The following is a 144,179-nucleotide window of genomic DNA, read 5'->3' as shown; positions in this document are numbered from 1 at the left end:
TCAAACTTTCAGATTGAAATGTTCTCTAAACAAATATATCCAGCAAACAGAGAATTTTTTAAAAAGAACTTATACAAAACTCTTTTGTCTTAAAGGAAAGATAAATATCAGCACCAGCTCCAGCAAGACCACTTGCTTCTAGGTAGGTATATAATATGAAAGTTAATTTTCTTCCTTTAGGAGGCAAGGATGGCATAGAACATCATGAAACACAGTGACTTACTCCTATATCTCTTAAATTGGATGATGTAGTCAACTACTCCTTAGAAAAATAACTCTTTAGTGCTCACAGACCTAGTTTCCCCTAGAATCAGTAAATTTAAAAATGGAAGACTTGTATATCATCTCATTAAAATTTGGTATGGCTGGTACTGGAGACAATGTGGCACAGTGGGAAGTGCTGGATTCCAGGTCAGAGGATTCTGGTTCAAACCCTGGCTTTATCACTTACTACTTCAGTGACCTTGGGTCTTAATTTCCCCAAATGTTAAATGAGAGGTTATGTCTATGTGACTTTGAAGTTCCTTTCAATCTTTAAAACTGATGACTCTAAATACTTAAGTAAAACCATTTTAAAAGACAGTAGAACATGCACTGGCTAAACTAATACTCATAAAAAGACATGATCCAATATGTATTCAAAGGCAGATAAATCAGTGGACTATCTTAAAGATGGTATTCTGGAAAGAGGCATAAGCCCCAATTAGGTAAGTGATGAAAACTAGCTAAAAGAAGTAATCAAGGGATTTGGTTTTTTCTTCAGACCCAAGATTTCATAGGTGTAGAGAACTCCCCAGGACTAATGCAGATCTGTAAATGTTTCGCAATTTATAATCTTGGTGAATTTCCTGGGTCACTGAAGGAGTGAATATTCTACTAGGGTTACATAGCATTTATCAGAAGGGAAATTTGAAGTCAAGTCTTTCTAAATCTGAGGGAGGCCCTCTATTTATTGACTATTCAACTCTGACACTCAAAGGACATCAATTCACAAAAGAAGCACAAATTATCAATAGTCATGTGAGGAATATTTAAAATTTCTAATAATCAAAGAAATGTAAATTTAAGAAACATTGACACTTAAATAGTTTTTATTATAGTTTTGATAATTTAGAAAATTTGAACAATGTTCCTTCCAATTTCAATAATAATGGCTAACATTTCCATAATGCCTACTACACATCAAGCACTTTATGAATATTATCTCATTTTATCCTCACAATCTTGGGAGGTAGATGTCATCATTATCCCCATTTTTTGGTTGAGGAAACTGAGGCAAACAAACATTAAGTAACTTATCCAGGGTCACATATCCAGTATGTATCAGAGACTGGATTTGAACTTAGGTCTTCCTAACTCCAGGCCTACTAATTTATTCAGTGGGACAACTCTGAAAGATCCATTGAACAAATATAAAGTTTAAAATGGCAAAATCCAATGCTGGCTATGTTGTGGAGAAAGGAACATTCTATTACCAGTGGTACAGCTTTGAAATCCAATCTTTCTTTAAAGAGGTATAGTGTTATACAATAAAAGCTATTAAACTCATTTTACCTTGAGCTGGTGATCACATGACTAGGACTATACCTTAAGACAGATATTGATAGTCAAAAAAGATGTGGTTATGCAAGATATCCATAATAGCTAACAACTCTGGAAATGAAGTATCTGGAAATATGTCCAACAATTAGAAAATGATATGTGAATATAATTAATATTGTACCACATGTAATGGGAATGTAAAATTTTAAGATCTTCCCTGCCCCTAGGCTAAAGTGCACCTGGAGCCTGGGGTGGGAGGCTTGTTTTTCAGTAGATACTTTTTGATTGGCCAGTGGGTCAATAAGGTTGTTACATTCTCTGAGCCAGGAGAAGGCTATATAAGCCCTGATGTGAGGCTTTGTATTGGGGCTCACTTTGAGAAGTGTTCTGTGACTTGATGAAACTCTGAGAAGCCATTGTCCAGAGGCCCCCCCCGCCCCCGGCTCTGAAACCCACATGTTGTTTGGTATGGATGTAATGGTTGGACAGTTGGGAAAACTGTCTACTTGATCTGTTTCTCTGTCTTGATAATTTTGTCTGGATACTTTGAAGTTCGGGGTGCTGACCTCTTTCCCCTGAACTAGGTAAACGATATATATCTGACTGATTAAAGTTAGCTTGTTAACCCATTTTGAGTTGCTTTCCTTTATCAAAGCAGATCCAAGAACCTGTGTGAGCAGCCACCCTGGGGACGCCGGGGTGCTTGCTGCTACACCACAATAAATGACAACTATGAAGAATGCAATGAAATGGGGTAGCTAGGTGGCGCAGTGAATAGAACACTGGCCCTGGAGTCAGGAGGAGCTGAGTTCAAATCCAGACTCAGACACCTAACACTTACTAGTCGTGTGACCTTGGGCAAGTCACTTAACCCCAACTGCCCTGCCTTCCCCCCTCCAAAAGGAAAAAAAAAGAATGCAATGAAATATGATGATTGGGATGACAGGATTTAGAGCTGGCAGTGACCTAAACGTTCAATCCTTCACTCTGCAAATATGGAAACAAGATGATCAGAGTGGTGACATCACTTGCACAAAGTCACAAAGCTTATAAATGGCAGGGCTTAGATTAGGGCATACGTCTTTTAATAAAAAATAGTAAGATACAATGGAAAGCTTATTGAACCTGGGTTCAATTCTGTCTGGCCTCTAATGCTTCCTATGTGCCCTTAAACAAGTTCCCTTAAGCTCCCTAGGCCTGTTTCCTAACCTGTAAAATGAGGAGGTTACACAAAATGGCCTCTTCGATAGATCTCTGACCCTAGGACCCTTCTGATCAAGGCCCCTTATGCTGACAACTATAGAACCTATCCATTAAACAAATATCTGCTGAGTTCCTATACACAAGGAACTTATGAGGTACTTGTGAGGAGACAAAAGTATTTAATTTGCCAGGGTATAACAGACATTAAAATGTATGCCATTATATTACTTTGAATAATTTGCACTAAAAGCAGACACTGCAGTTGTAAAGATAATCACTTACTCATTTAAAGAGACCGTGTCCAAATGTTTGACTAATTAAAGTGAATTTTTAATGTTGTCTACTATTTGTAGTCTCTAAAATAACCTAATTTCAGAGGAGATTTGAAACTTCTATTTTTTCCTCAAATTACATCTAAGATAGTTCATTCTCATTTAGGTATTCTCAAATGCTACCCCAACAATTCCTCATGTTAATTTCCAGGTATCCTGCATAATCAAGCATAGAGCAAAGTTTCACTGTGTGAAAAAATTAAAAATGAAATAGATCAATCTATAGTTCCACCTTTTAAAAAACATTTACTGGTCAATAAATAAAACAAATGTAAAATTTCCTTGATTTAAATAACTGTACTGAATTAAAGCAATGGAAAAAAGTGAGACCATGAATAATAATAAATGAAGAATCCCAAAAGTCAGGCAACAAAAATCCTTTGGAATTTCTGCCCAAATAAAGCAAAAAAGGCTAAAAATGGAATTGAGATTTGAGAGTAATTATCTTAAAATGCTCACCATTCAATATCCTATTTCTTAAAGAGAATAATTTATTTAAATCAAGTTTGTATTTATTGGTACTATTCAAAATGTTATTATATCCACATGAGATTTATTAACAATATCTTTGTTCTAAAATATTTAAAAGCCCAAATATGTTAACAATATCAAAACTGATTTGAATTAATATATATATATCTTATCAGCTTACCAAATACAAAATTTAGAAGGGGGAGGAGGAACAGGTGCCAAGGCTGACTCAGAAAAGTCACAATCCTGTTTTGATCCAATTTTTTGTAAAAATCCTAACTCTCATTCATATTAATCTCTAAAAGTTCATTACCCATGTTTGAAATACAACCCTGAATTTGGTACAAGCTGATAACAAAGTAAGGAATTGACAGGTCAGAACCTAACTATTTTTGCAGGATAAACAGAGAGGCACATGCACCTGGCCTGTAAAATGTCTCTATTCCAGGTATCCATCACTTGCAATAAGTCTGTCACCAGACATCCAAAAAGTTAATGCTGAGCACTTGCCTTGATCCTATTTCCCAGGGGCAATACAGCATAGTCCAGCAGTCTGCTCCTTTTATGATTTCATCTCTCATTATTCTTAAATATCTTCCTGTCTCCTGCTGCTTCCCTACTGCCTACAAACATACTATGACTCCTCAAAAAAAAAACCCTCACTTGATCAGTCCATCATCACTAGCTACCATTTTATAATCATCCTCCCTTTTAAGGCTAAACTCCTTATTTACAGTCAATAACTCCACTTCCTTTCCTCTTCTCTCTTAACTCTGTACTTTGGCTTTGGATCTCATCATTGAGTGAAATTGCTCTCTTCAAAGTTACCAATGATTTCTTAATTGTTAAATCTTGTCGTTTCTTGGTCCTCATTCTTCTTGACCTCTCTCAAGCCTTTGAGACAATCCATCACCTTCCTCTCCTTTATAGTCTTGTCTCTGCAGGTTTTCAGGATGCTGCTCATTCCTGGTTCTTCAGATTCATTTACTGGATCTTCATCTAGGTGTCCTGCTAATTGTGGGTGGCCCCAAACCTCAGCCCTGCAGTCTTTATCTCTGCGCTTCACTTGGTGAGTGCATCAGCTCCCATAGATTCAACTATCATCTCTATGCAAAAGATTCTCAGATCTCTTTCTCCAAAGATAATCTCTTGTGACCTTCAGTCTCAAGTCTCCCAAAGTCTACTGAACATCTCAAACTGCAAACCCAAAAAACATCTTAAACTCAACATATTTAAAACTAAACTTGTTATCTTGTCGTCCTCCACACCCCCATATCCCTCTCCTTTTACTAATTTTTCTATTGCTATGGAAGACACTACCATCCTGCCAGCTCCGCCTCCTGTCTTCCTTTAGTCCCAGCTAAAAGCCCACCTTCTATAAGAAGCTTTTCCCTATTCCCCTTAATGCTGGAGTCTTCCCTTTGTTGATTCCACCAAATTATCTCTCCTATATAGTTTGTTTGTACCCCCTCATTAGACACTGAGCTCCTTGGAAATACGGATTAAAAAAAAAAAGTCTCTTCCTTCCTTTCTATGCCCGGTGGTTGGAACACAGGCACTTAATGCTTGCGACCTGGCTTGAAAGGAAATGCATGAAGTAAAGCATGAGTAATTATTAAACCCCACAACGTGTAATTTAACAAGCTGAGGCGGTCCAGCCGCTCCTAGCCTTGCAAGAGCCATTTTAAGCAGCATCTCAGAGAAGCCAGGAGAGCCGAGGAAACTACTTTCAGAGAAAACGAAGGAGAAAGGCGCCAAACCACGTGTTCTCTGGGTCAGAGGACAGCATCAGAACTTCTCCTCCCCGCAACGAAGAGGTCGCCCAAACTAAAAGCGAGGGGCCGAGGCCTAGCGTGGGGAGAGGGGAGGGGCTACGAAGAAAAAGCATCTTGGGGTGGTTTCAAGTCCCGGGGTCGGAAAACACCCGCCCTCTAAGCCCGGCCTCAGGGTCCTCGCCGATGCCTGCGGGACAAGCCTGTGGGAGGCTTACCGAGAGGAGGATCTCGAGGGTTCACCGTCAGACTCAACGCCGCCATCTCTGCCCGTCTGTCAGTCAGTCCGGCCGGCCTCTAGAGAAGGACGCGTGGGGTACTGGACTATGAGACGTGTCAGCGGCGCCTTCGCCAAGGCTCCTCCTCCTCCTCCCAGCTCAGCCGGACACACCCAGTTTTACCTCCCCGCTCCCCACCCACGTCTGCGGAACTTCCGGTGCATCGGCCAAACGGCCTCGGGCAGTTCCGGGACCTTTCACAAACAGCTTCTGCGGCGCCGCAGGGTCCTGCTCCCAAAGAGGCACCCGGGGCGGCGGGGGACGCGTCTAAGAGTTCCTTCCTTTCCTTCATCTGGTGCCCTTGATCTTGTCTACTTGTCTTCTCGATCATCTGGTCTGCGCCTCTTGCAGCGTTCAGCTTCTCTGTTCCTGCTGCCTCCTCCTTCTCACTGATTATGATAATGAATACGAATAGCCAGCATTTGTATGGTGCTTTAAGGTGTGCAAAACGCTTTGCAAATACGCTGCACGGTCCTGAGAGTTAAGCGCTCTAATTATAACCTTTACAGATGAGGAAATTGGCGGACAGAGCTTAAGTGGCATTAACAAAAGCGAGCATTGTAATAGCTTTTGTTTTTGCTAGCAATTTACGTCTGTTAACTCGTTTGATCCTCAAAACAAACCTATTATGATGGGAGCTGGTGGGGGACCGGTTTAGTGACTTGCCCACTCACCTAGCTAATTAAAAGTCTGACAGAACTAGTAGGAGGGAGAACTAGTAAGTCATTTTTTCCTCCACTAGCTACCTCTTGAACCTTCTTATGCCCTTCTGCTACCATATCTTTCCATGCTGCCTTTCAATAGCCAAACTAGAAGAAAAGCTGCTTCCTCTGCCCTGCTACAGCCCACTCACTTCTGAGCTCCCAGCAATTACCAAAATGACAAATGACCGCTTAATTGATAAAAGCTAACGGCCTTCTTCTCTCCTCCTCCTGCCTTCCCTCTTAAGGATACAGCCATCTTCCCCACACCTGGGCGAGGTGTCACCCTCCCCTCCTTACTCTTCTCCAGCCCTGCCGGATCCAATCAATTACCAAAACCTTTGTAACAGCTCTCCCACACTCCCTCTTCTCTCCTGACACTACCACCATCCTGGTGCAGACTCACTGCCTGATGACAGTGCAAATTGGTCTCTCTGATTCCACTCTCTCTACTCCAGGCCATTCTCCAATCAGCCATTAAACTTATTTTCCTTAACTTTTGTATGATTGTGTCCTTCCCATTCCCCCTCCTCCCCATTCAATCAGTTCCAATGGATCCCTGTCATTCCCAAGATCAACTATAGAATCCTGCTTGGCTTATAAAACCTTTCCTGCCTTTACACAGGTCTTACACGCTACACTCCTACTCTGTGATCCAGCGTCATTGGCTCTTCCTCAAACAAGACACTGCATTTCAACATTTTCACAGCCTTAACTTTCTCCTTCCTCTTCCCTGCCTTTTGGCTTCCCTGGATTCTTTCCAGTCTCAGCAAAGTCTCATCTTTTGTAAAAAAAAAAAAAAAAAAAAAAAGCGCCTTTCTCCATCCTCTTCAATGCTAGTGCATCTTACTTTGATCTGCACATAGTATGTCTTGTATATATGTCTTTGCATGTTTTCTTCCCCATTAGACTGTAAACTCTCGAGGTAAGGAACTGTCTTTTGCTTCTTTTTGTATCCCCAGTGCTTAGCACAGTGCCTGGAACATAGTAGGTGCTTAATGTTTACTGGCATCGCCTTCCCTGTTATGTCTAGTATGCCATACTTCTTACTTGTACCTGCAGTCTTATCCCATTAGTTTGTAAACTCCTGGAGAGCAGAGATTATATCTTTCTGCATTTCTTTGTATCCCCAGTGCACATCAGGAGGACTTAAATGCTGATTGAATGACCTACAGAAGAGACTATACCTCTTTCAATCTGTTCCTCATCTCAGAAATGGGAATAATATTTGAGGTTCAGGGGTATCCCAAAATGTTGGGGTGTGTAGTGTATGTGTGGCAGAGTCCTATCTAATGAATTCACTTAGTCTGTCTCCAAATCAAGTAAAGGTATTTATTGTGGATAACACAACAAACCAAGCAGGGTCCTTTGCTCCTTACTGGAGGGAGATGCAGCTTAAGGGAGACCCCTGCTTAAGTAGGGGTGGAGCTCCTTGAGAGGCAGCCCCACAATTGCCACTTCAGGGGGATACCATCTAAAGGGAGACACCCTGTTAAGGGATACGCCCACTGGCCAGGAGATACTAGGGATTCTTTTAAAAGAAAACTTACCACTCTGGTCATGGAGATGAAGTTACCAGGGACAGTAGTTCAGTTAAAGCATTATCTAGGTGTATCATTATTCCATCATTGTTCATCCCAGGGCAGAAGGGCCCAGTTAAGTTTTGTTATTTCTTCGACCAGCCTATTTGAATTTTATCATCTTCCCCCTCAAGAACGCACCCAAATTCATCTGGGAAAAAGCTGGGGCATCATGCATTCAGTTCGTTGAGAATTAAATGAGATGATATAAATAAAGCCCTCTTTATCTTAAAGTGCTATGTAAACACTAGCTATTTTTTTTGTTATTGCTACCCTACCATCTTTTGGCAACAGAGTTCTGCCTGGAGCTAGTGGCACTCCTCTTTAGCTTCCTAGAATCCTAATCTTCTTTCAAGACTCAGCTCAGATACCACCTCCTATAAAAAATCTCTCCTGATTTCTCCTCTCCCCTCACTTAAGTGGTTAGCATTCTTGAACTACTCAAATTATCCTGCATATACTTAACTATACATACGTTGTGTCACAAAGTGGAATGTAACCTCCAGAAGGACCAGGACTGTTTCATTTTTGTCTTTGTATACCTAGCACCTATTATAGTATCTTGCACATAGTATACACTTAATATCTAGTGAACTGAAATTACAGGACTTGAAATCCTTGAAAGCTTTACAAAGAAATCAGAACAAAGAAACTGTTTATTTAGAATACTTAAGAAATTCAATCATACAAAAAATTAAATAATGTATAATTTTATTATACAGCATATCTCTCATAAAGCTTTCACCAACACAGAAAACAACATTTTACACAAGTAACGGTAAACAATAATTTAAAGGATAAAGCCACTTAACAAAATAAGATTGATATAGTATCTAAGCTTTGTGCCCCAATCAAATGAGGAAATTTGACAGGAATGCTGATAGTATATTAATAGGGCTAAAAACTGAACCTTTCATTTTTATCCCTATAGAATGTAGGCCAAAACTATGTTATGAGTCATCAGGTAACAAGTGTGATCACAAGGATCCTAATTTGGATGTTTCATGAATCTAGCTTACCAGTTTTAAGTTGATATTCTATATTTAAAAAAATCAAACTATACATTTATCAGAATTCATTAATTATTTATGTTGCTCTTACTGTATAAACAATATCACTAATCAATAATAATACAAACAAAATTTATTTTCATAATTTAAAAAAATGTATTAACTTGAATATCAAATCTCATTTTTTTACTGGTAAGCAGATATATTCCCTCATGGCACAAGTGCTTTCTTAACAGTTTCTGGAACACGGCTTGCATAATAATCATGATTCCTCAATGTGGCAAGGACACCAGCAGAATTCATATGCTTTACTTCCTTATGGTACTGAAGGGCATTTCCATGAATATCAGTCAGTTTGCCTGGAAGTAAAAAATAAATACAATATAGATCACTCATAAAAGACTTTACATTTCAGGCTAGAAAAAGTGGTTTTTTTCCCCTCTTACATAAATGGTTTTCAATTATTTCTAAGTATAATATAAAAAGAAACATAAAACTAAAGAAGCAGTCCCAGGCTGAAAGACAGGGTGAACAAAAAGAAAAAAAAATATGATCAAAAGAGTGAAAAGTTGAATTTACTTAAGAGCTATATTTATAGCTCTTAAAGTATTAGTTTTCAACTGAATGAAAGATAAGTATCATAAAATTTTAAAGCTGAAATTGACCTTAAAATTCATCTACTCTAATCCCTTAACCCGAATTCTGAGGATTATTTTGTTTATTTAAGCCTGTGGTTACCAGGTTAATTTAAATAGGAGCTTAAAAATTCCAGGATAACAAATTCTAAAAAGAATAGAAGTTTTAATCCTAGTAGACAAGATCAGTTGAATATTCAAAAGTGGAAATGATTTATGCATCTTTTTCCCCATTTCAGAGATGAAGCAGAATACTTCTACAATGTATACATAAAATAATGTACTATACATATATGTGTGTACTACACTATATTACATACATATATCACATATCATATGATGATAAGTGTGAAACATTATGTATAATGTCAGGAGTTTTCAATATACTGGTTAATTTTGTTGAACTGTTTACATTCTTTTTTATGAGGAACAACTCTATAGGAGAGGAAGGGAGGGAATACATTAGGAAATGTAGGGGATGTGAAAATAAAAGATGTAAATAAAATTTTATCTTTTAAAAAAACTAATAAAAAAGAAAACTTGATTTTCATTTTTAAAAAATGACATTTCAAACATCTGCTCACTCATTGCACCTTGGGCTCTTATTGGGTGTTTATGTGGTTTGTTTTCCTGGAAGTTATTTTAAACCCACACCAACCATTTTCAATTATTCATTTCTCAATCATTCTTAAATTGGCAGTACAAAGAAGGCATTTATCCATATATTTTCTTCACTCATTTAAAAAAATCTCCCCAAAGTCTAATCCACGTTTATATCATAGAATTCATATCCCTACATATAACTCATCTCTGTAATATAACTTTAATCACCACTCTGTTCTTCATTCTTCCTGCTTCATATTACCTTTCTTTGACTTTCTGATTTTGCTAATTTTTTCTTTTTTTAATCCATTTTTTTCTTTCATGTACCTTTTATTCCCATATTCTTTTAGATGAGGTGGAGAGCTTCCCTCTAAATTTAGGCCATGCTGCACACAGCACAGTGCAAGTGTGAAGTCCATATGTGGCTCAATCAATATTATTTCAGAATATAAGCTCTGGGGAAGTAGAAACCAGATGGTGGAGTAAAGGCAGGGACTCACCTGAGCTTCACCCCAAACTCCTCCAAATACCTTTAAATAATGACTCTAAACAAATTTCTAGAGTGGCAGAACCCACAAAAAGATAAGTGAAACAATTTTCCAGCTTAAGACAACTTAGAACATCAGCAGGAAAGGTCAGCTGCAGCAGGGTGAAAGAGTAGCAGAGCCAGCATAGGCTGCACCATTGCAGACTGAACCCCAGCACAGCCCCAGCCCCAGAAAATCAGGAACAGGCATGGGGTGACTGAATCAGTGGCAGAAGTGGTGGTTTCCAGACCTCTCAGCTCAAAGATGCCAAAGACAACCTAAGTGGTCAGCAGGAAAGGTCTGTCACACCTGGGTGAGAGTGGAGTACAGTCTAGCACAGGCCACACCAGCATAGCCCCGACCCCAGCCCCAGCAAACCAGGAGCAGACCTCAAGAGCCACTAAATCCACAGCAGTGGGTTCCAAAGCTCTCAGCTCACAGACAGTTAAGGGAAAAACTGGTCAGAAAGAAATTGGATGGAGGGAAATACAGTTAGCAATAGTAACTGAAAAAAAAAATTTTTTTTGAAGCAAGTTTCTCTGATAAATGCCTCATTTCTCAAACATATATTGAACTGAATCAAATTTATAAAAATAAGTCATTCCCCAGTTGATAAATGATCAAAAGACATGAAGTTTTCAGATGCAGTAATTAAAGCTATCTATAGCCATATGAAAAAATGTTCTAATTCACTACTGACTGGAGAAGTGCAAATTAACAATTTTGAGGTACCACCTCATACCTACTAGATTGGCTAATAGAACAGAAAAGGAAAATGATAAAATAGTTGAGGGGCTGTGGGAAAAAATGGGGCATTAATGCACTGTTAGTGGAGTTGTGAACTGATTCAATCATTCTGTAAAAGCAATCTGGAACTATGCCCAAAGGGCTACAAAACCATGCATCTCCTTTGACCTAGCAATACCACTACTAGATCTTTATCCCAAAAGAGATTTTAAAAAAAGGGAAAAGCACCTATATGTACAGCTCTTTTCTAAGGGCAAAGGATTGAAATTGGGGGATGCCCGTCAATTGAGGAACAGTTGAACAATTTATGCTTATATGATTATGATGTTCTATGGGAAATGTTGAGCTACAGGAAATGTGCTATGGGAAATAACGAGTAGGATGCTCCTAACAATATGCTGGAGATATTTGCATGAACTGAAGCAAAGTGAAATAATACTTGTACAAAGTAATGGCAATATTTTAAGATGATCAGTTGTGAAAGACTTAGCTGTTTTTAGCAATATAATGATCCAAGACAACTCTGAAGGACTTATGATGAAAACAGTTATCTATCCATAGAGAAAGAACTGATGGTATCTAAATAAACTGAAGCATACATCTTTACTTTCAGAATATAACTATGGAAGTGTTTTGCATGACTACACATGTATTAATCTGTATCAAATTGCTTGCCTTTTCAACAAGATGGGGTGGAGAGAAAGGAGGGGAGAGATTTTATGTGTAACTGAGGAAAAAATACCAATAAAAATAATCATGGAACTTTAAAGTTGGAAAATGAAAAAGAATATAAGCTTGGTATCATTTTTTTTCTTTGAAGGCCCAGAATCTAGAACAGCATTTAGCATATAACTGGAGCTTAATAAATGATTGCTAAAGGGAGGCTAGGTTACACAGTGAATAAAGCACTGGCCCTGGAGTCAGGAGGACCTGAGTTCAAATCTGGACTCAGACACTTAACACGTACTAGCTGTGTGACCTTGAGCAAGTCACTTAACCCCAACTGCCCTGCCTTCCCCCCTCCAAAAAAGCAAAGATAAATAAATGCTTGCTGATTAATTGACTGATGACAATGATAAGTAACTTGTCAGAAAGACTTTTATTCACAGGTTAGCTAAAATACATTTTTGAGAAATAGGAAAATCTAAATTGAAAATTCTGTTTGCATATAATCATCCAAAAAGAGGCTATATTACAGTGTCATGAAGAATATATTAAAAAAAAACTTTTTTAGTAAAATGAAAAATATTAAGAAATAGTAATTTTAGGGGCGGCCAGGTAGCACTGCAAGTATCCAGTGTCAGGATGACCTGAGGAGCGAATCCCGGGCTCAGACATTTAGCACCCACCCAGAAACACCTGGCCGTGTAACCTTGAGCAAGTTACTTAACGCCAATTGCTTAGGGGTGGCCAGGTGGCTCAGCATTGGTAGCACAGTGAGTAAGAGCACCGGCTCTAGTGTCGGGATGACCTGGGGATCAAATCTGGGCTCAGACACTTAGCACCACACCCAGAAATAACTGGCCGTGTAACCTTGAGCAAGTTACTTAACCCTGATTGCTTTAAAAAAAAAAAAAAGAAATAGTAATTTTTCTGGTCTAAGAGTTTTTCCCAGACATCCTTCCCCACCATCCCTTAGAAAAGTGGACAAAAAAAGCTTTTTTGAAGGAAAAGGATTAAGAATAGAAGCCAACCCTTTAACAAAAAGTATTCTTTTTTTGATGATTTATGTGAGTTTATTTTACATCCTGCAACTTTGCTAAAGTTGTTAACTGAGTTTTTTGTATTTATTATTTAATTTTTCCCCAGTTACATGTAAAAACAATTTTTAACATTAATTTTTAAAATTTTGAATTCTAAATTCTCACCCTTCCTCCCTCCCCAACCACCATTACTGAGAGGGCAAGGAATTTGACATAGGTTATATATGTGTAGTCATGCAAAACACTTCCATAATAGTCATGTTGTGCAAGACTAACTATATTTCCCTCCATTCTATCCCGCCCTACATTTATTCTATTCTCTCCCTTCACCCTGTCCCTCCTCAAAAGTGTTTGCTTCTGAATGTTCCCTCCCCTAATCTGCCCTCTCCATCCCCCAGTACTTATCACCTTCTCCACTACTTTTTTGTAGGGTAAGATAGATTTCCATACCAAATTGAGTGTGTATATTATTTCTTCCTTGAGCCAACTCCAATGAGAGTAAGGTTAAACTCATTCCCTTTCCACTTCTCTCTTCCCCTCCACTGTAAAAGCTTTTTTTTTTGCCTCTTTTATGTGAGATAATTTATCCCATGCTACCTCTCCTTTTCTCCTTCTCCCAGTAAATTCCTCTCTTTCTTATCCCTTAATTTTATTTTTTAGATATCATCTCTTCATATTCAACTCACCCTGTGCCCTCTGTCTATATATATTCCCTCCAACTACCCTAATACTGAGAAAGGTCTCATGAGTTACAAATATAATTTTCCCATGTAGGAATGTCCCTTATGATTTCTCTTTACTTTTTTGCTTTTCCATGCTTCTTTTGAGTCTTCTTTTGAAAGTCAAATTTTCTATTTAGCTCTGTTCTTTTTATCAAGAACACTTGAAAGTCCTCTAATCTCACTGAATATCTATTTTTCCCCTAATGGATTACACTCAGTTTTGCTAGGTAGGTGATTCTTGGTTGTAATACTAGCTTCTTCCACGTCTGGAATATCATATTCCAAGCTCTCTGATCCCTTAATGTAGAAGCTACTAAATCTTGTTTTATCCTCAGTGTGGTTCCACAATACTTGAATTGTTTCTTTCTGGTTGCTTGCAATATTTTCTCTTTGACCAGGAACTCTAGAATTTGGCTATAATATTCCTGGAAGTTTTCATTTTGGGATCTTTTTAGGTGATTGATGGATACTTTCAATTTCTATTTTACCCTCTGGTTCTGGAATATCAAGGCAGTTTTCCTTTATAATTTCTTGAAAGATGATACCTAGGCTCTTTTTTTGATCATGGCCTTCAGGTAGTCCAATAATTCTTAATTGGATCTATGCCAAATGAGATATTTCATACTGTCTTCTATTTTTTCATTCTTTTGGTTCTGTTTTATAATTTCTTGACTTCTCACAGTCATTGGCTTCCATTTGGTCCATTCTAATTTTTAAGGAATTATTTTCTTCAGTGAGCTTTTAGACCTCCTTTTCCATTTGGCCAATTTTGCTTTTTAAGGTATTCTTCTCCTCGTTGGCTTTTTGGACCTCTTTTGCCATTTGGTCTAGTCTATTTTTTTAAGGTGTTATTTTCTTCAGTAATTTTTTTACCAAGCTGCTGACTCATTTTTCATGATTTTCTTTCATCACTTTCATTTCTCTTCCCAAATTTTCCTCTACTTCTCTTGATTTTCAAAATCTTTTTTGAGCTCTTTCATGGCCTGAGACCTATTCACATTTTTCTTGGAGGCTTTAGAAGTAGGAGCTTTGACTTTGTTGTCTTCTTTTGAATATATGTTTTGATCTTCCTTATCACCAAAGTAAGTCTGAGGACTTTTCCGCTGTTTGCTAATTTTCCCAGTCTATTGACTTTTTAACTATTTGTTAAGGTAGGGCTCTGCTTCCAGTGTGGAGGGCATTTACTATTTCAAGCTTCAGGGTTTTCAAAGATACTTCTAGTTCTTCCCAGGTGGTATGTATGATCCAAGGAGAGGTGTTTACTCCTCTCCTTACCTATTCTCTGGTCTGTGAGTGACCACAAGCACTCTTTTCTGCCCTGGAATTGTGAGGAAGGTTCCCTCTCCACTGGTGCCACAAGCTCTGCTATGCCAGTGCTCTTCCTTGTCACAGGACTGCCACCCAGGACTATGACCCAGATCCAATTATGGGTAAAGCAACAGAGTCCTGCCTTATTGTCAGCAAAAAGACCGCTGTAATCTTGTGACCAGTTGTTCAATCTCCTTCTTATCTGTGGGCTGAGAGCTCTGGAAGCAGCTGCCACCACTGCTGCTACTGTCACCACTGATTCAGTCACTCCCAAGGTTTACTCCTAGTTTGTTGGGGCCAGGGCTGAACTGTGTCCCTCTCTCACTCAGGTCTCACAGACCTTTCCTACTGACCTTCTAAGTTGTCTTTGATGTTTGTGGGTTGAGAAGTCTGGAAACCACCACAGCTGCCAGTGATTCAGTCCCAAGGCCTGCTCTAGGTTTGTTGGGGCCCAGTCTGTGCAGCCATGGTCTGCATTGGACTGTGCTCCTCTCTCAGTCTGGTGCAACAGATCTTTCCTGTTGACCTTCCAGGTTGTCTTGAGCTGGAAATTTATTTCACTCTGTCTTTTTGTGGGTTATGCTGCTCTAGAATTTGTTGAGTCATTTTTTTATATATATTTGGAGGGGCTTGGGGGAGAGCTCTGGTGAGTCCCGGCGTTCACTCTGCCATCTTAGCTCAGCCTCATACTCCTTGTTTTGTTAAGATCATTGTGTCCCCACCTTCTGAAACTAGCTGACCTCTCTAAGGGCAATCTTGAGCTCAGGAAGCTTAACCCTTTTAAAAAAATTTCTGGAGAACATTTCAAATTAGTGGTCAACAAAAGAAGTGAGTAGTGAGTTTGTTTTGGAATGTTAACCCCAAACTATGTTTTAAAATATCTTTCTAAATTCAAGATTTCCATAAATGTTACCTCAGATCCTGGGGCAGAGAGTCCTATTGGAAGGCATGGGGAACTATGCTAATTTGGAACTGTCTTTCTCCAAGATAGAAATGACTTGGATGTAAAATAATGTTAAAATTAAATAAAACCATTTTTGGCAGACTTGTGCCTAAAATACAAGGTATAGTGATGAATATTTTTTCAACTGATGTTTAAATAAAAATGGATATGTTATATGAAGTAGTACTTCCATCTTGATAGAAATAATGAATGTTTTGTAACAACTGAAATTGAAAAGAAATTATAATTACCAAGTTTGGCCCTAAGGACAAGAATGAAAAGGTACCTTCTTCTGCTTCTTTAAATATCTGGGTAATCTTGGGTTTAAAATACTATATAGAACATCAGACTTTTTTGATATGCTATTACTTTTGCTGAACTTTTTTTTCTTTCTCTTTCTAAAGTCATTTATTCTATAGGATGGATCTCTGGGACAGGGTAGGAATCAGGATACAATGGGAAATGAAGATTATGAAAAAACAAAGGTTAGTAATAAAATGCATGTTATGTTATTGATACTACAGTATATCACAATCTTAAAATACCTCTACCTCAACCAAAAAGTCTCCAAATTTGCTTACTCACCTCCTACAGCTTGTAAAATAACTTCTGGAGCACAAGTATCCCACTTCTTACAGCCAGGACTGGCAAATACATAAGCAGATGCCTTGCCTTCAATCAGCTGAATGATCTGTAAGGATTTTTTTTTAAAGTTATAGGCTCTAGGCACATAGATCTATTCACCTAAAACAATAAATATAGCCAATTTAATTGCATAAGGATCACATGAGGATAATGCCTCCTATGGGCATAGAAGGTTACAGGACCTTAAGAAAGTCACTAGATAGTTTGATGACTGTTAAAAAGTAAAATAAGTTTCAATATGTTCAGACAGTCATGTGAAGAGCCATGTAAATATGAGAAAAATGTTATTGAACTCCTCAACAATTACTCCTTTCAGGATCATACATGTTCAAAGGTTAATTTTAATTTAAAATTAGGCAACAATAAAGATTCCCACAACCACCTTAAAAATTTGCTATTAGCTTTCTTTAACAACAAATGGTGGGATGCCTAGGCCACTTTATCTACTTTTTGGAAGAGTTATTTCTTTCTTTCTTTTTGCTTTTTGGAGGGCCATTGGGATTAAGCGACTCGCACAAGGTCACATGGAAGAAGGGTTATTTCTAATATGGGCAAATGATTACCTCAGAAAAACAGTTCAAGGAAAAAAAAACAATAAATCAAAAATTTTAGTAGGTTTGAATTTAGAATTAAAAAACTAGATATAGAACTGGTTTTATATTTTAAAGTCAACTTTCAAGGCATCATTTTATTATTACCATTCTCTTTCCATACAATTAATACTAATTTATACCAAATGAACAAGTCTGAACATCATCAAATGACTAATTCTGTGTGATAAGAAGTTGAAGAGCAAAATGATAATAAATTCAATGCTTTCTAACTCCCCTTAATCTTTTATTTCTGACAAATATAAAAATGTATTACCTTATTTCCTGCTCCTCCCACTCTGAGAACATTATCAGGATTCATAGCAGAAATGCAATCATTTACCAACTTGTTGGAATGAGAACGAGTTGTGGTAATTATATGTTTCCCATCAGGCACTTCATTCAGCTGAAACCCAAAGGCACCCAAACCTAAAACTCCCCAGATTGTCCTCCCAAGCACAGCATCTGCTCCTGCCTAAACGAATCAATGAAACAATAATATGTAATACTTCAATAGCAAAAAGTCAGCTAAAGGTGTAATGTTTTATTTTAGTCATGTTATTATAATTATATGTAAAAAATATAGCATTGACACAGAATTATTATAGCTTTTAGATAACATGAATTATTCTATTATTTTGTGAAATAATATGGTTTGTAATGCATTGGATAGGAAAGATATGATTATTCTTGGCACCACCAGGATCACTCAAGTGATATTCAATATCATGGTCATTATGCAGGACAACAGTTGTGGCTGAATAAATTGTCAATGAAAGGGTGTCAGGAAGATGGGTTGAGGCTAAAATTTTATTCCCTAACCTTGTAGGGTAAAAAGATAAAGATTAAATAACCTTGGACTTGAATCTTTCTTTCATTAGAATGTAAGCTCCAAATTAGATTGTGAACTCCTAGAAGGAGCTAGGACTGTCTTTTGCCTCTTTTTGTATCCCCAGTGTCTAGTACATAGCAGGTGCTTAATAAATATTAATTGACTGCTTTACTAATTGATTTCAAAGAGTTTAAAGTGCTTTATGTAATTTTATCTCACTTATCTCAAAATTATTCATGTAAAGGACAAAGATGGTATTCTTATTTTTTAGGAGAAATTGAGATACAAAGAGGTTAATATAGAGCCACATACACAAAGGCACATTCACTATGGGGCTTCACTTTCCATAAATGTTTTATTATACATTTATGTATCTGATACTCACTTACATTTCTTCTAAGCACTCACCCACCTCCCCATTCCTGAGTGCTACCATAAAGTAAGTAGTAGTTGTAGTTGAACCGAAGTGGTACTACTTCAGGTCACTGAGACAGACTTGAAGGTACAAGCAGAAGAAAATCACAGGATTATAGGTTTTAGAGTAGGGAGGGACCTTACTGGTAATTTAGTCACTGCTCACATTTTGCAGATGAGAAAACTTGAGATTCAGATAGACTGAGACTTACCCAAAGTCAAGAACAAAGGGAGAGAAAAAATTAAATTCTTTTAATAATTGTCACCACCTAGTAACAATGCTAAAAACTTAAGTCGTTCCTGTTCTGTTAGTAAGAGCTAAAATTCCAGTTTTATTTTTCACTTTTTCCTCACTATTATATTCCCTTAACTTCTTTTCATTGCTCTGTGGGTAAAGACTCATTTCCCTAACCTTTTCAAGCGATATGATAAAAATTAATAACTTTAAATCACTTGGATATTTACAGCTGAATGGACGTGTACACACACACACACACATACACATATATACACACACACACACACATACACATATATACACACACATAGTTTTATTTCTGACTAAAATACCCCTTTCTGTAATGATTTATTTTTAGATTTTTACAATGTGATCTTGAATGTATCCCAATTTGACCTGGCACTTTGCTGTGATAATTCCAAGAAATATATAATTCTACTGATAAGAAATAAAAATCAATCACTAAAGGCACTAAGGAACAAATATCCTGCAATTTTTCAAAAAGTGTTAAAATGGTATGGTAAAATAAAAGATGTGATTTTTTTTTGCTTTTTGGAAGGCAGTTGGGGTTAAGTGACTTGGCCAAAGTCACATGGCTAGTTTTTGTGTTAAGTGTCTGAGTCCGGATTTGAACTCAGGTCCTCCTGATTCCAGGGCTGGTGCTCTATTCACTGTGCCTCCTAGCCACCCGAAAAGATGTGCTTTTTGAAAGGGGGATATATCTACTCCAAGTTAAACATATTAAAGATGATGAGTTCCTGGTTACATGTTTTCCCCTTCAGTCTTAGCAGGGTTCTTTTCTCTCAATTCCTTCATTTGAAATGGACAGTTTTAGAATACTGTACTTCAACTCTGGAATTACTGAATAATGGAAACAAAATTTGGCTTTCTCCTTCTAGTCTTTGTAAAAAGATCATTATTATTACTATAGGTGACACAACACTGAAAGTTTTGCAAAGTCCTTTATCTATATTATCTCATTTGATCCTCACAGTAACTCTGTGAGGTGGGTACTCTAGGTATCACAGATGAAAAAACTGAGGCCAGAGATCAGGCAACTAGCCCTTGATTGGACATTTAATGTGTTGGAGGTGGGATTTGAACCCATATCTACCTAAATCCAGAACTCTTTCCACAGTACTGTGTTGTTTTCTTCCAAAATGATAAGAATAATAACAGAATAACAAACAAAGCAAATGACAATCTAACAATGGTTATTAAATATTACTCAAAAGAAAATTACTCACATTATTCCTTGATCCTAACATATCACTTCTATATCACATTCCTAGCTCAAGAGAGAGGTGTCCAGATTAACAAAGTTACTCTAATTCCACTGTTATATACATATACATACATACGTATAGACGTTTATATATGTGTGTGTGTGTACACACATACACACATGCCCCCCAAGGAGGTCAAAGAGAGAATTCTCATATATACTAAAACATTTATAATAGCACTTTTTAAAAATAGTAATAAAGAACTAGAAACAAAGCAGATGCTAATTGACTGGGAAATAACTAAACAAATTGTGTCATTATTGTGCTGTAAGAAACAATGAATATGATAAATACAGAGAAGTATGGAAACAATATATGAACCGATGCAAAGAAAAATCAGGAAAATGATATACAAAATAACTACAATGTAAATGGGAAAAAAAAAAACCAGCAATAAACACTCCAAACTGAACAATGGATGATGATAATGACCAAGATGGACCTAACCAAAAGTTAAGAAAATTCACCTCCTTTCCTTCACTGCAAAGCTGGAGAACTGAGTTTGAAATACTGAATCATATCATTGTCTTATAAACCCTCCTCTGTATATACTATGTGGCCCAAAAGTCTTAGTACAGTTTTAAGCTTTACCAACGTTAGGCTTTAATAGCTTAAAATGACACTAAGACTTTTAAGCTTTCTGGTACTTCTGTTGGCCAATGTTGCTCCTCAAATGTGGTACCCAAACTGAAGATAGTATTACAGATGTGTTCTGACCAGGGTAGAGTACACTGAGGCTCTCAAGCTACTTCTCAAGCTACTTGTGGACCCTATCCCTCTACTAAGATATCTCAAAGATGGCACTAACTTTTGGTTAGCACATCACGGGGCTGAGTAAATAAGTGACTAAGGCTGTGAATGAATAAAATCTCCCAGGATCTTTTTTTCATTAAGAACGGCTTTCTAGTTACATGTCTCACATTCTCTACTTGAATAAACATGAATTTATATAGAATATTTCATTATAATTGGTCCATTGTTGCAGCCCAATGAGAAGGGTTAGGTTATAATTCTGTCAGTTAGTGAATGGGCATTTATTAAATGATTACTATGGGCCAGACACTGTGCTAAGCACCGGAGATACAAAGAAAGGTAAAAAAAACCATTTCTGTCCTCAGGAATATGTATCTAATGAGAGACAACAGCTGTCATCGGTGTATTAGCAAATCCTTCCCAAATTCCTGCTATTAGATACTCAGTCATCAATTTTTTCATCCAAGTCATTAATGAAAGTGTTAAAAAGAAGAGCATCAAGGACAAAGGTTGGACTAGACAGTCTCAAATGGTTCCTTTTCATGCCCATAACTGAAATTTACAAAAGCAGCTACGAAACAAATGAAGTCCCTCTGCATGAACATATTATACCTGATAGTTGTAGTAAGGCTGGTTAATAACTCCTGCTATTGCTTTTCCTTCATAAGCAATTCCAATAAGGACTGTTACATTGTCCAGGAGACCTGCGTATACATAATAAAAGTCATTTAGTTATTTTTCCATTAATTTCTTTAATTTTTTAATATGGTCTTCAATTTCATATGAATTCATTACAGTCTATCTACAAACAATATTTTCATTAATATATAAAATAAAATATCACAACTTTTCCACTTTCTACAGAGTACTTCCTCAACATAAACTCTGCAAAAGTACTGTCTTCCTACAAGGCAATACTGCTGATGGTTGCAGGCCAGCAGGACTACAGTTTGTCACCCAGAATCTGAGGTGCTGTCAACAGTTCACACCAAGGTTAATTCAAACCCTACCTTTATGTGAGGTTTAAAGAGGTTCAAAGAGGGTTAGTAACTTGCTTAAAGTGATAAAGGTAGTAAGTGGAAGATCCAAGATTCAAACCCAGAGACTCTGACTCCAATTCCAACTGTCTCTCCACTGAACCACATACAGTGCATAAGCCTATTCCTGCCATGGGGAACCCTAGACCCTTCATGGAAAAGCTGGTTCTAAGTCATGGCAATGTGGACAAAAGTGGCATCAGAGGAAAGGCTATTCAGGAAAAATGAGAGGAATAAGGAAAAGATGTGTATTGGTGATTAGTGGGTAACTGTCCGGTGTGTGCTGAGATTATTTGTTGATCTGATGTTCACAAAAGAAAGGTCCACAGTCTTGCTAGTGCACGTATCTAGGGCAAGGCTGAAGGCCTCCTTGATGCCTGTCAAAAGCAACAATAACTACATTATTTTACAAATCATTCCCCAATTGATATATGTTCAAAGAATATAAACAGGAAGTTTTCAAACAAAGAAATCAAAGTTATCTATAGTCATATAAATAAATGGTCTAAATCACTATTGATCAGAGAAATGCAAACTACAACAACTCTTGAGGTACCACCTCACATCAGACTGGCTAACAGGACAGAAAAGGAAAATGATTATAAATGTTGGAGGGGGTGTTGGAAAACTGAGACATTAATGTACTGTTGGTGGAATTGTAAACTGATCCAACCACTCTGGAGAACAATTTGCAACTATGCCCTAAGTGCTATCCAAATATACATACCCTTTGATCTAGTAATATCCCTACTAGATCTGTATCCCAAAGAGTTTTTTTTTTAAAGGAAAAGGACTTATTTGTACAATAACTTTTATAGCAGCTTTTTTTGTGGTGGCCAAGAATTAGAAATTGAGAGGATGCCCATCAGCTGGGGAATGGCTGAACAAGTTATAGCATATGACTGTAACAGAATACTTCTGTGCTAAAAGAAATAATGAGCTGAAGAAAGAAACTGATAAGGGAATCAAGGAATAGATTATTAAGACTGACAACCAGATGCAATGGATGGAAATTAGGCATTAGATTTAGGCTTAATTTAAAATCTTCCTTGCGAGTGATGGCATTCAAAAGTAGAATGAATTTTCTCAGGTAGTAGGCTCCCTGTCACTTAAAGGTATCTAAGCAAAGATTACAGGATCCTTTCTCTAGAATACTCTAGAGTGGGAGTGGGGAACTTGCAGCCTCAAGGCCACATGTGGCCCTCTAGATCCTCAAGTGTAGCTCTTTGACTGAATTCAAACTTCACAGAACAAATCCCCTTAATAAAAGTAATTGTTCTGTAAAACTTGGACTCAGTCAAAAGGCTGCCCCTGAGGATCTAAAAGGCCTCATGTATCTTCAAGGCCCCAGGTTCCCCACCCCTAGGTACCAGGATGGATTGGAAGGGAATCTGCTTTTCTGTGATTCTGTGAAAGGATTTTATAGGAAATGTTATTTATACTGGAGTCAAACATGTATAAATCAAAGTCCATGGGAATCTATTTGGCAAGAAGTATATGCTTAGATCTTTATGGGATTGAGACTGATTATGTGCTGGTACCACTCGTATTCATCAGTGTCTTTCTTAATCTATTCTTGGTAGACCATCTTTCCTTATGAAGGCTCTCCTTGGGCATCAGAGCCAAGATTTATATGGAGACCAGAAGAAGAATGCCCTTATCTGTTTGAGATAATGAACTTCTTGTGTACTCCTTCTAGCACACAGTCTTCCCAATTCATGAGATACTTGAGTTGCCATCAGTCTAATATTCCTATATCATTAATTTTTCTTGAGCATCTGCTGGAGGATAAAGATCTAGACAGTGATGATAAGGAAGGTACTAGTCTCCCTAGACATTGTCAATCAATTAGTCGACAAGCATTTACTTACTAAGAACTAACTATGTGCCAGGAACTGTGTTAAATGCTAGAGATATGCTCTGATCAATCCACATGTTACCTCTTTTACAGAATCTAAATTCTGTGATTAAAAATGTCAAATAGCACAAGGGACAAGGATCAATCTCTAAAGCACTCTACTAGAAACATCTTCCCTGGTTGATATCTATTAATCACTACTTTTAGATTCCAGTCATTAAATCAATGCCAAATCTAACAGTATTAACATACAGTACATATATTTACATCTTGGCAAGGGTATGTGGAAGCCTTTATCAAATGTCTTACATTTGAAATCCAATGTTTGTTTGATGTTCAGTTGTGTCTGACTCTTTGTGACCCTAACTAGGCTTTTCTTGGCAAAGAAAGACAGTAGAGTGGTTTGCCAGTTTCTTCTCCAGTTCATTTTAAGGATAAGGAAACTGAGGCAAACAAGGTTAAGTGACTTGCCTAGGGTCACACAGCTAGTAAGTGTGTGAGGGGGGATTTGAACTAAGGAAAATGAGTCTTCCTGACTCTAGGCCGTCTTCTATCCACTACACCATCTAGTTGCCCCAACATAATGCTGTTCTGTGGCTTTACTTTCATTTATTAGGCTATTAGTAAAAAAAAAAAACAAAAACCTTGTCAAAAAATAAATAATGCTAAACTAACACAACCCATTCCTGCTGAAAATATTGGCTCAAAGTGACCACTGTTTTTCTTCTTCACAGACAAGACCACTAAATAGTGGCTTAGCAATCACACCTGCCAATTCTTTCAGTACTACTGCAGGTTGGTGAACTTTTACTATCTCCTCATTCACTGTGAGTTTCAACACCTACTGAACCTCTCCTCTGCACATATCATAATGTAGTTTGTAGCAGGTTTATTTCTGTATAGATCTTATGTCTCCCATTATGCTGGAAGCTCCTTGAGAGTAAGGATATACTGTTCATTTCTGAATTCCCAGAACCTAGCAGAGTGCCTAGTACAGATTAGGCACTTAGTAAACACTCTTTAAATTGAAACACAGCATCCCCAATACCACTGAGATTTGGACGCAGGGAGATTATGGAGAAGTTGGAGGATTTCCTCATGTCCAAACAGACATTCCCAAAGTAGACGTGATTCTTGAATAACCAATATTAAAAAGAAAAGACAGGAAGAGAAGTGAGGATGGAGTTAACTGGGAAGTTCTAGGAGACCTGAGAATGGCCTGGGGCCAGGAATTGGTGGTAATATCTCCTCCTGGGGCTCCTAAAAATCATCAGTTTGAGATTTCTTTTGCCCTGGGAAATGATGGCTACTGGATCTATCACTGGCAGTATCTAATCCAGGTCTTAAAAAGTCTATCTAATCAATGAGACAAACTCCTACAGCAGGGGAGCTATCTAGCACTGCCAATGAACTGGAGCTAAGATATCAGCAATGGAAAAATCCAACTACAAGGGAAGCAGTTCTCACAACTAGGTGGCAGAATTTGGGGCTCAGTATCCAACAGCCTGTGAGCTAGTCTTAAGCAAGGCACCGGACTAAGCCTCGGTTAATCCTCTGCAGCTGTGTAGGTACCGAGAGCAGACAAAGACTATATCTGTAATGGTAATATAGATCAAACTAAATGATGCTCAGTCTTTCTTGACCAAATGTATGAAATTTCATACAGCTGGCTGAAGGAAACAAAACTCCCTTGCTGGTCTACGTGAGAACTAGTTTCAGCCTCGTTATCATCATAATCTAAATTAGTGGTGTTACACTCAAATAGAAATGAATCATTGTGAGTCACATATTAAATTAGAAAACCACAAAATAACATTATCTATGTTGTACTTATACTGTATTTTTATTTATTTTTCAAACATTTCCCAATTATATTTCAATCTGTAGAAAAGTTTGGATATCAACAATAGTAACAATGACTCACATTTATCTAATGTAATATCTCATACATAATAGAACTTAATTATCAGAGGTTTTTAAGATTCCTGAAAAAAAAAATGTTCTGTTTTAGCCATGAAACATGTAAATGATTAAAAAAATAACGTGTGCCCTTCCCTTCAAACATGGAAAAACAGGAAACATATGAATGCTATTCAAGTCAAATCTCTGGCTTTCAGTCTCTTTCCACAAGTAGGATGCCAGTTTTAGCTTAATTTGTTGGTTCTTTAATCCTTCTGATGGGTAAACACTAAGGAGAACTTTGGAAAGGAAAGAAATGCTGACTAATACTTAACTAAAGCTCATCTCTGTAGGGTAAGGTATGATGTGAGAAACAGCTAGCATTTATATAGTGCTTTATGGTTAGCAAAACACCTTACACTTAGCACATTTTATCTTCACAACCCTAGGAAGTAGATGCTATTATAACCCCCATATTACAGATGAGGAAATTGAGGCAGACAAAGGTTAAATGACTTTCCCAGAGTTACATAGCTAGTGTTTGAGACTGGATTTTAATTTAGGTCTTCCTGTCTCCATGTCCAGCATTCTATCCACTGTGTAAACAGCCACCTCAGAATGTAGAAGGTAAGGTACAGGGGTAGGTATATAATCTGGAAGGGAGTAACAGGGATGATATACAGTGCGGAAAGTGGCTAGGGAGCCCTGGAAAGATTGGTCAGTTAAGGAAAGCATGAATACAGTATCTGTCTTGGGAAAGGTACATGGACTATGACACCTGCTTGTCATACAAGGGACCTGGAAACAGGCTCTGTTATTTGTTTGTATTAAATTGATAAAACTAGTTTTGCCATACAGAACTACAAATAAGAAGCTGACCTTCAGTATATTCCTTGGTGCCATCCAGAGGATCAACCCATACAACAAGCTGAAAAACAGCAAAGAAAAGATTCAGTTTCAGGAAATAAAATCACAAGTATAAATTAAACTACATTAAATTAGGTGGCCTTTGGGGGTGGCTAGGTGGCAGAGTGAATAGAGCACTGGCCCTAGAGTCAGGAGGACCTGAATTCAAATCCGGCCTCAGACACTTAACACAAAACTAGCCATGTGACCTTGGGCAAGTCACTTAAACCCAATTACCCTACCTTCCCCTCGCAAAAAAAAAGAAATGAGGTCCTATCTCTCTGGCCTCTAGTATATGACTCCTCCTCCCTGCACCTCCCCACCCCAATCCTATTCTCCAATACTATGTGATACAGCCAAACTGGCTTTTTCTCTGTTTCTCACACAACATTGTTACATCCAGTCTCCATGTCTTTGCACAGTATATCTCACATGTCTTATGCACTGCTTCAATACTGCTGTCTATCTCACAGACTCCTTTTTCCTTTAAGATGCATTACCTTGGTAGTTTAGCTATTTTGTATGACTTTACATTTCATTACTTGGTGTCTACATTTATATGTACTTATTGTCTTCTCCATTGCAATATAAGCTTGATGAGAGTAGAGATGTTTTATTCTTTATACTCATACACCCAGCACCTAGTATAGTTCCTGGCAGTTCATAATAGGCACTTAATAAATGCTTGCTGATTTATTTATTGATTTTCTGACTCTAAGTTATTATCTACTTTATTATACCATCATTCCAAATCTTTTATATACAACAGAAAAACGAATGGCTCATAAAATTGGCAATAAATCAAAATCACTGTTTCTCCCCAAAGTTTAAAAATCTAATTGTGGACACTGAAAACTGGAAATTATTACAAGTAGTGATAGAAGTAGAGAGATTTAAAAAAAAAAAGGATATACTTTATGTGAGGCTGGGGATCATACCATATTTACCACTGTATATCCAACAACAAAGGTGTCAAACTCAGAGTCCTTTGTGACTCACAAAATTCCTCAGGGTGGCCAGACCGCAATGCAAATGCACTAAATGCAATTGGGAAATGTTTAACAAAATAAATAAAAATATAATAAAACATAAATAATGTTAAATTTTGGTTTTCTAAGCCAATATGCGGTCAGTAGGGATTCATTTCTATTTGAGTTTGATGTCACTGAGCAAAACTATGTAGGTAGTAAGTACTGAATATGTGTTTAATAAATGAATAAAGAGGCTTAATATGAAAAAAGAAAGAAGCAGTGTTTATCCAAGGTCACAGGTAAATACACAAAAGCATCAGAAAAGCTTTTGTTAATGAAAGGTCATTTTGCTTCATCCTCCCTTTTGGACAAGGTTAGTTAAAACTGTTTGGTGATCTTAATTCTCTAAATGAAGAAATGGCTTCATGCATTTTCAGAGGGATCAAGAACAAAAAGTCAAGTAATAGTACTGTTATCTGCCTGCAAAAATATTCCTGTTTCTGGGACCTGAAATATTTTTATGCTATTTGGAGAGATGGCCAGACAAGGAGTCAAGAAGACTGAAATTAACATCCTGACTCTGACATATGCTCACTTCATGACCATAAACCAGTCACTTCAACTCTTACTACCAAGCAGTTACCTGAGATTCTAAGTTAGTTAATCTGCATACATCCATATTAATAAAAGGAATTCTCCCAACAATGATGAAGTTCCAAGTCCTGACTAAAAAAGAATAAAACTACTTTCACTTCCCAGTCCCCCACTGCCAAACACTTTTGATTATACTTTCTCAGCTCTTAAAGAATTTAATTTTGGGAGCAGCTAGGTGACACAGTGAATAGAACAGTGGCCTTGGAGTCAAAAGGACCTGAGTTCAAATACAACCTTGGACACTTGACACATTTACTAGCTATGTGACCTTGGGCAAGTCATTTAACTCCAACTGCCTTGCCTTCCCCCCTCCAAAAAAAAATTAATTTTCATTGCTGTCATTTTTCACAAATGTTGAATAAAATTTTTTTTAAATAGCACCACACATGTAAACATGATTATATATTATTAAAACTTACAATGTTAATTAATTTAATGTCTGTCTTAGAAGGCAAACTCTGGTCTAAAATTAAGTTAATCATAAATATTCATCTTACATCTTCCTCTTTGATAGCACTGTACTGTGTAGGACATGGTTTCTTCAGAATTTCCTCCCACTGACCATCTTCAATTAGCTCTTGTTCTACTTCTTGAATAGGCAGATCCTAAATCAAAAGAAAGAACATTGGAAGAAAATATCATTATACAGAAACTACTATACATCAATAGCACTGGAAATACCATTTCATAGGTTTCAATACTTCTGCCTAGTCTACTATTTGGGGCATGGGTTACTCCAAAAAAAAACAAAAAACAAACCAAACAACCCCAAACAAACCTGGGATTATAGTTAAAGGGGAACATCTGATTCATTATAGCAGTTTAAAATGTGCCAATTTCATTCTCTAAAATACAGGAAGGAAGGAGTAAAGGGAGGGAGTGAAGAAATGGAAGGAGAGGAAACAAGCATCGATTAAGTGCCTACTGTATACTAGGCACTATGCTATGTTATTTCTTTTTTTTTGTTTTTGTATTTTTTGCCTTTTGGAGGGCAATTGGGGTACAAATGTTATTTCATTTAAACCTCATAACAACCTTGTAAAATAGGTGCTATTATTATTCCCATTTTACAAGCCAGGAAACTAAGGCAGACAAGGTTAAGTGACTTCCCAAAGGGTCTCACAGCTAGTGTGAGGCCATATTTGAACTCAGGTCTTTCTGAATCCAAACCCAGTGCTCTAATCCTTCACCCAACAACCTCCAGTTGTTTTTTTTTTTTTTAAAGCAATCGGGGTTAAGTAACTTGCTCAAGGTTACACAGCCAGTTATTATTTCTGGGTGTGGTGCTGAGTATCTGAGCCCAGATTTGATCCAGGTCATCCCGACACTGGAGCCGGTACTCTTACTCGCTGAGCCACCTGGCCGCCTCTAAGCAATTGGGGTTAAGTAACTTGATCAAGGTTACACAGCCAGGTGTTTCTGGGTGGGTGCTAAGTGTCTGAGCCCGGGATTCGATCTCCAGGTCTTCTCAACACTGGAGCTGGTGCTCTTACTCGCTGTGCTACCTGGCCGCCCCTCCTCCAGTTGTTTAAGCAAAATCTTTAGAAAAAGAAATTAAGAAAAAAAAGATGTAATTGTCTCAAAGCCAGTATAAATAAATCTATGGCTAGATATTCTATCCTTTCTACTGTCTAATTCAATCCAACAAATATTAAACACTACGTGAAAAGCACTGTGCTGTACTGGGATTACAAAAACAAAAGTTAAATAGTTCTGCTTTTTAGAAGCTTATATTTTATTGGGAGCACACAACACCACACATAGGATAACTAGTAGGTGCAATGGATAGAATGCTAAGGAGTCTGGAAGACTCATCTTCCTTAGTTCAAATTTGGCCTCAGACACATACTAGCTGTGTGGCCCTGAGCAAGTCACTTAACCCTGTTTGCCTCAGTTTTTCATCTGTAAAAAGAACTGAAGAAGGGAATGACAAATCACTCCAGAATCTCTGTCAAGAAAATCCCAAATGGGGTCATGAAGAGTCAGACGACTGAAAAGGACCGAACAACACAGATAGGCAGTTAGAATGTGACTTCTATGATAAAGTGGTTGGCATTATTGTTCTGTTTGAACAACATGTTAACCCTGAGCTGTGTGACTGTTTGATCATATTATGAAATGTCCCTGTTCAAGAATCCTATGTTCCTCTAAAATGTGATGAAAGATGTTCGAGAGTATAAGGATTCTGGCAATTTGGACATTTCTCCCTCAATAACATGGCTTGAATTTAAAAGTCAAATTACTGAAAATTACTTCTGAAAAGTCTTGTACAATACATTTTTTCGTTAACAGAACTCTTCCCTTTTTCTCTCACTCATTACTTTCTGGGGAAACCTGAGGCAAGGCCTAAAAGTAAATGTGTTAGAGGAATAGCAATGGCGGGGGTTATTATCAAATTCAGGAATATTAGAGTGCAATTCCCTTTAGAAGCAGGCATCTTTATCACTGAACCCTTTATAAGACCATGTAGCAGGGTAAAGCAAGGGGGGTGGTACAGGTTGCCAGTGTCTGTGCCCTCAGCCACAGGATACTATCTTCTGTGATAGAATTTAAATAAATGAAGTATTTCATAATGCCACACTTTCCCTATAAGCTAGAAGCAAGTATGATGAGTTTAAAGAGTGATAGATTGGAGCCACAGGGTCTGAGTTCAAGCCCCATTTCTTGCTACTTACTACCTATATGCCCTTAGGTAAGTCACTAAACGTCTCTGCATCTCAGTTTCCTCATCTGCAAAATAAGGGGGTTGGAGAGGGGTTGCTTAAGTTCTAAATCTATGATACTTTGATATACTATGCCCAAGTGTAAAGTTTTTCAAACTGTGGAGGTGTGCCCCTCTGTGGTGAGACAAGATCTGGGTGCAGGGGTGAAGCACTGGCCAAAATTATTTAATTTTTTTTGTATAATTACAAATAATCCACTTTTAAAAATCAAAAAAGTTCAAATCAAAGTCAAGAAAATTACAAAAAAATATTCTCCAATTCAAAATGAATGAAAAGTATGAACAAAGTCAAATTTGAGTTGGTGTTGAAGACTGACCTCAGTATAACCTGTCACCATTACAAATTGCTAGCAGTATTTGAATATCTGTTTAAATTTGAAATTAAACCATCTTTTGTGCAAGTTAAAAGTACTGTAACGTTATATTTTAACATCATTTTAATTATGACGTAAGTTGGTTTTCAAATAATCCTGCAATTTGAGTTTAAAGAGTGTTTTTTCTGTTTCTCTATAAAAATCCTGCAAACTGAAAAAAAACAACTTCATAGTAAGTTTGAATGGTTTGAAATTTGCAACAAATTTAAGTGTCTGACATTTTTTGCTGTCTCAATTTTTGTACAAATAAAACAATATCACTTCATGATAGAAAACAACTATCAAAAGTCCACAAAATAGCAGAAAATCTAATAAAAAATGGAGATAGCTTAAGTAAATTTAAATTTAGTAAGGAAATGAAGGACAGAAAAAACAAAAAGCCCAAATCTAGGATATATGTCCTAGTTACAAAGATTCACAAGAATAATTACTGACAAAAAGACCACTTGGTTTGCATGAGTAATACTTATACTTCAAATAATATGAAACCTAATTAATAAAAAAAGCTTTAAAGTATAGGTGTATAATATTTTGGCAAGACAAGAAAATTTTTCCAGAGAAAAATCATATTCTTAGCAAGGAAAAACATTTCCAAAACTGATGTCTGTGACAGCAAAAAAACTGCTTACACTGTATGTCAGTGGTAACAAAATTAAGTGTAAAAAAATAGAAGAAATTTGGTATCACTTGACGCTACTGGTATGAATGAAATTGACATATTATGCATAAAACAAATTTTACTTCATTTGCAGTCCATTTGCTGCCCCAGGTACACGCCTGGAACATCCTCTTAAAACTTCTATTCCACAAAATCCTTTCCTTCCTTCCAGATGCAAAATTTATCTCATAGTTTTCCCCTTCTGGTTCTTTCACAATATGACTAATGTAGAAATGTTTAACATGATTGTACATGTATAACCTATTTTTTGCTGTACAAGTATAAAACCTATTTTGATTCTTGCTGTCTTGGGGAAGAGGGAAGGAAGGGAGGAAAATTTGGAACTCAAAATCTTAGAAAATTGAACGTTGAAAACTCTCTTTACATGTAATTGGAAAAAAACCATACAAGTGCAAAAAAGAAGTGATGGGGATATGGTTTCAGAAAATACATGGCAAGACCTATATGAACTGATGCAAAGTGAGCAAAACCATATCATTGCACATAGTAACAGCAATATTGTAACAAGGATTAAGTGTGCAAGACTTAGCTATTCTGATCAACACAATGACCCAAGACTATTCCAAAGAACTCATAAGAAATGCTATCCACCTTTAAAGAAAGAACTGATGAACTCTTTGTACAAGTTGAAATAGTTTTCTCTTCCCTTTTTGTTTTCAATAAGGCTAATAGAGAAATATATTTTGCACAATTCCACATGTATAATTGATATATTGTTTGCCTTCTCAGTAGCTGAGGGAAGTGTGGTAGGGAGGGAAAGAATTTGGAACTCAAATTTTTTTTTAAAAGAATGATAAAGGGGCAGCTAGGTGGTACAGTGAATAGAGGACTGGCTTGGAGTCAGAAGGCCCTGAGTTCAAATCCGACCTCAGACACTTTACACACTTATTAGCCTTGTGATCTTGGAAAAGTATTTTTAAAAAGAAAAACAAGGAACATTATCAAGTTATTAATAAGACCACTCATGTTTACCCCACTGTGTGACTCCTTTCAAGTAAAATTTTACTTTTCCCAGGATCATTTTTATGTTGCTCTTATAAGGGCCTTTCTTGAAGACAGCAGGTGGAATGCTCTTTTAAAAGGCCAATGTTACACTGGGGAAGCCTTGAGCTAAATTAGAGTTGATAAAGAAAAGAATAAATTAGGAGTGGTGACTACTGTTGCTACTAGAATAATCTCTGGTATGGTCAGTCATTTCTTTGTTTAGTTGAAATAACTAAATGAAACGAAATGTATAAATGTGTGCAGAATCTGTCTTTTAACAACTTCTAATTATAAGGAATTTATAAAATCCACCATCTCATTTTATTGAAAATAAATTAAGATTTTCATCTAATTTTGTAGCAAAAATGTTATTTTTAAAGAAATTTGTGGAATATATTTGATCTATGTTTACATAGGTATATATATGTATACATACAAAAATAAAGGTGAAACACCTACTATACACCAGCCACCACACTAAAGTGCTTCCTAAATATTAACTCATTTAAGACTCAGAAGAACTCTGTGAAATAGATGCTACTATCAGCCCTATTTTACAGATGAGGATACAAAGGTGACTTGCCCTGGGGCTCTATCAGAGGCAGGATTTAAATGCAGGTCTTCCAGACTACAGACCCATCACACTATTGTGACACCTATTTGTCCTTCCAGATTCTCACAAATGCCATTTCCTTCGATCCCAAACTACTTTATATGTATTTGATTTCTTTATATTTATTATGTTTGTCTCCCATTAGAATATTAAACTTCAAGTCATTTTCATCTTTTAATCATTGACTGCCGTGACAGAAGAAATTTCTCACATGTAAAACACTTCAGTAATCAAATAAGAAACTTAAATCTTTGAATTTTGAATTTCAAGTGGATGAAATAATATACATAATTAAGGATAGATTATCTATGTTTTAACATATTGGTGAAGACAATGTTAGGGAAAATTTGTTATTCTGTAAGCCTATTGATAATGCCACATTAAAAAAATTTTCCAACTGATGGATTTTTTAGGAAAACTGATGTAGTGTGGGGAAAATGTACTGTATTCTATGCCAATGGAACTCTACTGATGTCTAGATATAACAATGGTCATATATATATATACATATATATATAGCAAAAAGGGCCTTGAGAGGTGATCTAAAGCAACCCTCCTGCCAAGTATTAAGTGGCAAGAATTCAATTAATTTCCTATCACTGCAAACTATAGGCTCCTCCCATCTTACCAGTCTACAAGTAAAAGTTAAAGATGTCTTCATGTAGTCAGAACTTACTGCATGTTTCATAATCACTTACATTGAGAAATGAAGGTAAAGCTCACTTTTCAAGTTACAAGAGTAAAAGATTTTAAGTCTGTTAAAAAAAAAAAACTTTTTTACAAAAGTATGGAGAAAATTCAGGAGTTAAGAATGAGGTTTTTGTATAGCAGTGACTCTCAGAGAGATCAGACCTCCTTTCAGGGAATCCACTTGGTTAAAACTATTTTCACAGTAATACTAAAACATTTTTACCTATTTAATTACCTAATAAAACACTCCCCTTTTCCAACTACACACCTGTGTAAGGGCAGATTTTCTTCATATACTTTCAATTAAAACTACGTATCACAATAGATAGAATGCAGAAGCAGATGAGACTCCAGTTGTCTTGCATTAAACCATTCACTAAAGAGATTGGCAAAAACATGGCACACAGTACTACTTCTCACTTAAGTTTGTTTTTTTTTGTTTGTTTTGGAAAAGGCTGTTTTGTTTTTGAAGAAGTTATTTGTGTTAACATGTAATGATTTTGTTAAGTGAAATATTTTTAAATTTTATAGGTTTTAATTTCTAATACCATAAACATTGATAGATACAATCCATATTAACAAAAATTCTATGAAGTCTTTAATAATTTTAAGAGTGAAAATTAGTTCTGGAACCCAAAAAGTTCAAGGACCTCCATTCCATAGTATTGTGAAACTCTCTGGCTTTGTCATGAATAACAGGTTGCTTGAACTAAAAGAAACAAACGTCAACTTCTTTTCTTTGGGTGTGTATGGGGGGGTGTATTAAAATAATAATGATAAAACAAAACCGTGGTATTTTTTTCTCCTGAAGGCTTTTATATTTGGTGGAATGCTTTAAAAAACTTTGATTCCCTAAATGAATCAATGCAAGGTCCTCAAGATAATAAGTTGATCAAGAAAGAGATGAATTCTCTGCTCTTCTGAAATTTATAGCTATAAATTTACAAAATATTTTCATGTTTCCCAATTTTTAAAATAACTGCCCTGAAAAGAAGCAGAAATGACATAACTTACTAATCACTTAACAAGCCGGCAAAAGCAATTCTTATTTTAAAGATATGCATTATGTATTTCTAAATATGACTAGATAAGAAACCCATTTACAAAAGACAATGATGACACATGGGCTCTCCATTCGAATAAGAACGGATGATTACACCAGTCTTGGATGGATCATCTTTTTTCTTGTAAAATCTTAAGCTTTTGTTTATTTTAAAAAGTGTTTCCTTATCAATCATACAAAACTGATTTCAAACATAAACGGCTAGGAGGAAAAAAAAACTCCTAACTTAAGGTAATTTTTCTCAACCAATATTTTAATTGAAAAATGTTTACAGCGCAGTCAGAGAAGCGAGACAATGCTGGGAGACGTTCTGCCCCGTGACTGTGGGTTGGGTCTTCACCACGGAGGAGGCTTCCTGGGGAGGTGCCCAACTTAACCCCGGAGGGCGCGCCTCAGTCCTGGATCTTGAGAATGCACCTCTTTTCCAGGTCGTTCATTTCTTTCAGGATCAAGGCAACGTTGTACCTCAGTTCCTGAAACTTGGCTACGGGCACCTCGAACCGATGGGCCTGGCCGTCCGAGAGCTTCAGCTGCATCAAGATGGACGGCTGCAGGGAGCGGGCCAGCGAGCTGGTGGAGATGGCCACGTCCACCCTCCACCTGAAGTCTTCCACCGTGGGCAGCCGGGCGCCCTGCTCGCGGGCCGGGCCGTCCAGTTCGGGGCGCCGGGGGCCGAAGACCACGCTGGCAAAGTCCGCCACAAAATCGTCGGGCACCTGGAGCTGCTGGAGGTCTTCCCGAAAAACGTCGGGCTTGAGGGCGGCCGCCGGCAGCCGCAGGGCCTCCCGGAGCAGCGCGTACATGCCCGCCACGAGGACGCCGAGCTGAGACTCCGACAGTGGCGACGAGTCCACGAGACGCCGCGTTGCCTCCCGGCAGTCCTCGCCCTGCAGGGCACTCACCACCACCTTAAGCAGCTGCCGGAACAAGTCCTTGTCCAAGCCCCGCAACTGCCGGGCCATGGCCTCCACCGCAGCCGGGGGACGGGGGCCCAGGAAGCTCCCCCGGCTGCCCTGCCCGTCCCCGGCCGGCGGCAGGTAGGGAGCCGCCGGTTTCAAGCCGCGGCCGGCAACTGTCCCTACAGCTGACATCGCCGCCACCGCCCCAGCCGCCAGCGGTGGAAGGCGTGGAGCTCTCAAGCCCGGAAAATCGCGGACCAGAGCGGGGCGGGGAGGAAAGTGAGGAACCGATTATTGCAGTGTCCAGAAGCCCCGGATGGAGCAGCTGCCCAAAAGGAAGAAGCAGGAGGAAGGGGGCGCCCGGACTGCTGCCCCCTCGCGGTCGGAGGGCAAGAGTGCACGCAGTCCTGCTTGGATCTGGCCTCGGACTGCTTGGCTGAGGCCCCCAATCTCCAGCATAACAAGGCGCTAGTGGACCTGAAAATCTATCTGGGCTCCAGGCAAAGAAAGAGCCTCGTGCTTTAAAAAATCAAGCAATGCCAGTTTTACTGACGTTAATAACGTCTTCATTGTATAAAATCGGGCCTGATTAACCTTTGAAAAAGAGTCAACATTTACAATACTGCTTACTATGTACCACGTACCACATGTGCTTTACAATTATTATCTCATTTGATTTTCACAATAACCCTGGGAAGTTAATAGGCTATTATTAATCCCATTTTACTGATGAAGAAACTGAGGTAAACAAGTTCAGTGATTTGCTCAGGGTCACACTGCTAGTTAAGTGCATGAGGCTGCATCTAAAGTCAGGTCTTCCTGCCTCCAGGCCCATACAGCGAAAAGAATAAGTAACATCAATGGCGCTATATTTTGAGAAATTGCACCATAAAACAGGTCCACCCCTCACAATAGTAATATTATTATTGTTACTTATATAATTATTTTAGATTATTTAAAATAGCCATATGTAATTAGATTTTTAAGATTTGTTTGTTGCTATAAAATTGTAACATTCTTAATTTTATTTGAATAGAATAGGAGATAAAGATAATGCATGGACTATTTTATGAAAAAATGGTTTTGTTTTGTAAGAAAGGCAAGCATTTGCTATATGAAGTTTGGAAATAATTGCCTTAAAACAATGTGCATCCAAGGCACCTACTTATTAAGTATTATAACCAGTTAAATTTTCAAATGAATAAATTAATTAAACTTAACAACAAAGACAAATTTTGTCACCAGAAAACCTTTACCTCTTCTCCTATTATTGTTAGTTTGGGGAATTTCTGTGCCAGTGAAGAACATATACTCATCTGCACCAATCGGTCAGCTTTGGTTTGTAGATCTACAGAGGATGTCTACAAAAAAGGGTGAAAATGATTGTGAAAGTGTTATCTTCACCATGAGCAGTCTTTAGTCTTCCTCCTACAGTAGTGCATATGGTTTCTATCTTTGAACAGTCCTACAAATTCCCAGAATTTCTCTCTACTTGGACCATCCCCAATTTTCCCACCCTACCCCCTTTTGTTTCTTAATAGAATTCAAAACATCTTAGGAGTTCAAAGGAACTTAGATGTCATCTAGTCAAACATCTCTTCTCAATACTGAAATCCCTTCTACATTATTTCTGATGGTCAACCAACTTTGGCTTGAACTTTTTAGTGATGGGAAACAGCACCTACAGGGAAGCCTATTCTACTCTCTGGTGCACCCCTCCCCTTTTCAGCTTTCTTTTGTGAAAATGACTTCCCCCAGTAAGATCCCAGAGGGCAGACAATGTTTTACTTTTGCTTATCTGTATCTTTAGCTTGCAAGGGATGGGAACAAGCAATTGGGAATCAGGCAGTAGAGGGCATAAAGTAGAATATGGATGATAACCTGAAGAAGTTCAGAATAACCAGGATGTGGAGGGTATGATCAGGTGGGCATTTGTTAATCATTAAGTGAAAATTTTAGAGATTTTCAAAGTCAATAGTATTATGAGCCAAGGGTGGTATCCTTTCACAGCCTTGGGCAGTTCAGGTGAGGGGGCAAGCACTTGGATCAAAAGGAATGGTGATACCCCCCTTCCCTCTCCTTCTGAATACTCTCACCTCTCTAGGTTTTCATGACACAGATTCCTACTGGTTTTCCTCATATCTGCTTGACTACTCTTTTGATTTTTCTTTGCTGGATCTTTGCCCTCTAACAGTGGGTGTCCCTTCCCTCCCTCCATCTTCTTAGGATTTTCCATTATACTTTTTCCACTCACCCCACTTATCCAATTATTCTGTTGCCAGATTTTATCATTTTACCTTAACATCTCTCAAATATGTCGCCTTCACTCTACTCACACAGCTACTGCCCCTGTATAGTCCTCATAGCCTCATGCCCAGACTCCTGCAACAGCTTGCTAACTGTTCTCCCTGCCTCATGTTTCTCCCCACTCTTATCCACCCATCACTGACTCTATTGGTCGGTGAATCAACTAGAACTCAGTAAGTGCTTATTATATATATGCCAGGCACTGTGCTAAGTCAGGGATACAAATAAAGGCAAAAAAAACAGTTTCTACACATTTGTGCTTAATGGTATGATATTATTAAGGCTGAATATAGATGATATAGATAAATATATTTTAAAAGTTGAAATACATGCATGGGGATAGTTCTTGTAACTAACTGCTACTATAATTATTGTCCCAATTTGTAACTACTGTATTAGAAAGAAAAATACCATGTGGGGACTGTAGATTATATTATATCATCAAGGGGCTCTGAAGACCAATGAAACTTAAATGTTTCAAAGATGAAGAAGTACTTGGTAACTGTCACATTTTATTAAAATTGCCACACTTAATAAGGACTATATGAGAAATCACAATATATTAGAATAAATTAGGGTTTGAAACATTTTAACGAGGGCTAGTGAATAATCACAAGGGTAAATGGGCTCTAAGAATCACGGATCATATATAGAGAGTTGGAATGGACCTCACAGGCCAACTAGTCCAGCCTCTTCATTTCATAGGTTAAGAAACTGAGACCCAAGAAGGTTAAGTGTCCAAGACTGAAAAGGTAATGAGTAACAGAAGAAGGGTTTGAACAAAAGTACAGTGTCCTTCTGAATACTGCTCACAACTAAAATTTAAGCAAGCCTCACATAAAGCTTAAGATTTCCAACTGTTCATTCTATTAAAATCAGATGACAGAGTATGTGTAAAGTGCTTTGGAAACAAAGCACTCTAAATATCAGCTACTGTTACTGCCCCATACATATGGGACAAAGCTCTCATACCTTCCCAATAAAAAACATGTTATTTTTGACAAGATTGTCAGAACCAATTATTTAGCTAGAGCTAAGCAAACATAAATTAGTAAGAAATGAAACGTAACTTAGTACCTTTTCCACAATTCCAAGATCACCCCCAGCCATCACACTTCTGACTATCATTCCAGCTTTCTGAGCAATAGAATATGCTGAAGCAACCAATCGAATCAAGACAGATGGATTGGAAGCCATGATGAACACTGAAAAGAAATCAAAAGAAGCCCCAAGTTAATCCAGAGGCAACATAAACTACCAATTTCACTTATTCCTATATTTGCATAGAGGTGTCGATTGAATTAAATCCATATAGTGAAAGTTCTGCCAGAAACCCACTATTTTCAGGATTTTAAAGATTATCTATCTACGAACACATGTATATAACTTTAGTAGTCGCCAAATGAATCCAAGTCATTTTGTTTTTTACTCAACTCACCTGTACTTTTTCTTTATAACCTTAGTCTAGTTTCATGTACAGATGATAATCTTTCAGTGCCTTAGTAATTCACAATCCTCCTGAATATTTATTAAGTGCCTACTATAAGCCAGATATTGTGCTAATTGATAGAGGGTTCAAAGAAAGGCAACTCATGGTCCCTGCTCTCAAAGAACTCAGAGTCTACAATGTGATAAAGTCAGAATAAATTGGAGGCATTCTCAGAAGGAAGGCATTACCTTTATGGGGGACTGGGAAAGGTTTCCTATAGAAAAGTGAAACTTTACCTGAGCCTCCAAGGAAGCCAGGGCCAAACAATGTTTATTACCTGATTTTCTACCTTCTGGTGATTACAGTATTTTCACATTTTACAGGTAGGAGGGATATTAAGACCGTCTATTCAATTCCCTTCTTTGAAAGATGAGGAAACTAACTTAAAGGAGGTTAAGTTAAGGGAATATCTGCCCAAAGTTCCCCTCATATTAAGTGACAGAGCTTGATGAATTTCTAATTTAGGTAGGCTGGTTTTTAAACAACAGAGGCTCAGTCCATTTCAGGGGCTGGAATTGAAGCATTTTCCACTTAGGAGATGTGCCAGAGTTTGTGCTTTGTGTTGACTTAAGCTTCCAAATCCGGATCCACCTCCATGCCAGGATGAGGCACCCAAATGAGACTTTAGTGGAGGTTGACTAACAAAGTTTTTCTCAAAAATCGAGTTACTACTGCTTTGGAATCAAACACATCTTTCAAGGTTCTTACTGTTTCTGTTTCAAAAAGAAATTATGATTTTACAAGAAAATTTATTTCAAAATGGATTTTACACTTAGATGATACTCTACAATAGATATAAATGACCTGAAATTTTTTAAACACAAGAAACTCCCTGACTGTAACTCCTTCTACCAATAAAGATCTCCTTCTGTATGATTTAGTAGAAAAGTTCTAGGGAATTGAATGAGATAGATGAGGTCTAGTGAGTTACCAAAGGCCCAAAGAATTTAAGTGACCTGTCTGGGCTCACACAGCTAATAAGTGTATCAGAGAAGTGACTAGAACCAATCTTCCTGATGCTGATTTCAGAAGTGTATTTATTAATTTACTTTGTCTCTAGGTTATTATTGTTCAGTAGTTTCAGTTGTGACCAATTCTTCATGATCCCAGTTGGAGTTTTCTTAGCAAAGACACTGGAGTGGTTTGTCATTTCCTTCTAGAGATCATTTTACAGATAAAGAACTGAGGCAAACAGGGTTAAGTGACTTTTCCAGGGTCACACAGCCAGTAAGTGTATGAGGCCAGATTTGAACTCTGAAAGAAGAATCTTCCTGACTCCAGGCCTGACACTTTATCCACTGCACCACCTACCTGTACTATTTTATGCCTCTACCGTATAACAAATACTGGGAATTTAAGGTTAAGGTACAGAATTAAACAGCTATTTGCTTATTGTCTTTTTAAGGGAATGTATAGATCATAGATAAGAATAGAGCTCTACAGCTAAAAGGAGCCTCAAAGTTCATACAGCCCAGCCTATTCATTTTGGATAAGGAAAATGAAATTCAGAAAAATTAATTGATTTGTCCATGATCACACAACTAGAAAGCTCACAGAAACAGGATTGAGGGCCAGGTCTTCTGACTCCAAAGTCAGGGCTCCTTCCATAACAATACGGTTTTCTTCCCCCATTATATATAGCCAGGTAGAAGAAAATAAAAATATGGAACTAAAGAGAAGTCAAAGTCTTTAGGGAAATTAGGTGGTTTTTCCATTAGGGAGTTATGGGAGGGACAATTTGGTGGTGGCCCAGAAGAAAGAAAGAAACAGCTTCCAGGAGTAAGTATGCCTTTTAAAAAGAAATTTGATTAGCTCCAAGGCAGGGAGAAATCCAAGGTAAACTGTACAAATCACCCCCCACACACACACTCCACCCCCTATGTAAGTATACACACACACACAGTAACAATAATGTATGTTTACTGAATTGAATGCTCTAATTCTAGCCTCATTATTCTCTCTTCATCATCTCTTGCCACTAACATGATTATTATGGAGCTGGCACAAAACAGAATTGAGAATGATTGCAGAACTGAATTCTTGTCCTTCCACAAGCGGGAAGATCTTGGGCAAGATCTTAGTTTTTCCAGCAATAAAATAAGGAGAGTTATTAATAAAGCTCATGATAGTTCATGTTTAAATAGTGCTTTAAAGTCACAGGATCATACAATTTAGAGATAGAAGAAATCTTCAAAGTCAAATTCATTTTATCAATGAGAAGAATGAGGTCCAGAGTGACCGACATGCAGGAAATATTTCTTATTCCAAATCAAATTTTTCTACCACTCTACTGTATTTACAAAGCACTTTTCATATTCTCTATAAAATTGTCAAAATGATAAAACATGAAATGTTTGAAAGCCCTCTTAAGGACAAAAAAGATAGGAAAGATGTGTAGCTCTGTTTGTGTTCATTTTATTTCAGTTTCAAATACAAATACAACATCCTTTCCTTTCTGTTTTACAGACAGTGTACAGCACATAAGGCATAATGCTTAGAACAGTTGTTATAACTATTACTAATTTAGAAACCATTTAAAAACTGGAAACAGGAGAAAGTACATGAATGTGATTTGCCTTCACACTGTTCACACAAACCAAAGAGTCTGATTTTAAAACAAAAGTATTCTTCCAATCTCTAATTTGCAACACACTTTGGTCTGTAAAACTCACAATTTTAAAATGTGTGCTGTTGTTTCGTTCTTATTTTACTTAGCATTTTTATTTGTTGTTAAGTAGGCCAGTTTCCTTCACTGTATTGTTAACCTTGAGAGGTATCCATTACCTTCGAAATTGTTAATCATTTAAGCCTTACCAGTCCTCACCTAAGACTTAGCTACCTTGCCACAGGTTTGTAAAACTGTATTTCTTCCAAAGAAAATATTTTAGTGATTTTCCTTTCCTTTCCCACCACCAGAGTAGAACAATCTGTCAAAATAATATAAAGCTACACAATCAGAAGAAACAAGAAAGGCAAAAGCGACTGGTCATGAATAGATGCCTTAAAGCATTCATTGTTAGGCTGCAAAGAATCAACAATCTCCACTTTAGTCTCTAATGCATTCTTTAGTCCTAAATGAAATAAGTAATTTAGTCATTATTATGAAAAGTTTGACCTTTTTTCCTACCTTTTCCCAAAACAAACAAATCTTGCTTTATTTGTTGAGAAAAAATGGAATTGATCTAGGTAACAAAACGGTCTGTAATTGAGAGCTCTTTTTTGGCTCCTTTTTCTTCCCCTAACGCTGACATATGGCAAAGAATCTCGATAAATGATTATAACTCTCACTGAAAAATACCTTTTTTTTGTAGTAGATGCACGTGAAGAGTAAAATCAGCTACCAGGAAACAGGTAACTTCCTTACTAACAGCCCAAACCACAATTCAATCAGTTTCCTCTCCTCCATTTCTAAAAAAACCTTCTGGGTCCTAGAACCCTACCTTCTTTTTTTTTTTTAACTCTTTCTTGCCTGACACTCAAAAAAGTGAAGAATCAAAAAATACCCATTAGATACGAAATATCCTGACCATCAAATAGAAGTCATACTCTAAAAATCATTCCAACTACTGATGTGATATGTTAACATAAAAAACAAAAAGATGAGTCTTGTCAAAAAATCTGAGCCATGTCCCAGGTATAAGGCACCTTTTAAATAGCACATAAGGTTAGCTGACAAAGTAGAAGAGGAATTTAAAGCATGGTGCCTTTCCTCTCACTTAGGTTCCGTGGAAACAACAAAAAAGCAGGGTGCAACTTGGCTTTGTATATTGGAATCGAAGAATATATTAGGAAGGATACAGTCAGTTATCAGGACAGCTCAATAACTGTCATATTTCATGCCAGTCTTTTGTTGCACAATATGCAAGATACCAGGGAACCAAGACAAGCACATTTAATAGGACCATAGCTTCAAGGTGTAATAAATTGGCAAATATGATACGATTGAACTTTTAGCCATAGTTTGTCAAATCATGTTCCAAGGAATCCCAAGATTTTCCTTGAAAGCATCGAGACAGTGGACATATTGTGTTTGCTAGCTCAGCTCTGGCCCCATCCTAATAATAATAGAATAATATTTGTTTTGTGTTTTAAAGTTTCCAAAGCACTTTACTTATACAATCCCATTTGAGTCTCACAACAAATATTATTATGGTCACTTTGCAGATGAGAAAACTGAAGGACAAAGAGGTCATCACTTGCCCAGGGTAACAAAGCTACGGTAGTAATTGTCAAAGGTAGGGTACATCTTTTTAACAATCAAGACAAGTTAGAAAGTGTTCCACTTATTCAAAATGTTTGAAAATTCTTGCTTCAGATTGCTTTCCATTGTGTCTGCTTACAAAGGAATACTTGACCCTGTTCCTTATATGCCTAATATTTTGTGATTTTTCCTCCTACTTCTGACTTAGTGCATAAATTAAACCTTGAAACAAACCATGTTAATTTCTTTCCATTACTGGTAGCACAGCAATCGCTCTTTGATCCAATAATAAAAAGTGAAAGTTTGTCATGCCACCAATACCCAACACACGACCCATGCATTTAATATAGTTATTGAGTTTATAATATAATGCCTATAAGGACAGTAGAAAACTAATTACTATTTTAGTTTCCTTCTTTATCCTTTGACGTTTATGAGAAGTAATTTGGATTTTAACAATCAGACTAAGCCTAGCATTCGGGTCTGCCTTGGTTTGTTGTTATACCAGCCATCAAAACGATCTAGGTAGCGCATACCAATAAGATCACAAAAAAATCACTACGTGAAATGTTAACACCATTCCTAATCCCCAGGCCTGGCACTAAAAAGCCATGGGAGTGGGAATGAGAATAGGTGGGTGGTAATCCAGGCCAAGTCAAGTTTTGACATTGATTTCATTAACAGGAGTACCTGAATATCCTCAGACACCTATTTAAAGGATAAACGAGGTAGTGAAACTTGTCAAACTTGCTTTAGTCCTCTACTCAATGTATGGGAACTTCTTTGGCTGGAGGGGAAGGAGGTTAGGAACTTACTTGTGATAATCCTGGAAACCCTACTAGTCGAGACACTTTAAAAAAAAAAAAAGAAAAGCGTTTTTTAGGGGCAGGTCCCTCCTTGCGTCCCATAGGACATTCCTACGCAAGAGAGTGATGTAAGTAATGTACAATCCATTCTAGCCAATGAAGACGGGGTAGGTGCGCCCGTGCGTGACTGCCTGGCGCATGCCCAAGGTGTTCACTTTTATTCAACTTTCCTTAACTCCTTTAGAAAAGAAACACACCTCTATTCCTTTTCCAATGACCTATAAGACAGACAGAGTGCCCGCGGTCTTGGGAGGAGGGGTGGTGGTGGTACTATTTCGACTTAAAGTCCCAGTAACCCTTTCGGTCCTTCTCACCTCCTCCTATCAGAAGGCCAGAAGTGAGCCTTACCCCACCTTGGCACTCAAATGCGAGCCTTAAAGGCTGAGGCACTGACTGCCGGAAGGCACCCCTCCCCCCTCCCCGGAAAGCAGCAGCGTCCTTCTTTGGCACCTGAAGGAACCCTGACCCGTCGTCTCCCTCCACCCGCACTGCTTTGGTTTACCAAGGACGGGATCGATTTTCCGAATCAGTGATTCTGTACTCAATAGGGGCAGCAACCAGCATTCTGGAGAAGCTTGCAAAATCAGCCGCCTCCCCCGCCCCAACCCTTCCCAGTCCGCAAGAAGCAATAAATATCTAAATGTCTTTTGGGGGTGGGCGGTGGTAAATGATCACAAGGCAAGGTCATTATTAAAAAGAATCACTGCCCTGCCAGCCACAACTGTTCACGCTCCCAGCCATAGGAGTAATGTTAATACTTTCCTCCAGAGAACATCTCTGATTAGTAATCATGATTTAAATAGAAAAAGTTTTAATAATAGTTGGTATTTGTATAGCTGTTACTATGTGCCAGGCATTTCGAAGATACAGTAATTATAGTATTATCTGCTTTGATCCTTAACAATAGCCCTGGGAAGTAGGTGTTATTGTCATCATCATTTTACCTGGGGAAATTGAGGCAAATAGGGATTAAGTGATTTGCCCAAGGTAGAACAGGTAGTAAGCTTCTGAGACTTGATTTGAACTCGGGTCTTCCTGACACCAGGCCAGGTGCTTTATTCACTGAGACACCTATTTTCCCTACTATCTTTATCTACACACACACACACACACACACACACACACACACACACACACACACATATATATGCAAAGAGTTTTTCTTGGGCTCTGGGTCAAGTCTGGAAGATCTGTCTTCCTGAGTTGCAATTTGGTCTCAGACACTGCACAAGTCACTTAACTCTGTTTACCTCAGTTTCCTTATCTGTTTAATGAACTGAAGAAGGAAATGGCAAACCAATCCAGTGTCTCTGCCAAGAAAACCCCAAATAGGGTCACAGTCAGTCAGAGGGACAGGACTGAAAAAAAGACTGAACAAAAAATTAAAGCCCCAAGGAGGATTTTAATATTTGATCCTGGAGGTGATAGGGAGACAACTGTGTTTATTGATATGGAGGTGAGGAGGGGGTGAAATGGTGAGACCAAACTTTAAAATGGACTGGAGTGGGAAGAGTTCTTAGGGAGCAAGGACTGTTTTGGGTTTTTGACCTTTCTGTGTAGTCTTATCGATTTGTCACCATGCCTGGCACTTAGGTGCTCGATAAACGATCATTGACTTGATAGATTCATTTATATAGCCCTTTAACGTTCCGCAAAGAGTTTTTTCATACGCACGGAAGAGTCTTTCCACACTAATGGGAACTAACATTTATTTCTACAGCACTAAGCTAAGCGCTTAACAAATATCTCATTTGATCCTCACAACAATCTTCTGGGTTATCTGCTGTTATTACCCCTATTTTACAATGAGGAAACTGAGGCAGATGGAGGTTGTGATTATACACACACACACACACACACACATATATATATACACACATACATACATGCCTTCGGTCGGTTTTACTTATACACACCCATGTATATTAGGTCTTTAGTGACTATACTGTATACGCGCGCGCACGCACACACACAAACACTTTATTGAACCCATCAGGTTTCTAAGTGCAGTCAAGATCACAGACCATTTATGATGTTGTCATCCCTTACTAAATTAGGACAGGAGCTGTCTTTTCCCTCTTTTTGTTAGGTCTGAAACCTAATAGGCGCTTAATAAACGTTCGCTGATTGATTAACTAACTACCTCTGCCCTAGCGGTTACCACTAGGACCCAGTCGGGAGCTCCAGGACTTCTTGGTTAGGTCTTCCAACAGACTGCGCATGCGCCCGGAGGTGACTGACGCATGCGCCGTGCCGGCCTGGGGCGGGCTTCCTAGGGAAAGCCAGGGGCGGGGCAGCACAGCTCCTCGGGTTCCGCGGGCACCTCAAGCGCGCGGGCCTCCTCGCCATGCTTTGGAGGTTGAGGCCCGGCAGGGCGCGGGCCGCAGCCGCGGTCGGGGGCCTGGGTGGCCTGCGCCGACCTCTGTGGGGCCCGGGATGGCGGGGGACGACGACGACGAACTTCCTGCGGAGGGCCGAGACCACCAATGGGGCCAACAACCAGCCTTTCAAGGCTGGCCCTTACCGCGAGACGGTGCTGCTGCCGAAGACCCGCATGCCTATGAAGCTGGTAGGGCGGCAGCAGGCGGACATGGAGCTGGAGATCCAGCAGGTGAACTGCCCCTCCCCAGGGGGGGCGTGGTCAGGGGGCGGGGGCGGGGAAAGGGAAGCTCGGCCTCCTGGATTTGTGACCCCCGTAAACCTCTCTGAACCCTGGGGGCCTCATCTGGGGCTAACAGCCAGATGGTCTCGTTTGGTTCTCACAGCCACCCCGGGAGGTATGTGCTGTCATTATCCCCACTTTGTGGATGGAGTACCAGGGGCAACTGTACTGTACCGCTCATCCGTGCCTGCCTTCTAGAGAGCCCATTTAGGGTTTTCTTGCCAGAGGTACTGGAGTGGTTTACCGTTGTCTTCTCCAGCTCATTTTACAGATAAGGAAACTGAGGCAATCAGGTTTAAGTGACTTGCCCAGGGTCACACAGCTAGAAAGGGTCTCAGCAGATTTGAACCTAGTCCTTCCTAACTCCCTACCAGGCTTTTCTCACCTACTGCATCACCTGTCTGGCCTAGGTGCCCCATGCCCACAACCCTAAGTGAGTTGTTTTGATGATCAAATCAGGTAATGTGTATAATGTTTCTGAATTGTCAGCAGTTATGATTATCGTAGTATTATTAGCTCTTTGATAAAGAACTCCTCCTTTGAGAGCCTTGAGAGGCAGACATGGGATTACTCTAGGATCTGTTGCCTGAACTCCTGGCATTGGTTGATAGTGATTTGTAGGAAAAAAAAGTTTCAGAAAATTGGATGGTGGAAGGGGAAGTTAGGGATATTTCGAGTATGACTATGCCATCCAATATGGCTAGACACTGTTAGAAGTCTGGTGAAATCTATGGACCTTTTCTCCAAGTGGTGTTTATAAATACATAAAATAAAGTACACAGAAACAAGATGGTTATAATAATATAAAAGCTAATATATACATAGTTCTTTAAACTTAATTTGCAATACTCATTAAATCATTGTATCCTCACTATTCGGAGAGGTAGATGATGTTATCCCCATTGAGGAAACTGAGGCACAGAGGAACTTAAAGCCAACAAGTAACAGAGGCAGGATTTGAACTCAGGTCTTTGTGACCTGAGGATAAGAAACCTGAAGGTTTCTTTCAAGAGTTGACCAGTAGATTCTTTGTATTTTTTACCTACCTTCTACCTTATAGTTTTCTTTTATGATTTCTTGAAATATGATGTCTATGGGTTCTAGGCTCCCTTTAAAAATTTTTTTGTTCATGGCATTCAGGTAGAACAATGATCCTCATTTTTTTTTCTTAGTCTGTTTTCCAAGTCTATTGTTGTTACCAGATACTTTACTTTTTTTCCCCAGTCTTTTGACTTAGTTTTATTATTTGTTACTGTCTCATGAAGCCATTGGCTTCTTTTTGGATCATTCTAACTTTCATTGTTTGTTGTGTGGTCAAGGTTCTATACTTTTTTCTTCCAAGCTACTAATTCCCTTTTCATTTTTTTCCCTATAGCTTTTGTTTTCTTTCCAGTTTTTTCCCCTAGCACTCTTTCTTTCATTGATTAAAAAAATATTTTTTTCTAATTTTAAGTCTTTTCCACCTTTTCCAGGAACTCTAATTGAATTTGTACCCAGGCTGTGTTTTTCTTTGAGGCTTTGCTTTTAGGTATTTCTGAGTCATTCTCATCTTGGTTTGTGTCTTGAGCATCTCTGTCACCATAATAACTCTGTGTGGTGGGATTTTTTTTGTTGTTATTCATTCTTCTAGATTACTTCCTAACTTGGACTTGATGTAAGGAACATATTCTTGTGTAATTCTGAAGGGAAAGCTTAAGCTTGTCTTGTTGATGCTTTCTTGGGGTATCAAATATTGTCATTATAGAATCTCAGAAACGGGGGACCCACAACCTTATTATTGCTTCCAAAGTAGTCTGATCCAGGTCAGTCTCATTGTTGCCCCCCTTAGTCTGAGCTCTGTAATTTCCTGACCTTGGTTTTTAATCTAAACAACACTCGACTAATGCTAGAATCAGCTCTGCTCATTCTGAGGCACAGAACTGCAGGGATTCAGGTCCTACCTAGTATTCCTTGCAGGCTTCAGATGGGGCTAGATGTTGGAACTGAGACTGCTGCTCTTTGTTTCTGAACTTCCCCCTCCCCCCCCAGGTGCAGTTCCTTCTGCAGCTTGCCTTTGATCTATGATCTGAAATTGAGGAGTGAACAACAAAGCTGTCCACTGGCAGTTTCTCACACCATAGTTTCCTCCACCCTTTGGTGTTCTGGTATGGGTCAGGGACCTTCTCTTTCAGTGGTATACAGCCTCTGCCTGGGTACTGGAGTACTCTGCAAACAACAGTTCCTGGCTAGTGGTACCCCATACCTTAGTGTCCCCAAGCCTCTCTGCCTATCTTCCTATGCCATCCTGGGCTGGAAAAATTACTTACTGTGGCTTTGCCTTCGATTCCCTCATTAGGTTTGATCTGGCACATTTTCTGTATCTCTTGGTAGGAGTTTTGGTGGAGAGCTCTCTCTGCTGCTTCTTGCTGTTATGCCATCTTGGCTTTACTTCTATCAAAATATTTTTTTTAGGGGCAGCTAGGTGGCTCAGTGAATAGAGCACTGGCTCTGGAGTCAAGAGGACCTGAGTTCAAATCTGGCCTCAGACACTTAACACAAAAAACTAGCCTTGTGACCTTCGGCAAGTCACCTAACTCCAACTGCCCTCCAAAAACAAAAAAATTTTTTTTAAGTACCCTGGCACCAGGTTAAGAACCCCTGCTCTGGATAATCTCAAAGAGTTCTTTCCAACTTAATCAATCCACAAGCATTTATTAAACCTCTTTGGGCCAGTCACTGGGAACACAAAGACAAAAATGAAGTAGTCCCTACTCTTAAGGAATTTACATTCTGTTGGGTGGGACAACATATATATTTATCAATATATTCAGAACAAATAAAAAATAAATTCAGGGTGATTTGGAAGTGAGGGTGCTAGAATTAGAGGGAACTAGAAAAGGCATTATATAGAAGGAAAGGCTTAAACTGCATCTTGAAAGCAACAAGGGATTCTGTGAGGTAAGGAGAGACATGGAAGAAGGCCAGTGCCAAGACAGATCGCGGAACTAGAGTGAGGGGTGAGAAAGGTGTGAGGAAGAAGAAAAGGTTAATTTGACTGGATTGCTGAGTGTGGGAAGGGGAATAATGTATCGTCAATCCAGAAAGACAATTGGGGGTCAACCTGTAAAGGACTTTAAAAACCAAATGGGAGTTTATATTTTATTGTAAAGGCAGTAGGGAGCCAGTGAAGTTTATGAGAAGGGAAATAACATGGTCAGATTGCTTTGACACCTTGGACAAGAAACCTAAGTCAAAAAGACCAGTTGGAAGGCTATTGTAGTAATCCAGCCACAAGGTCATAAATGCCTAACCTAAGGTAGTTGGCTGGGTGAGTAGAAAGAAGGAATTGGATAGCAAAGATGTGGTAGTGTGTGATAGAAAGGACAAAATTTGGCAACTGTTTGAATATGTGGGGTGAGTGTTTGAGGTATCTAGCTTTCATGAAGTTTTTGCTGAGGCTGTGAATGTGGGAGACTAGAAGAATGGTGGTGCCCTCCACAGAAATAGGAATGTTTGGTAAAAGGAAGGGTTTTGGGGTAAAATTTTGGACATGTTGGGTTTAAGATGCCTACAGGATATCCAGTTTGAGATGTCCCCTAACAGCGATTTGAGACTGGTGTTTGAGGTCAGCATGTAAGATTTTGATGAAAGAAAAAACCCAGGACAGAATTTTGGCATATGTAGCACCAACACAATATTCACAGCAATGATGGTGACTATGAAAATGCCAGCGTACCGTGTTTCCCCGATAATAAGACACTCTCTTATTAAATTTTTTTGAAAGAAAAACACCAGAGGGCTTATTTTCAGGGGAGGGCTTATGTTGTCCTGCCTCAGCTCTCCTCCACGGCACTGCTCTCAATGGCGCCAGCAAGCAAATCACTGGGGAAGAACAGGATGACGCGCTCACTGCTGCAGCTCTGATTGGATGCAGCTCGGAGCGCGGCGTGCGTTTCACTGGGGGGGGGGGGCGGTGCATACAGAGGGTACCATAATGTAGCGTGTAGCGCAGGGGATCACCTTCACTATAGTAGCAATCTCAATAGGGCTTATTTTAGGGGGAGGGCTTATTTTAGAGGAATCTTACACAGTAAGGGGAGGGCTTATTTTCGGGATAGGTCTTATTATCGGGGAAACACGGTAGTTCTGAATTGCAAAATATAACAGACTCTTCATATAAAAGACAGAAGCAAAAACATTTATTCAGACACCAGAAAGACAAATCCTAACACCTGAAAACCGAATCCATCATGGCAACAAAGAAGTTAATACACCATAACACAGCCAGGAGCCACACCATACTTAACTGTCTCCTTGCCTCCATCCTCTCCTCCCTCCAGCTCTAACTGCTCTGACTCCCAGCTTCCTGCTCCACCCTTTCAGCAAACTCTTACGACCACAGGCTTCATGTGATTACATTTGGCCTTTTGGGGGCAGGGAAGATCATCAGATTACCATTACAGCATATAACCACAACTTTAGGACTGTGCTATGATGTGAATGATGAGAGAGTAATGTCATTAAAACCCAGAGAAGAGAGTGCAACAGATGTGTCAGAGAGGTTAAGAAAGGCGAGGAGTCAAAAAACTCCTTCACATTTGACAACTTTTTTTTCCTTTATCAAATGCTTTATTAACTTATAGTTTACATCATTTCCACAAGATTTTGAGTTACATATTTTCTCCCTGTTTTTCCCCTACTCACCACCCCAAAATAGCAAGTGATCCCACTGGATATGCCCTCCTCCAATCTGCACAATTTTTTTTTCAAAGTTTCCTTACTATTCTTCCTGACTCTTTTTTTTTTAAGTTTATTTATTTACTTTTAGTTTACAACATTCAGTTCCATGATCCCTTTGATTTCCAAACTTTCTCCTCCTTCCTCCCCATGGCGGCATACAATCCAATGTAGGTTCTACAAATATCTTCACATTAAACATTAGTCAGATTGTGAAGAAGAATTATAACCAGTGGAGTGAACAAGGAAGAAGGAAAGAAACAAAACACAAAAGAGAGAGCAAGTAGTTTGCTTCACTTTGTGTTCAGACTCTGTAGTTCTTTCTCTGGATGTGGGTATCCCTTTCCATCATGAGTCCTTTGGAGTTGTCTCATAACCTTGCATTGCTGAGAGGAGCCCAGTCTATTGAAGTTAGTCATCACATATACGTTGTGTCTGTGATTGTGTACAGATTTCTCCTGCTTCTGCTCTTCTCACTCAGCATCAGTTTATGTAAGTCTCTCCAGGTTATTATGAAGTCGGTCTGTTACTCATTTCTTATAGCACTGTAGTATTCCATTACATTCATATACCATAACTTGTTCAGCCATTCCCCAATTGATGGAGCATCCCCTTGATTTCCAATTCATTGCTACCACAAAAAGAGCTGGTGTAAATATTTTTGTACATTATGGGTCCTCCTTCCACTTGTATGATTTCTTTGGGATTGGTAGAAGTGGTATTACTGGATCAAAGGGTACACACTTTTTTATAGCCATTTGGGCATAGATCCACATTGTTCTCCAGGATGGTTGGATCAGTTCACAACTCCACCAGCAATGAATGCATTCATGTTCCAATTTTTCCACATCCTCTCCAACATTTATCATTTTCGCACATTTGACAATTTAGAGAGCATTAATTCCTTTGGAGACAACAATTTCAGTTAAGCGTGTGGTCAAAAAAAAAAAACCAAATTGCAGAGTTGAATGCTGAGTGGGAAGAAAGAAAGAAGAGTCAGAAAAAGATAGCTTTTTCTAGGAGTTTGAGTCTGGGCAGAGCGATACATCAAAATTCCATTAATCTGGGCACTACATTTCAGTATTGCCATTAAATAATTTGGAGGGCATCCAGGAAGGCAGCCAAGAGGGTCATAGATTTGGACTTGAGAAGGTCATAAGAGGTCATCCAGTCCAGTTCTTTGATTTCTCAAGTAAGGAAGTTGAAAACCTGTAGAGGTGAGCTAATTTTCCTAAATTCACCCAGACAAAGAATGGAAGAGCCAGGATTTTTTTCATGAACTATTTTTATTGTTTTTGTTATTACTGTAATTAATAGATTTAGAACAGAATTACCCATCCTATTTTTTTCCATTACAGGGGATATGTAAGAGTTTGATACATTATAATTTGTAGTTTATATAACTATTTTACTTTTTTTTTTTTTAAAGCAATTGGGGTTAAGTAACTTGCCCAAGGTTACACAGCCAGTTATTTTGTGTGGGTGTTAAGTATCTGAGGCGGAACCGATCCGGGTCTTACTCACTGCGGGTCTTACTCACTGCGCCACCTAGCTGCCCCTAGCTATTTTACTTTTAAGTGTTGTTTTCAAACAGTTGACTAAACATAGAATTTCATCTTAGTTTAAAATTATTTTTCAGTTTAGAATTAACAATAATTAATGTCCCTTCCACTACACTTTCTCCCCTGCCTTGAGCAAATTTAGAAAACAAACCTGAAAAGAAAAGTCCTCAGTACATAGCTGTGTAGTGTGGCAAAACAAATTCTCACATTACCCATGTCTAAAAATATATGTTTCTTTGAATTTTAAGTTTATCATCTCTCTAACAGGAAGGGTAAATTAGCCTGTTTCATCTTCATTCCTTTGGATTTGTTATAGGTCTTCTGAGTTTCTTCTGCAACTTTCTATTTTGTCATTTCTTATGGCACAATGATTTTTTTTTACATTCATACACTCCAGTGTGTAGCCATTCTCTAATAGGAAAACAACCTCTTAGTTTCCAATTTGGGGCTATCATTAAAGAGCTGCTATAAACATTTTTTATAAAAGTTATACATATATAATCAAATAGAATTTTTTGTACACATCCTTTTCCTCTTTCATTGATTTCTTTGGAGTATAGGTTTAGTATTGGTATAGCTAGGTCAAAAGAGTTTGGTTACTTTCTGGCTGTAGTTCCAAATTGCTTTCCAAAATAGCTGGACCAATTAAATCATAGCTCTACCTAAGAGTGTACTAGTGTACATGTCTTGTTTCTGATATAGATGTTTGTGACATAGATGGTTGTATGACCCAGGGCAAGTCATACACCCCACAGTATTTCTAGTTCGTTGATATCAGTTGATCATTTAACTGAAAATTTTTTATTAAGCATTAACTATCTACCAGACACTAGAGACACAAATTAAATGAATAAAATAATCCCTACTCAAAAAGAGTTTATGTTCTAACTTTTTGTTACTTTAAGTACTAAAGTATTCATTTAAATATTTTTGTCTCACAATTTCTTTTTTCTTATTTAGCTCAGAAGTTGTAATTTGATAGGATTAGTTTTCTCAATTTTTGTACACAATTTAATATTGAAGTTAATTTGTATCAGATGATTAATAGAATTCACTCATAAACCCATTTTCCTTAACGTTTTTTACTTTGTGAGTTTTCATGACTTGTTTAATTTCTTTTTTCTCAATTTTGGTTATAAATTATTTTTCTTCTATTAATCAATATTTTATATATTTGTAAATACTCATCTTACTCATTTTTCAGTTTTGTTAACATATAATTGGACAAAACAGTTCCTGAAGTTTACTTCATTTCCTTTTTGTTTGTTACGAACTTTTTCCATTTTTGATTTTGCCAATTTGGTATTCTTTTTTTTTAAGTTTGTCTATTTTTATCAGGTTTTTTGTTTGAATTTTTTTTCTTAAAAAATAACTCCTAGATTTACCTATCAAGTTATACTGGGTTTTTTTTAATATCCATTTTTGTGGTTTGAGTTTCTTTAATTTGTTGCTTTTCTCTTGTTGCATATTATTGCACGCCCAGTTGATCTTTTGACTGTCTTTCTGTCCTTTGTTGATTAAAGTATTTAGAAATATAAATTTTCCCTCCAAGACTGCATTCGTTGCATATGCAAAGTTTTGGTATGTTGTCTTCTCATTTTCTTTGAAATTATCTATTGTTTCTGTGATTTTGTATTTGATGTGTTCATTCTTTATCTTTATATTATTTAGTATCCATTTAATTTTGAATATTTTCTTCAAATACTCTATCTTGATTACAGTTTTCATGTAGTTGTGACTTCTAAAGGATGTATTTAATATTTATGCATGCTATGTTTGTTTATGTACAAGCACTTGGCCAATTTTTTATAAAGGTACCACGTGCAGATGAGAAATCTCTGTCTCTGTCTCCCTCTCTCTGACTCTTTTTTGAGGGGGGAGGAGGGAAGGCAGGGCAATTGGGTTAAGTGACTTGCCCAAGGTCTAGTAAGTGTTAAGTGTCTGAGGGCAGATTTGAACTCAGGTCTTCCTGACTGCAGGGCTGGTGCTCTATTCACTGCTCCACCCAGACGCCCCTCTTTCTCACTCTTGCTCTCACTCTCCTGTCCATTAGTAGCCATCAAAGATCTAATGTATATAACTTTTCACAAATGTTGTCATTCAGGTGCTTCTTTTTTGTTAGATTTGTCCCCATATGAAAGGGGCATCTTGAGGCCTCCAACTATTTCTATTTTTCTTTCTATTTCGCCCTGTAAATAATTCAGTTCATTTTTCCTTTAGGTACTTAAGTGTCAAGGCTTCTTAGCCAACCTTCCTCCCACTGTCTGTTTTTTCTTATCTCCTTTCTTCTCTCCTTCCTAAGTACACACAGTACTTGTATAGATTCAATTACAAAATACTCCTTAGAGAAATAAAGTACAATTTAAATAGCTGGAAGATTATTTAGGAGTAGATCATGACAATTTGATAAAAATGATCATGCTACCAAAGTTAATTTACAGATGTGTTACTATATCAGATTACCAAAACTCTATTCTACATAGCTAGACTAAATGGTAACAGAATTAATTTGAAGGGCCAAAGGCTTAAATATACCAAAAGAAATAATGAAAAAGGGTAGAATTTAAGGGGGAATAGCAATTCCAGACCTCAAACTATTTTATAAAGCAGAATCCTTAAAACCATTTAGTAGTGGTTAAAAAATAGAAAAGTAGCTCCATTGAAACGTACTCATAAAGAAGAATCAGAAATAATTGAACCCAATAATCTATTATTTGATAAACCCTCAAACATAAATTATCTAGGAAAGAAATTCTTATTTAATAGGAACTGCTGGGAAAATAAAGCAATCTGGCAGAAACTAAGTTTAGATTAGTAACTTAAACCATATTCTAGAATAAATTTTAAATGTAGGCATGACTTGAATTAAAAATCATGCCATTAAAATGAGGAGAGAAGCAGATATACTTTTCACATACGTGGGTAAGAGATAAATTCTTAACCAATCAAGGAATAGAAATAATTACAAAAAATAAAAGAATTTTGATTAAATTAATTTGAAAATCATTTTGGCAAAAAAGGCAAAATGACAAAACATGAGAACAATCAGTGTTGTAAGGCATGTGGAAAGACTGCATGCTAAGGCATTGCTGATGGAGCTGTGAATTTTTTCAATAATTCAGTATTGGAATTTGGAATTATGTAAATAAAATGACTAAAGTATAAATGTTAGGTATATGCCCTAAATAAGTCATTGACAGAAAGAAAGTGTAATGGGAATGCAAATTTAGAAGATCTTCCCTGCCCCTAGGCTAAAGTACACCTGAAGCCTGGGGTGGGAGGCTTGTTTTTCAGTAGATACTTTTTGATTGGCCAGTGGGTCAATAAGATTGTTACATTGACTGGGTATGGATGTAATGGCTGGACAGTTTGGAAATCTGTCTACTTGATCTGTTTCTGTCTTGATAATTCTGTCTGTATACTTTGAAGTTCGGGGTGCTGACCTCTTTCCCCTGAACAAGGTAAACGATATATGTCTGACAGATTAAAGTAAGCTTGTTAACCCATTTTGAGTTGCTTTCCTTTAACAAAGCAGATCCAAGAACCTGTATGGGCAGCAAACCCTGAGAACGTGCTTGGGGTGCTTGCTGCTACAGAAAGGTATAAACCAAAATATTTAGAATAGCACTTTTGTGGTAGCAAAATAACTGCAACAATGTAGATCCCCAACAGTTGGGGAATGATTAAACAAATTGTGGTCCATAAATATAATGGAATATTCCCATGCTGTAAGAAACGATGATTGTTTAATATAGAGAAACATAGGAAGACATATGTGAACTGATCCAAAATGAAGTATAATAATTTAAATAATGACTACAGAACTGCCAATATAGCTACTATAATATATTTTTTAAGCTGGTACCAGATTGTTAATTATTTTATTAAGAATTTATTACTTTAAGGGTGACTAGGTGGCGCAGTGAGTAAAGTGCTGGCCCTGGAGTCAGGAGGACCTGAGTTTGGTTCCAGCCTTAGGTACTTAACACCCATGCAAATAACTAGCCATGTAACCTTGGGCAAGTTACTTAACCCCAATTGCCCTCCAAAAGGCAAAAAAAAAAATTTATTACTTTAAAGTAAGGTGAGGTGTTCATATATTAAGTGTATACAATGTATTTTCTTCCATCTTTACAGAAATGTGGATTTTCAGAACTTTATTCATGGCAAAGAAAAAGAAATGTAAAAGCAGAATTTTGTCTTCATGATGGACCACCATATGCTAATGGTGAAGCTCATGTTGGTCATGCTTTAAATAAGGTATTTATAATTTTCAGTTGCTTATTGATCTTGTGTACTTCAAAGATTTTCATGTTTTCCTCTGAAAAATATATTTTCAACTCATTAAAGATGTGTTATAGTTATGTACCCTAAACTCCTAGTTTGATATCTTATTATGTTGCAGGTGTATGCTAGAGCTCTCAGGAGCTATTCCAGGAAAAGCTTTCAATTAATTTCCAAATTAAGTTAATTTGGAAAAGTTTTAAATATGGACTCCTTATAAGCAAAGAAACCTAGTGGAAAATTAAAAACAAAAGTACAGCTAAATTTTAGGGTGCCTGAGTTAGAAGGATTCTCCTTTTACAGATTTAGAAACTGATTTACAGACACAAGATATCTTCTCTATTGTCAAGTAGCTAGTTACGGAATCCATGACCTGGTGTTGTCTTCCATCACACTTATGCTAGTGTAGTTCCCTTATCACTCAGTTTCTCCTGCTCTTCTCTTGTGTTCTTTGTAATGTCTTTTGTATAGGTACTTTTCTGCCAGAACAAGAGGTTCTGCCAGAACAAGTGCTTATTTTGCAATTACTTGCAATATTGAAATTAATTGAAATAAGAAGAAACTAGGACTGGGCATTTCATGATTCAATTTGCATATTATAGCAGGTCATCTGACTTCTCAGATGTTAGAGACAAGGAGTGATTTATGGAGCTGATTTTTATAACAGAAAAGAGGAATAAAAAAATTACAGAAATCTGATTTGAACATAATTTATAGTTGGACAGACCTGGTCATCTGAATAGTTAGCTTCTCCCAGAAATGCTACTTTAAAGGGGCCTCAGATCTTCTAGAAAGGGGAACTTGCTTCAGGGAGTAAAGGAGCTAGCAGTCAACCTCCATCCTCCCTTCTGCCAGAAGGGGAAACTTAACTTTAACTTAGCCTTTGGTTAAACACCCCCAACCCCCCCTTTCTCTAGCTACTAAAAGGGGGAATTTAGCCTTTAAAAAAGTCTTATAATCCTATGATTATTTTATTCCTCTGAATTATATGCTACTAAATGATAAAGTCTTATCAGTCTGTCTATTCACTAAATCTATAGGTAACCTAGACTTAAGAGACTATTTATGTTAGTCTGACTTAGTTTAGGACTAGCTTTTCCTAGAGAAGGAAGCTTAATCCTATAATCAGACTAAAAATAAATCAAAATAACCAATACTAACTGATTTCCTTTTCAGCAACAATCACAAAGGGATGCTGCACTTGCTTGTGCCAGGGGCTCATGGCACCATGACTCTCAGGGTTTCACTTCTAAGAATATAAGGTGAGCTGTGTTTTTAAAAGACACAACTGTTAAAAATTTCACCTTATATTCAAATCATTTTGGTCAGTGTCGTATATTTACTATGTTCTCGCTACAATTTTTTGTTAAAATTACATAATGAAGATAATAGGGGATAGATGTACAGCCTGGAACTATGCTCCATTTTGAGGTATCTGAAAGGCAGTTGGAGATTCAAGACCACAAGTCAGCAGAGAAGTTGCGGAAAAAGAGGTAGAGTTGAGATCAACATAGAGATGCTAAATAAATCTGGGGAAACTGAGGAGATCACCTAGTGACTTGAATCAGAAGGCAGCCCAGGAAAGAACTGTGGAAGACACCTAAGGGTAGAGGGAATGATCTGGATGAGGATCCAGTTTAAAAAAAACTGAGAAAGAGTGGTTAGATAGGTAGGAGGAAAACTAGGAAAGAAAAAAAAGTATCAAGGAAAATGATCCATAGTGGCTGCAAAGAGGTCAAAGAGAATGAGTGTTGAGAAAAGGCCTTTGGATTTGGCAGTGGAGAAATCTTTGGTAACTTGGGAGAGAGCAGTTTAGGTGGAATGATGATGTCTGAAGCCATATCTAAGAAGAGAAGTGGAAGAAACCAGTTGTAGATGACTTCCGCAAGCCCAGATCCATGAAAAGAAAATATAGGATGATGGGTAACAAGGATGAATGGATCAAGTGAGAATTTTTTTGTATGAAGGAGGAAAGCAGCCAGTAGACAGGAAGAGATTATAGGTTAATGAGGTAGAAGTAAGATGAGTGAATTCCTGACTCTTAGGACTTTTCCACCTCCACTCCACTTACATTCCTATACTGGAGACATCTCCATCCCTCTTCTCTCCTCTTCCACTTAAGTGAATTCCTCCATCAATCCTCCATTTGAGAAAGTACCCCTGATAACTGTACTCAGCTCTAACCAGGCTCACTCCTAGCCCTTCAGACTCCCATGGTACCTTTCTCCATTCTTCCCCACCCTGCCTTCAGCTCCTTTGTTATGGATTATTATCTATCACCCCCACCAACCCAATTAGAATGTAGCCCTCTTAAGGGCCAGGGCTAGCTTCCCTTTTGTTTGTATTTATATTCCCAGCACTTATCACAATGCACATAGTAAATATTTAATAATAAATGCTTTAACTAGAAATCCTTCATTCTTATAACAGAGGATAGGGCTGCTTAAGGGGATGGGATGGCATATCACTAGGGAGGGAATTGATAGTGGGGAAAGGTATCTGATAGAAGATGTTAGTTTACACTTCTAACATTTTACCAATCAAACTATCAAAGGAATACTTTACAGAACTAGATAAAATAATAACTGCATTCATTTGGAGAAACAAAACAATATAGAATATGAAGAGGAAATCAAAGAGAAATAGCACTTCCATACCTCAAGCTGTTCTATGAAGCAGCAGTCATCAAAACCATTTGGCATTGGTTAAAAAATAGAAAAGTAGATCAATGAAACAATATAGATATGGGTAAATGAAAAACAGTGGAACTCAGTAACTCAGTGTTCGATAAATCAGAAAACATAAATTGCTTAGAAAAGGTGTCTCTATTTGATAAAAACTTACAGGAAAATTGGAAAAGAGTCTGGCAGAAATTAGGCTAAGACCAACTCCTACATCATATTCTGGGTTGTATAGGGTGTTCTGGGAAGATTAGCACCTTTGGTGTGAGGCCTGCCAAGCCTAGGGCTATTTCTCACCTTTGGTGTCCAAATGCAGTTACTCATCTTTGGCTCCAAGAATCTATAGCATGCTCAGCAGTCACACTCCAGTAAAACCATCTCAGCAGATGGGCTAAACCAGATTAAGGTAAACCAACAGACCTCAGACCCACCACTGAGTTAGGCGAGTATCTTCTCCGAGCATGGGGGGACTTCTCTGGCAGAATAGGTAGTTGTGAACTACTTGTTCCAGTGAACCATGAAAGCAGTGGAAATAGTCACCATGGAGCACTTAGAGTTTAGTTAGACATTGAAGACAACAAGGTCATCCACTGCATCCCGAGTGCCTTGACTTTTGTCTTGTCACTGGACTTCAGTGACTCTGGAAGAGAGGTTAAGGCTGATGACTTTGTTCAACTCTGTCCCACGTAAATCCATTTTATGCTCAAGTTAAAAGACATCTCCTATACCCTTTTACTATTTACTATTTCACTATTTTACTCCTCATAGTTCTGTGGTGATAGACAAGTGACAGCCACTGGGATCTGTAGTCACAACTTTGCACAAAGGTGGCCCAGGCCATAGGGGTTGTTTTCTCACTGAACTGAAGCAGCAGTGATACAGCAGGGAATCAGCAGGGTGTCTGAGTAGCCTTTTTTAAGGCCTGCACTGCTAACCTCCTGGCATGAGGAAGGACTTAGAAAAGGTGCCTAACCCAGCCTGCTTCCTTAGGCAGGCAGGGATCCTACCCTGTAGTCAAAACACAAAAAAATATACAAAAACTTTTGGTATATCACCATTGGTACGTGAAATGTGTGCATGCTCATGGACAACAAGATATCCAGTAGACCTGAAAGAGGAACAGCTCTTCTTTCCAGAGAACTCAGCAGGTATTGCATCTTAATAGCACTCCTGAGTGCTAATTAAGTGCAAATTAAGGCCTGCTTACCAAAGGCAGAGCTGGATACTTTTCATAAGACATGGGTAGGACATTTGGTGTTTTTTAATTTAGTTTTTTTTAAAGTTTTGATATGTTTAGTTTTTTATATTTTATTTATTTTTTTCAAATGTTTTATTAACTTCTGATTTACATCATTCATTTCCACCAGATTTTGAGTTACAAATTTTCTCCCCGTTTTTCCCCTGCCTACCGCCCCAAAATAGCAGTCCCACAGGATATTCCCTCCTCCAATCTGCTCTCTCTCATATTTTCTCCCATACCCCTTTTGACTTTTTCAGTGGATCTCTATGCCCCAGTGCTTGTATAATATTAATAATATATGTATGTATATATATGTGTATATATATATATATTTGAATATTTGATTTTAAAACTTTGAATTCCAGATTCATTCCCTTCCTCCCTTGTCACCCACCCTTACTGGGAGGATAAGCAGTTCAGTATAGGTTGTACATGTGGCTAATGCAAAGCAATAACATAGTAGATACATTGTAAAAGACTGACTATATTTCCCTCCCTCCTATCCCACCTCCCACTTGTTCTGTTCTCTACTTTGATCCCATCTCTTTTCAAAAGTGGGTGCTTCCAACATCCCTCCCCCCTAGCCTGCCCTCCCTTCATCCCCTTCCCCCTACTCTCCTGGAGGGTGAGATACCCTGTTTAGTGTGTATGTCATTCTCTCCTCAAGCCAAATTCATTGGGAATAAGGTTGACCCATTCCCTTTTGCCTTCCTATTCTTCCCCTCCATTGTAACCATTTTCCCTTGCCTCTTTCTATATGAGATAGTTTACCCCATTCTGTCTCTCCCCATCTCCTCTCATTATATTGCTCTCTCACCTCTTAATTTCACCTTTTAAGTATCATCCCTTCCTGTTAAATTGGTCCTGTGCTTTCTATCTATGTATACCTGTAAACATATATACACACATTCACATATGTATTTATATGCCCATATACCCTCATATATAGACATATATATATATTTCTATTCCCTTCAAATACTGAGAAAAGTTTCATAAGTTACAATTAGATATGTTTAGTTTTTACACTACAGATTTCTCCCACTTCCTTAAAGATCTCTTATGACAAAGGAAAATAATTTAGTAAAACTAAGAAAACACTGATCTCATCTGAGAGCTCATACACTACACATATGTGGGCCTCCCCCCATCTCTTTATTTTAAAAAAATTAACAGAAATCCATGTTCTCTCCTAACCACTACCCCACTAGGAAAAACCTCGAATTTAAAAAAAATAAATAAGGGCAGTTAGGTGGCGCAGTGAATAGAGCACCAACTCTGGAGTCAGGAAGACCTGAGTTCAAATTTGACCTCAGACACTTAACACTTACTAGCTGTATGACCTTGGGCAAGTCCCTTAAACCCAATTGCCCTGCCTTCCCCCCTCCCAAAAAAAAAAAATATATATATATATATATATAAATTGGGCGGCTAGGTGGCACAGTGGATAGAGCAGTGGCCCTGGAGTCAAGAGGATCTGAGTTCACATGTGACCTTATACACTTAATGTGTGATCTAGGGCAAGGTACTTAACCCTGATTGCTTCCCTACCCCAATAAATAAATATGCATAGCTTTTAAAAATTCCATAAATCACTATATACAAAAATATATATGTATCATTCTGCACCCTAAATCTGTCACTTCTTTGTAATGTTTTTTTTGCATGTTTCATCAATGGTCCTCCAGAATTATGATGCCAAACTCAAATAGAAAGAGAGGGTCATCAGACCACTTGTAGTATAAGGATCCCTGTTGACTGTCATGTTGACTTAGAAAAACACATTTATATATTTCTTTTTTTATTAGTATATAAACACATTAAGATCATGTAGAAATTTTATTTTAAGTTGGTTCTGGCCTCACTGGGAAGTGTTCTAGACAGCATGCCACCAGACAATCAAATGTTTGACACCTCTGCTCTCAATTCAGGAATGGTCATTTTATCAATAGAGTATAAATTATTCTTCTGATCTATTCGTTTCATTTTTCATCAGTTTATTTAAGTCCTTAAAAGTGTTCATTTTTACAGTATTGATGTTTTAGTATAAATTGTTTTAATTCTGTTTGTTTCACTCTGCATCATTTAATTTGTCTATTAATTTTTTAATTGCCTATTTCCTCATTTCTTACACATTAATACTTCATCACATTCATATACCGTAACTTATTTGGCTGTTCTTCAGTTGATGGATGTTCCCTTAGTTTCCACTTTTTCACTACCATCAAAAGAGGTCCTATAAATACTTTTGTGCATAAAGGACTTTTCCCATTTTCTTTGATCCCTTTTGGGTATAGGCCTAGCAATGTTAATGCTGTATCAAAAGACACACACATATACAGTGGCTGATAGGTATTGGTAGACAGAATTTCTTCATGTCTTGTTACCAGTAAAATCACATATTCTCACTGTCCGTCTGTATCAGATAAACATGTCTTTATTACGTCATGAAACAAAGCTGATCTTGAGGTCCTGAAGGCTAGACCAGTAGAGTACAAGCTGTGGTGTAGACCAGCAACTTAATACTCTTTTAACCATCTCATAGAGGGAGGTGGGGAAGGGAATAAGCATTTATAGAATGTCTACTCTGTGTCAGGCACTATGTACTTTACAAACATCTCATTTGATCTTCACAACAACCCTGTAAGACAGGTGCTGTAATTATCCCTGTTTTTACAGTTAAGGAAACTGAGGCAAACAGGTAAAGTGACTTGTCCAGGGTCACATAGCTTATAACATGTCTGAAGCTGGAGTTGAACTCAGGTCTTTCTGATTCTAGGCCCAGCACTTTATCTACTGGATCAACTAATTGAGCTATATATTCCCCTAAATATATGAGCTACAATGTTCAGTAGCTTTACATCTGCATTGTAGTGAGAGTTCCCATGTGGATAAAATCATAGATATTTGACGTATTGATATACAACCATTTTCATATTTATATGATAACTTATACATATATTTAAAGATTTAAGCATTAGATATATTTACATTTAAGTAGAACTTGTAATTTTTTGTTTGTTTATTTTTTTTTAATAGATCTTGAAAGATATAACTAATCGATTCCAAATGATGAGAGGTGCAAAGGTGCACTTTGTGCCAGGTTGGGATTGTCATGGATTGCCCATTGAATTAAAAGCACTTTCAGAACGTGGAGAAAAAGCTCAGAATCTTTCACCAATGGAAATTAGAAAGACAGGTAAATTTTCTATGTCTTGTGATTTTAAATAATGGCAAAGATAGTCAAACAGACTCACTATTTTCCAGTTCAAAAAATTTTTTTACTCTATTTTTATTCATGTTTTCTATTTTCATATCACCTTAATATATTGAATTTATCCCACTCTACTCTCCTGCCTAGCCAACTATCCTATGTAAAAGAGCTTTAAAAAAGATGAAAAAGTTCAGCAAAACAAATCTTACATATTGATCATGTCTGATGGTACAGTCAGTTCTATAAAATGACATGCATTTCTAATAAATCACTGCATGCTGTTCAAAATTACACAGTAAAAATCATGGAGCTGATGGGAAAAAAAATCTTTGTTAGCAATACATTAAAAAAAGAACCTAACAAAAAGATCAGCACAAGTTTAGACATATTAAATCATTAAGAAATATATAAGTATTGCATTTAATAGTAGCTGTTATCTATGGCTTTGGGCTACTGCTTGGTCTTGTGTGCCAGTTCTCCTGGTACAGTTGACAACCCTGAGAAATCTACCTCTGCCAGAACTTTGGAATGGGGCAACCATTGTGGGTACAGACCAGCCCTCCTTTGCCTATGGCTTTTTACTGCACCAGAAAATGCACAATAGATAAGGGATTTTACTTTGAGAAAGCCCTGAAGTCTGCTTGTGGAAGTAGTTGTAGGAAGACTTGTGACTTATGAATTATTGTGAAGTGGTGCCATTTCTGCATTCTCACTGATTGAAATTTGAGCGTAAGCAAACTCATAATCCAGGTTATGCTCAAATTGTTCCCCAATATATCAGTTGGGTTGGAATAAATTTGCATTTTCAAAACAAAAGTTATTGTAGAACTGACTATGTGCAGTAGTTTAAAAGCGAATTTTTTAGACCTTTCTGGGCCTTATTTTTAAAACTACAGTTCACCCCCTCATCTATAGAACAGTGAAATCTCCCAAATAAAATTTTGTTTTTCTTATTTTGTAAAATGTGTTGCTTTCCAGGAAGTGTTGGCTTATTGAATCAGAGCTTTTGAATCTGATAAGAATCTCTAACTGTTGAATATTGAAAGAGAGAGGTTAAAAAACCTGTGTAGCTGTGTTCACATTTATCCCTGTCTTCTAATTGTATGAACTTGGTATTTCAACCAGTAGTTTTATTTCTGGTTCTATAAACCAAAAGCAAACTTAAAATTTTAAATTAAACTCTTTTATATTCTCCTTTCTGCCATCTGAGAGGATAGATGAAATCTCTTCTTTATGAGAAGTAAACAAAAAAAACCCATACTTACAATTATACAGTTATTGATTATGTGTTATGATTTTTTTTCTTGCACAGAATAGTCCTTTTTAAAAATATGGGATTACATCAGTTATCTTAGTTCTTTCATTATGTATATTAAAATGGGTAATAAATGTCACCAGTTTGTACAAACTAACAAGAAACCATAACAAGGAAGGGAAATATGCTGTAGAAATTATTTATTTTTCTCTCTAATCTGCTTTCCTTTTCTAAATGTTTAATGGACTCTCTCTGATTTCAGTGTCACAGAACTGGTTTACATATCAGATCTGTACTAACATTGTGTGCTGACAGCATGTAACAATCTTTGACATTTTGGAAAACACATATTTAATGTAGGTTTTAACAACTTGATTGAATTTATTTTCTAAGAATCACTTATCTTTTTCAGCCAGAGCATTTGCAGAAGCAGCTATTGAAAAGCAGAAGTCTGCGTTTATTCGTTGGGGTGTAATGGCAGACTGGGATAGTTGCTACTACACATTTGATGGAAAGTATGAGGCCCAACAATTAAAAACGTTCTATCAAATGTATACTAAGGTATTTTTATTTAAATAATTTTTAAACATTTTAAAGTGTGTGTCTCAAAAATACTGTTTTAATGTGATTTTATCTTCTGCAGGATTTGGTATATAGAGCTTATAAACCTGTATATTGGTCTCCTTCATCAAGGTATGTTTAACCAGTGGGCAGTAAAAGGGGACAGTTTTTGAGTGAGTTCAAAGCATTCATTTGTTAACTTGATGTTTTTCAAAATTTTAGGACTGCATTGGCTGAAGCTGAACTTGAATATAATCCTGAGCATGTCAGTCACTCTGTATATGTCAAGTTCCCACTCTTGAAACCTCCTCCTATGTTGGCCTCTGTCTTAGGTAAGATCTGTTGTAGTTCTTCTGTCATAGGATGGCATTGAGATATTCGCCTGTGATTTTTCTTGCCTTTGTATCCTTTTTTAATTCATGTTTTTCCATATGCCTAGAATACCTTTCCCCTACAACTCTTTCAGTTGAAATCTTACCCATTTTAAGACCTTGTTTAAATATTATCTTTGCTCTTTCTATCATGTGGAATAGAAGTCTTAAGCATTTTGTATTTGATTCATGCGCTTGTACTTTCTAGATATATTTGTATAAATATGTGTGTGCGTGTGTGCATGTGTGTGTATTTTATATCTTTATATTGGGGCAGGGTCTATTCTATTTCCCAGTTCTCTTTGTCCTCTTCTCCCAACCCTCCAAATGTCCAGCAGGGTACCCTACATACAGTAGGGATACAGTATACAGTTTATTGGGCTACTCACAACACTTTTCTCTCTCTCCTGCAGATAGCTCATCGCCTGTTAGTGCAATAATCTGGACCACACAGCCTTGGACTATTCCTGCCAATCAGGCTGTCTGCTATATGCCAGAATCTAAGTATGTGTTGAGATTCTTTGTTTTATCCATATTTGGTGGTAACACATTTAATGTCTAAAATCTTAAAAGTTAGTGGATAGGGGCAGCTAGGTGGCGAAGTGAATAGAGCACCGGCCCTGGAGTCAGTAGGACTTGAGTTCAAATCCAGCCTCAGACACTTGACACAATTACTAGCTGTGTGACTTTAGGCAAGTCACTTAACCCCATTTACCCTCCAAAAAAAAAGGTGGATACTGTCCTGGTAACAACATAAACTTGATTAGATTTATTTAATTTCTTATAGTGTTGTAAGCTTTCTCCTTAGCTATTTCCTTTGAAATTGTTATTAGGAGGGGATAGGGAAAAGACCTGGACCTGTGATTTCATTAGTTATAGGAAACTCTCCTGTGAAGCAGCCTGCCTCTTCCCAGTACAAGTCAATGCTTCTCCTGCAACTCTGATGCTGAAAGGATTTGCCTAGAACATAGGTGTCAAACATATAGTCCCAGGCCTTATGATGCCCTACAATCCTCCCCAGGGTGCGTCATCTAGATTACAATGCAATTGGCTAATATTTAACAAAATAAAAATATAAGAAAATATGGGTAACCTTGCATTTTAAAACTAAGTCAGTAAGTGGCCCACAGGGATTCTTATATATTGAGTGGTGGCTCCTGCTTTTTTGGAGTTTGACACCTCTGGCCCGGAGCACTGAGAGGTTAAGTGATTTCCTAGAGTCACATACCCAGCATGTCAGAACTAGGATTGAGCCCTAATTATCCTGGTTCTGAGGCTGGGGCTCTCTCCTCTGACAAGCTAGGCAGCAATGCAAATATTATGCATATTAGGGAAAGATTGGGAGGTAGTACCTTGTTTAGAGTCATTTTAAGAATTCCTCTTTAAGTTGTTTCTAGTATGATAAGCATAGACATATTGGTCACTTCTTGTTTTATTACTATTAATAGACATAATATTTCATTCTAGTTATTCCATCGTCAAATGTGCCAACTCTGGAGAATTTTATATAATGGCTGCTGAAAAAGTATCATCTATATCTGCTATTTTGGGGACAGAATTTGAGGTTATTTCAACATTTTTAGGTAAAGATTAATAAATAATTGAAACATCATATTTATAAGTTACATAAAATATTGATTTGAGTGTAGTGCTTTTCTTCCTACTTCAAAACTAGTAGACATTTCTCTTCAGGAGCTTGACTTCTAACAGGGGAGTAATATTTTTAAAAAAACACACATTAGATGTGGGTAAAATATAGAAATATTGATAAAAGTTATATGCCTATTTACATAACAGATGTTAAATATGCATATATACACGTGTGTGTATACACACACTGCTGAATTTTTACACATATACATGCACATATATACTGCTGAAAACTTGTTTAATACTTTTGAGGAGAAATTACATTTTTCTGAGTCAGAATTTGATTGTGGAGAAAATGGATGAGTTCTAGAAAGCATTGACCAAAAGCATCTTCAACCAAAATATAATTTGGAAGTTTTGGCTCAGAAGACCTAAAGTGTTGGTGACTTTATAAAGTATATAAAATATAAATAATACTGGATAACATCTAAAGATTTCTGAGTTAATAACTTTTTTAGAAGCCTAGGAAAAATATGTGTCCCTTTCCCCAAAGTGCTTAAAATCATGTTCAATCACGGTTTGTGTTATTTCTGCAATCCCATCTGCTGCAGTGGTGTCAAATACTGATAGAAATAGGGGCCACTAAAACATATAAGGATCCCTATAGGCTGTGTGTATACACTTATGCACATGAACATATAATTTATCTATATACAATTATATATAATATGTATATATATATTATTAATACAGCAACACATTAAAATCAAATAGGAACTATATTTTAATCTGATTTGGACCACACTTGGAGTGTTGAGTGCTACATTCAACTGGAAGGCTCAGTTGTGCACCAGTAAAGGCACAGTGAGGCTAAAGAGAGTTAAAAAATACAGCTAAAATCATCAAGGGATATGAAGAAGGGTGAAAAGAAATGGAAAAGCATCAGTTTTGGGAAATGGTTGAAGTTTGTAGGATAGACTTGCCAAATCTTGAACTGAATAATTAAAAATATCCTTTCTTCTTTTCTTCTTCCTCACCTCTACTATTCCCCCTGATTTTTAAAGGTTTTGTTTTATAAAGTAATGTTTTCAACATCAGGGTATAGGCTTACAGATTTTGTTAACTCAGGAAATGGTACAAGTAGCAGATATAAGTAACTTTTAAAAATATTTAGATAAATTCAGGCGTTAGAGTTAATAACGAAAACTTACATTGATGGGTTGTGGACCTAATCTTTTGACTTAGTTTCCTGAAGGATAGGTACTCTGTCCTTTCACAGGTCCTTGAGTATGGGCCAGGCCATATTGAACCAACTTGGTGTACCTTTCTTAATTGTTTATATAATTCATATATCAGGAAGTTGTTAGTATAGCAATATGCAAAGCAACAAACATGTATTAAATGCCTTCCATGTACTGTGCCAGACAGTGAGGATATAAATATGACACAAACCTATTCTCAGTGAGCTTAGGATCAGATCTATTAGGAAGAAAGAATCAAAAGATCTGAATATACGTTTTTTAATGGTTATTTTCTTTCCTTTCAGGAGCTGATATGGAGAGTGGTTCTTGTGCTCATCCTACACTTGCTGACAGAGTCTCCCCACTCTTACCTGCCCATCATGTGACTATGTCCAAAGGCACAGGCTTGGTGCATGTAGCCCCAGCTCACGGGATGGAAGATTACAGTGTAGCTTCCATGCACAAACTGCCCATGGTAGCATTTCTTGCTCTCTTTTTTTGAAGAGGGAGGGGTGAGGAAGAATAGCTATTTATTGCTTTTATAGAATTAATATAATTCATTCTGACACCTTATATTGTAGTTTATTCCATTCTTTTTCATCTGTTTCCAGCCCTTTCATTTATCACCTGTATTCCCTTCTTTGATTCGCAGTTTTTTAATCTGTAGGATATGGGGGTAGAACTAGATGACCTACAGTTTTTTCTAGCTCTAAATCTGTGATTTTGTGAAATCTATAAAAATTAAGATTTGTTCAATTTGAAATTTTACAGTAAAATCTTGCTTTTGAGGGCTAATTGGGAAAGGTCATAGGGTCCTAGATCTGTAACTGGAAGCAACTTCACAAACCATCTAGTCTAACCCCCTTCTTTGACATATAAGCAAACAGGCCTGCAGGGGTTAAGTGAATTGTTTCAGGGCATATAGGGAGTGTCAGAGACAGAGTTTGTACCTAGGTCCTCTGGTCTAAGAGTAAATGCTCTTTCAAGTATACCAGTTGCCTTTAACTCAGTTTCAGTAATTAAGAGGATTATATAAGGAATGAATATTTGAAAAGGAATATAATTTCATTACTTCCCTGGTAATATAAATAGATTAATGGTTTAACAAAGTCATCTTAAGAAGAGACTGTGTATCAGCTGTTTTAATACTTTATATCACCCATGCAATACCCATAGCAGTCGCAGTGAATATGCAGATGTATTTCCAAGGTTGAATGGCAAATATGACAAACTTTTCCTCAGAGACAAAACCAAGATATTTTTTCAGATACCAGAAAGCCAATTCCACCATGGTAACAAAGAAGTTTATACATATCACCGATCCAGGGGGCGCCAACATCCCCAAGCCTTCCCTCTGTTAGGCCTCCCCACAAACAAGCTCTGTCCTCCCTCTCTCACTCACACTAGCTGCTCTGCCTCAGCTCTGCCTCAGTCCTTTCCTGCTCTACCAGTTCCAGCAAGCTTCTCCCACCAGAGGCTCCATGTGACTCAAACTGGCCTGGGCCAAAGCTCACAGCAGATCACATGGACCTATTAAAGGGCAGGGAAGATTTTCAAATTCCCTTAACATTATAAACTTAAGGGACACTTCCAGTTGGTGCCTTTTAGAATGGAGATAGTTTCATGTTTTATATGTTTATTGCTTAAATATGAAGAGTATTCCTTTAGTAATTTTATATTTAGAAAAAGAATTTTTAAAGCAAACTTTAGCCTGATCCGTGTCTAAATTACTATGAATTTTGTCTTAGTTGAGTCTAAATTATATCAGAAATTCAGGCTGTCACCTAGAAGGACTTGAAAAATTATCACTTACCCCTTATTTCATAGACAAAACTTGGTTCTGACATTTTGCTTGAACTCAAACACTTTGATAGCTTTTATTATTAAATTTTCTTAGTATTCCAGATATTTTTTAGACACAGGAATTTGAAGTTGTGTGATTATAACGAAAATTTATTCAATTTTTCTTTATAGAACAGGAATTCATAATTATCAGATCTCATTGTTGCTTCTTTATTTACATTGTCAGATGTCTCAACAAGATGATGTCTCTTAACATTTTGTTTTAATTGACTAAAATGAACCTCCTAGGATTGTTTGGTGGATGAACTTGGGAATTTCACAGAAGCTGCAGGAAAGGAACTTGAGAACAAGAACATCCTTGAGGAAGGGTCTGATACTGGTAAGTGCTTTCTCTGCTTGTCATCCAAGCACATTCTGTGGGTAGCAGGAGCAAGGAACATCTGTGTCTCTTTTCCTTTGGTCTTTAGAGTTTTGTAACTCAAGGTGACTCTTCCCTGAGTTTCCCAAAACCTTTAAGTGGCTTGTCTTAATTTATTTTGCCAAAATGATATACTTCTTTGTGTTTCTAATTGAGTCTGCTTAGTAGCAGTGTTTCATCAGTCTGTGTGACTTGATAGATTCATAAGTAGATTTAATAATGAAACCACTCTCCTTAAACCAAGAGAAGAATAAACTTGGGGGTTTCTAGAATTCCAAAAGACTTTCTAGATTGATATGGTGGAATGGTTCTGGTTCTCATGGTTCTTTATAGCCACTTGACCTTTACCTTTGCTTTCCGCTGAAGAGGCAGGTGCCATTATGTGTAATAATACTTGTTAAACATATTATCTGCCCAGATTTTTCACTCTTTTTTCCTGAGTGGCCCCTTTTCTATCAGGGGGTTCTATAGACTCTGATTTTTGTACCAGGGTAGTGAGTGTCTTTGGTGATAGCAGCTACTAGCCTAGACTCTACACTGCTGAATAGCTGTTAGGATTGTACTTAGGTGGTTTTAGAGTGCTGTGTACCTTCTTATAGCTAACTTATAATTTTCTTTTTTTCTTTATTAGTAATAAAGATGCTTAAATCTACAAAGAATTTGCTAAAGGAGGAGAAGCTTACACATAGTTATCCCTATGACTGGAGGACAAAGAAACCAGTGATTGTTCGCCCTAGCAAGCAGTGGTTTGTAAAGATAGAAAATATGAGAGCTACTGCCAAGGTACTAGACTTAAGTTGCTTTTCTTGTAAAATAGGTTTGACTACTTCCCCCAAGCTTATATACACATACAGTCTTTGAAGGAACATATTTAATTTGTACTGGCTTGCATTCATAGAATTGTAAAAATCATTGAAGCTTAAAGCTTAGTAGGACCTTCAAGATCATTTAGTCTATAATCTTTATTTTGGTAAAACATGACCAAGGAGATTATGTGCTATGGGCAGGGTTGCATAGCTAGCTTGTTAGTTGCAAGGTGAATAATCTTGGTCTTTTGACTCTCATTATGCTACCTACATACATATACACTGCTACATTAAATGATAATAAGAATTTCAACAAAAGTAACTGTTCTGTTAAAAAAAATACACACACACATATACAGTTACCTTGGGCAAGTCACTTAACCCCCAGTTACCCTCCAATAAGCAAAATTTAAAAAAAAAATATATATATATATATATATATAGTTTAAAACTATAGTACTTAACTATATTTAACAATTATGATCTTAATCATTCAGCTTGGAATTCTATGCATGAGAAAAGTGAATTTTCATTGTGATAATATTTTTGAACTCATGATGTAAAGTTTTTAACCATGTAGAAACATTTTATGAAGCATTTCATTTCTAAAAACTTTTATTTATTTTTATAAATTTTGAGTCCCAAATTCTCTCTCTCCTTTCAGCCCCTCTCCTACTCATTGAGAAGGCAAGTAATATGTTAATTATATATGTGAAGTCATGTAAAACATGTTTCCATATTAGCCATTACGATTTTGCCAAGAAAAAAAAAACTGATAAAAATATGCTTCTGTCTCCACTTAGAATTTACCAGTTATCTCTCTGGCAGTGGATAGCATTTTTTATCATGGATCCTTTTGAATTAATTATCTCGGATTATTGATTATTGATGTATTGACTGGAGTAGCTAAGTCTTTCACAGCTGATCGTCATTACAATATTACTGTGACTGTGTAGAATGTTCTCCTGGTTGTGCTCACTTCACTTTGCATCATTTCATATAAGTCTTCCCAGATTTTATAGAATATTTTAGTAGTTGTAATATGAAAAGTTTTGAATTGAGATGCTTATATTGAAATCAGACTTGGTATTTCTAACCAAGTATATCTTTGGATACTATTTTAAAATAGAAAAGATCTTATTACTATTTGCCAGTTCCCTGGCATTATTTTGATCTCCTTTTGGTTTTAGGGATTTGAGTGCCTTTGACTTAGCATGATCCCATCTGAATTTGGTTAAAAGGTTAGTCTCACATTAGGAATATAGTGTAAATGGAATCTATAGTTAAATTAAACAGTTATAATAGGGGTCCTTACTCATTCATCCTTTTACAGATATGTAATGTTAAAGTAGGGATAGGAGCAATTTTTTCTTACTAGGGGTAATCAACCTACATTTTAAAAAGTAGATTGAAAGCCACACAGGTTAAAAAAAAAGACAAATTTTCTTCAGACAAGTATAAAATGTTCTATACATTCTTCAAATTAGTAGGAGGAAACCTAAAACTGTTAAATCCAACAAATAATTAAAAATGTAATACTTAAATATTGTAACTAAAGAAGAAAGAAAAAAAATAAATTCAAGGACATAGAACCACATTGGGTAGCATTACCATCTTGGGTCTTTTTGGGATATTGCATTTGGACACAAGCATTTTTGAAAGCTAAACTCAACATTTGTTCTGTTAGTCCTAACTGAATCCTAAAGTCGAGAGATGATGTTTCCCTGTTTTATATCACAGGAGAAGCTCTTAGGAAAAGGTATTTATGTTTCCCTAGAAGTCGATGGATAAATTTCATAAGGTCTTTGAAATTGGAGGGGAAATTACAACTTTATTTTTACTAATGTGTAATTGAAACTTAGCATCTCTTTCAATTATGAATTTTTTAAAAGAATCATTTTGAGAAGTGATCCATAGGTTCTACTACACTGTCAAAAGGATCCCTGATATGAGGATAAAGAATACTTGCTTTAAAATACCAAAGCAACTGACAACGTTAGGTTCTGAAATACTGCTTTGAGATTATACTAACTTGTTTTCTATTTTATTTGCTTTTCATAAATTTTATAGACATATTTTGTTTTGACTTCTCTCACTCCCAGACAGCCATCCTCTATTAAAAAAATAAAATAGAGAAGGGAAAACAGTTGAGTAAAACTAACCAACATATCAAATAAAAGAAATTCGATGCATTGTTCCACAAGTAAATTCTCCTGCCTCTTCAAAGAAGGGAAGATGGAGAGATGCCTTCTCATATCTCTTCTTTGGAGCCAAGTTTTGTCATTATAATTTTATCAGCACTCAGTGGTTTTGTTTTTTCTCTTTACATTGTTGTCATTCTGTATATTATTTTCGTAGTTCTGCTTCCTTCACTTTTGTATCAGTTCTTAAAAGTCTTTCCATGTTTCTGTGTCCTTCATAATTATCATTTTACTGCATAGTTACATTCCATTATATTCATGTGTCACAATTTCTTTGGCCATTCCTCAGTTGATGGGCTTCTAATTTATTTCCAGATGTTTGCTACTACAAAAAAAAATGATGCCGTAAAATTTTTCAGTGTTTATAGAACTTTTCTTTTTCTCTTTGACTTCCTTGGGGTATATGCCTAGTAGTGAAACCTCTGTGTAAGAAGCTACAAACACTTTAGTCACTCTTTACATAATTTTAAATTACTTTCCAGAATGGTGGTACCAATTCTCAGCTCCACCAACAGTTCCTAAGTGTATATCTCTCCATAACCCTGTTCAGTGTTAATTATTTCTTCTCTTTGTCATGTTTGTGAAATATCTGAGATGAAATTTCAGAGTTCCTTTGATTTACATTTCTCTTAGTAATAGTGATTTGGATTATTGATTTGGATTGTTCTTTCATATAGTTGTTAATAGTTTACAATTATTCTTTTGAAAATTGTTCATATCCTTTAACGATACAGTGCTAATTTGTTTTTTTTGTGATTGAAATAGAGATTCAATTAATTTTATTTGCTGTTAATGAAATGCGGTAGTTCTCAACCTATTCTTTTAGTTTCGATTTAGTGTTTTTACAAATTAATGTTATGATCTGTGATAAATTCTTTGTATTTCTCCTGGATTATCTGGGTTCCCCTGGTAACATCTAAAAAAATTTTACTTAGTTTCCTTTACTGGTTTTATATTAATTTATTTTTTTAGCATGATCTCAGTAATCCAATTAAAAATGCATTTGTAAACTTATTGCAGGACTCATTAAGAAAAGTGAAATTTATTCCTGTATCAGCAATGAATAGTATGGTGGATACAATAGAGAGACGGCCATATTGGTGTATCTCAAGGCAAAGGGTTTGGGGTGTTCCAATTCCTGTGTTCTATCACAAGACAAAAGATGAAATCTTGATCAACAGGTAGAACTTTTTTCTATGTTTTATATACTTTTAGTGAGTTAAATATTTTTCAAATATGGAAAAATATATCAACTTCACTGAACTTTATTATATTTTTTCAAATAAATTATAGTATATATACTTTGTTTTCTCTGGGTAAAATGTGGTAATTTTATCAAAATATCCTCTTTTATAATTTCACTTTGTATAAAATTATTTTTTTCCCAAAGCTAGATACTTCTGTTGCTGGGATGAAACCTATATGTAACCACTACTTGTTTCTTTTTAGGTGATAGTGCCACATTACTTTACACTAATATTTTCCCTTCTCCATTATTCTTTTCCTTTCCCCTTAGCTGATCTATCTATGATCCTAAATTTCTGGAGTCGCTACTTGTATTAGTCGGCAATTAATATAAAAGGTGGGGTTTTTAAAGTTTATGGTTATATTAGGTAATTTTTTCCAGTGAGATTATAGCTTGAAAGCAGTAACTTGATATTTTCAAATGAGAATTGAGAGCCTGGTTTTAGGTTATAGGTAACTGAAGGAATTTTGGAGACTAGAGGTGAGGCCTCTAACCATTTTGTGAAGAAAAGGCACTCCTGATTTACCTGAGTCCTTGAGATTTCTAGTGGCATATTGACAACAAACTAACTCGGTAGGATTGGGGAGAATATTAACAAAATTTCCTACTGGAGCTAGTAAAGTGAGTACCTACATTCCCCATCTTGGAAAATCGGGGGTTTGGTGGAAAGTGGATGGTTTGGTGATCTACCAATATTTAACAGTTCTGGCTGGTGGACCTGATTCTAAAATGTGCCACATATGATTGCTGTCATTTTACTGTTAATAGACTGCTTTTGTTGAATGATTGATTTATTCTTTCATCCTCTCTACTTAGTGAATTCATTGCAGGTCATAATGGCTCCTCCTGGGGACATGAGCCCTTCTTAAACCTTATTATTCTGTGCCTAATGAAGGCTCTTGAACAAGGTGAAATGCTTTAAACTTTGTTCCTTTTCTCCCACACTCTTTTTATATCTCACTCAGACTATGGGCCTCCCTTACAACTTATATTGCTTGGGCAGTATTTTTTAGGACATCCCCTGAGTTTGAGTATGTGAAAAAATCTAAGACATCTGTTTTTAAGAGTATATTCATGGTTTTGCATTAAAGTAAATTTTAAAGAATTTTAAATCTTGCTAGGATTGCTATGGAGAGTTTAATCCAGCATGAAACAAAAGCTTCCAAAGAGGCTTAGTCACTTCAGGTAACAAAAGAAACTCATTGGAAAAGGCCATATTAATAAAGGAGTCTTTCATTTTAAGCATTTAAAACAAACTTGAAGCTATGTTCCCATTTATGCTCTAGGAAGATATATTTATAGTAGTTTCCCCCCCGAAAGTGTATTCAGTGCATTTTTTTTTTTTGCCTTTTTGGAGGGCAGTTGGAGAGTTTGGAGAGAAGTAACTTGCCCAAGGTTACACGGCTAGTTTTTTTGTGTGGGTGTTGTGTCTAAGGCTGGAACCAAACTCGGGTCCTCCTGACTCCGGGGCCGGCGCTTTACTCACTGCACCACCTAGCCACCCTTTAAGTGCGTATTTTTAACAGTAATATAAGTAGTCTATTGTTGCCTTGAGAAAAAGTTACTACAAAGTTATAGTGTCCACTTGAGAAATAGATTTTTCATTTTGTATATGGAGAAATAATAGCTATAACTTGGCCTTTTGAGACTAAGTGGAGAAATAATAGGACTCAAACCCATGTTATTTTTTGCCCTTAAAGACATTTGCTTCCAGTCCTGTCACTGAGATATTCTGTTTAAAAAATAGGTTATTTTCTATCTTAGAATTTATGAATTTATTTGTCTGCTCTATAGGAGTTATGTTAGACAGCAGAAGTCAATTTCACTTCAATAACCAAAAAGAATATATATATATATATATATATATATATATATATATATATATATATGTATATATATATATATTCCAGAATTTTGAATTCAAAATTTCCTTAGTACTTTAGGGAAAATCTTTTCCTTCTTGTGTTCTTCAGTTTTAATAACAATAATAGCTGTCATCAGAAATAGTATTAGCTGGTTACATTTTTATAGTATATTTCTGTAGTGTGTCAGCTATCTCTGCTTCCTGTGCCCTTCAAAGTATCCAAGAGTGAAGTGACTTGGGCCAAACCTTTGTATAATAAAGTACTTAATACAGTTCACATAATTTCAGCTAAAATATATGGATGTACTTTAAGTGCATGGTCCACATCCTTTAGCAAAAACAAAAAACACACAAAAGCATCCACACAAAACAGCTATCTATACATTTTCATATTCTTCTCTCCTCACTTTCCCTACATAGGTCCAGCCAAAACTGGAGAAATAGACTTGCTATATAGAATACTTCCCTAGAAGTTGAATCTTCTACGTATGTTTTTAACCTTTTTCACATCCCTTCCTTCCTCTCTTATTTATGATGCTTGAAGACAACACTTCTTCTTTATTTATTTCCCCCAATGTCACTCAGTCATTCCTTCTGCATGGCCCTTAGATGTTTATTACAGGTTGCATGGTATGGCACTTGCCCATTTTATAGTTAGGTGCCAAGATGATATCTGAAGTGTACCTGATTGATTTGTTTTTTAGTCATTACCAAATTATTTTCATGATTACTGCTTTGTAGTAAGAGTTTGAAATGTGGTATTGATAGACCCCTTCCCCACCTTCCTTACAGTTTTTTTCATTATTCTCTAGAGAATCTTGACTTTTTTTTCCTTCAAATTGATTTTATTATTATTTCCTTTTTGGTCTGTAAAGTCTTCCTTTGATAATTTGGTACAGCACTGAAAAAGTAGATTAATTTAGAAAATATTGTCATTTTTATTATATTGGCTCAGTCTTCAAGAGCAGCACTTAAAGAGTTCTCTAGGTCTTTATTTCTATAAAAGCTTTTAATAGTTGAATTGGTATAGTTCCTTGGTGTATCTTGGTAGATATAGTCTCACATATTTTATAGCTCCTTTAATTAATTTGATGAAATTTTTCTTTCTAGTTTTTCCTGCCTTTTTTTTAAGGGTGGAGGTATATAAGAATGCTGATAATGCATGGATTTATTTTATATCCTGCAACTTTGATGAGTTTATTGTTTCAGGTAACTTTTTGGTTGACTTAAGGATTTTCTCAGTAAATCTTATCGGCAAAAAAAACAGTTGTGTTTCTTTCTTGCTTATGATTATTCCCTAAGTTTCTTTTTTTTGTCTTATTGCTAAGAGGTTAGAAAAAGTCAGTTTAAGTCAGCTGATATTAATTAAGTGACTACATTGTTCCTGGCCCAAGGAGTTAAGGAATTTGCCTGTGGTGGTATGTCTAGTACTAGACTAACTAACTCTCCTAACTCCAAGACCAGCACTATTGCCAGTCTACCATGTTGCCTATCACTGCTAAGAATAAATTCAAATGATTATATAAAGTATTTTTTAGTTTACAGAAAGAATGATAGAAAACATGCATCATCATAGAATATGGAATTATGTTTAAATTTGGCACATGAGAATTTTAGCTCTCTTGAGACTTGTTTCAACCTTAAAGCACTCTAGAAATGTGGCCTGCTGTTATTGTTTTTGTGTCCCACTCTTCGTGGCTCCATTTGGGTTTGAGGTTTTTTTTTTAAGTAAATATAATGGAATGCCACTTGGCATTTCCTTCTCCATCTCATTTTACAGATGAAAAATCTGAGGCAAACAGGGTTAAGTGACTTACCCAGGGCCACACAGACTGAGGACAGATTTGAACTCAGGAAGATGGTCCTGATTCCAGTCCCAGTGCTTTATACATGGTGCCATCTAGCTACCCTGACCTGCTATTATTACTCCTACCTATAAAAATTTGTAAATCAATTACTTTAAATGTTTGCTTATTTATATGAAAACAAATACACCAAATTTCCTTATATCATCCTTAAGAATTTCTTGTATTCCCTGCAAAGTACTGTTGTTTTGTCTGATGCCTCTTTATTTATATTAGTTTCTTTTCTTTTTTGAAATATTTTATATTGTTACTCCTTTGTGAGATGATTGTGCCACCTAGAGCAAAGAAAGTGCAAAGATTACTGCCCTATCCAAATATAATCATCATTGGATCATAGATCTAGAACTGGGAAGCACCTTAGAAACTCTCCAGTCCAAGTCTCTCATTTCAAAAACGAGGAAATCAAAGCCCAAAGAATTTTAAGGGACTTAGTATAAGGGACACAAATAGTAAATATAAGATGTGGAATTTGAACCCAGGTACATTATGTAGTCACTTGACAAGCTATTTTACTGTAACAGATACAAAACCTGTTTAAAATACTGCATCATAATTAGACAGTTTTCTTTAAAGGTGTATTATTTTTTCATCACCATTATTAGGAAAATGTTTTCAGGGTATTTCCTTGTGAAAGTGTAGTTTACCTTTGTGTAAATAAATTGAACAAGTAGGTATTTTTTAATCTTTTCCTGCACATAAGGAATTTGGGCAGGGTGGTCATTAAAATGAGCGTCATAAAGGTAAAACAAATAAAAGTTTTCATGAGCCTGAAAAATTGAAGTGAATTCTCTTTGAATATTTACCAGTATTCTTTTACTGATGGTTAAGAATTAATTTTTTTTATTTTTTTTTATTTTTGCACTGTAGCTGCCTTTAAATTGTCTCTATACTAACAGGTTTGTAGTTTTGAAGTAGCACAGACATACAGAACATTGGCCTACAGAAAAGACAAACTTAAGTATACTGTCTGTTAATTCTTAGGTCGTTTTCCTGTACACTATTTCTTATTGGTAACAGCAGTTCCTTCTTCATTACTGTAATTGAATTCAGGAAGGCAAAAAAAGTTGCTTGGTATTCATCCTTCATTCACATGAAATACGTTTTAGAAAACAAACTGAATAATGTTTTATCTTTTGTACACCAGCCCTGTCCTTGTCCTCTGTCCTCTTGCACCTAAATTAATTGTGTGAAGACAAATGATTTTCTTCTTTATGCAGTAGTATGCCAGTGCCCATCAAAAGTAATACCATCTCCACTAGAAGTCAGCACAGTCTACATGGAGTTGCTATTACATTTGATGATAACACTGATCTCCCCTTTGTGAGATTTATTTTTCCTACTTAATATTTGGATAATGTAAAACAGGGAAATTATCTGTCTGGATAAATTCTGTTAAAATCTTTTAACAGAAGAAAATTTTGATTTAGTTCATATCCTAACTTTAATGACTGATGGACATGAAACACTAAAAATTTTTTTTTCTGGGATGAAATTAAAATTCTGATAATTTGCATTTTATATTTGGTGTGACATTTTTTTCTTTTACATATGCAGTAGTAGTTTTCAAAGATTATAATTATGCATTTTGATAGAGTATGAAATTTGTGCCAAGTTATTTTGTTTAAAATTTTTTTTTAAAGATTATTTTAGGGCCAGGTAGGTAGTGAATAGAGCACTGGCCCTGGAGTCAGGAGGACCTGAGTTCAATTGAGACCTCAGACACTAACTTTGTGACCCTGGGCAAGTCATTTAACCCCGTTTGCCTCAGTTTCTCATCTTTAAAATGAGCTGGAGAAGGAAATGGAAAACCACTCCTATCTTTGCCAAGAAAACCCTAAAAGGGGTCACGGAGAGTCAGACATGACTGAAATGACTTAACAACAACAAAATTATTTTTTATTAAATTGAAGAAATAGATGATGAACCTTCTGTCAGGAAGGCTTTCTGAATTTAATTATACTCTCTTTAAAAGACTAGATTCACAGCCTTTCTGACTTGGTAAAAGGATCTCCCAAAATTTGGGCTGGGTCTCCAAGAGACCAGGATCACCTGTCTAACTCTGTACTACTGCACATAATATAATTCAACATAATCTTAAGTAAACTTTTATCATTTGTCAGATTAAAAGGTACTAGTCTCCAAGGGACCAAATGTATTTTATCCTAACGTCTCAGTCAGTGTGAGGAGCATAGAAAGCTCCCATCAGCACCAGGGACACTTTTTGGACCTGGCAGCCAGCCTGGGCACTGGGCCTTTCTCAGAGGCATAGATAGCATCCTGAAATCATCATTTATTTATTTGTTTTTTTTGTGGCCTGTTGCATCAGGGTGGCTGAGTTTGATACAAGTTTAACATCATTTCCTTCAAGAGTTAACTCATCTTTTTGGACTTGAGAAATGGCATGAGCAACATCTGATCTCATGAGCGCTTTTTGGATCTATTTTTCACCCAAGAAGTTTCTGATTTCAGCAAGTGAGTAGTAATGAATGAATAGTAATGTTGATAGGAAAGTGAACATACAAGGATGTTACCTTGACCCCCAAGCCCAGGGCAACTCTTCTGGTCATGTTTTGTACAATAATAGATGGTGCAAACTGTTACAGATTCTTTTCAGTTTCCTTACGCTTGTCATTCATGAGCCTTTTTTTTTTTTTTTGGTCTTCTTAAGGAAATTAATCTTAATATTGGTATGGTTGAAATACCTTTATTTGATTCCTCTGGGGCATTTCACAGTAACTGAGCAGACATTCAGAGAGATGTTAGCATTTTCTGGGATAGTGACAGTGTGGTTTCTTAGATTGATCTTCTTTTTAGGTGTGTATTGGTTGAAAAGCACCATTCATTTAAAAGATAAGGAAACTAAAGTCCAGAGTTAGTAAGTATTTGGGACAGAATTTGAATACAGGTCTTCCTGATTTCAGGCCCAGCACAAAATCCATTGCACATATGATTAAATGTGAATTAAGTAGTATGCACAACTAAGCTACTAGAAAGAGGAGATGACAGAGTTGGAGTGGCTAAGAAGACCTTATGGAGGAGGTGAGAATTGAGGTGGGCCTTGAATATCAGGGTTCGGTCAAGGAAGTGGAAGACATTTTTTGGATGGAGTGGGGCAAGAGGAATTGAGTGAGCAAGAGTGGGAGAGTATTTATTGTGGGGACGGGGAATGGATCAGTTTGGCAAGATTGGGAGATTCACCTTGAGAGAGTTGGGAGTTAAGAATAAAAAAATAGGTGGGGGCTAGATTAGAGGCTACTAACTCTAGTTGGTTTTTAACAGGAAGGTGACTTGATGAAAGTAGTTTTTTAGGAAGAGAAACATGTCAGTGTTTTGTTTGGTGAGAATGTGTAGTGAATGTAGGCAGGAAAATGATTTGGAACTTTTTATAATGTTCCAGGCAATAATCTTGACAGCTGTCTCCAGACCAACCAGACCTTGTTTCATAAGATTCCTTTATTATTCCATTTATTCCTTGTTTCATATCCCATCCAGATGTTCCTGGCCATTTTCTTACCATTTATACTGCTACCACTCTTATATATCCCCTTCTACTTTGAACCATTTTTTTCTGGGAGCCTAATTAATATATCCATTGCTCCTTTTTTTTTTAAGTTTATATTGACATTTTTTTTTACATTACCTAATTTCCCCCATTATCATTTCCACTCCCCAACCCAGAGAACTATCTCACATAACAAATAATATTTTTTAAAGATCAACAGAAAAAGGAGAGGGAAAAGTCAGCATAATTGATCAAAAAATTCTGAACATATGTATAATGTACAAAACTTGTGGATCCCCAACCTCTGCAGAGGGGTGAGGTAGGAGTGTTTTGTCATTATCTCTTCTTTTGAACTAGGCTTATTTTTTTACAGTTTTGTAGCATTCACTGTCTTTTTTCTTTTCTTTTCTCTTTTTTGGTGTGTGTAGTGGTTCTTTACATTGTTGTAGTCATAGTACATGCTGTTTTCTTAGTTCTGCTTACTTTACGCTAGATTAGTTCAGTACCATAGTCATCCAGTTATATTCCCTTATGTTTGTGTGCCACAGCTGGTTTAGCTATTCTGCAGTCATGGACATCTACTTGGTTTCCAATTCTTTGCTATCACAATAAAGACTACTATAAATACTTTGGTGTATATAGGCATTGATCAGTGCCCTCCTTGGGGTATAAGCCAGGAAATAGAATCTCTGGGTCAAAGGGCATGGATATTTTAACCACTTTTATTTGTATAATTCCAAATTGCTTTCCATGATGGTGGTATTTGTTCACAGCTCTACCAGTATTACACTAGAGTGCCTGCCTTCCCTCAGACCTTCCATTATTGACTAATCTATCTTTTTTTTTACTTTTGCCAGTTTGCAGTGTAGAAGATAAAACGTTAGGGTTGTTTTAATTTGTATCTATTCTTATTCATGATTTGGAGCATTCATTTATGTGGTTAAGTTTGCTCTTATTCTTTTGAAAACTCTTTATCCCCATTTATTGGAGAATGACTTTTGTATCATTGCTTCCTGAAAGGGAAGGGTATGTCATTAGGTTTCCCTTTAGCTCCATTTATTATCCTTATGCTTTAGTAGACCCAGACATCCCACATATAGCTCCTACTCTCCTATATGTGTAGCCTTCCACTTTTAGAGTACGAGTCCCTGAAGATGGGAACTGTCGCAAAAGTATTTGTGTCCCTTCCATGTGGCACGCATTAGTATTTAAATGCTTTTGGTTTATTTCATTAGAGGTGACTAAAACATTTTGAGCATTTTAACTGTGATGGAAGGATAATTCCTTTAACATAATAGGAAAAATTTGAAGGATAAATTTAGTTTTGTGGAAAAGATAGAATAATAAGTTTGTTTCTGAAATATGTTTGAAGTGAAGTAGTGTCTAGTAGTTAATACTAACTGGAGAGGTCATTTTGGGGTGGGAAATAAGGCATTATTTCTATAATTTATTTTTATTATTATTGCTTTATACCTTAGCAACAGTAGTTAACTTCACTGGCTCTGATTGTTTTTTGTCCTTCAACAGCCAAACTATTGAGCATCTTGTTCAACTAATAGAAAAACATGGAAGTGATATCTGGTGGACTTGTCCTCCTGAGCAGCTTCTTCCTGAAAAAGTCTTATCTCAGGTAAATCTCTAATTGCAAATGTTGAACACTAATGATCTTGGGGGTGATTTCTTTTAAGCTTGGTAATTATTTTATAATGTAATTTTAAAAATAAGCTTAACATAGTTAATAAAATACAAAAATAAGAGAAAAACACAAGACCTAAAATAGAGCATGTGTGACTTTTACAGGATGAAATTTAATATAGTGGTAGGTAAAGGGTCACTGTATTGAGGCAGTGTGATACAGCATGAACAGCACTGGATTTGGAGTAAAAAAGATGTGTATTCAAGTCCCAAATCTCAAGGTTTCTAGCACTCTGCAACTAGGCAAGGTGTTTCACTTAAATTTAAGCCTCAGTTTTCTCCTTTGCAAAATAAGAATAATAGTACCTGCATGACCTACTTTGAAGGTTATGATTTTTAAAAAGTGCTTTATAAATGAAAGTTGCATGTATATTTCTGCTAATATTAATGACCTGAAGTTCAGTTTTAAGCTATAGTGTATCACAAATATTTGTCTTTATGTTGGAAGTTGTTCAGGTAGTGGGAATAACACTTGAACTTTGGTGGATTCAGATAAGAGTCATCCTGTACATAATTGTTTGTGTTAGCTGCTCTGAAATATCATGCAGGATAGTGTTTACTTTTACCGAAATAATACCCATAATTAAAATGCTTTTTTCACTTATATCTCATTAGCTTGGTGGCCCTGGAGCATTGGAATATGTGCCAGGTCAGGATATCTTGGACATCTGGTTCGAAAGTGGAACTTCATGGAATTGTGTTCTTCCAGGTATTAAATAAAAAGAATGTTATATATTATGTCATCATTGAAAGGTTTGAGATTCAAAAAATGTGGACATAGGGGCAGCTAGGTGGTGCAGTGAATGGAGCACCAGCCCTGGAGTCAGGAGGACCTGAGTTCAAATCTAGCCTTAGACATTTAACACTTACTGGCTGTGTGACCTTGGACAAGTCACTTAACCTCAATTGCCCTGCCTTCCCCCCCAAAAAAAAAGACAAAAATGTGGACACACTCAAAACGAATAATAAATTTCCTTTTTTTAAAGATTGGATTTGATTAAGATTTTATTCTGTTGTTGTTTTTCTAGTAAGACAAAACACTATAATCCATTCAAGACCAATTTGGATGGGAGAAAGGGAGTGCTGAGGGGCCATGGCAAGTTATCTATAGCTTGAACACTGCATGTCTAAATGCTTCAGATCTGGAAAACTTCTCCCTACCCCTCAGCGCAGAAAACAAAATCAGATGAACATCTTTATTTTATCATTAAATATAAGACCACACTGGTATCTCAGCACTGGCCAACATCCAAGCTATCAAAACTAATTTAGTAGGAAAGTAACCTCACTTGTGCTAATGGTATCACCATTGCCCTTAATTTCTTTTAAAATGAACCCTGCGGGACAAGGGGGTGGGAGGAATCCAAACTGACAAACCTCCAGTCAACTGATAAAGGACACACCAAACTATAAATGCTTATCTAGCCCAAGGGGCTCGCCCTTAGTTTCAAGGTTTTTCTAATTGTTGTACCTCTCCAGGAAGGTACCACCAGGGTGGGCAGGTCTATCACTAAGACTAGAAGGATATGGTGGCTGATTATCCCAGGATCCTGGAAAAGTCCTACAGGTTAAAAGAGTCTAAGAGGGATTTAGGGAAGATTTGATTCATGTGAGGTAGGGAAGGAGGTTTGTGTTCTTCTCCCCCTCCCCCAATTCAGGTTTAGAGGTTTGTAAGAATGGCTGCTTGTAGCACTGGGCACGGGGTACTCTTGGAGGCTGGAACTACCCTGTACCTCAGAAAATACAGAGGTTATTGGGGGCAGAAGACAACTGAATGTGATGTTAAGGACAGATCTCATGCTGTAAGCACATTTCATGGAACTGAAACAACTGAACTAAAATTTCTTGTTTTTAAAAATTAGGATGTCTTAGACTTGTAGCATAACCCTTGATTTTTACCTATTAGCAATATAGTAAAGGAGCTTAAGTAGCATATTTATAGAGCTAGTCTATGGCATGACCTGGATTGTTTAAAAACAGATGTCCTGTAGACCATGCTTTCTATATACTTCACAACTTTTTTTTCCTTTTTTTAAAAAACTACAAATACAGGTATATAAAGTAATACTGTTCTAAGCTTAATTAGTTGTGATTAGAGTAAATTAGACAAGTAAAATAAAGGTGGGGGACATTTTCCTAAGGTAACTAAGCATGAAAATCAGGGAAAAGTTGTTTGTCCTTTGTTCTCCAAGAGAACCATGATGTCAGGGAGGTGATGCAATGACTTGCAAGTGAATTGGATTTAAGTGAGGGAGGGTTGTGCAGAGTCACCAGCCTCACTTTCTCCTCTAGAGCCATCTGGGTCCCATGATCATATATGGATCAGGACAACTGGAGATGGCCTAGGATGTAGTGGGAGACCTTGGCCTTTCCCAGGTCTCAGTTTGACTGATGCAATGCCCATTCAGTGATCAAGGCTAGTTGTTGTTTTCCTTTGTTCTCAAAGAGTACAGTGATGTCAGGAAGGTGATGCCATGGCTTTCAAGTAAATTGGATTTACGAAGAAAAGAGCCGAAATAAATGGTGATTCTGGGAGGTTATATTTAAAGGGTTTAATTTTTTTCTGTTTAGTTTTTTTTCCCAGGAATGTCACTGATAAGCAATGTCAGAATTTAAACCTTGGTATCTAATATTTTCACATACCACCTTTGTTTTAAAAATTATTGTAGAAATTCCCTCCAATTATGCAGATTCCCAGTGGTATTTTAATTTTGAAAGGTCCAAGATAACACATGCTAGCTGCTATACCACACTACTATACCACACAATTTTCATGTGAATTATTTAAAATTTTCATCTCTTTAGTAAACAGTTCTGGTTTTTGTTTTGTTCAATCATTTTTTTTTATACTAGTGTAACCCCATTTAGCCTACTTATCTGGCTTATTTTTCAATGATTATTTCCCCCATAAATCTTCTGTAGAGGATTTACCCAATGTATTCTCTTAACAATGGGGGTACCATTGCACTCGGACTGTATATTTTCTTTTTCTCTATTCAAGATTGGCCCATTTACTTTTCTAGCATATATGTCTTTGATAATATCATTTACTTAGAAGTTATATCTATTAATTTGCTTACTAAGACTTAGTTCATTGCAATTGATGACTAAACTGTGGCAATGAGACTATATACCTTATTCAAGAAGATCAAATTAGGTAGAAGGAAAAACAGGATAAGATAAACATGTGTAGAAATCTGCCAATCAGCAGAGGGATGGGAGAGGGACATATTTCTAGCCTGGACCTGATTTTGACCAGTGGAAAAGGATTATTTGTAAATGGAAGTGTTAAAAAATGGTGAATGCTTTAGATCCGTGAGGCCATGGCAGAATTCTAGAATAAATTAAGAGGATAGTTGGTGACCATTTTTAAAAAAGGGAAATTGTAATCTCTTTGTAGCATCATAGGTTCTTTATGAATGAATTGTGACAGTCTACCATGTTTCTATAGGATGACTAGATAAATAGGTAGGGGAAAATGCTATATAAAATCTGGGGATTTTAGTGGATTGAAATTTTAGTATTCCTAAGCAATGTGACGTGGTAGCCAAAAATTCAATCTGAGACTTCATTAAAAGAAACACAGTGTCTAGAAAGAAGAAAGAGATAATCTTATGTCCTGGTCAGACATTTAAGAAGGGAAATTGACAAGGGGGCAGCATGTCCAAAGGAAAGTGAACAGGAATTCCAGGCAGCCAAAAACCATTCGTTACAAGGATCACTTGATGAAACCTGGGGATGTTTAGTCTGGAGAAGAAAAAGATTTGTGGGAGATGTGATAGTCAGTTGACATATTGGATTAGAATATGATGAGTAGTCCTCATTGTATGCTCTTAATACATTTCAGGGATGTTGATAAAATAACCATTCACTTGCTTCTGAGAATTGTCAACCCAGAAATAATAAAACATCCAAACTCTTGCTATTGCCTCTTAGATATTTAAGGATGAATTAATTAGTGTCATCTTTCTCTGCCTTTTCCTGCCCCACCCTCACTTGTATTTTGTTCTTCTGACCATAACACTCACCTGCAAGACTGGCAGAATGAACAAGAATGTCCTTTTAATCCAGATGTTGATTCCGCATGGCTCATACCTATCATATAATTGTTATTTCAGAAATACAGGCAACAGCATTTCATTTTATCATTTATATATTTATAATTATAGAGTATGCAAATATATACAAATTATTATTATTAAACTACGTAGTAAATTATTTAATAATTTGTATTTATAGCCTACTTTAATAATTTAGTAGAGATTTTAATACATGTTAGACCTAATTTGGGTATTCTTTCAGTCATCTTATGTTTGGAGTATTATTGCCTCTTTTCATATACCCTTAATCCAATCCCCTCTTGTCTTCTCTAACAGATCGCCCTCCTTATTATTGCTCCCTCTTTCTAATCTTTAAACTCTCACTGTTTATTAGTTTTCTCTCTGTTGTCTACAAACATGTCTTAGTCTTAAAATTTTTCTTAAATCCTTCCTAGATTTTATCATTTTTAAGAACTATTGTCATATATCTCTCTTCCCTTTCTCAGCTAACCTTGAAAAGTTGCCTATACTCATTGCTTTCTGGAACTTATTTCTCACTTTCTTCTAAACCTTCTGTACTCTGACTCCTGACCTCCTCCTTCCTGGTGAGGGGGAGCACTAGCTTTCTTGGACCTCAGGAGCTAGTGCTTTTTCTCTTAAGGGAAGGGACTGTTTTTCCTTTCTCTTTGTATCCCTGGAGCTTGGCACAATAATTGATACAGTATTTAATAAATGCTTAGTGATTGATACATATAAATATTCTGAATAAACAGGACAGTTAAAAGTTGTAGCAGCTATACATAATGTTAAAAAGAATAGAAGGTATTGGATTTTCATAACTGCAAGATATGGAATATAAAATTATATTTTTCTATTGTAATTAACTCTGAATTTGTTTTTTCTATATGTTTCTATAATTTATAGATAAAAGAGCAGATTTGTACTTGGAGGGAAGGGACCAGCTTGGAGGCTGGTTTCATTCTTCCTTGTTAACTAGTGTGGCAGCAAGGAATAAAGCTCCTTTTAAGTAAGTATCTATTTCACAAATACACTAGTAAGTACATTTCAGTTAATTTCAGCATGAATTTGTTGAGCGCCTATAACAGACCAAGCACAATACTAGGAGTGGATTGGATGCCAGAAAATTATAACATGCTTCCTGACTTTTGAGAGCTTTTGATATCATAATATTTTTAAAATAAATGGCAAGTAGTTAAAGTATATTGTCTTTGCTATAGATTATAAGACCTCTAGGGGGAACATTATGGCCTGTCATAATTGAGGGGAGGCAGTTGGATTGAGAAATGGATAAGCTTTGGATAGGTAGAGAAAATGGGATGTGCCCAGAGGAAAGGAGGATATCTTGAGCTTCAAATGCCATTATACTTGTAATATTCACAAACAATTGGTGAAATGGATATATAGAACCTGGAAGTTAGCATTAGAAGTTAGCTTACCTTAGGACTAAAGTATTGTAACCTCCCAGTCAGTACACTTCCATTAGATTAGAAACCATAATATACCGTAAAAATATACAAATTTTATAAAATTCAGCTGAGACTATGAGGCAGTGTGGTCTCATAGCAGGCACTGGAGTCAAGAAGATGTGGGGTCAATTTCCATTTCTGAGACATACTGGCTATATGACCTTTAGTAGGTCGTTTTTAATTTTTCATTGCTTTCTAGTCTTAAAACTAGAAGTTGTAGAACGTTTGTTAATGTGTGTTGGTAAAGGAAGTTTCTTCTCTGGGAATTCTCTGCATTGATGAAATAAATTACAGGTTCAGACCAAAAGAAAAAACCATGTTGTCACAATATGCTTACTGAATTGAAGCTCTTATCTTTTGACTATCTCCCCAAATGAGCCCAAAACAAAATAGTTTAAAGTTTTTCCTCCATCTTTCAAGTGCTCTTCATCTCCTCCTTCTTGAATAATAACGAGAGCTTAGAATGAATGGTGCCTGTGTCTGCTACCAGGAATGGGAATAAATTTCTTTTTAGACCCTTATGACCAAAGGTAGAAAGAATTTTGGGGGGCTAATTAGTTATTATAATCAATTGTATATGCTACTAGAAGTTAATAGAATATTAATATTTTCCCTACCCCCCAAATTCTTATTCATTTTTTCACTTTTCTTTCCCTTGAACATGGACTGAACAATCACATTTGGAATTATGTTTTCACCAAAGATTGCTATGTGGACCTTTTTTTTTTAACCCAACCTATTTTAAGCAACTGATGAAGCGTATTAATTTTGATAAGTATATAAAAAGTTTGTCATCATTTTTAAGTCAGTTTGTGTTTTATCACCTAACACTCTTTATTATGAAAATGGTTGATTTTTCTTTTCAGGACTGTTTTGGTTCATGGTTTTACTCTTAGTGAAAAAGGAGAAAAGATGTCTAAATCTCTTGGAAATGTAATTAATCCAGAGGTTATCATCAATGGAGGCCAAGTAAGTGATTCATAATAAACAATTACATTTTTATTATTTTACATATTTTAGATTGTTCCAATACTTAGCTCCTTAAATTTTTGAAAATTGCTTTATATGTGCTTACATATGGAGTCACCTGCCATGGGATCTTATCTTCTGTCCTTATTTTACAAATGATGAAACTGAAAAATGGAGGTTTTATGTTCTACCTTAAGTTTACCCTAATATTCAGTAGAAGATCTAATTTGGGTTTGTTTTTAGGGACTAAGTCATATTTATTTGTAGACAGGTGTCAGAGTTTCATGTGTATTATTTAAAAATTTTTTCTCTTTAGTAAACAATTCTAGGTTTTGTTTTGTTCAGTAATTTTTTTTTTCAGTGACCCCATTTTAGTCTTTGGGGCAAAGATATTAGAATAGTTTACCATTTTCTTCTCCAGTTCATTTGACAAGTGAGTAAACTGAGGCAAACAGGGTGAAGTGACTTGCCCAGGGTCACACAGGTAGTAAGTGTCTGAAGCCAGATTTGAACTGAGGAAGATGAGTCTTACTCACTCCAGGCCTGGTACTCCATCCACTATACTACATAGCTGCCCTGGTAAACCATTTAATTAGAAGCAGTTAGCAGTAGCCACAATTTTAAAATATTATCCAGCTTTTTTAGATAGTCACAGGGAAAGGTGGCAGGCGAAGAGAAGACTTAAGAAAGTGGAAACTTAAATATTCATTTTATTTTGATACTATTAGAAAATATACATTTGTCTTTGGAGAATTGATTATCATTATTATTAATGGACACAGGTCTGCATGTTGCTGATATCCTGACTTTATTTGCATATGATACAGATTAATTTAGGATCATAGGATAGTAAATTAAGAGATGGAAGGGACTATGCAGCCCAGTACCCTTATTTTGTAAATGAGGAAACAAGACCAACGAGGTTAAGTGCTTTGCCCAAGATCACACAGGTAGTACATGTCAGAGGTGAGATTTTGAGTCGTCTTCTAACTCAAGACCCTCTGTCTCTTTAAAATAAGCCAATTTGTTATATATAAAGTAAATTATTCAGACCAATAATATATTGCTATCCTGGTTTGCCAGTGACCTGCCCATGTCCATCATTCAATGCATTGTGTCCAGAATTACTAGAGTATGTTGGAAAACCTTTTATTGATGCCTCCCCACTTCCTTTCCATTCTGTTCTCAGGTAGGGGGTCTATTCAGAGGAGGATTATTATTATATTCCAGGTGATATGCCTATATGGACCTGTCTGTTCTATTTAAATATGTATAGCAATGTCTGAGAGATGAGGTAGGAATTATGTATGCCTTGACAGAGGTGAAAAGGCCTGCTTTGACTTTTGGACCTACCTAAATTTCTTTGATTTGAGATTATGGAACCCCACATACTTGTATTGCTATTCTAAACCTTCATTGTTGAGCTGAAATGTTCCCATTTCACATACTGCTTAGGGGCCTACTTTGAAATGCATAGTTTGTAATGCTTGTTTGTATTTTTCTCACAAAAAGGATCAAAGCAAAGATCCTCCCTATGGTGCAGATGTCCTTCGATGGTGGGTAGCTGAATCAAATGTCTTCAATGAAGTGAAAATTGGGCCACGTATACTTAATGCAGCCAGAGATGATATTGACAAGGTCAGAATAATTAAACTGTATTTTTCTGGAAGCGAAAGCTTGCCAAACAATTGCAATTGAAAACTACATTTTATTTTTAGATAAGCTAGAAATGCTAATCATTTCATTTTGTCCACTAAGTAATTATTATGCATTTATAGAGAATATTTTTAGTAAGTTTTCACATGCTAGTTGAGTTTCTACAGATAATTGTTTGTAGTAATAACTTAGGTGCTTACTGCATTAGCTTTGTGCTTAATATATTTATGTGTATTTTCTCATTTATATCAATGACACATTTCTGAAGTAGCTAGTATTATTGAGTTTAATTCAAGCAACACTTTATTATTCTATCTAATTTTTAAATTTTTGAGTTTTGTTTTCGTATCATTCATTTCTGAAAATACCCCCTCTCTGCTTTCCTTTGTAACCAAGATTTTTTTTTAAAAAGTAGATCAACAAAACCCACAAACACATTTACTATATCTGATGTGTAGTATTCTACCTGAAATAGCCATATCCCTGCCTTCCCTCCCCTCCTCTCTCTTAACCCCAACTTAAAGGAGTGAGGTACATTTCCTCATCTATTCTCTGGAACCAAAAAACAAGTACTTATTTTTATTTTTTGTTTTTCCATTTTTTTATTTTTTAATTAATTTGTTTGTTTCCTTTTAGTTTACAGGATTCAATTCCACAATTCCTTGAGTTTTACATTTTGTCTCCCTCCCTCCCCTCCCCCCCATGGCGGCATACAGTCAAGTATAGGATCTGTAAATACTTTGACATTATACATTGGTCAGGTTATTGATTGTATCAGATGGAATGAAAAATGGTAAAGAGGACATAAAACCAAACAAGAAAAGGGAAAAGATCAGGTATTTTGTTTCCACCTGGATATAAACTCAGTTCTTTCTAGTTCTTTCTCTGGATGCACATATTTCTCTCCATCATGAGTCTTTTGGGATTGACTTATATCACTGCATTGCTGAGAACAGTCCAGTCTATCAAAGTTGGTCATCATACATACGTTGTGTCTGTAATTGTGTACAAATTTCTCCTGGTTCTACTATTCTCACTCAGCATCAGTTTGTATAAGCCTCTCCAAGTAAATATGAAGACCGTCTGCTCCTCGTTTCTTATAGTACAATAGTATTCCATAACATGCATATACCACAACTTGTTCAGCCATTCCCCAATTGATGGGCACCCCCTTAATTTCTAATTCTTTGCCACCACAAAAAGAGCTGCTATAAACATTTTTGTACATATGGGTCTTCCTCCCACTTCTATGATCTCTTTGGGATACAACCCTAAGAGTGGTATTGCTGGGTAAAAGGATATGAAAGTATTTATATAGCCCTTTGGGCATAATTCCAAATTGCTCTCCAGAAAGGCCGGATCAGTTCACAATTCCACCAGCAATGCATTAGTGTTCCAATTTGCCCACATCCTCTCCAGCATTTGTCATTTTCATGTTTTGTCATCTTAGCCAATCTGACTGGTGAGATGTGGTACCTCTTGAGTTGTTTTGATTTGCATTTCTCTAATCAATAGTGATTCAGAGCATTTCTTCATGTGCTTATAGATATCTTTAATTTCTTTCTCTGAAAATTGCCTGTTCATATCCTTTGACCATTTATCAATTGGGGAATGACTTGTATTCTTATAAATTTGACTCAATTCTCCGTATATTTTAGAAATGAGTCCTTTGTCAGACACATAGGTTGTAAAGATTCTTTCCCAATTTCCCACCTCCCTCTTAATCTTGGTTACATTGGCTTTGTTTGTACAGAAGCTTTTCAATTTCATGTAGTCAAAATTATCCATTTTACATTGTATAATGTTCTCTAATTCTTGTTTAGTCATAAAGTCTTTCCCTCTCCACAAATCTGACAGGTAAACTATTCCTTGTTTTACAAGATGCTTACAGTATCAACCTTTATACCTAGATGATGCACCCATTTAGACTTGATTTTGGTATATGGTATTAGATAATTAGATAATCTGTGCCCAGTTTCTGCCATACTATATTCCAGTTTTCCCAGCGGTTTTTGTCAAATAGTGAGTTCTTATCCCAAAAACCAGGGTCTTGTGGTTTATCAAACAATAGATTACTATACTTGTTGACGTCTGAATCTTGTGTGCCTAATCTATTCCATTGATCTACTCCTCTATTCCTCAGCCAGTACCAAGTAGTTTTGATGACTAATGCTTTATAATATAACACATTGAAATCTGGTATAGCTAGTCCACCATCCCTAGCATTTCTTTTCATTAATTCCCTTGATATTCTGGACCGTTTATTCTTCCAAATGAATTTTGTTACTATTTTTTCTAGCTCTATGAAGTAGTTTTTTGGTAAATTAATTGGTATGGCACTTAATATATAACTTAATTTAGGTAAAATTGTCATTTTTATTATATTAGCTTGACCCAGCCACAAGTACTTATTTTTAAAAATGTTTTTTTCCAATAACATGTGAAAACAATTTTTAACATTCATTTTTTTTTAAATTTTGAGTTCCAGATTCTCTCCTTCTCCCTCCCCCTCCCTGAAAAAGCAAGCAGTTTGATATAGACATGTGAAGTCATATGAAACACATTTCCATATTAGTGTGGTTAAAGAAAATTTTAAAAAAAGTTTTTTTTAAAATGTGCTTTGATATGCATTTAGATGCCATCATTTCTTTAAAGGGAGATAACATTTTCATATCAGCAGTGACTTAGAGCATTTTTTCATTTGACTCTACATAGCTTTGATTTCTTCTTCTGAAGAAATATCATATCCTTTGAACATTTATTAGTTGAGGGATAACTTGTATTCTTATAAATTTGACTCAGTTCTCTACATATTTGAGAAATGAGTCCTTTAATTTCATGTGAAATTTTTTTTGAAGTTATGATTTTTTTGAACTATATTTCCCTCCATCCTATTTTTCCTTTGTTTATCCTTCTTTCTCTTTGTCTCTCCCTTCTTTCCCCCTGTCCCTCCTCAAAAGTGTTTTGCTTCTGACCATCACCTCTCCCAGTCTGTCTTACCTTCTACCATCCCCCATCACCTTTCTCTTATCCCATTCTTCTTCTGCGTCCCTGTAGGGTAAGATAGCTTTCTATACCCAACTGAGTGTCTGTGTTATTCCTTCTTTGAGCCAGTTCCAATGAGAGTAGGGTTTAAGTGTTGTCTGCCACCCTATTGTCTTCTCCTCTACTGTAAAAACTCTTTCCCACCTCATTTATGTGAGATAATTTACCCCATTCAACCTCTCCCTTACCCCTTTTTCCAGTGCATCCCTGTTTCTCACCCTCTAGTTTGCTATTGCTCCTCCTTGCCCTGGGACTATGGATCTGCATATGGGCAATGCAGAGTCCTGTATCCAGTGCCAGCAAAGGATCCTCTGGAATCTCCTTTGGACCAGTTGTGCAACAACCCCCTTACTGTCTGTGGACTGAGAGCTTTGGAAGCCATCTCCATGACTGATTCAGTCACTCTCAAGGCCTCCTGCTAGCTTGCCATGGCTCAGCTTGTGCTACACTCTGACCCCAGTGAAATAGACTTTCCTTTCAACCTTTTCTAAGTTGTCTTGAACTGGAAAATTGTTTTACCCCATCCTTTGCCTGGCTCTCCCTTCAGAATTTGGCTGGTTCTACTTCAGAATATTTTTTTGAGGAGTTATTTTAAAATTGTTTGGAGGGGTATTTAGGAAGCCTCAGGTAAGTCTCTACCTTTATTCTGCCGCCTTGGCTCTGTCCCCCAAGCAGATACTTATTAAACACATACTGTGTGCAAGGCTTATCTCTGTATTTATTTTATTGATGTCTTTATTTTTAAATCATCTTCATTTCTGAATAATATTCTTACCCTGTTCAGTGAGTCATACCTTATAACAAAGAATAAAAAAAAAGTTTTTTAAAAAGCAGTTCAGAAAACTGTGGCATCAACCAAATCTAAGAGTATATACAAAGTTTCACCCCTTTATAGAGAAGGAAGAAGGAAAAGAAGGGTCATTTCCTCTTTTCTCGGTCAAAATATTGCCATTATAATGATAGAGTATTTAATTTTGTGGGGTTTTTTTGTTCTTTCCCTTTCCATTGCTGTAGTCACTGTGTATTTTGTTTTCCTGATTCTATTAATTTCCTTAGTTCATAGAAGTCTTCAGTTTCTCTGAATTTTTCATATTGTTTCTTAGTGCTGGCGTAATATTTTGTTACACTAATATGCCATGATTTATTTAGCTGTTCCCAAAATGATGGAAGCCCACTTTTTTAATATTGATATTCCTGCAGTGCTGACGACAGCTTGACTTAGTAGATAGCTCACTATAGATTCAGAAAGACCTGAACTAAGTACCACCTCTGATATACATTGGCTGGTTAAGTGAGCCCTGGGCAAATCATTTTAACCTTTCAGTGTTCCAGGCAGCTCTCTTAAAGAGTATCAGGTATTACATAATAATAACAATAATAACGAAGCAAATAAATAAATGTGTTAAATGCATGCTGTGTGCCTTTTACTATGCAAAGTGGTAGGGATACAAATACAGGAAAAGTAATAAAACTACAACACATAGCAGTTACCATTTTATCATGCCTCCTATGTGCCAGAACCCGTGCTGTTGCTATTAAAGGCCTCGTAATGCTCCCAGTGCTTCGTGTTCACAGTTTCAGAGTGTTTCTCAACTCCTCTTCTCAGTACCATTTCTTCAGTCTGTTTCCAAATCTTATTCCTACCTTTGCAACAACCTTTCTGTATATCCTTTTCTCTTCACTCCTACAGCTCTACTCCTCATTCAGGTCTTGTAGCTTCTGATTAGTCTCTCTTCCTCAAATCTCTTCCCACTTCATTTCATCTTTCACTCAGCTGATGAAATGACTTTTGTAAAGCATAGGTCTGCCCCTGTAATTTCTTTGCTTAAGAAGCTCCAGTGAATCCTATCATATCCAGGACTAAATATGAAGTCCTCTCTTTGATATTCAAAGTTCTTCATACTCTAACCCCTCCCCACCTTTTCAGCCTTTTTCCACCTTACCCCTCTCCACAGACTATGATCAGAAGACTCGTCTTCCTGCTGTTTCACACATATGTCACTCTGTCTCCTGTCACCATGCCTTTTCACTAGCTGTTCCCCGTGACTTTGCACTGGCTCTTCCTATACCCAAAATGTGCTACTCCCTCATCTCTACTTTTTAGTTTCCCTGACTTCCTTCAAGACTTAGCTGAAATCCTCCCTTCTGCTGAAAGTCTTCCCTGATCCCTCCAATGACCAGTGCTTTTCCCTTTTGAGATTACCTTTATTTACTATGCACATCTTATATGCACCTAGATATTTACCATCATTTTTCTCACTGGAATGCATGCACCTTGAGAGGAGGAACTTTTTTTTCTCTTTTTAAACCTTTATGTCCCCAATGCTGAGCACAGTGCTTGGTACATAGTGCCTGATAAATGCCTCTTGACAGACTCAATTACTGACTGACTTGCTTGAACATGCATCTCCCTGTTTTTTCCCATGCCTGAGACTAATCAGAGACTCCAAAAAAAAGTTATGTCTATTATATCTTTCAAGGAGTCTTAGATGATTTTAATATATACATGCAAGACACATATCCTACACCTTTGTAGAATAGCTTTTGGCCAGCATTTCACTCTCCCAACTCACATGCATTTTTGTAGTTGACTAGTAAGCACAGTTGGACCTTATATTCTCTTTAATAATAATAATAGACAATGTTTATATAGCACTTTAAGGTTTGCAAAGTGCTTTACATATATTATCTCATTTGAGCCTTACAGCAACCCTGTGTAAAATAGTGCTTTGATTCCCATTTCACAGTCTGAAAGAGTGACTTGCCCAGAGATCATAAAGCAAGAACTTGTTTGAGCAAGATTCGGACTCAGGTTGTCCTGATCTTAAATCTAGCACTCTACTACTTCACCAAGTAGCATATTTTAATCAGTGTGCTACTATGAATGTATGGTCTTCTATAAAACTTGGGAGGAATTCCGCTACTTAGAAATGCAAAGACCCTACTAGGGCAATTTTAAAATAATGATCTGAAATAAAGAAAGACTTTAGCAATTGGAAAGAACATTCAATATTTATGCATGAATTGTCAATAAAGTAAAAATTACAAAACCATGAAAACCTAATTTACATATTTAATACAAAATCCAAAGGTTTTTTTTTATTGAACTAGATAAAATCATAATGAAAATTATATGGTAAAGAAAGTATCCATAGTTTATCTAGACTTTTGAAACATAGTTCCAAATTGCTTTCAAAAATAGATGGACCAGTTTATAGCTCCAGCAACAGTGCTTTGGTATGCCTCTTTTCCTTCCCCCAGGCCCCCAGCATATAATTTTCCAATTTTGTCATCTTTGCCAATCTAATGAATGTAAAGGAAAAACTAAGAGTTGCTTTAATTTGCATTTCTCTAATGTTTAGTGTAAATCTATCACTCAGTATATATCCCATAGCTATCACACTGACCAAAATAATGAAGAATAAGGAAACAGTGCTGGTGGTAGTTGCAGAAAAAACAGATATATTTATTCGTTGTTAGTCGAATTGCAAACTATCAGAAACTTTTTGAAAGCAGTCTGTCAGTATGCATTAAAAATGACAAAAATAAACTTTACCCTCAATTCAGTAATTCCATTGTTGGTATCAAATCATAACAGTTATAAAAAAAATGAAATTATCTGTTCAAACCTTTTTTAGCAACATTTTTTGTACTTGTATAAAACTAAAAATAACTTTAAAGTCTAATATTGGGAGGATGGTTTAATTGTGGTGATTAAGGTAATGGAATATTATAATTCTATTTGTAGTGTTTGTTAGGTTTGAAGAATATAAGAAAATTTGGAAAAACCTTAATGAAATAATGTAAAGAAAGTTAACCCTAGAAACAGGAGACTTCAAGGAAATGATTGAAAAATTATGGGACTTTTTCTGGTGGGGGGGAGGTAAAATTCATTTATTCCCATTTAAAATTTAATTTTAAGTTCAAAATTAAAATTTTTAAATTTAATTCCATTTTAAAATGTCATCCCATGTGTCAAGCATTATTCTAGGTGCTAAGAAACATCAAGACAGAAATAAAATAATCTCTGCCCTCTAGGTGCTTGCATTATATTAAAGGAAAATAATTATGCTATTTACATATTGTTTCAAGAGAGGCAGTGTTGTCAGGTTGGCTGGATCATAGTGTATGACTTAGTTCATCTCTCGGTGGCAACAGCATAAGTTATAGAGAGTTTATTGATTTGCATCAATGGAAGTGGTTTCCCTATTGGAATTTCTCATTTATAGAAAAAAGATGGTTGTAAACAAGTTTAATTGGTTGTATTTATGTTTAATATAAATTTTTAATAAATTATTACAAATTGGGGTGGCTAGGTGGTGCAGTGAATAGAGCACTGGCTCTGGAGTCAGGAGGACCCGAGTTCAAATATGGCCTCAGACACTTAACACAGAAACTAGCCGTGTGACCTTGGGCAAGTCACTTAACCCCAAATTTCCTCCAAAAAAAAAAAGAAAAAAATGATTACAAATCAAGATGCAGAATGAGATAGATGCACATGACCACTATGAGAATTTGTTTTGCTTGGTTGTACAAATTTGTTACAGTAGTTTTTTTTTTTTTTTTCACCAGGAGAAATAAGTAGAAGGAATGGGGAAACTAGGAATAGTTTCTCTTCCCCACCCGAAAAATGAGAAGTGGAGAGAAGAAAGGCCAAAAGGAATCACAGACTAGCAGGACAGCTTAGAAAGTTACATGTTAAATTTATTAAATAATTAAAAAGAAAAGCAAATGCTACATAATAGAGATTTGTAGTTTCATATGTATTACTCCTTTTATTCTAAAGTGTATATGCAAATATGCTCATCTTGGGGTGGTTTTAAATTCAGAATCTGAAAAAAGGAAAAAATAATGGACAATTACAAAATGAATTAATACTCTAGAGTATTTAACATTTTCTTTTATAGCTTAGGAATACACTTCGCTTTCTTTTGGGGAATGTGGCTGATTTCAATCCAGAAACAGATACTGTCCGCTTTGAAAAGATGTATATTATAGACCAGTACATGTTACATTTACTTCAAGATTTTGGAAAAAAGGTATGTTGTTTAGTAAGTATGAGCAGAAATATTTCAGCAACATATATCTGTAGCAGTATAAGTATTATGAGGTTGGAAAAAACTGCCAACCATTAAGTGATTGGTCTCTTTAGGCCGATGTCTCTAGGACTGGTAAAAGAAGTATCTTTCTGAAACAATAGCAACTTTTTATTCCTCTGTAGTTCATCTTTTTTTTTTTTTCCTATGGCAGTAATACAATAAGCTAAGTAGTCAGTTTACTTTGTTTCTCAGCAATGTCTCTTTTAGTAAACAGTTTTTTTAAGCCTCTTCTTCAGAATTGAGCAATTGTGTGCTTTCTCTTTGAAAATTTTCTTTTAAAAATCTGCTACTTTTCTGAGATATTGTTAGTATCTCTTCCTGGGGTGCTTTTGAACTGTACACAAAGTGTATTAGTATAATTTTGCCATGAACCTCCCACTACATTTTCCCCATTGATTGGGGGAAATAATGGTGCAATAGATTGCAGCTGTCATTTGAGGCAAAAATAGTTTTTGTCATTAAAATTTTTTTCCCTTTATTAAATGCATACTGCTTTGCAGACTCAAAAGAACAATAAAATCTCTTTGTGTTTATGTACAGTCTTTTACTCCTTATTAAGATGTACATTAGGATCATATCCACAAGATACAACTGAGTAAAACCCTTTTACATTATTATGTTTTTCTCTTCATTTTCCTTTCTAGACAAAGATGGCTAAAAGCAACGTTGTTTGATTCATGATTACTACTTACAGTTTAGCTGTTCACTATCACTATTAATTTTTTCTGACCTTTCTCCCAGATTACTGAAGCATATAAGCAGTGTGATTTTGGAAAAGTTATTCGGCATTTACAAGCATTTTATCCTAGACAACTGTCTAACTTCTACTTCAGCATAATCAAAGATAGGTATGTATTCCTAGTCATTAAAGTTGTATTTGAAGTTATTAATTTAGTATTAAAAAATCTATCCTGGTACTTTATGTGTAATATCTTAAGAAAGAAAGAAACCATCATTTTATTGCTAACTGGAATTCAGTGAGAATACTGAAAGAATGATAGAAGCAGACATCATCTCAAAATTCAAGGGTTCCTCATTTAAACTAAAAGGTGGCAATCGAATTGTCTTAACAGTTGTCAGCTGCCTTTCAGAAGGTGTATACCAAGTCTTCATTTATTCACTTTTTCAATAATTTAGGGTGTTAGTGACCTAAAGATCAGTCCTGCTTTTCCTCTAGTACTTCAGTAGGGAGGCAATCCGACCAAGGCTGTTGATACTCATTAATCTGGACTTGTTTCAGGGATCATCCTAGGGAAACAGGTTTTATAAATGATGGATTATTGTACCTCTTTAATGTCTCTAGAAAGGCTAACACGTAAGTATTATTTAATGGTTAGCGATCACCCTACAAATTAACTTTTATCTAAAAGTGAGAATGAGATGGAGAATAGTATAGAGGACATGCACCTGGAAGGAGTAAAAAAGTACATTAATTGGGAAGTTCAGATGGAATGGGCAATGAGAAACTTTGCCTCATTGTACTTTGAGCAGGCTGCCCAGAATCTGCTTCTGACAGGTTGTAGTAAGTTTTATAGAACAAATAATTTGTAGATGCTTTCAGGGGAAAATGGAAGCATAAAGGTTGTGATTAATGAAATAGCAGGCCTCACCTGTCTAAGTAATCCTAGTTTGTGAAATACCATTAAGCACAGAATATGTTGTTCTTCTTTAGGCTATATTGTGAAGGAGAAAAGGATCACAAACGACGTTCATGTCAGACTGCATTAGCTGAGATTTTGGATGTAATGGTGCGTTCTATTGCACCTATTCTCCCTCATTTGGCTGAAGAGGTGTTCCAGCACATACCCTATGAGAAAGGTGAGGGGTGGTCTGCTAATGGAAAATAATCACTTAGTTGTCTTCAAGAGAGAGCACTGAATTTTAATGATTTAGATTAGGAACAACCCTTGCCCACACAGGGTTATTGGGTTTGTTTGGTTTTTTTTGGAGGTGGGGAAGGCAGGGCAGTTGGGGTTAAGTGACTTGCCCAAGGTCACACCGCTAGTAAGTGTGTCAAGTGTCAGAGGTCATATTTGAACTCAGGTCCTCCTGACTCCAGGGCTGGTGCTCTATTCACTGTGCCACCTAACTCTCCACTCACAGGGTTATTGTAAGGGTCAGATGTGATCATGTATAGTGAAAGTGCTATGAGAACTCTAATGCCAGGATAAGCAAAGGGGCAGAAAGAGTATTAGTAGGGGCCTTCATAGCCAATCAGCATGCTGTACCCATTTCTAGAGGAACAAGGATTTCAGAACCATAAATGTATGTGCTAGGTTTCTCACTGTATCAGGGCTTTGGTCTGTCACAGATTACTAGTAACCTCCAAAAGAAAAAGATTGAGAAGCGTTATCTTTTTTCACGAAAGCACCCTCTTCATCACTCAGACTCAGAACTTTTGCATAGATCTCAGATCTTGGTGTTTTGGATTTTTCTTCCAGCATTGCAGATCACAGCCTATTCATGCCTGTTGGTCCTGTGTGACTTGTTCATGTTGTTCCCCAACTGCACCACAGGAGGCACCCAAAGCACCTCATCACATGTATGCCAGTGGAGTGAGTTTACTGGTCTCTCCACTTCCTGTATCTCATCTTCACCCTGGAACCCGCCCAGCTTCTCTTTGATTGAACACCCTGTGTGTTCTTCATATTCACTGTTAGGAGCTGTATCTGCTCAAACCCACATGAGCCTTTCTATTGTCATCTTCAACTTTTTGGAATTTTTTTTTCCCCATGTCGTTATATATATAATTTTTATTTTTATTTTTTTTAAAGATTAACTTTGGTTTCTGGAAGCAATTTGAAGTCATAAAAGGAACTTGGCAGTTTCTAAAGGCAGTCTAGCCTGCTTTACTGTTGAATTGTCTACATTACAGTAAAATAATTTTGCTTTTTTTTTTTTAAGCAATCGGGGTTAAGTAACTTGCTCAAGGTTACCTGGCCAGTTATTTCTGGGTGTGGTGCTGAGTATCTGAGCCCGGGATTCGATCTCCAGGTCATCCTGACACTGGAGCCGATGCTTTTACTCGCTGAGCCACCTGGCCACCCCTTAATTTTGCATTTTTAACTGCAGAAAATTGGTAGTAATAATTCTGATACTTAAAGTTTGTATAGTACATTGTAGTTTATGGAGAACTTTTACATGTATTATCTTGTTTAATAGACTTTTAACATGTTAAAGTTAGAGGCCTCCTAATCTTAACTCCTTTTGATAAGGGGAAACTGAGACCCAGAGACAAAGCGATTTTCTTAAGGTTACAGAGCAAGACTTTGGAATGAAACATTTCCAGTCACTTAATTACTGTGCACCTCAGATTTGACATCTGCAAAATGCAGATAAGAATAACCACCTTAGAGGACTGCTATTTGTTTAGAGCACATTGTAGTCCTTAAAATACTATATAAATTTCAACTATCAACATCTTTATCCTATGTGATTCATTACTATGCACTAACGTAAGTTCTAGAACAGAAGTTTTTAACTTTTGGGGTGTTAAAAGCCCTTTTGTCAGTCTATTGAAGTCCTCTAGTGGACCCCCTTTTCAGAACTACAGTTTTAAATGCATGAAATAAAACACGTAGGATTACAAATGAAATCAATCATATTGAAATATAGTTATCAGAATATTTTTAAAAGCAAGTTCATGGATCCCAGGTTAAGAACACCTGCTCTACTTAATAGTACAGGAGGTTTCTTACAGATATTTATCTTTCTGATATAAAGGACTTGAACTTGGCATTCAGCATCTCTTATTTTCTTTGTGTTCAAACAACATCCTTTTCTAACAGTACATTTCCTTTTTAAAAAATATTTTATTTTTTCCCAATTACATGCAAGAACAATTTTGAGCATTCATTGTAAAGTTTTTGAATGACCCGTTCTCTTCTTCTCTCTCTCCCCTCCTCCGTTCCTGAGGTGGTAAGCAATTTGATATAGGTTATACATTGCAGTCAGGCAAAACATATTTCCATATTGCTCATGTTGTGAAAGCAGACAGACCAGAACACACACACACACACACACACAGCTAAAGGAAGTGAAAAATAAGATGCCTTGATCAGCATTCAGACTCCATCTGTGAGTTTTTTGGAATTGTCTTGGATTGTTGTATTGCTGAGTGTATAGCTAAGTCATTTACAGTTGATCATTTTATGATATTGCGATTTTCCTGGTTCTGCTTACTTCAAGTTCATATAAATTCAGGTTTTTCTGAAGTCATCCTGTTTATCATTATAGCATAATAGTTTTGCATCACAGTCATATTCTAGAAGCCATTCCCCACTTGATAGATATTCCTTCAATTTCTAATTCTTTGCTACCACAAAAACAGCTATAAATATTTTTGTACAAATGGGTTCCTTTCCCTTTTTAAAAAAATCTCTTTGGGATACAGAACTAGTAGTGGTATTGCTGGATCAAAGTGTATACATGGTTTTTATAGCCCTTTGGGCATAATTCCAAATTGCACTCCAGAATGACTGGATCAGTTTACAGCTCTACCAACAATGTATTAGTGTCTCAGTTTTTCCATATCCCCTCCAACATTTATCATTTTCCTTTTGTGTCATATCAGCCAGTCTGATAGGTATGAGGTGATACCTCAGAGTTGCTTTAATTTACATTTCTCTAATCAATAATGATTTAGAGCATTTTTTCATATGGCTAGAGATAGCTTTGATTTCTTCTTAAAACTTCCTATTTATATCCTTTGACCATTTATTGATTAGAGAATACTTGTATTCTTACAAATTTGACTCAGTTCTCTATGTATTTGAGAAATAAGGTCTTTATCAGAAATACTTGCTGCAAAAATTTTTTTCCCCAGATTTCTGTTTTCTTTGTAACCTTGATTTCGTTAGTTGGTTTATGCAAAACCTTTTTAATTTAATGTAATCAAAATTGTCCATTTTATATCTCTCAATGCTCTCTCTTTCTTGTTTGGTCATAAATTCTTTCCTTCTTCATAGATCTGACAGTTATAACTATTCCTTGCTCCCCTAATTTCCTTTTTAATCTCATTTACTAAATTGAATGGCCTTTTTCCAGTCTTCATTTTCCTGACCTTTCCCTGTATTTGATACTGTTAATGACCTTCTTTGCCTTGATACTCTCCTCAGTGTTTTTTGAAACTGCTGTATCTTAATTTTCCTCCTGCCTCTCTGATTCTTTTTCTCAGTTTCCTTTACTAAATCATCATCCATATCCATAACTGTGAGGATATTCTCTCCAGGCTTTGCCCCTTAAGACTCAGCTCAAGTACAACTTTCTTTGTGAAGCCTTTCTTGATCTCCCCAGCTGCTAATCTGTTTCCCTCCCCCTACTTCCAGTTTACCTTGTACCTCTTGTGTTTATACACATATCTATATATGTGCATGTTATCTCCTGTTAGGATAGATATGCCTTGAGAGCAGTAACAGTTTTACTTTTGCTTTAGTATCCTCAGTGCCTAGCCTGACACATAGGAGGTTTTGTTTTTTTGTTTTGTTTTGTTTTGCCTTTTGGAGGGCAATTTGGGGTTAAGTAACTTACCCAAAGTTACACGGCTAGTTTTTTTGTGTGGGTGTTAAGTGTCTGAGGCTGGAACCAAACTCAGGTCCTCCTAACTCCAGGGCTGGCATTTACTCACTGAGCCACCTAGCTGCCCATAAGAGGTTCTTAAGAGATGTTTGTTGATTGATAATATTTTTTAGTGCTAAAGTCTGCTTAGATAATCTTAGAAGATTATCCTTCATGTTACCCACAGTTTTGATCTTTTGGAAAAAATCATTATGTTTCATGATTCACAGCTACAGAGAATCCACTTTGTTTTTCCCTTCTGATGTTGTCGAAGAAGTTGCAGAATATTGTGACTTGTAATATTATCATCTTCAAATAAGAACATTTGGAGTACCTTCCTAGCACTGTGGATTCCTTTTTTATTTTAAATTTGTTCTAGTTATCTTTTAGGACAGTAACAAACACCTTTAGCAAGCCTATGTCAGTTTTATTTCTCATCTGGTATTACTAATCAGAGACTTAATGAACAAAATTGTTACTTTTGTTATAGATCAAATATGTTTTTGATAAGCTCTTTTTTTTTCTTATAATAAGCAAACAATAAAGTGTAATCATGTATTCCCCTTAGTTCCCCATGAGTTATTTGATTGTAAAGATGTAGTCTACTATAGAAAATTTAAAGGAAGGTAGCCTTTTCCTTTATATTTTCATCAGGGATATATTTAGTATGTATATAGACTAAGTATTCTTAATCTTCTTGGCGTCCTGGATTTCTTTGGTAGTTTGAGGAAACCTCTGGACTCTTCTCAGAGTATTTTTAGATGCTTAAAATAAAATACATAGAATTAAAAAGGAAACCAATTACATTTTAAATATAGTTGTAGTTTTTTTAAGAATTCAGATTAGGGGTGGCTAGGTGGCACAGTGAATAGAGCACCAGCCCTTGAGTCAAGAGGACCTGAGTACAAATCCGGCCTCAGATACTTATCACACACACACAAAAACCTACCCATGTGACCTTGGGCAAGTCACTTAACCCCAATTGCCCTACCTTCCCCCCTCTAAAAAAAATTAATTCAGATTAAAAATTCCTGATTTAGTCCATTTTTATAAAGATTTTAAGCTACGAGTCAGTAGTTACAGGTGACTTTTTATTTGTCTTTTGGAGGCAATAAGATATTGTATAAATTGCATTTTTTTGTGTTGCCTTCAGTTGTATTTCTTCCCTGTGTCCATTGTTCAGTCCATCCTTGCTTCTCAATTTCATTTTCTTAAGTGATATTTCTATTTTCTAATTTCTGGTACTGAGATGTAACATCCAGATAAGGAGTTCACATTTCTTAGTCCCCAACAATATTTTTCACCATTTCCCCTTTTGCTCCTTCCGTTTGAAGTTAGGTTGGAGAATTTTGTCAAGTTTTTTATAGAATTCCTTTCTTTATAATTTACAACAGACATTGGTACATAAGACCCATCTTCTTCATGGCCTTTTATGTACATCATGAATATTGCAAAATAAAGTGACTTAAGAATCCCTTGAAGTGATGATTCTGGTTGCTCATCAGCACCTTGAAAACAAATTTTTTATTCACTTTTTTCAGGAGAGTCCATGAATCATTTTTCCATTTAGCTGCAGCTAATTTGGTTTATTGTTTTCGTTGAGAATGTCAGTAATAATGTGATCCAATTCCTTCAGTAATATATTAACTTATTAGATGAATGTCTCCTCCCCTTCTCTGCCGTTTAATATTCTACCTATTCCTTCATGAGAGGCCTTCTCTGAGTTCCTCAATAAGGAATGATACTTCTCCCTAATTGGTCTGATCTATATTTTTCTTTGTATTCTCATATTCTGATTTGCATCATATTTATCTCTGTATATAGCTTATCTTACCTATCAGATACTTATTGAATAGATCATAGTAACAACTATGAAGTTTATGAATAAATGCAGGTTATGAATGGGCTTAAATCTGAAATTAAATCCATTTGTTTTAAGAACCCAAGAGTGTATTTCGTTCTGGATGGATTAGTACAAGTTCTATTTGGAAAAAACCGGGGCTAGAGGAAGCAGTGGATGCAGCATGTACAATGAGAGATGCATTTCTTGGAAGCATCCCTGGCAAGAATTCTTTGGAATATGATATTATCATTGTGATCGATCCTGGACTGCTTTTTGAAATTATTGAGGTATTTGGACTACCAGTCTTTCTTTTGAAATAATATTAGTATTTAGAACTATCCCATGAATCTTCACTGGTAAGAGTTTGCTGTTACCTCATTTCAAATCAGTTTGAAGAACTTCTTGGGATTCCAGTACAATTTTGTGCATGAATTAGGATTTGGGAAACCTTTTTCAATTCTGATTCAAATTTTGTTTTGCTTGTGTGATGTTAATCTGTGTTGTAGTTGCTTTAATTACTCTACCTTCCATGGAATTGCCTGTCTGTAAATTTAAATTTTTGCAGTTTTGTTATCCAGACAATTCTTAGAAAATTTTGTAACCCTTTTTGTCTGCATTCTTGAATTTGAATTCCATTTTAAAAATGAGTATTAAAATGGCATTTGATTTTTCATTCTACTTCAATGAAAGGTAGAAACAGGTAGAAAAGAATGTTACTCTTGATCTCTGTCAGAAAGAATATTACATTAATAAAATGATTGCATATTCATTTAAAGATCTAATTTAAGATATCTCAAATAGAATGCAAAATTGTGAATTTGGTAATTTTCAGTTTCTATAATTATAAAAACCAGTGACTGATAAACCCCAGGAAGGACCTATTTCATCTCAGATTGCTAGCAGTGATCACTATTGGGGAAAAAAAAAGTGGGAGGAAGGTTCCTTAGGGTTTAACTGATGTGCTGATTTCTTAATACCAGAAAGTTACTGGAACTATATTTGATTAAAGCCTTTAGTATCTGATAAATTCATTAGAATGAGCACAGGATATTATTGTTATTATTATTTTAAAAGGCATAGAGCCAACCTAAAGAATGTCTGGAGTTCATTGTTTTCCTCTACATTCAGTGAATGTTAAAAAGAACTTTTAAATAATTGTAATATACTTAGTGACCATGTCAAATACTTATTTCCAGATGCTAGATGATCAAAAAACTCCTGGTATGTCTCAGTTAAATGAACTAATGATGGCTTCACAAACATCTCTATTGGCTCAAGATCCCATAGCAATTCCTGCAGATGCAATTGAACTTAAAGGGAACTATCTAATCGACATGGAAGGTAAGGTCGTGAGATACAGGTAACAAGAAATATAACTAAAATCTAGGGTATGATTGGATTGGTATAGATAGTCTCCAAATTTAATAAAAAGGTTTTGTTCAAAAAATTGTCATTTTAAGTCATAAATATTTTTAAGAATTTGAAGCATAGAGTTCTGAGAAATTGTAACGCTTATGTTCTAAAATCAGACCACAGAAAGACTCATAATGTAGTTGGACTATATTACTAATAATAGCCTCTTAAGAGGTGTAAAAGAAAAGGCCACAGAGTATCTTTATATTTACTTGTGAGGCTTGTGATCTGGTTGTATTATTCAAATGAAACTGTTTTAGTCATTTACAGTTGTTCTTTGAACAATATTGCTGTTGCTATATACAATGTTTTCTTGGTTCTGCTCATTTCACTCTTCATTACTTCATGCAATCTTTCCATGTTTTTCTAAAATCAGCCAGCTTATCATTTCTTATAGCACAGTAGTATTCCATCACAATCACATACCACAGCTTGTTTAGCCATTTCCCAGTTGAACAAATGATATCTTAATGGCCAGATCTGATGTCCCTTTCTCATTCCTTTTTGACATCTTTGCAGCATTTGACGCTGACCACCCTCTCCTTCAATATACTTTTCTTTTGGGGGTTTTCCTGATACTCCTTTTATTCTCCTACCTGCTTGAACACTAGGGGCAGCTAGGTGGCATAGTAGATAAAGCCAGGCCTGGAGTCAGAAAAACTCATCTTCTTGAGTTCAAATGTGGCCCCAGACACTGACTAGCAGTGTGACCCTGGGCAAGTCATTTGCCTCAGTTTCCTCATCTGTAAAGTGAGCTGGAGAAGGAAATGGCAAACCACTCCAGTATCTTTGCCAAGAAAATCCCACATGGGATCACAAAGACTTGAACGTGATTGAAACTACTGAACAACAGCAATACTTGATCACTAATTCTTCGTCTCGCTTATTAATCATTCATAACATGCCCTTAACTGTGGGTGAACCCCAAGAGGGTGGGCCCTCTTCTCTTTTCTTGCTACACTCATTCACTTAGTGGTCTCATTAGCTTCCATGGGTTTAAGGATCATATTGCCATAAGTTAACCCTAAATGTTAATCTAGCACAATTTCTCCTGGGTTCCATTTGCATATCTTCTGTTGCCATTAGGGCTTTTAGATATAGGCATCTCAGGCTCAACATTTCAAAAAACAAAACTCATTGTTAATCTCCCCAAACCTACCCCTCTTCTTCATTTCAGTATTTCTGCTGAGTGCACCACCATCCATACACTGAGGTTGTCCTTGAGGATAACAGCCTCAGGGTTGTCCTTGTTCTGAATCTTGTCATTTCTACCTCATCTCTCACCTAGACTATTTTAATAACCTCCTAGTCAATCTTCTTTCCTTAGGTCTCTCTGCTCTAATCTAACTTCCATATTGCTGACAAAGTGATTTTCCAAGAGTGCATATCCGACCATGTCATTTCCCTACCTGATAAACTACCATGAGTCGTTTGCTACTTGGATATTGCTTCTCAGATCAAATACCAAACAATCAGCTTCTATAACCCTTGACCGCCAAATCCCAACCTTACCTTTCTGTTGTTATTGTGCTTATTGTTGAGTCATTTCAGTTGTGTCCGACTCTTTGTTGACCCCATTTGGGGTTTTCTTGACAAAGATACTGAGGTGGTTTGCCATTTTCTTCTCCAGTTCAATTTACAGATGAGGAAACTGAGGCAAACAAGGTTAAGTGACTTGCCCAGTGTCCCAGACTTAGTATGTTTCTGAACTTGGATTTGAACTCTGGTCTTTCTGACTCCAGGCCTGGCACTCTATCTCCTGTGCCACCTAGCTGTCTTTCTAGCCTTGCTTATTAATCCCCTTCACATTCACAGTTCAGTCATGGTCTTGCTGCTTGTCATACCTATTGCTATCTCCCACTTCCATACCTTCCCACTAGCTCTCCCCAGTATCTGAAGTGTGCTTTCACATTTGATTCTCAGAGAAGTTTGAAAAGGTAGTGACATGTCAGATTTGAGCTTTGGAAAATCTGTTTGACGTGATAAAATGGGAAATCAGTTGGAGAAAGGAGAGATGTGAGGCAGGAAGGCCAATAAGGAGAGTCCTTGAATTGTCCATGTAACAAGTGAAGGGGCCGTGATGCAGAAAAAGATGTAGAGATAGAAATGACAAGATCAGGTAGCTGATGATATGTAAGATGAGAGTAAGCCATTGGGAATGATACTGGGGCTATAAACTTAGGTGAACCAATAAGGTAAAACTTTAATTGAAAGTCCCTTTACCTCAGTGAGGATTATCATCTAGATACTAGGAAGAAAGATTTAATTTGCTTCACAGTCCTATGGAAATGACTGATGGATAAGAGTGAGACTTATTAGTAGCTCAAAACAATCTCTTCTTAAGTGTCTGAAATTTTTTAGGCAATATGGAAGAAAATATTTGGGGGTTTCAGTATGAGGGAAACACTAGAAAATAAAGCCTAGTTAAGAATCTTCCTTAAGCTGTTCCTGCTCTACAAGTCTTTTCTTTGATTGGTGAACTTGTTTTTGTCTTAAAACTTGGTAGTAGGCCTCTCCTCAGTATATGGGTAGCTACCTAGCCTGGCTTTTACTGCACTCTTGTGTCTTTTCCTTTTCTACTTATGTAATTTAAATCTGTTGCTATACTTTAAGAGGTCTATGAGGATATTTCTGCCACTGATATGCATCATCCCTTTATCCCTTCTTACATACCATTCTTATCCAAGTTTTTCTCCTAAATTCTTCAAAGAATAGCTTGTTCATCTTGCTTGCTGGAAGTTTTCTTTTAGTTTTTTATTACCTTGGCATACCACTTGAATTATTTTTACTCTCACTATCTGTCTAACTCAACCTCCTTTTTTCCAGGCACACATTTTCAGTATCTTCTGCTACATCTTGACATTGGAATTGATCGATTTTTAGGGAGCTAGCTATGTTACTATTAAAATGTGCTATCAGTAATTCTACCATCTATTTTCCATTTATAGGAATTCGTGAAGAGACTTCATATAAAGTCATTGTCATACCAGCTACCAAAGAAAAATGTCCCCGCTGTTGGAAGTACATAGCTGATTCTTCAAACCAACTTTGCCCCCGTTGCACTGAAGTTATTGCTTGAAAGAAAAAGCTAATTAACAAAGTAAAACGCTCTTTACATGAAAGCAAAGAGCCTCTGCCTTTGAAATTTCTAGTAGGTTATCTGGATTGGTCAGTGAGGGTAATGGTAAGGAACAAAATTTTGAGAGATTATATGTTCATGCTTGAACAAATCTTCCAGTCATTGTCTAGATTTTGGATTATTTTTCCAGTGAAATGGAAGATTATAGATGATGGTGAAAGTGAAAATCATGGTATTTTAAAATATTTCATGTGACTAAAAATTTTCATATAAAAACTTAACATGGTCAGACCCTGAATGGGTACTACAATCTGCCTTCAGATGTAGGTCAATTGAAAATGCTTTATATTTTGTAAATATTTTCTTTAACAAATGTGTTCAGAGATATCTCTGAAAATAAAGCTCTGTTTGAAGAATACCATTGTTGAATTTGTTGCTGTGAAATTATATTTATTTCAAAGATCACTAATTTTATTAGCATGAGTACTCCTTTCATTGAAGATCACAGCTCCTTTCCTGCCCTAGAAAACCATCGTAGTGGATTGCCATAGTCAGAAATGTCACCTGATAGCCACCTTTCCAATAATGAACATCTTGTTCCTTCAGTCATCTGATTTTCAGAGGGACAGGTACATGATCTGCCATACGCTTGATTTCAAAGCCCTTCCTTTGTAGAATGTGGCAGAACCTATGTGCTGTATTGGCACAGCCCTTAGAATGCCACAGTGAGGTCCTGCCTGAAGTGTAGGTTCAAAGATGAAAGCCCAGGAAAAAAAGGTGCTTCTATACCTTAATTCTCTACAATACCTGGCATTTATATAGGCAGTGTACATTATTATTGGATGGCCACATGAGGCACATCTTAGAGGTATTATCCATTCCCGTTTTTACAGATGAAGAAACTTTCATAGGGAGATTATTGATTTGTCCAAGGATACAGAGATACTTGGTCTGAGGTGGGATTTGAGTCTAGGTTTTTCTGACACCAAATACATGCACTTGAAACTATTTAAATTTTAGAAGGCTAGTGAAATTCCATATGCAGAAATATGTGACACACTTGTGAGACATGACATATCTAGACTCCAAAGGGTCTTTATCTGTCACTTCTGGGTACTTTTAAACAGCTTTTTCAATACTTGAAAGAATTTATTTCATCAGTAATAAAAATCAGATTGTATTATCTCTATGACTCAAAAGATTGTCTTTTAAGAACTGGTGAGGGAGAGCCAGGATGGCAGAGTAAGGGCAGGGACTCACCTGAGCTCTCCCACAAAACCCAACTTTAACACCTCAGAACAAATTCTGGAGTGGCAGAACCTACAAAAGGAGGGAGTAAAACAATTTTCTAGCCCAAGACAACTTGGAAGGTCTGTAGGGTTACAGTGGAGCACTGTCTGGCACAGACCAGGCAGAAGCAAACCAGCAACAGGCCTTGGGAGCAACTGAATCAGTGGTGCCAGCAACAGTTTCTGGAGCTCTCAGCCCACAGATGCTACAAGGATCCATTTGCTGGCACTGTGTGCAAAACTTGTATTACCCATACATGGATCCAGGTCCACAGCCCCCAGGGCAAGGAGGAGCAGCAGCACACTGCAGCTTGTGGCCACAGGGGAGTAGGGACCTGGTCACAGTTCCAGGGTAGAAAAGAGTGCTTGAACACAGGCCAGAACAACAGTGACTACATTTCTCCTTAAAGTAGATTGCATGACCTCAAGATTTACAGACCTCCAGAACTAGCTCTGAGAGCAGTAGCAAGAAAACCCTGCGATGCAGGATGCCCTCAGAAAAACCTGGAAAGACTTACATGAACTGATGCAAAGTGAAATAAGGAGAACACTTAATATAGCAGTGGCAATACTGTATGATGATCAACTGTGAATGACTTGGCTATTTTCAACAATAAATGATCCGAGACAGTTTTGAAAGACGTGATAAAAAAGGCTATCCATCTCCAGAGAAAGAAGTGATGGAATCTGAATGCAAATTGAAGCGTACTTTTCCTCTACTTTCTTTTTATTTTTTGGCTGTTTTACATGACTAATATGGAAATGTTTTATTTACATGACTGCACTGTATAACATCAAGTTGCTTGCCTTCTCAATGAGAGGGAGTAGGAAAGGAAGGGTGGGAATTTGGGACTATGTTTTTAAAAATATTTAAAATTTTTACATGTAATTGGAGGAAAATAAAATATTAAATAAAAAAATTATCAAGGAAAACTACCCTGGTATCCTAGAACTAGAGAGTCAAATAGAAATGGAAAGAATCCACTTGTCACCTGAAAGAGAACCTAAAATGAAAATTTCCAGGAATATTATATCCAAACAGGTCAAGAAGAAAATATTGCAAGCAGTCAGAAAGAAACAATTCAAATAATGTGGGGCCATAGTCAAGAAAACACAATCTTCTAATTTAGCTTCTATGTTAAAGGATCAGAGGACTTGGTACATGATATGCCAGAGGGCAAAGGAGCTAGAATTACAACCAAAAATCTAGAAATTCAACAAAACAGAGGATTTAAAAACATTGCTAATGAAAAGACCAGAGCTGAATCAGAAATTTGCCTTTCAAATACAAGAATTAAGAGAAGCATAAAAAGGTAACCAAGAAAGAAACAAGGGATTCAATAAGGTTAAACTGTTTGTTTACATTCCTACAGGGGCTATGATACTTGTAACTCTTAAGAACGTTCTCATTATTAGGACAATTAGGAGTTGACACAGAAAGGACACTTGTGAATTGAATATGATGGGATGATATCTAAAAAAATAAAGGGTGAAAAGGGGGTGCACTGGAAGAAGTGGAAAGGGAAAGTTATTTTGGGGTAAATTATCTCATATAAAGAAACATGAAAACTTTTATAGTGGAGGGGAAGGGGAAGTAAAGGGGAGCACTTGAACCTTATTTATCAGAATTGGCTCAGAGGAAATAGCATACACAGGTATAGAAATATATATTACCCTATGGGAAAAGGAGGGGGAGGGGATAAGGGAGGAGGGTGTGATAGAAGGGAGGAAAGATTGGGGGGAGGCAATAGTCAGAAGCTAAACACTTCAGAATGGATAGAATAAAAATAGGATGGAGGGAAATAGTGATCATAATTGTGATAAATGAATAAAGGATACGAGCAGGCAGTTTTCATACAAAGTAATTAAAGCTATCTATAGCTATATGAAAAAAGGCTTTAAATCACTACTGATTAAAGAAATGCAAATTAAAAACAACTCTGAGGGGTGGCTAGGTGGCACAGTGTAGAGCACCAGCCCTGGAATCGGGGGAACCTGAGTTCAAATCCAGCCTCAGACGCTTACTAGCCATGTGACCTTGGGCCTTGGGCAAGTCACTTAACCCCAATTGCCTTGCCTTCCTCCCTCCAAAAAAAAAACCCAAACCTAACAACTCTGAGGTACCATCCCACACCTGTCATATTGACTAATGTAACTGAAAAGGAAAATGACAAATATCAGAGGAAACAAAGGAAAACTGGGCCAGTAAAGCATTGTTGATGGAGTTGCGAACTGATCCAACCATTCTGGAGAGCAATTTGAATTATGTTCAAAGAGCTAAAAAAAAAAAAAAACCTATGCATATCCAGCAATACCACTGCCAGGTCTGTGTCCCAAAGAGACCAAAAAAAAGCTAAAGGACTAACATATACACAAATATTTTTAGCAGCGTTTTGTTTTGGCAAAGAATTGGAAATTGAGGGGATGTTTGTCAATTGGGATAGAACACTATTGTACTTTAAACTGACAAGCACAGAATGCTCTCAGAAGAAGACCTGGAAAGACTTACATGAACAAAGTGAAATGAGCCAAACCAGCAGTGCATTGTACACAATAACAGCATTATTGTATGATGATCAACTGTGAATGACTTGGCTATTCTCTCAGAAAAATGATGATCCAAGACAATTCGGAAGGGCTTATGATGAAAAATGATGTCCATCTTCAAAGAAAGAACTGATGGGAGTCTGAAAGCAGATTAAAGCATACTTTTCTATTAAAAAAACTTTTATTTTAAAAAATACAATATGACTAATATAGAAATGTTTTGCATGACTGCACATGTATAACCTGTATCAAACTGCTTGCTTGTCAGTGAGGGAGGAAATGAGAGGGGGAGAATGTGGAACTCAAAATAAAAAAACAAAAAAACAAATGTTTAAAATTTTTACATGTAATTGGGGAAAAAATAAATTTAAAAAACTGGTAATATCCCTCTGAACTTGATTGAACTGAGTTAGATTGTTTCTCAAATATGGTTTATTACTAAGGGCTGTGCTTTTGATGATAATAATGATGATACTGATATCTATCTATATACATTATACATATATATATATATATATATATATATAATATAGTGCTTGGTAGGTTTCACGTATTGTGCTAGGCACATTTATTTTATGCTCACAACCACCCTGGGAAGTAGGTGTTATCTCCATTTTACAGAAGGACTTAAGTGACTTGCCTGGCACCAATCAATCAATATGTATTAAGCACCTACTACATTCCAGGCAGGCTCTGTGCTCAATTCAGGGTCAGACAGTAAGGCTTCTGAAGATAGATTTGAACCTAAGTCTTCCTCACTCTATCCACTCTGCCACCTAGCTGCCCCAACTTTTAAATAGGAGACTGCTGAAAACAAGTCCACATCCAATAAATATATGCCTTTTCATCAGTAAACAGTGACCTAATGACATCTGAAATGGAATGAAATATACAAGCTTGTGGATGTGAATAAAAACGATAAATGTATAGCTTTTTCTTAAATTATAAATTTAGCTCTGTAGCTATTTACTTTTAGGGTAGTCCTGCTTCTGAGGATGAGGAATCAATAGCCAAACATATTTTAGCTTTTATTCTAAATGAATTGCTTTGTTTTAATTTGGTCCTTCCAGGCACTATAAAATTTTTAAAAAGAGCAGAAAATCACAATGTGGTTAGGAAAACCATATGAACAATCTGAAAAAAAAATCTTCAGACACACTTGCATGCCTGGCTTCACTGCTTTTTTGATAGTCTTAAATCATAGCAACCTGTAGGTCTTATTCCTAAATGTTGGCTAATTTTCCTAGAGAGCGATAGTAACTTAAAGAATCTTAGTGTTTTTTTAAGTGGTTTTGTCTGTTAAAGAACATATGCCCAAGACAGTTAGGTGGTCCAGTGAATAGAGAAGCAGCCCTAGAGTCAGGAGGACCCGAGTTCCAATATGACCTCGGATACTATCACTAGCTGTGTAACCCTGGGTAAGTCACTTAACTTTAATTGCCAAACAAAAAAAAAAAACTACATGCCCGCCTGGCCCAGCAGAAGCTTAAATGGGGAGGAAAAAAAAAAAGTCAACCCATACTCTTTTATACCACAGGCCTGCTGTATCTTGATCAAATCACTTAAGAGCATATTAGTAAAACTTTGGGCAGCTCGCTGGCACAATGGATAGAGTGCTGGACCTGGAGTCTGACAGACTCATCTTCCTGAATCCAAATCCAGCCTCTGACACTAACTAGCTATGTGATACAACCCTGGGCAAGTAACTTAACTCTTGTTTGCCTGTTTCCTCATCTATAAATTGAAGTAGGAGAGGGAAATGCAAACCACTCCAAGAAAATGCTAAATGGAGTCCCGAAGAGTCAGGCACAGCTGACAGGACTGAACAACAACAAAAAACTTAAGCTTCACTAATTTGTATAGGCCTAGGTGAGGCAACTTCATATATAAGGCATTCTGGAAAATTCAAGTAATTGACAATTACATAATTTCAAGATTGAAAAAGTTGATTACCATTATTTGGAAGGGAAAATCCTAAATGTTCACTAAGCTTTAATTATGAGATTTCATTTAGGACTTGAACATACTCATATGTACTGAATGAAAAATATTTTTACTATTTATTTGTTCACTCAGCTTCTAGCAGAGAAATTGCATTTTTCTCCTGAATGGAATTTTTATCATTTTATTATTGTTACCTTTACAGATGTCAAGGTTGGCTTCTAACATTAGGAAAAAGAAACCATGGTTACTATAAACAATTGCGCTTGATGACAAATACATTAATTACAGTGTATGGCTATACTCCAGCAGTTTACTGTGATGAATGCCTGGGATTGATCGAGCACTTACTACAAACCTAGCTAGTTGCCAGGCCCTATGGAGCAGGTACAAAAGATGTCTGAAAACTACTGAAGCCTTCTCACCCCCACTGTGAGGTAGGTAGGTATTCTAAGTTCTAGCATCAACATGTATTTTCTTATTCCTGAGCACAGATGTTTTACCAAATGCTGAAACCAGATAGTTCTCAAGTGTTAAGAAATCTTAAATTTAACATTATTTCTCCTCAGAGCTCTGCCACCTATCCTCCTTTTTTAAATACAAGATTTACAAGATAATACATTTTTTTTTACATTTATCTGATATGGAGGAAACTTAATACCATTGAAAAAAAGCACATTTTAAATTTGTCATTGTCATTCATTTTAATTTTACAGTGTTGATCATGAACCTCAGACTCCATTTCTTTGGCATTTTTAATAGATAACAGATCCTTTCTACCATACTTCCTATTGGGAATAGATATTACAATCTTGAATTGTCTTATTCCATAAGGAAGGTCATCTTCCTTTTATAAAAAGTGTCTATATTTCCTCTCAGAAGGGAGCCTTCTCATATCTAAAGATCCCCTTCACAATGGCCCACATGGGATAAAGCATGATAGCAAAAAGCATTTTCCTGGCATTTATTATTTAAGGAACTTGAGATTTCTACCCTTGCCCCCAAACTTTCCTGTACAATAACATAATTCAATTATAACCGTTAACATTTCAGAATATGAAATATAGACTCTAAAGGGTAAGAACATAGTCTGCAAATTATAATTGATTTAAAACAGTTAATTTTAACAATAAAGTTACATCACAAGTGCTGGAGTTGTAAATAAACTATGAAACTACTGTATAATTAATGTCTTGCTACATTTTAACCTGTTATCCACAGAAGTGGAACTTAGCCGGGACTCCATGTTTTAAAATGTTCAAGTTTATTTCTCATATTTTACAAAATCCACACAGAAGTATCCCCACCATAAACTCTGATGTTTTTGTTTGTAAAATAACCATGCATTAGTTCGTGTTGAAGTAAGACAGTTTTAAAGTGCTCATCCATCCAGCTGATGTGTCATGATGATGAAGCAGAGATGGCTTCCACAGCATCAATGAGGTGTAAGGCCAGACTGTACTGCCCATGGTTTTCTGGTAAGAGCTCTATCACTTTATTGACTAGTTTAGCTGTTGTTGCAATTGGCACTTCAGTGTTATGAAGATCCTGGGGGTCCTGCAAATTTGACATGAAAACTTTTATTCCATCAGGCATTTAACTTTAGCAATATTTGTTATTAACTTTATAATAAAAAGTAAATAGAGTATTTTTAGGTCTTTATTCCCTTCTTCCCTAAATACAATTAGAAGTTTTAAATTGATTTCAAGCATTTTTAAGTGACAGGTAGGTTTGAGGAATTTATCAATTCTACTAATATGATGGAATAAAATAATGTTTCTGGCATTTATGCAGAATTCTCAAGTTTTTAAAATGCATATACATTTTGAAGGTTAAGCAACCTTCCAGTGGTCACATCATAATAATTTCTCCTGACTCTAAGGGAAGGATTATTTCCACTCAATCATTATGCCTCAATATGTGGTGGTGGGGGGGGGGGGAGTCAAAACTCAACCACATTTGTTTAATAAGAATTGGGTGTCTCATTCAGCCCTGAATAATTTCTTTGTTCCAAAGTCTACTAGACTTTAACATGACTATAACACGAACCAGAATGATCATCCTTAACAACAAAACAACCTGTTATCAACATGTAAAGATTAATGAACACAGTATGGACAGCCTTCTGGTTCAAATTAAAATACTTGTTAAGAGTTTTGTCTCCTAAGATTTTGTGTTTCTTCTCCTCTTCTCTACACTCACCATGGCTTTGAGCCAGGTACAGAGTGTTGGTGGCAGTCTCGCAAGCAGTTCCATGCCCTCTTTGGTCTGAGTATGGAGTAAGGCATAGGCTAGCCTCTGCCCAGTCAGCACAAGGAGCTGAGATGCCAGCACTTCTTGGTCTTGCACCTGCAGAATGGCCTAAAGGTAAGAACAAGAAAAATGCAGTCAGATGCCTTGAGATCCTCCATGTGAGCAGAGTAAGGAGAGGGAGAAAACAGTTTAAATATCTGCCAGGCCACTTAAGGAGGAGGTCAGTTATCTTCCTGAACTAGGACCATGTATTATTATAAGTTAAAGAGAACTCAAGAGTTTAGTCTTTAGACTTGATTCTCTGCCTAGCCAAAATTTCCTATTTCATATACCAACATAGTGAAGCTGTGCTCTTAAGCTTTTGACACAGGAAGAATGAGCAATTAAATGAAACTAGTCACTGAATTTTATTTTTCCAATTAAATATGATTTCTTTACCATATGAACAAGAGATTTCTAATGAAGTTTATTCAACATTTTAGAAAGGCCAATTTTACTCTTTATGTTTTTAATGTAAGCCTTGTTTGTATATTCAAAGAGTAACAGTTACCTCTTCTCCAAGATGATCAACTCCATAATTATATAGCTCCAATACATAATGTCTTCTAACCACATCTTCATTGACTTGAAGGTGCTGGGCTAAATATACAGCCAGAACTGGCCAGTCTCTATCCTTGCCAAGAGGAATAATCGGTGATTCATCAGAAGTTTCTTTGTCCTTAGGGACAGAATGTTGTACCTGAACAGCTGCACTGATGATTTTCAATAAAAACTTGGGAACAAAGTATGAAAGTGAGAAAAACAGAAAGAAATCGTATTAATGTGTTTTATTAAAATATCATCTTACTAGAAATATTAGCTATAGCAATCAGATAAGAAAAAGAAACAGGGAATACGCATAGGCGAAAAAAACGATAACTTTGTATATTATATGACGGTTTACTTAGAGAATCCAAAAAGAATCAACAAAATTAATTAAAACAGTAACATCAACAAATTTGAAGGATATAAAACAAATCCACATAAATCCTCACCATTTCTGTATTTTACCAAGAAACTCAGCAGGAAGAGAGAGTCAAATTCCATTTAAAAGAGCTACCAAAAACATGTAGTGCTTTGAACTCTACTAAGATATACAAAAGAACTATATGAGTATAACTACAAACACTTTAGGATCATCAAGCCAGACCTAAATAACTGGAGAAATGTTAACTATTTACAAGTAAACCAAACCAAATAATGACAGTACTAAGGGGAAAAGGCAAGGGGAAAGGAATAAGCATTTCTATAGTACCTACCTGGTGCCAGGTACTGTGCTAAGTGCTTTTTACAAATATTGCATTTGATCCTCATAACAATCCTACAATGTAGATGTTATTATCCCCATTTTATAGTTAAGGAAACTGAGGCAAACTGAGGCTAAGCGATTTGCTCAGGGTCACACAGGGTCTGAGACTGGATGTGAACTCAAGTCTTCCTGACTTGGTCTTCCAGGCCCAATGTTCTATACATTGTACCACTGACTGCCCCTATACTCCCTAAATTAATTTACTTATTCAGTGTCATACCAAATTGCAAAAGGAAAACTTTATAGGGCTAGAAAAAGAACATTCATCTAGGGACACTAAATGTAAAGAATCTCAAGAGAAATGAAAAAAAGTGGGAAGGCTGAGAACTCTATCAGGTCTCAAACTATACTAAAAATAAGTAATTATCAAAACTATTTAGTACTGGTTAAAAAATGGAAAAACTGACTAGCATGGCTTAGAGAGATAGACACTGGGGATTGGGTGTAGCCAGGAACACCACAGACAGTTCATGTGGCCAGGGAAAGGAGGTCCCAGACTCATTCCAGGATTAAGACTAGCAATAACCTACTGCTAGATGGCAATTTGCAGAGCTTGGATGAAGGGGGCAACAATCAGATTGCCTTGGATCAGTTAACTTTTGGAAGCACTGAAAGCTTATAGGTTCCCAGTTTGAAGTGTCCCTGAGGTCCTGCAGATTTCTGTTAAGAAAAAAAAAATTATTTGGGAAGGGATACAACACTCAATACCTCAACAAAGAAGCAACAACACCAGTCCAGACCTCTCCAGACATGCACAGAACCTGGCCTTAACATCAAGTCCGAAGTGAGGAAGTAGGTGGGGAAAATAAGTAAACAAAAAAAATTATCCCACCATTCTAAAAAGCTAATATTGTGACAAAGATGCTCAACATACAAACCCAGAAGAGAATGACTCTGAAATATCTATAAACAAAACCTCAAAAAAAAAAAAAACACAACTTGGGAAAATTCAACTAGAATTCTTGGAAGAGTTTATGAAGCAAGAGTTTCAAAATATTTTTTTTATCAATGAAATGAGAACTAGAGGAACAAAATTGGAAAAGAGTTGGGAGGAGCAGAATAAAGGCAGGGCCTCACCTGAGTTCTCTCAAAATTCTGCTCCAAACAACTTGAAATAATGCCTCATAACTTCTAGAGTGGTAAAACCCTCAAGAGAATGAGGTGGTGGGGCGGCCAGGTAGCACAGCGAGCAAGAGCACCGACTCCAGTGTCGGGATGACCTGGGGATCGAATCCGGGCTCAGTCATTTAGCACCCACCCAGAAACACCTGGCCGTGTAACCTTGAGCAAGTTACTTAACCCTGATTTAAAAAAAAGAGAGAGAGAATGAGGGGGAACAATTTTTCAGCCTAAGAGGGATGGACTGCTGACTCTTTCCAAATATGCCCTGAGTTTTTTTGACACTGCTCTGTTCTTGTTTATAAAAGATATTATTAGGCTGTGAGCTCCTTGAGAGCAGGAACTCTCTTTTACCTTTATAACACTAGTACTTAGCACTTAGTCAGTACTTAAGCTCACAGGCACTTAATAAATGTATGTTGATTATGTCTTTTTTTAAAGAACCCAGCACATGGGGGGTGGAGCCAAGATGGCAGTGTAGAAGCACAACTTTCCCGTGGCTCCAGCTTCCACCTTCCCCAATCAATGTAAAAAGGGGACTCTAAACAAACTTTGGAGCTGCAGAACCCACAAAATGACACAGAGAAGCTAACCTCCCACTGAGGACAGCCCGGCAGGCTGGCAGAAATCAGCCAGCACAGTGCTCTGGGAGCCGAGCCCAGCCCCATGCCGAGCCTTTAGCCCCAGGGCGGGCCTGACCAGCCACCAGCTGTGGCCATTTCCAGATTTATCAACACATAGATGCAAAGGACAAAGTGAGAGGTCAGTGCAGTCTGGACTTTGGGACCCAGTAAGTGGGAGTGCGTGCCTTTTGCCCCCTGGGGTGAGAAGCCGCTGAGACGCTGGCACAGTCAGCCAGTGCCACATGGCAGCTTCAGCTCCTGGCCTGCAGTGTAGGGGGACCAAGCATCAGTCTGAGGGGTAATCGCTCTTGCTTTAACCTGCTTGGATCTGGATTGCAGTCTAGGGTGGAGGTCCTGGGGTGTGTGTCCAGCTTGCCAAAGCATGTGGAGACCTCAGAGAGGGCACCCATATAATACCTCCCACAGCTGAGAAAAACCCAGCGTTTGGGACAAAAGCTCCCCTGTCTGGTGGCAGAGTCCTACTGTGGCAAAAAGCCCAGGGGTCAAGTGACTGAGGGGAGACATGACCAGGCAAAGGAAACAAAGCAGACATAAGATTCCAACATTACACTCCTATTTTGGGGACATAAAGGAGCAACGCATGGAACAGGAGGAAAACAATGAAGTCAGAACTCCTGCACCAAAAGCTTCAAAGGAAAATACAAGTTGGTTACAGGCCATAGAGGACCTTAAGAAGCAGATAAGAGAAGTGGAGGAAAAATTGGGAAGAGAAATGAGAACAATGCAAGTAAATTATGAAATGAGAGTCAACAGCCTGACTGAGGAAAATAATACCTTAAAAAACAGACTAACACAAATGGAAACAGAGGCTCAAAAAGGCAATGAGGAGAAGAATGCCTAAAAAGCCAAATTTGCTAGATGGAAAAAGAATCTCAAAAGCTCACTGAGGAGAATCATTGCTTCAGAATTAGATTGGAGCAAATGGAAGCTAATGACTTTATGAGAAATCAAGATGCTGTTAAACAAATCCAAACAAATGAAAGAATAGAAGGCAATGTGAAATATCTCATGGGAAAAACCACTGACCTGGAAAATAGATCCAGGAGAGATAATTTAAAAATTATTGGACTACCTGAAAGCCATGATCAAAGTAAGAACCTAGAAATCATCCTCCATGAAGTTCTCAAAGAAAACTGCCCTGATGTTTTAGAACCAGAGGGCAAAATAGAGGTTGAAAGAATCCACCGATCACCTCCTGAAAAAGATCCCAAAAAGAAAACTCCTAGGAATATTATAGCCAGGTTCCGGAATTTCCAGATCAAGGAGAGAATATTAGGAGAAGCCAGGAAGAAATAATTTGAATATTGTGGAAACACAATCAGGATAACCCAGGATCTGGCAGCTTCTACACTGAGGGATCGAAGAGCTTAGAATATGATATTCGGAGGGCAGAGGAGGTGGGATTGAAACCAAAAGTCACCTACCCAGCAAAACTGAGTATCATGTTTCAGGGGAAAATGTGGTCATTGAGTGGAATAGAGGACTTTCAAGCATTCTTGCTGAAAAAACCAGAGTTGAATAGAAAATTTGACATTCAGATACAAGAAGCAAGAGAAGCATGAGAAGGTAAACAGGGAAAAGAAATCATAAGGAACTTATCAAAGTTGAACTATTAACATTCCTATATGGATAAACAATAATTGTAACTTATGAAACTTTTCTCAGTAGTTGAAGGGATTAGAAATATATATATATATATGAGGGTATATGGGCATATGAATACATATGTGAATTGTGTATATATGTTTACAGGTATACATAGATAGAGGGCACAGGACCAATTTAACAGGAAGGGATGATACTTAAATGGTGAAATTAAGAGGTGAGAGGAATATAATGAGAGGAGATGGGGAGAGACAGATTGGGGTAAACTATCTCATATAGAAGAGGCAAGGGAAAATGGTTACAATGGAGGGGAAGTATAGGAAGGCAAAAGGGAATGGGTCGACCTTATTCCCATTGAATTTGGCTTGAGGAGGGAATGAAATACACACTAAATAGGGTATCTCACCCTCCAGTTGAGTTGGGGGGGAAGGGGATGAGAGGGGGGATGATGGAAGGGTGGGCAGGCTGGAAGGGAGGGAAGTTGGAAGCACCCACTTTTGAAAAGGGACAGGATCAAAGTAGAGGATAGAACAAGTGGGAGGTGGGATAGGAGGGAGGGAAATATAGTCAGTCTTTTACAATATATCCACTATGTTATTGTTTTGCATTAGCCACATATGTACAACCTATACTGAACTGCTTATCTTCCCAATAAGGGTGGGTGACAAGGAAGGAAGGGAATGAATCTGGAATTGAAAGTTTTAAAATCAAATATTCAAATATATATATATATATATATATATATATATATATATATATATATATATACTATTATTAATACTATCTTACATGTAATTGGGAAATAAGATGTACAGGCACTGAGGCATAGAGATCCACTGGAAAAGTCAAAAGGGGTATGGGAGAAAATATGGGAGAGAGCAGATTGGAGGAGGGGATATCCTGTGGGACTGCTATTTTGGGGGGGGTGGGTAGGGGAAAAACGGGGAGAAAATTTGCAACTCAAAATATGGCGGAAATGAATGATGTAAATCAGAAGTTAATAAAGCATTTGAAAAAAATAATAAAAAATAAAAAAGCGCAGCACATGATATGACCAGATCACCTTGAATGTATTCCTCTAAGTAGGAATTCTTCCTTTTTAATCTTGATTGGTTAGATTTTCTTATTTACCATGATTTCTTTAAAGTTATTCTGAGTCTCTGTGGCTTTTAAGGCCTTCTGGAATGAACGTTACGTTACTTCCTATACCATAATAATTTCTAAAAGGACCCTCCTGGAGATTGTGCAAGTGGATTATAGCTGAGGCTTGTCAGTCCACTCTGCAGTATCATTATCCACATTCTGCTGCCTCTATATGAGTGTACCAGAGGATTCTATCTTGGGCCCTTTTGTCTTCTCTCCTTATGCTTTCTTAGTGACTCAATCAACATTACAGACTCATTTATCATCTCTTATCTAAACAGCTGTCATTTGATTCCTGAAGTCACCTATCTCCATGCGATAGTCAGTATCATCAAGAGTAATAGGAGAGAGTGTGGTGCGGCTAGGTGGCACAGTGAATAGAGCACAGGCCCTGGAGTCAGGAGGACCTGAGTTCAAATTCAGCCTCAGACACTTAATATTTATTAGCCATGTGACCTTGGGCAAGTCAAGTCACTTAACCCCAACTGCCCTGTCTCCCCATCCCCCCCCCAAAAAAAAAAAAGAGTAAGAGGAGAGTTAGGAAGAGAGAAGGGCTTGGAGAAAAGAAGTAAATTCCATTTTGGACATATTGAGCTTAAGAAGTCTATGACATCCATAACGCAGCTGGAGATTCAAGTTGGTAGGTCAGAGGAGAGACTAAGGCTGGATAAACAGAATAGAGATGGAAATCATCTCAATTGAAATAACTGAAAGATTATTTCAACTCACTGGTCTTTATGAAAGACTGCACTTTTAACTAACAGCTAAATATTTGTAAATGATCAAAGAACCATATACTTCTTGACCCTGTATGTCCCCATCACTAGTCTGTCACTCAGAAACTGAAGGGCTACACAGGATGGATAATTATTTTTATTTGATGCACATGCTGCCATGACCAAGGAGTTTTTCACCTTTGGGCCAATTTTCTGGTGATGTGCTTGCTAAATAAGCTGGTCCTTGAACAAAAACTGTGTGTTACAGAAGAAAAAAGAACAACTTAAACTTACCTGTTGTCGGAGAGAAATGAAATTTGGGTCCATCTCACCACTGGGTAGTAACTGAATTGAAGTTAGGTCTTTAAAAAATGCATTTTTGCCCTGAAAAAAAATAAAATAAAATCATGTGATCACTTTTTGAGGGTGTTACTGAAGTTTTCCCTATTTCTGTAAAGTTCAAACATTTTTTATTTAACCTTCTCTGCATTATCTTAATCTCAGGAGAAATTTAGTTTATTTAATTTATATCATAAGAATGTAGCAAGTTAACTTCATGAATATTTAAATATTTGGATACTGACATGAGATTTAGAAAGATTTTATCCAAGTTTCATAGGAAAGACATAATAAAACACTGAAAAACAAAGTAGAGGAAAAAATTTTATTTAACCTGGAGAAGAGGTTGCCAGAGGTCATATGAAAGATGCTGATGACTAAACCACAGAAAATGGAACTGCTAGAAGAAAACAGTAATTTAGACCAGCATCTCACAAACAATAGCCTGTATTACACTTGATATCATATATGATATGAACAGAATTACGTAAGAAAATTTTCATGGTAGTGATATTTCTATTATGTATCAAAAAATACTTGTTACATATGGCAATTTTTGGATTATGAAAAAGTATTTTACTTCCTTTTTCATTTTTGTATCAGAATCTTTCTATCCCTATCCCATATCAAACTCTTTTTCCCAGAGTCATTCCATATTCCCTGTTAACCTGGAGCTATTTATAGATTTTGTTGCTATGGTTCATATACAAGATTATTTGTTCCTCTGACAAACATGATGGTTCTTCTTTAATAACTGATCATTCAATAGATTCAAAATTTAATTGGAATGAAAAACAAGCTTTTAAGATTTCAAAACAGTACAAAATGGCTTGAAATAGAAGAAGATAAATTGGGATATAAGGATTATTCTACAGTTCAATATTTACAAGTGACAGCAGAAAAGCATGTCTATATGTCCAAGGAATGAACTAACCCCAAATGGCAGTAAAAACTGAAAGAAGCTTATTTGTGAAAAAAAAAATTAAGAAATAAAAATGTTTTTAAAGCCCACACCAAAATTCAAGATTAAAAAATTCGCTAATGAATCATTTTCTAATTTAGTGCATAACTAAATAATAAAAATATTGATGCTAATAGGCTTCAATACTATTTGCAGTAAGACCTCACAGGCATTTATCTGATATTGAGTAGGTAGTATAATTACAAGAGAAAAATGGAGTAGATATAGGTAGCAGTTTACATACATGAAATAGTACAAGAACAGTAAAATACATCACAAAAGAAATCAAGATGAAGATACTTAATATTATAGAAGAGGATACCAAAATCTGTATCATAATTAATTAGACAACTACAATTTCAAAGAAAAACACCCCAGTAATTTATGTTCAATGTACAATTTGGTTAGCTCTTGCACTGCTAATGTTATTTGTTGCTTTAAAAGAACTGGCATCAGCTACAGCAGAGGCTATTTTCAATACCACTTTTCCAATACTTGTCTACTTCAATTGATTTTATCTTTAATAATGGATACTTGAAAATGAACTGAAATGCATTTTGATCTAAGGAGGTAATTTAATGCTACAAAGAATGTCCACAGTAGCTACAGAGATGACAGAAACTTTTCCTGAAATCATCATTTGGCTCTGTTTAAATCACTGATTTTAGCTATAATCTAATAAATTTAAAAATCTGATATAAAAGAAGTTAAGCATTTAAAAATATTTCTGGGATAAATTTATTTTATTTATCATTAATTTAACAATAATGAAACCATGCTAGAAACTGCAACGAAACTGGCCCAACACTGGGACTGAGATGGGTAGCACATAGTTTATGAAGTGCTCCTGTGGTATGATGCACATATTCCACATTATACATGTATTCTTCCTCTATGTTACTCTTAATTTCTTTCAAGACCTTGCTTTAATGATTGGTATTCTTGAAGAATTTTCATTACTTTCAAAAGGACTGCAGTCAAAATCAACTAACATTCACAATGCGAAAAAAATCACACACACACCAAACACACTTGGAGAAAATGTAAAGATTGGTGAATCTCAAATTGAAGATCTGAGTAAGTCAGATAAGTTTAAAGGCATCTTATTAAATAAAAATAACAAATTTAATGCACTTCCTATGAATGTTACTACATAATGTAATTCAGTACATGAACTTGTTTTTTTTAATCAGACAGAAGCAATGAAAGCATTTTAAATTATTTTGATTTATTTGAATCATCTACTTGGGGGTGGCTAGGGGGCACAGTGAATAGAGCACCTGCCCTGGAGTCAGGAGGACCTGAGTTCAAATGTGGCCTCAGACATTTAACACTTACTAGCCATGTGACCTTCAGCAAGTCACTTAACCCCAATTGTCCTGCCATAACCCCCACCTTACCCCTCCCCCGCCCTGGAAAGGAAAAAAAAAAAGAAACATCTACTTGTCCTTGTGAAGAACAAACTTTGCCAGATAGTTGCTAAAAAAAAAAAAAAGATCATTTAAGAGACATCTTAAAACATGATTTTCAGGATTTTGTCAATAACAATGTAAAAGCAAACAATGTTCCAATTTTTGCCACAATCCAAAATGCTAGAAAGATAGCAATCAGTGATTTAAAGCTTAAAGAAAGGCAGTTAGGTAGCATAGTGGATAGAGCACCAGCCCTAGAGTCAGGAGGACCTAAGTTCAAATCCGGCCTCAGACACTTAACACACCAAAAAACACAAAACTAGCTGTGTGACCTTGGGCAAGTCACTTAACCCCAATTGCCCTCCAAAAAAAGAGAAATAAGAGGGTCAGATATAGTTAGCAGAGATGGAAGGGTCTAGTGACAGTGATTCTTTTTTTGTAACACAAGTGTAGTCCTTTAGATATGTTAAATTTCATCATTTTAAACTTCATCAAACATTCTGCCTATTTATAGTGGACGTTAACTCATTAAGAAATGTAGTTTCTTTTAGGTCAAGTCATTCAGATAGTTCAGAATCTACTTAACAATAGTAATATCTAGTGTCTAGACTATAGTTTTTAAAGTAAAGAATACATGAAAGACTGTCAAATGCTTTGATGAATTTAAGTATACTATATCTAAAGCATGACCAAATAGAATGATGAAGCCCTGCCAGCTTTTAATGATCTATTTCCCTTTCTGAAAGAGAAGCTTTTAATGATCTGTTTCCCTTTCTGAAAGAGACACTCTACTCCCCTTTAATATGATAGAATTTTTACTAGAAATAAAAAAGCCTCCACCAGAAAAATGGAAAGAAAATGAAGATTTTTTTTTGAAGGGGAGGGAGAGGAAGAATAAGCTAGTTAGAAATAACAGCAGTAAAAAGCAAGACTTGTCATATAGCCAAAGAATAATATTGACTAAATAAATATAAAAAGTTCAAGAAATAACAAAATATCTTCAGAAATGCTTCCAGAAACTATATTAGAAGTTATTCAAGGGGGCAGCTAAGTGCGCAGTGAAAAGAGCACTGACCCTGGAGTCAGGAGGACCTGAACACATACTAGCCATGTGACCTTGGGCAAGTCACTTAATCCCAATTGCCCTGCCTTCACCCCTCCAAAAAGCAAAAAACAGTTATTCAAGAAATACCAAAGGATATAACAAAATCAATAATAAATATATTAAGGGAATTCACTGAACTCATATTTAGCCAAAAAAGAAGGCACAGGAAGAGAGTTAAAAGTATGGACCAAAACACTGAGTAACATTGAACTAAAAAATCAATTGAAGGGGCGGCCAGGAAGCACAGTGAGTAAGAGCACCTGCCCCAGAGTCTGGATGACCTGGGGTCGAATCAGGGCTCAGACACTTAGCACCCATCCAGAAACACCTGGCTGTGTAACCTTGAGCAAGTTACTTAACCTCAATTGCTTAAAAAAAAAAAATCAACTGAAGCAGCATATAACAGAGCCAATTAAAAAAAAGACAATAGAAAACAACTGTGCTCTATTCACTGCACCCCCTCTTATTTCTTTCTAAATTTAGAAGACTTTTATACCCTTGTAAATGTATAATCTCTAAGAGTATATAAATAATGTATGTAAGAGCAAGGATCCAGCATTGGAACCCCCTACCCCCACTTACTTCTGTATCAGTTCTTTCATGCCTCATTTGTTTGAGACTACACCTTTTTATCTTTCCCTACAGTTTTGTTTTTTAGAATTACCCTATCATACATAGCTTCACCTGTCTTCTTTTCACCCAAATAATGATGATAACAGTACTAATAATATTTTCAGAGATAATAAGTAAACAGTTTGACTTTACTGAGTCCCTTATAATTGGTCTTTAATATTTACCTTCTATTTCTTCTGGATCTTATGTCAAATTTTCCACTAAGTTCTGCCCTTTTTGTTACAAATTCCTCAAAGTCTCTCAATTTGTTAAATAGCCATTTTTTTCATTCAGGATTATACTTAACTTTGTTGGGGAAGTTATCCTTGGTTGTAACCCCAGCTCTTTTGCCCTATGCAAGATAGTGTTCCAAGTGCCTACAGTCCTTTAATACAGAAGCTGCTATGTCTTGTGTAAACTTGACTGCAGCTCTGCAATATTTAAATTATGTTTTTATTATTGCTTTCAATATTTTCTTCCTAATCTGGGAGCTTTGAAACTTGGTTGTGATATTCCTGTAGGTTTTCCTCCTGGGATCTCTTTCAGGGTGAAAGGTAGATTTTTTTTTTCTATTCCTACTTTACCTTCTTGTTCTAGAACTGCAGGAAAATTTTCCTTAATGTCTTGTAACATTGTATCAAAGATTTTTTTATCACAGCTTTCAAGTAGTCCTACAATTCTTATATTGTTTCTCCTTGATCTGTTGTCCAGTTGCTGTTTTTCTGAGATGTTTCACATTCTCTTCCATTTTTTCATTCTTTTGGTTTTGTTTTATTATTTCTTGGTGCCTTAGAACATCATTAGCTTCCCCTTGTCCAAAAGTTTAAAAGGAATTATTTTCTTCCTTAAGGTTTTGGTTCTCTATTTCTAGTTGGCTGACTTTCATTTCATAATTTTTGTGAATTGGTTTTTTTTTTCCCTTAATCTCTCTTATTTGATTTTTAAGTTCTTCCAAAAGCTCTTTTTGGGCTTATGGTCATTTAACATTTCTCACTGAAAAAGGACTAGCTTTTTTTCGTTCTACTATCTTCCTCTGAATATGAATCCAGATCTTCTCCTTCCCCAGACTAGATAGCTATGGTTGTGTTCTTTCTCCTTTGCTTAATACTTTTTATTTTATTTTTTATTTTTAGCAGCTATTATTATAATCAAGTTCTATTCTGGAGCTATGTGGAATGATGCCTCAGACCACAGGTCCTTCTTACTGTTATTTCTGAGCTCTGTCCCAGGCCTAACCTTGGGCACTCCTCTCCACCTCTAGGCCATGGTCAGGTCCCCCAGCCACACTGTCCCATAAATGCTCTTGCTTTCTGTAGTCCTTTTGGTGGCTGCAAACTTCAACAGTCCTTCAACTGCCCTAGAACTGAAACCATGGATGCTGCTCTTCTGCAAGTGCCCACTGCCACACTTACCTGGCATGTGCTAGCTCCTTCTCCCCTGAAGCTGCAGCCCCAGGTCTGCATCTAGTCAGCACAGCTGTGCTTAGCATCCCTCAACAGTGGAAGGTCCTTCAATCTTCTCCTCAGCTGTCTGACACTCCCCTGTACTATCATTTCCAGAGGCTAATAAGGCTGCCTCCCAACTCAGGTGCCCCAAGGGCTTGTTGTTTGTTGACTTCGGCCAAACCTTCACCCCTAGATGTCCAGTCTTTTCTGGGGACTCCTCAAGTTGTCTTAGGAGGACAACTGCTTTACCCTAATTTTTGTTTATTTCTGCTGCTCCACATTCCCTCTGACACAATGCTGTCTTTTTTGTGGAGGAAATTTGCAGAGTCAAGTTTTCTGACCTATTCCACCATCTTCCCAGAAGCCTCTCAAGGGAATTCTCATTAATGAATTTTTTTTTTTTTGCTTTTTGGAGGGGAGAAGGCAGGACAATTGGGGTTAAGTGACTTGCCCCAGGTCACACAGCTAGTAAGTGTCAAGTGTCTGAGGTTGGACTTGAACTCAGGTCCTCCTGACTCCAGGGTCAGTGCTCTATTCACTTTGCCACCTAGCCACCTCTCACTAATGCACTGTTAATGGAGTTGTGAACGAATCCAATCATTCTAGAGAACAATTATGTCCAAAGGGCATATCCTTTGACCTAGCAATTTCACTACTAGGTCTATATCACAAAGAGATCAAACAAAAGGGAAGACTATTTACAGCAGCTCTTTTTGTGTTGGCAAAAATTTGGAAATACAGGGGATCCATCATTTGGGGAATGGCTGAACAAATTGTGGTATTTGATTGTGACTATACTATTGTGCTATAAGAAATGATGAGCAGGATGGTTTCAGAAAAGCCTGGGAAGACTTATATGAATTCATGAAAAGTGAAGTGAGCAGAACTGGGAGAACATTGTACAGTGTAACAATATTGTAAAGATGATCAACTGTGAAAGGCTTGGTTAGATACTCTGTCCAAGACAATGATCCAAGACAATTCCAAAGGACTGTGATAAAAAATGCTGTCCACCTAGAGAAAGAGAACTGATGAACTCCAAATGCAGGTTGAAGTATACTTTTTAAAGTTTTCTTTATTTCTATTGTTTTATTTTGTGTTTTGTTTTGATACATGGCTATTATGGAAATGTTCAACATGACCTCACATGTTTAATTGAAATCAAAATGCTTGTCTTCTCAAAGAGGGGAAAAAGGTGAAAGTGAAGGAGAATTTGGAACTCAATTTAAAAAAAAATGATTGTCAAAAATTCTTTTACATGTAATTAGGAAATATTTAATGAAAAAAAAAAGTGGGTGAGGCTGGGTGTAGGGGTGGGGTGAAGAAACTCAGGCTAAGAGAGGTTAAATGACCTGCCCAGATCACAAACCTAGAAAGCATATTAGGCAGGGACTGATTTTAAAACTTTCTGATTCCAGACCCAATGTTCTATTCACTATACTACCTGATGCCTCAATATGATATGAAGTCAATCTATGTGATATAATTAAATAATGATCACAAATTGTTAACTAAAAGGAATTATCTGTGTTTTTAAATATCTAATCATTTTTATTTTACATAAAATTACAAGTCTTTCTTGAAACTTAGTCAAAAATGTAAATAAATCTCTGTTAACTTGGTGTAGAGTTTCATTTCCACTAAAATATTTTTCTTTCCTCCTATTATTTTTATCTTTGACATCAGTGAAATTACAATCTATGAAAAGAAAAATGGCTTTCTGAAATATAATCCAGTCACATTTCTGAAAAATGGATGAATTAAAGTGACAATGCAACAATGAACTCATTTGAATATGAAGAATTGTTCAGACTCATCAGAAGATATTATTCATCTTTATTCATCAATGATTTCCTAATGCTTCATCATTATTAACTTGAGCCCTATGCCCTTCAAGTTACTTCTGCTATAAAACACATATAACTCTGAAATCTTTCAAAATTATGACACTTACCTTACTGTCAAAGAGGGAAAGAGGCTTCACAGATTTCAGTGAGAACCTCATGATTCCATATAACACAGAGCACAGCACAGAATGGTGCTCAACAAGTGGATAGTGTATATGTTTCTGTTCAAGAGCTAGCTCCACTATTGATATCGGTCCTTCAACAGATACCCAGGCATCTTCAGTGTCTAAGACAGGCACTTGCATTTCATCACTGCTAACATCAGCCTAGGAAGAATTTGAAAACAGAAAAGATTATGTCAGTAATTTGCTGAAAAAGAGACTCCTCAAATTTAAATTCTCACACTGCATTGTCCTTAAAAGAGAAAAGTATAAGGACTTTTTTTTTCCAGATTAAACAAAAACATAAGATTCTTCCAGTATAACAGCAATAATCAGTCTCCACATGGAATACATTTTTCTCCTGGTTGCCCATATTTAAAACTGATGATGATTATGATTCTCCAATATTCTAACATAATTATTGTATATTAAATGATATGTATGTTTTACCTCCATTAAAGTCTGAAGAAGATCCAAGCAAGAGTCAAGAAAAGATGTCATTGCAGTGTCACTCATACCTACATCCTAATTAAAAAAAAAAACCATACAAATTAAATTCTACAAAACTTCTGTCATAATGTAAAAAAAAAGCCTTTAAGTTGATTTTTTTACACTCAATTAACAAGCTGGAATTGTGAGGTTAGATGGCATTAATAAATTTCAATCCCTCTTATTGAGATTAAATTAAAATACTTCTAGAGTTGGGCTAAGAAGTTTATATTCAATTTGTAGTACCAAGGACATATGTATTAAATTATTTATGTATATAAACATCCACATGCATATGTGTTTATATATGTGTTACATGTTTATAAATAAAGTATGCCAACAAAGTCCTCCCTGACACATACCAGTTGTGTGACCCTGGGCAAGTCACTTAAACTCACAGTGCCCCAGGACCATTTCTAAGAAGCTAAAGTTGCTTCAATGGAAGTTCGCTATACACTAACGAACTGTAGCTCTAGTTTTAATATGCAAATATGTATACACATACACCACATAATTATGTATCTATGCACATCATGTGTATATATTACACAAATGCTAAATGCATGAAAAGTCATGTATGCACACATATTAAACATATATAAAATTTGAACATATTTTAATATTCCACATTTTACACTATGTACAATGATTATTTTATTAGAACTATAATTTCACTAGGTCACACAATGAGCTCGCAAGGATGGGCTATATGTAATGATGCATACAAACAGGCAGTAAATTAGATTTTGTTTGAATGTGAGAAAAAAATTTCCTACCAATTAGAGCTGTACAAAAGTAGTGACTGCCTTGGGAATCAGGTTCATCTTCAGCAGAGGTTTTTGAGCCAAAACTGAATGACTTGTAATGGGGATTCAGGATTCTTTTCTGGAGTCTTGGTTTCAGCTAGATAGATGGATGTTGAGGTCCTTTCCAACTCTAAAATTTTACTACTATGTAATTACAGCCCTACAGAATTAGCTCTGATGAGCAAAATTAGGAATGATTCTACATACAACAATTATGGATTTTTCTACACTGAATACCAAAATAAGCCTACATATTCTAATATAATTCAGCTACAAATAAAGAAGATCCAAACATTTCAAAGTAAAATTTGAAATTATCAGCTACTTGTCCTAAACATAGTGCCAGAATTATCTAGAGACAGAACACCATTTAAAGAGTTATAGCAATGATGAAAGAATGAGTTATGAAATTATAAGCATATGCATTTTATTAAACTAATTCAAAAAAGTACCTGCAGGAAGGCATTTATAATTTTTCAATTAAAAGGAATTAAAAGACATACACTACATTGTTATGTTGTAATTCTCATTCATAGTCCAAATTTGTTTGTTTTGTTTTTTTAGGGCTTTATGAAAACCTATTCCGAATGTTATCTGACCATTTGGAAATATAAATTTAACAAGATGAAAATTCATGACCAGTTTTACTACTCATTTTCAATCTTTTTATCAGTTGATATTCCAGGAAAATTAAGAGAGGTCTAGTTCATCTAGCACAATTAAGTAGCTTCAATATAAAATGCAAGGTTTAGAAACTACCTTCACCTCAATGTATTTAGTATAGAGGAAAACATTCACTCACCCTTCTGCATAATCTATCCTTTGGAGATTTTCCAACCTAGCAAAGAGAAAAATATGATATAATGTTTAGTAATCCGAAGAAATAAGAAATTAAAAAATAATCTGTAAGGTTTAGAATAGTAAAAAAAAAAAAAAGAAACTATAATATTGAACTTTCTATTCTTGATTCCCCTAATATATGTAAAGTGGGTATGTTTCATAAATGAAGAGAACCAAATGTCAACATAGAGGATGCATTTCATGAACCACTAATTTAGATAATCCTATAGTTCATTTTTAGTAACACCTTATCTCCTTTTTAGAAAATAAGTTTATTATATCTGACCTATTAAACAAAGAATCCCTCAAAAACCTGGTTTAAATGTTCTGTGGCCAATTAATTAATCGTGCTTCATTGAAATCTAGAGCCATACTCAAGTTACCTTATTAAAAAAAAGAGTAACTAACATGCTAGTGTTGGGGCCAAGGCAGGCACAGGGCCTGACCCAAGTACTACTGAGGTGCTTCCTTTACATTCCCATCAGGGTATGAAGCCTCCTCCTCTTCCTCTCCTCTCCCCATACCGAATATCAAGTTGCTCATGGCCCACAAGGTCTTGCCCCCAGGACTGCCTCAGTGACCTCAGTCCCACTGAGAAACTCCAGAGGAATTGTAGGAACTCTGGGAACAGTCCACTGACCCCCAAGCCCAACAAGAAATCATCAACAGTATTGAGGATGTGTACTTCTCGACTGACTCGTTTGATATCAGGAAGTATGAGATAGACGTTTCCTCCCATTGTCAATTTGTGAGAATCAGAGATGTACAGAGACAAGTTAAAATAGCACCAAGGTGCAGTCTCTAAGAAAGTAACAGATTTGGTCCTTGAAGAGCAGTTGCTATTAATATGGAACTTGAAAGAGTGATATCACTGCAGATGGGCCTTCAATTGGCAACTGTCATTTGTACCAATGGAAGGAGGCTCCTGAATACTATGTAGGATTTTAATCAGTCCAGTCTGGGACTTCTTGCTAACCAGAAGAACATCCTGCTGCTGGTCGCCTGGCTGAAATCCCTGTCAAACATATAAATGTGGCACAGAAGGGATGCTCAAGGAAGGTTATTCTGTAGCTATCCAATTTTGTCTCAAGCCTTAGTAGGCAGCCAGCACTTTCCAGTACTCCAGCTGCATCAGTGAGCTAGACTCCAAGCTGAAGACTACCCTCGAGCAAACTGAGGAGTATGTGGTTGTGCACTCTCCAAGATCTTCAAGAATTTCGAAGTCACCCACTGCTACATCAAGGTGCAGCAGGTGAACAAGCTTCTGGGGAAGACATAGACCTAGATGACCAGCTATACATGCACTTTACATAGTCCATCTATAACACCATGTTCCAGGTGGTCCTGGGGTATGCAGAGCTGTATGCAGGTGACATGGACACCAGGTCTTCTGAGAAGCTTCTGAGCTTCAGTACAAGGACCTCTGCACAGCTGGTTTTCCTCAGTGAGATGGCCAAGATGGCTCTTGAGATCAAGTTTGACATTTAAGTAAAATGTAATCATAAAATTAGCACCATAAATTGTGGACGGACTCTCTCTTCAGTGGGTTAGACACTAACCCTAGGAGTCTTTTCGTGATAATTTTCCAAAACTGTTGCTTCCTCCCACCTTCTTCCCTGAGGTTTTGGCCTTACTTACTATTTATGATCAGCTCAAACTCTTTAAAAACAGAGCACATGCCCGTCAACTGGGGAATGGCTGAACAAGCTGTCTTACATAATTGATGGAATACTATTGTGCTATAAAAATGATGAGCAAAATGCTTTCAGAAAAACCTGGGAGAGCAGAACCAGGACAACATTGTGCATAGCAACAGCAATATTGAAAGAGTATCAACTGTGAAAGACAGCTACTCTAACCAACACAACAACCCAAGATGATTCCAAAGGATGAAAAATGCCCTCCACCCCTAGAGAAAAGTGAAGAACTCTGAGTGCAAAGTGAAGCAGCTTTTTTTCACTTTATTTTTCTTGTGTGTGTTTTCTCTAGCAACATGGTTAATATGAAAATATGTTTTGAATGACTTCCATATATAGCTAATCGATATCATATTGCTTGCCTTCTCAAGGGGAAGGGATGGGAGGGAAGCCAGAATATTATTTCAGTAATATGGAATGATAGCTAATTATCACTCAAACTCAAAATTTTTTAAAATGAATGTTAAATTTTTTTTCTACATTTAATTGGGAAATATTTGATGAAATAACTTTTTTAAAAAATAGCTAACCTGTTCAAGTACACACGTAATGGTTTAAAATTGGGGAAGGGGGTGGAATATAAAGCAGTCAGATTTTTTTTTTTTAAGCAATCAGGGTTAAGTAACTTGCTCAAGGTTACACGGCCAGTTATTTCTGGGTGTGGTGCTCAGCGCCTGAGCCCGGGATTCGATCTCCAGGTCGTCCCAACACTGGAGCCGGTGCTCCTACTCGCTGAGCCACCTGGCCGCCCCTAAGCAATTGGGGTTAAGTAACTTGCTCAAGGTTACACGGCCAGGTGTTTCTGGGTGGGTGCTAAGTGTCTGAGCCCGGGATTCGATCTCCAGGTCGTTCTGACACTGGAGCCGGTGCTCTTACTCGCTGTGCTACCTGGCCGCCCCAAGTCAGATATTTTTCTAACAGGCAGTCTGTAAATTTCCTCAACTCACAAAGTACCTGGAGGATTTACTATATATTAAATGATACAAAAGCAATCTCTGGGATTGTCTCTATCCTTAGGGAGTTTATAATCTAATTGAACCACATATCTACTAAAGAGACAATGCATTAAGTATCTAAATGAGTAATATAGATAACATATGGTATGAGAAAATTAAAAAGAAGATAGAAATCAGTGTGTGATGTAAAAGTTTTGTGGATGATATGGAACTCAATCTACCTGAATAAGATATTAAAAGTTGGAAAGGGGAGTAAGTAGCTTTCAAGTATACATCAAGTGTTGGATATGACATAAACAAAGGTGTGAAGAAAAGAATATGTTAAGGAGACACATATGATATCTAAAACCAAGTTACAAAGAGCTCTGGATATTGATGTGAACCAGGTAATATTAAACAACTCATCAATTCCTAGGTCTACTTATCTCCACAAAACACTAACCAAAGTAATCTACTCATATATTGAGGGCAGCTTTGATGAAACTGTGAGAAAGGAAGAAGCATGTTTTTTGCAAACAGTATTCTAACTGATGAACACATCTTTACTGTTACACAATTGACTAAAAGGTATACAGAATACAAGATCTTATTGTGTTCACTATTACAATAAGAAAAAAGTATTTGATTTGGTAGAACAAAATACTACTTTAAAGGATCTCTTCTACAAGGTGTCACTAATGTATATGCCAAAATCATGTGAGATTCCTTAAAAGACATTAATATCAGATATAACTGTTTCAATGACGTTTTATTACTAATATAAAACAAACCATAAAATGACAAAACATCAAAATAAGAAAATCAAAATGAGGAACACTAGTAGCCAGCGTGAATTTACTAAAAACATGTCATGCCTAAGAAAACTAATTTTCTTTTTTGATAGGATTACTAAACTGGTATATCAAGGAAATGCTATCGTTAAAGTGTGTATTGAGTTCAGCATAAAATCTGACAACCATAAAATCCTTGCGGACAAGACGGAGGAATGTTCATGGCCAGAATACTACTGCAGTAATGTGGACTAGTAGCTAATTATCACTCTAGAAAGAAGTTTCTAATGCTCCTGTTAACATGCTGTCCTTGGCAAAATCATATTGAAATTATCCTCAATCTTGGATGAAGGAATAGAAGAAATGTTTATTAAATTCAAAAACAAGGCAAAGCTTAGAGAGAAAGTAAATACAAAAGATTCAAAGTGATTTAAATTTGTCTACAAAAATCCATTAAGCACATAGTATAATCCTACTCAAATAATGCTGTCATTTTTATTATATGGCCCAGCCCAGCTATGAGCACTGAATATTCCTCCAGCCATTTAAGTTGTTAGAAATATTTTGTAATTGAACACACGTCTTTGTGTGTGTGTGTGTGTGTGTGTGTGTGTGTGCGCTTTGGTAGGTCAAATCCCAGAAAATGTATGTTTTGTAGTTGTGAGGAATGGGATTTCACTTTCTATTCTTGCTTTTTGTGTTTTTTATTATTATATAGAACTGATGATTTTTGAGGATTTATTCTGTAGCCTGCAACTTTGCTGATGCTATTAACCATCTCAATTAGTGTCTTTGCTGATTTTCTAGGCTACTCAAAGTAAACCATCAGCAAGAACATTTTTATCTCCTCTTTAACTATCTTTCTGCCTTTCTTTTCCTTATCTTATTACTTTTGAATATTATTACTGAAAATAACATTTCCAGAATTATATCAAATAATAATGGTGAAAATGAGCATCTTTGCTTCACTCCCATATTTATTGGAACAGGTTCTAGAGTATCCTCATTACATATAAGACTTGCTTTTGATGTTAGGTAGATGCTTTTTATGATATTAAAAAGGTCCCTAGGGCAGCTAGGTGGCGCAGTGGATAGAGCACCAGCCCTGGAGTCAGGAGGACCTGAGTTCAAATCTGGCCTCAGACACTTAACACAAAAACTAGCCATGTGACCTTGGGTAAGTCACTTAACCCCAATTGCCCTCTCAAAAAAAAGGTCCCTCTATGTCCACACTTTATAGGATTTTAGCATACAAGAGTGTTGTACTTTGTCAAAATTAAACCGTATCTATTAAAAATAACATTTTGTTTTTTTTTTTTTTTTTTTTTTTTTGGCCTTCAGGATAAAACCTAGTAGGTCTTTATTTTTTTTTAATAAATTTTATGGTTATTTTTAGTTTACAACATTCATTTCCACAAGATTTTGAATTACAAATTTTCTCCCTGTCTTTCTCCTACCCACCACCCCAAAACAGCAATACCACTGAAACCCCCTCCCCCAATCTTTTCTCTCTTATATCCTTTCCCATTCCCCCTCCGACTTTTCGGTAGGGCAAGATGGATCTCCATACCCCAGTGCCTGTATATTTTATTTCCCAGTTGAATGTAAAAAACAATAGTAATAATTTTTTTTTTAACATTTGATTTTTAAAACTTTGAATTCCAGATCCTTTCCCTTCTTCCCTCGTCAACCACCCTTACTGGGAAGATAAGCAATTCAATATAGGTTGTACATATGTAGTCACACAAAACATTTCCATAGTGGATATACTGTGAGACTGACTACATTTCCCTCCATCCTATTCCGCCTCCCAACTTGTTGTATTTTCTACTTTGACCCTGTTCCTTTTCAAAGGTGTGTGCTTCTAACTACCCTCCCCCCCCATCTGCCCTTCCTTCTATCATCCCCCCTCTTATTCCCTCCCCCCTACTTTCCCGTAGGGTAAGATACCCAATATAGTGTGTATGTTATTCCCTCCTTAAGCCAAATTCAATGAGAGTAAGGTTGACTCCTTCCCTTTTGCCTTCTTGTTCTTCCCCTTCATTTTAAGTTTTCCCGTGCCTCTTTTATATGAGATAATTTATCCTATTCTGTCTCTCCCTATCTCTTCTCATTATATTCCT

At 36.6% G+C, this 144,179-nt stretch overlaps 5 protein-coding genes and 1 pseudogene across 8 annotated transcripts in view; 2 read left to right on the top strand and 4 right to left on the bottom strand.

Annotated features, from left to right (window-relative positions):
- Window positions 1-5,743, bottom strand: part of EPRS1 (glutamyl-prolyl-tRNA synthetase 1) — an 87,715-nt gene extending 81,972 nt beyond the window's left edge. The window contains exon 1 of one of the 2 annotated variants that reach the window (XM_069066005.1): window positions 5,539-5,743. In XM_069066005.1, coding sequence (XP_068922106.1) covers window positions 5,539-5,584 — 46 coding nt within the window. In that variant the 5' untranslated portion in view covers window positions 5,585-5,743. The remainder of the gene's footprint in view (window positions 1-5,538) is intronic. The other variant, XM_069066006.1, reaches the window with a different exon arrangement.
- A 2,830-nt stretch (window positions 5,744-8,573) lies between these two features.
- On the bottom strand, window positions 8,574-45,016 carry BPNT1 (3'(2'), 5'-bisphosphate nucleotidase 1). Of its 3 annotated transcripts, none has more exons than XM_069066009.1 (9): window positions 44,997-45,016; window positions 39,569-39,696; window positions 37,441-37,545; window positions 28,658-28,765; window positions 26,509-26,557; window positions 21,448-21,539; window positions 17,590-17,787; window positions 16,663-16,768; window positions 8,574-9,248 (listed from the first exon to the last, which is right to left on the bottom strand). In XM_069066009.1, coding segments are annotated over exons 1-9 (936 nt in total). In that variant the 5' UTR covers window positions 44,998-45,016; the 3' UTR covers window positions 8,574-9,099. The 3 variants fall into 3 exon arrangements, with proteins under 3 accessions (XP_068922110.1, XP_068922111.1, XP_068922113.1); XM_069066010.1 differs by lacking the exon at window positions 44,997-45,016 and adding an exon at window positions 43,279-43,422; XM_069066012.1 differs by lacking the exon at window positions 44,997-45,016 and adding an exon at window positions 43,108-43,256.
- COMMD5 (COMM domain containing 5) lies at window positions 35,521-36,813 on the bottom strand. Its single transcript, XM_069066013.1, has one exon. It carries the CDS (start codon window positions 36,374-36,376, stop codon window positions 35,678-35,680), a length of 699 nt encoding a protein of 232 aa, XP_068922114.1. The 5' UTR covers window positions 36,377-36,813; the 3' UTR covers window positions 35,521-35,677.
- A 2,301-nt stretch (window positions 45,017-47,317) lies between the features above and the next one.
- Window positions 47,318-114,429, top strand: IARS2 (isoleucyl-tRNA synthetase 2, mitochondrial). The gene is made up of 23 exons (XM_069066008.1): window positions 47,318-47,658; window positions 58,125-58,247; window positions 65,232-65,391; window positions 67,074-67,222; window positions 67,305-67,354; window positions 67,445-67,554; window positions 68,007-68,097; window positions 69,061-69,176; window positions 70,730-70,899; window positions 72,516-72,606; window positions 73,277-73,428; window positions 76,673-76,833; window positions 85,657-85,759; window positions 86,440-86,533; window positions 90,789-90,891; window positions 92,218-92,320; window positions 93,833-93,958; window positions 101,929-102,060; window positions 102,862-102,968; window positions 103,793-103,938; window positions 109,616-109,806; window positions 110,716-110,860; window positions 113,881-114,429. The coding sequence occupies exons 1-23, from the start codon at window positions 47,395-47,397 to the stop codon at window positions 114,009-114,011; spliced, it is 3,018 nt and encodes a 1,005-aa protein (XP_068922109.1). The 5' UTR covers window positions 47,318-47,394; the 3' UTR covers window positions 114,012-114,429.
- A 6,037-nt stretch (window positions 114,430-120,466) lies between these two features.
- The window catches only part of RAB3GAP2 (RAB3 GTPase activating non-catalytic protein subunit 2), a 130,205-nt gene continuing 106,492 nt past the window's right edge, over window positions 120,467-144,179 (bottom strand). The window contains exons 29-35 of the mRNA XM_069066007.1: window positions 138,596-138,631; window positions 136,949-137,023; window positions 136,445-136,663; window positions 128,911-129,000; window positions 122,592-122,813; window positions 121,991-122,149; window positions 120,467-121,345 (exon numbers count right to left, since the gene is read on the bottom strand). Coding sequence (XP_068922108.1) covers window positions 121,190-121,345; window positions 121,991-122,149; window positions 122,592-122,813; window positions 128,911-129,000; window positions 136,445-136,663; window positions 136,949-137,023; window positions 138,596-138,631 — 957 coding nt within the window. The 3' untranslated portion in view covers window positions 120,467-121,189. The remainder of the gene's footprint in view (window positions 121,346-121,990; window positions 122,150-122,591; window positions 122,814-128,910; window positions 129,001-136,444; window positions 136,664-136,948; window positions 137,024-138,595; window positions 138,632-144,179) is intronic.
- On the top strand, window positions 139,042-140,865 carry LOC138144624 (syndetin pseudogene; annotated as a pseudogene).

The sequence above is a fragment of the Petaurus breviceps genome, unplaced genomic scaffold (genome assembly GCF_028583685.1).
Source record: "Petaurus breviceps papuanus isolate PSGF00001 unplaced genomic scaffold, PetGlider_PUasm1.0 90702, whole genome shotgun sequence".
NCBI classification, from domain to species: Eukaryota; Metazoa; Chordata; class Mammalia; order Diprotodontia; family Petauridae; genus Petaurus; species Petaurus breviceps.
Note: the sequence above shows the minus strand (reverse complement) of the source record. Positions and strands in the feature narration are given on the sequence as shown.

What these genes read in the sequence shown, in the direction of transcription:
- IARS2 (XM_069066008.1), top strand. Translation starts at nt 47,395, where the DNA reads ATGCTTTGGAGGTTGAGGCCCGGCAGGGCGCGGGCCGCAGCCGCGGTC. An exon ending in GGTTATTTCAACATTTTTAG is followed by an intron (nt 69,177 to 70,729) that starts GTAAAGATTAAT and finishes CTTTCCTTTCAG; the next exon opens with GAGCTGATATGGAGAGTGGT. An exon ending in CTGAAAAAGTCTTATCTCAG is followed by an intron (nt 85,760 to 86,439) that starts GTAAATCTCTAA and finishes ATATCTCATTAG; the next exon opens with CTTGGTGGCCCTGGAGCATT.
- COMMD5 (XM_069066013.1), bottom strand. Translation starts at nt 36,376, where the DNA reads ATGTCAGCTGTAGGGACAGTTGCCGGCCGCGGCTTGAAACCGGCGGCT.
- BPNT1 (XM_069066009.1), bottom strand. An exon ending in ATCTTGGAATTGTGGAAAAG is followed by an intron (nt 37,546 to 39,568) that starts GTACTAAGTTAC and finishes CCTTTTTTGTAG; the next exon opens with ACATCCTCTGTAGATCTACA. An exon ending in TAACAATAATAGGAGAAGAG is followed by an intron (nt 28,766 to 37,440) that starts GTAAAGGTTTTC and finishes CTTTTGATTTAG; the next exon opens with GATCTGCCTATTCAAGAAGT.